Here is a 144,179-nt window from a genome sequence, read left to right as displayed (position 1 = left end):
ATTGTGGTGACTGATCAAGGAAGTACTATACTAATTTTAACCCTAAAGTGAAAAAAATTACTTGTATAAAAGGGCATAGGGTTAGGGATTGTTTCTTTGTGGGTGATGCAAAAATTGCTTCTTGTGGTGCTATTGAGCTATAAGGATTACATGTTATAATCATTGGATCTTAATAATATTGGACTTGTTGTTTGGTGGACGTAGTCCAAGGATTGGGTGAACCATGTTAAATCTTGGTGACTTGTGTTCTCTTTTGTGCAATCTATTATTTTTTGTTATTGTTTATATATGTATGTAATTATTATTTTTGTCTGTGGTTTTATCCTAACAAGTGGTATTAGAGAAAAAAAAAATTAGTTATCCTCTACAGGAAAGTCTCACAATTGAGTGGGAGTCTCACAATTGAGTGGGAGCTATGGTAGATGAGGGTAAGATGATGGTTGACAAGTTTAATGGGAAGAACTTTCAATTATGGAAGATGCAAATGGAAGACTATCTTTATCAAAAGGATTTATGGAAGCTCTTAAAAGGAAAAACCAAGAATCAAGGATCTATGACAAACGATGATTGAGATCTTTTAGACAATAGGGTAATTAGAAGCATTTGATTATACCTAGCACCATTGGTGGAATTTAATATTACAAAAGCAAAGATGATAGAAGAGTTGATGGAAACCCTAGCAAAATTATATGAAAAGCCCTCTACTTCAAACAAGGTATTTCTCATGAACTGTTTATTTAATATGAAGATGGCCAAAGGGGATTTGTTGCAAATCATTTAAATGAGTTTAATATTATTACTAGTCAATTATCTTCTATGGGTATTAATTTTAATGAAGAAATTAGGGCTCTCTTGATTTTGCATTCTTTGCCTAAAAGTTGAAATGACTTGGTAATGGCTGTGAATAATTCCATTTTTGGATCTAATACTCTAAAATATGATGATGTGATTGGTGTTATTTAGAGTGAGGAAAATCGTAGAAAAATCTTGAACAGATCTATATCTAGAAGTGCTTTGAATAAAAAAAGTCAAGGCAGAATGACCTAGAGAGGAAGTAATTTTAAAAATCATGGGAAATCAAGAGGAAAGTCAAAAGGGAAGAGGTCTCAATCGAGAGGACCAAATGACTATTGGTACTATGGCAAACTAGGGCATAAAAAGAAAGATTGTTGGACTCGAATGAAAAATGAAGGGGAAAAGAAAAATGGAGACAAGGAGATAAATGTGGTAAGTAAAAAATCCGAAGAGGATGCTTTGCTTCTGTCTTTAGAAAGTGTTGATGATTCATGGGTTTTGGATTCTGGTGCTTCATTTCATGCTACACCTCATAGAGGTTATTTTATTGATTATGTCCTAGGGGATTTTGGGCTTGTTTATTTAGGGGATTATGAACCCTATTAGATTGTTGGAAAGTGAAAAGTTAAGATTAAGTTATAGAATGGGAATCATTGGTTACTACAAGAGGTAAGACATGTTGCAAGGTTGAGTAGGAATTTAATTTCACTAAGAAAACTTTGTGATGAGGGTTGTGTTGTTACTTTTAATGATAAAAATTGGAAGGTTTCAAAAGGTTCCCTTGTAGTAGTGAAAGGTGTGAAATTAGGAACCTTATATTTTTGAACAGGTCATATTGTTCCTTCTTCATTAATTATTTCAAAGAAAAATTAATTTTTAGCAACAACTATTATATTTGAGTAGGGAGAATGAATAACTACTATAGATTTTGATACAACATTGTGGCACAACAGACTTGGGCATATGAGTGAGAAAGGTATGAAAGTACTTCATTCAAAGAAAGTTTTACCTAGTCTAAAATTTGTTAATATGGATTTCTATGAAAGTTGTGTGTATGAAAAACAAAAGAGAGTGAGTTTTGTGAAGAATGGGAGGAAAATAAAAGTGAGAAATTAGAGCTTGTGCATACAGATGTATGGAGACCAGCTCAGGTATCGTCCCTTGCTAGCTCTCATTATTATGTAACATTTATTGATGATAGAACTAGAGAAGTATTTGTTAATTTTCTTAGACAAAAATCTAATGTATTTCAAAATTTCAAGAAATGGAAATGCTTAGTTGAAAATGAGACTGCTAAAAAATTAAAATGTCTCAGATCTGATAATGGTGGTGAGTATTATAGTCATGAATTTGAAAATTATTGCTCCACTAATGATATTCATAGATAGAACAATTTTTCAAGGACTCCATAGGAAAATAGAGTGGTTAAATGCATGAAAAAGACTATAATGGAGTGTGCAAGGTGCATGAGGTTGCATGCAAGGTTTCCCTTAAACATGTGGGTAGAGATTATTGTTGTATATTTGATAATAGAGGTCTCTCTACTTCTTTGGGCTGTGGTATTCTAGAGGAAGCATGGATTGGTAAGAAGGTGACTTATTCTTTTTTGAAAACCCTTGGTTGTGAAGCATTTTCCCATATAGATTCTAAAAATACAACCAAGCTAGAAGCCAAGTCAAAAAAAGAAATGTGTATCTGTTAGATATGGCATTGATGAATTTGGTTATAGCCTTTGGGATTTTGAAAATCGTAAAATTGTAAGAAGCAAGGATGTCATATTCAATGAGAAAGTGTTGTACAAAGGTTTGTTGCAGCAACATGAGAAGAAAGAATATGATTATGTAGTGCCAGATGATACTCCAAAAGATGGTGTTCTAGCAATTCTTCATGATGAGCAAAAACCACAACAATAAATGCCACACACACCAGTGAATGTTAGATGGTTAATAAGGCTAAGTAGACCTCTAGAAAGATTTTCTCTTTCTTTGTACTCTATTTTACTTACTAATGCTGGTGAACCTAAATGTTATGATGAAGTTGTGTAGGTGGATACTAAGATTTAGTGGGAGTCTATAATGAAAGATGAAATGGACTCTTTGCTAAAAAATTAGAGATGAGATTTATGCAAGTTGCCTACAGGTAAAAGGGCTTTACAAAATAAGTGGGTTTATAGGTTAAAAGAAGAGGATGTAGGTAAGAAAAGATTTAAATCTAGGTTAGTGGTAAAAGTATTTGCATAGAAAAATGACATTGATTTTGATAAGATATTCTCTCCTTTTGTTAAAATGACTTCTATTTGCATTGTTTTAAGTATTGTGGTTGTTGAAGATTTGCATTTGGAGCACCTTTATGTTAAAACAACCTTCCTTAATGGTGATTTGGATGAAGAGATATATATGACATAGCCATAGAGATTTTAGATCAAAAGTAAGGAGAACTTAGTGCATAGATTGAAGAAAAATTTATATGGCTTGAAGTAAGCACCTTGGTAATGGTATCTGAAATTTGATAGTTTAATGCATGAGCATGGATATAGTAGGTGTCATTCAGATCATTGTGTTTATTTTAAGTGTTTGGATGATTAAAACTACATTATTTTATGTTTATATGTTGACAATATGCTTGTAACCAGGTATAACATGGATCACATTAAGGGGCTAAAACACCAATCAGCACATGCATTTTCTATGAAGGTTTTGGGGGCAGCAAAACAAATCCTTGGTATGATGATTTACAAAGATAGGAAGAACAATAAATTGACATTATCTCAAGCTAATTATTTTGCAAAGGTGTTGCAATGTTTCTCTATGGAGAATGCTAAATTTTTTAGCACACCTTTACCTAGTCATTTGAAGTTGACTAAGAAGATGTGTCCAAAGACACAAGAAGAGGAGGAAAAGAAATCCAATGTAACTTATGCTTCAGCTATTAGAAGCTTGATGTATGTTATGGTATGTACAAGGCTAGATATTGTACATGCAGTGGAAGTCGTTAGTCAGTATATGAGTCATCCAAGAATTGAGTATTGGAATGCAGTCAAATGGATTCTTAGATATTTGAGAGGAATATCCAATAAGTTTTTACACTTTGGGGGCTCTACTACTGATTTACAGGGATATGTTGACTCATATTTGGCAAGGGATATTGGTACTAGGTGGATTACTATAGGTTATGTATTTACTATTGGTGGGGCAACCATGAGCTTGGTTTCTAGGTTATAGAAGGCTAGTTCTTTATCCACTACAGAAGTAGAGTATGTTGCTACTACAAAGGTAGCCAAGGAGATGATATGGGTTTAGTTCTTCTTGGAAGAATTGGAACACCCTTAGAGGGATTATTATTTATTTATAAATAGTCAGAAGGCCATTCATCTTGCAAAGAATTCAGCTCTGTGTTCAAAGAAAAAACACATTCAGTTATGGTACCATTTCATTTGGTCAATTTTGGGTGATGGACGATTAAAGATGGACAAGATACATACAAATGACAATCTAGCAGATATGATCACAAAGTAGTAACAAGAGAGAAGTTGAATTCCTCTTCAGCTTTGGTTGGTCTTCTAGAGTGAACAAGAATAAAATAAAAATAGAGTCTAGCATGGATTTATCTAGTGGGAGCCTCATGGAGTAGTGGCATAGCTACAAGATCAATCTCCAAGTGGGAGATTACTATTTAGTGTGGAGCCTAATTAGTCCCCAAGTGGAAGATTGTTAGATTGTGGTAACTGATCAGGGAAGTACTATACATACTCCATAATTCCATAATATTTATTGGATTATTTTGTCAGCATTTTATGACCGATATGTTGTACTAATTTTAACCCTAAAGTGGCAAAAATACTTGTATAAAAGGGCTTAGGGTTAGGGATAGTTTCTTTGTGGGTGATGCAAAAATTTCTTCTTGTGGTGGTATTAACCTATAAGGGATTACAAATTGTAATTAGGTTATAATCAGTAGATTGTAATAATATTGGACTTTTTGTTTGGCGGATGTAGCCTAGGGATTGTGTGAAGTACATTAAATCTCGATGTCTTGTGTTTTCTTCATTGCAATCTATTATTTTTTGTTATTATTTATATTTTCATGTAATTGTTATTTATATCCATGCTTTTATCCTAACAAAAAGCTCAAGATCACTCCCTATATAAATTCAGGTAATAGAAGTTAGAAAAGGGTCAGGATCAGGTGATCTTACTGGTATTTATTAACCCATAAATATTGCTCAAACTGTAAAATATGAAATTTCTCATAAAAATTTAGATCATTTACTTAAAATGGATGTGGATATATTGAGAACACTTGCATTTACTATTCAAACCTTAAGTCTATCTAAGAAAAGGTCAATGAATAAGATGATAAGAGAAATAATGACTAAATTTGATAACATTGAAATACTTGAACAAGCTCAGTTGTTTTCACTTTTTCTTACACAAAAGAAGTTATAAGAAGCATTGAAATTGTTAGGTGTAGAAACAACATCAAAGAAGAGAAGATTTTCTAACATGCAAACTGATGTAATTGAAAATGTTAGACAAGGTTTGAGATAGATAGGAAAGTGGTCTCGAACTAAAGATAGGCCTATGCCAAGAAAATTGACGTTGATTTCTATTGTAAATAAGAATACATGATCCAAAATAGACAAATATCTTTAGTTTCATTTGAAATGGGTTTTAGTAGGAAAAGAATGAGAGAATATGTTAAGAGAAGATTAATTTTGGATGATAGTACTATGGAATGCAATTGGGCAATCATGTGTATAGCACCTCATTCTAATAGATTGATGAGGGATTCAAAAATTTAGTCATATCATTTTGGATTGATAACACTCACCCTTCATCAAACAATAGAGATGTTATCAGGCATAGGATTGCATCTAGTCAATATGAACATCACACAAAATATTGGTTGGACACAACACAACATGAGTTATATGTGTCATTTTGTACTAAAAATCCTAATATAATAATTGGGGAAACATTGTTTGAAAGATTGAAGTCATACTTTGTGGAGTCAAAAAAAAGTGTTTGAAACTTGTTGTTGTCATTATCATATTGAATTTGATCTCCACTATTAGGTATTTTAAAAGTTCATAGAAGACACATATGGTTTTCACGCTGCTTCTCCTAGTAGGTGAAGTGAGTTTATATAATTTATTTTATGTGATAAAATACATGATCCAGTTGGTCAAATAAATTTCATCAAAGGAATATGTTCCTTTGTTTATCAAAAAGAAATTCAATTAGATTATTTGTTTTCTAAGAAGGTCACTATTATGATACATGTTTGTTATAGACATGCACAATTAGATTTGGGTGTTGTTTAGAGTACACTTGAAGTATGAGTCATTAGAACACAATATCACTTTTATATAAGTGATGATAAAGAACATGAAATTCACTATGTAGAACATTGCTTCAATATGTTTTTTTCTTATTTGAAAGAAAGAGACATAAATATTGATAAACATTATGTTTGGTCTAATAGATGTGCCGCACAATTTAAATCATCTAGACTATTTTATGCATTATGTAGATATCATTGTAATGAAAATATACAACACATATGGAATTTGTTTTAGAGTGGGCATGGAAAAGGTGAAAATGATGTTGTTGGAGCTTGCATTAAACGTGCTTTTTGAAAGTATCAAATAAATTATAAGGGGGCTCATATAAATAATACGTGCACAATGTTGTTGAATGGTGTAAGACACATTTTGCATTAGATGAGGTTGGGACATCATCAATAACAAGTTGATAGGTACCATATAGACTTTTTTGGGAGATAATAGGTATGGATGTGTACATTTATTTAAATTTTATGCAATTGAGTTTTAAAATTTAATTTTTAAGTTTTTTCTTGATTCGTTGAAGTTTAAATTTAGTTTGTCAATATTTTTGTAATAAACTTTCAGGTGTTAATAGAAAAAACATGCATGGTTGCAAGAGGATAGAAAAGACATGTTCCTTACATTAAATCATGAGTATAGATAATCACAATTGGACATTAAAGACAACATAATACTCATGTTTTTGTGATAGTTGCATTGATGAAGACTATCAAGAATGCATCAATCAAACATGTGGATATACAAGTGCATGGCTTTCAATACCACTTGATGTTACTGATACATTTCATAAAGATGAAGATGAAAATTTTGATGATATTCCATTGATTTCTAATGATTATAATCATATCTCTAGATTGGTAAAAGTGGGTAAGTATCATAAAAGTTAATCGAGCAACTTGCTAATTAATCTCAACTTGTTATTTAATTATCAATGGACTATCTTATATAATGTACATGTAGATACTTTTTCTATAGGAGATGTCTTTGCAATGATTGCTGAGCTTGGAAATCATGAAGGTGTCAATTATTATGTATTGTGATGTATTGCAGAGAGGACAAAGTTACATGATCATGAAGAAAGTGATGAAATGGTGTTCCCCATAGGTATTCTACATACATGTGTACATACATACATACATACATACATATATATATCTAGGTAACTTTATGTCAATCAAATTTTAAAATATTTAAATTTGTGGTGTAGATTCTATTGTGATATAGGGAACATATTTGAAGAAAATCAAAATAGTCCAACATGGAATACACTTTGTTGATTATCAACCCGACAACAAGTTTTACAATACAACCACCTGCTTGTTGCCACTAGGCTTTGTCTACATCCATTTAAATTTAAGTGTCAATGTTTCAAGTGGAGACTAGACAATAAAGATCATGAGAAGATATTACATGTTATAGGTGAACATCATGGTTGAACTGGGCCTTGAGGTGGTCTAATTTAATTTAAATCAAATTTCACGACCTTTAAATGTAGACATTTTGTTTTTGTTAATTATTACTTTGGATATACATGAGCACCATGGTATCAATAATTTTCAAAATTATTTTTGAAATTCAAAATAAATTTCAAATTGATAAAATATATGTTTATTGTATGTACAAATTAATTTATATGCTCATCAAGTGTAGAAATTTATTTTTTAAATACAATAAAAAGTAAGAAATAATTACATCACTTTAATTAATTATTATATATGTTTCTTTGAAACATGCATTTACAAAATTAACATACATGTTATAAAGATTGAAATGTAAGCTCACATAAATCTTTGTAATATGCTAAAAATATTTATTGTAATATTTCTTTCTCTCACTCTTCCCTTTCTCTCTCTTCCCCTCCCTCCCCCCCCTTCTCTCTCATAATTTAGTTTGTAAAAAAAAAAACATAAATTTAATTAAATATTATATATGTTTCTTTGAAACATGCATTTACAAAATTAACATACATGTTATAAAGATAAAATGTAAGCTCACATAAATCTCTGTAATCTACTAAAATAAAAAACTATACATGTATGTCTCAAGAATGAACATCTAGATCTAGATCTAATATATATATATATATATATATATATATATATATATATATATATATATATATATATATATATCCTGGAATGCATGTATGCAAACTGTGTGAACAAAAAATGTATGTGAGTCTCGAATAAACATGTATACATAAAATATAAATAGTGAAATACATGTCATCCAGGTACTAAAGTACTAAATAGTAAAATTAATAGTAAAATAAATGTACGTAAGTGATAGGACTAGACTAGGGTAATGTATTCAATGATGGACCACTCCTTGATATTCCCTACTTACACAAGTAATCCCTAATCGACTAGGAACAACTTTTCCCTTATCCTAACCTATCTTTCTAGGCTTGCTCATGAGCTTGGAACTTCATTCTAGGCCTCCCTACTAAGTAACTTATTATTGAAAAAGATGGAGGCACCTTCTAGGGTGTAGTAGACTTCTTCTTAGCCATTTTCCACAATCAAAACATTTGGTTTCTATACTATCCCCTCAAATTCATCCAAATCCTCTATTAGGCCTAGTAACCCTCAATCACCCCTCCTAATGGGATAAAATGGGATTTTTGAAAAAATTTCCTCAAGGAGGTTGCAAAATAACTCTATATGTTGATACCATTTTCCAAGAGCCTCAATATTCTTGAGGTTTTAGGTTCTCAAATCTTACCTAATGCCGTGACCCTATTTTTGAGGGTTTGCTAGGTTTAATGGCTTCTTAGACTAGTCAACAAAAAGAACCTCTCTTGATCCTTTTCTAGAGATCTTGGAGACTTTTCCTTCAACATGTAGTGACTTCACTCAATTTCTTACTAGGTCTTAACACCCATTCCACCCAAATAGGTCTACCTTTGGAAGTATTTAACTTTCCCTGGCTCAATGTTTAGCCGAGTACACCATTGTCTCACCCAGGACTTCCAAAATATTGTCTTGGCCCATAATTTTTAACCCAATCCATTTTACCACATAGAATATACTATTTCTACTAGCATTCTCAAGGTTTCATGAGGTTTCAACCATGGGGAATGTTGGTAGATATCTTTTTGTTCAGTTTGCCCAATACAAACTAGCAAGACTCTGTACTAGAACATTTATTTTGCACTCAAACATACTACTTAATTCTTATAACCAAAACAAAAAGGTATTAACAAAGTAGAAACTATATCCAGTAGAAAAGACATGAATTCAATCCAATAACAATAAAAAATCTCAGTTTCTCATTCCACTATAATGTATTTCTTCAACTGTTGTATGCATCTGTACATTCCAAAAACTCCAACCATACAAAAATGATTTATAGGGGTTTAAATATTCATTCCACAACTAAATAAACAAAAAAAAAAATCATTGGTAACCTCTTATAAACTTCTAACCAATTTTACAACTTTTGACAAGAAAATTTACACTTTTTGCAAAATTGTCAATATGTAATTTTTGCAAAATTGTCAATATGTAATTTTTGCAAAATTGTCAATATGTAATTTTTGCAAAATTGATAATTTTTGTATTTTTAAAACTTGGACTTGGTAGGACCATAAATTATAACCCAAAAATATCTATGGAACTTATTTAGGTCATATCTAAACCATTTCCATACCTAACTACCCTTGTTTACTTATTTAGCCATTGAAATCAACCTTTTGCAATTTCCTCATAATTGACAACAAATGCAACTTTGTACCTAATTTTCTCATCTCATGCATGCATTAGTGTTTCTTATTTCCCTTGCATGAATCATGACTCCTTATTTCCATCTACTAGGTATTAAGTCTTATCTAGACCCCTAGACCTTTATTGGCTTCTTAGTGACCTAATCTTGACCTAAACTAGGTGATCCTACACCATACTCCCCGAATGAGCTGAAAAGTCCTTCTAGGAATTTAAGATGGAATAAGAGAAAGGTCAATTCCATTCTTCTTGAAATATCCTTCTACAACCCAAGTGGCCCCTATTTCAATATTTCCCTACCACTTTACAAGATGTTTCATGTAGGTCTTGTTCCTAGTCATCTTGTGTACTTTGGAACTCAAAATCTTTTTAGCTTGCAACTTGTTTGGAGATGGCTTTGGTAGGGTTTCTATAATGTCTTGTAGGTTGCATTCTCTATTTGAGTGGAAGATGGAGTGGGACCCTTGTATGCTAGTAGGTTTACAACATTGAAAGTAGTGGAGATCCCCATATCTATTGGTAAATCAACTTCGTAGGCATTAGCCCCATACTTGGCTAGAATTTTGCATGGCCCCACCATTATCATATAAAGTTCATTTGATTCTCCTTTGGATAGTCTATTATTATTGAAATGGATAATAACATAGTCCCCAACTTGAAACTACACATCTCTCTTCTTAAAATCTTCCCTTTGCTTCATGGTTGTTGTATTCTACTCCTAGATTTGTTTGACCATGTCATGAACCTCTTTCATTGAAAGGGAAAAGTTTTTATCCACTCCACTAACCTCTGCACCTTCCTTCATATCTTTGAGCTCAAGAATGCCTCTAGGATGCACTTGATACACCATTTCAAATGGAGTCTTCCTAGTGGATCTATTGATAATATCATTGTAAGCATACTCTGCTTGTGAAATGATGTGCTCTCAACTCTAACCATACTCTTTGGTTAAACACCTCAAGAATTTTTCCAGGCTCCTATTGACCACTTCTATCTACCCATCCATTTAAGGATGATAGGTAGATCCAAATGAAATATTAGTGCCCAATTTATGCCACAAAGTCATCCAAAAATGACTTATAATTTTAGTATCTCTATCAAAAACTATGATAAGAGAAAATCCATGTATTCTCACTACCTCTTTGAAAAAAAAATTAGCAATAGCACATGCATCATGTGTGGTCTTACATGACACAAAATGAGCCATATTTTTGAATCTATCCACAATGGCATAAACATTGTCATAGCCCTTTTTTTGTCTTAGGTATCCCCACCAAAAAATCCATTCTCAAACATTTCCAAGGCCTTTGAGGAATGGGAAATGGTTAATATAACCCTACATTGGTGGAAACTCCCTTGGCTTTTTAATAAACAATGCAACACTCCACATATTTCTTTATATCCCTTCTTAATGTAGGCTAGTAGTAGAACCTTTGTACTAAATCTACTATTTTATGGACTCCAAAATGTCCATTCAAAGCACCATTATGCTTCTCATGTATGATGGTTTCCTTGATGAAGCCCCTTAGCACACACAATTGATTTCTCTTGAACAAGAGTCCCTCCTGCAAGGTAAAATCAGAGTATTCATGATGAAAATGGTTAGCATAATCCATACACACCTTATAAGGTTTAGCCAAATATGGACCATTAGGATACATCTCCTTGAAGTTCCCAATCCCCACACTTCTAAAAATCTATACTTCTTATACAGTCAGCAACCTATGGCTAAGTGCATTTGCAACCCTATTTGAAATGTCTTTTTTATGTTTTATGGTGAAGGTATATGCTTGAATGTACTCCACCCACTTCATGTTCTTGTGACTCAAGTTTTCTTGGGAATTAAGGAAGATTAATGCCTAATTATTAGAATATACTATTGGAAATACAATAGGAAAGTAAACTCTAGGGGAGGGTGAATTAGCTCTTAAAAATTTCAACCTCTAAAACTATTCACTACACATCCATCTCACAATCTATGCATATAAACTGAAATATCAAATTAAGAATTTACATTTAGAGCATGAAAGTAAATATTCAACACATGTATGACACAAGATATTTGGTTACCCAAAAACCCTTCAAGGAGAAGGTAAAACTGGGGTGGGGATGAAACTCACAAATATTCACTACTATAGTAATAAAGTGTATCCAATGAAGGTTACAATTTTTTATCATGAAACATGATCTACCATGTGAAAGGTCTGCCCTATTAAAGGCTTACAAGATTGTTAGATCTTACCCTACTAAAAGTGTTACTGGTAAGAGGACTTTAAATTAAAATAAAGTAAGCACCTTGTTAAAGGATTTACAAGAACCTATTAGGAATACTATGTTAAGCAATTTGATTGATTCACCTGTTAAAATGTCTTAGCAATGATCCTTTGATTAGCATTCTATTGCTTGCTATTAGATCACCTCTATACTGATGTGTACTTGATCTTTTCTAATTAGATGTACCTCTATTGTCCTATTTTTCCTTTCCTCTTTTCTCCTTCTAATTGATTTTGCAATGTAACTCAATTCATAACATCTTAATCACCATGAATGCTTTATTTGCGCAGGCAAACTCTCTTCAATTCTACTTAGCATTCCTTTATTCCATCTCTAAACTTTAGGGTTCATCTTCCTTAAGAAGACCTACATGATTTAGGGTTAGGTTTGAATCAATGGTAATGATTCAATCATATTGCTACTTAAACCTTCTATTTTTCTGATTGGATGCATGTCATGCATAGGGATTCAAAATTAAGGTTTGTCCTTATCAACAAAAATCACAAAATAATACTTTAAGTCAGCTCAAAAATGGTTTACATAGTAGTTTGTGTCAATACAAAAAACTATGTCAAAATTGTAGTACTTGGCATGTGAAGTCCGTAGTGCTTGGTACTAACTATAACTTCAATGTTGTCTCTCGACATGCACTGCTTGCTTTTCACTTGAATCACTCAACACATACTATTTTCTCAGCATCTAAGTGGCTTGACACTCACTATTTAATCGACATGCACTATCTTATATGTTATGCTCATCATATCTTACTTTTTCAATATGAACTAAGTTGATGACTTAGGTGTATAGATACTCATTAGTCAAAACCAATCTGAGATCAACAATCTCCCCCTTTGACATGAGTGTCAAAAATACTTGGTCATACATTAATTATCTTATCCTTATGAGCATAACATAGATAACTAGTAACTATTCAACTTCTATACAAAAAATTCAAAATATCAAAATTTGGCAACACATGACTTGTCAGTCATACTCAAAATTTCAATTTCATAATTCCCTCTGAGTTGATTGTTCTGTTCTATACCTTGTACAAAATCTTTTTCCTAATAAGTAGATTTTCTATCTATTTAGCTCTATCTCTATCTCCCTCATACTCTTTTTCATTATTACTCTCCCTTTTTCTTTACTCTTTATCCTTACTCCCCCTTTCTTACACTTATGTCAATGGGTTATACACTAATAGTGTGTTTGTAAAAAATTTGTTTCTGGATCTCAAGGATAATCTTTGGAGTTGCATCCCAATTATCACAAGCATATCATGTAAGGAAACTTGCAGCAAAGAATATAACCATTTCCACATAACCCATAATAGATCTAAAACAAATATGCAATTTAAATCCACATACAAGAAAATAGACAACATACCCACAAAAATGTGACACAAGATATACCTTGGGAAACCCTCATTGAGGGAAAAACCTAGCCTCCAAAAGCATCCATCACCATGTATTATTCAACAAAAATACCATTGCAGTACAACCATGGAAGCCTTCAAGGTTATAGACAACTACGAAATTCATGTGAACAAGCATGAATCCACAGATCTCATGCCATGCTTCCAACTTTCACAAATGCTCCCTTGGCTAACCTATCAAGCCTTGTCCCGCTCAACTCTTTTTTTTTTCCCTTTTTTGTCTTCTCCTTGTTTGTCATACAACAATTACCCTATTGGCTACTTGTATAGTAACAAGTACCAGAAAACTACAAAGTGCTATTAAATAAACCATGTGCTACCTAACCCATTGACACCACATTTAATATTAGAAATTTAATTCTTTTCCCCAATATTAAATGATTACATGAACTATTATCACAACATTACAATACAACTCATCAAGTATGTCCCATGGGAATCTTTACATGTTTCACATCCATCTAGGTGCAACATTACATAATAAAATAAAATAATACAAAATAATACCATATAACTAATCATGGATGTAAGCCTCTCGCAAGAAGATCAAACTCATAAACCATTCCTAATCTAAGGAATATGACCAATATAAAACCATCTCCCAAACTTAACCAACATAACAACATATGCACATGGAGATAATCAATGCTAAACCATCTCTCAAATGAACCCTCTAGAACTAACTCATGTATTGTAGCTTAAGATCCATATCCATGAAAAGCAAGCATACAAATAATACACTTGAAAGAAATAACGGGCTACACTTCTCAAGTAGTAAACCACTGAGTAGACCAAGATTCGGGAATGAGAATTCTCATCAAGATATCCAAGTCTACAACCAAGACTCATCTAAGAACAATGTCCTCTCAAGTCATATCAAGTGAATGCCCCTTAGTCTTCCTGCTGAAATCATCAACTTTCCCAACAAATAATTCTCTAATCCAAGAGAAATCAGCATCATCAAAATCTCTAAGTATCCATGAGCACTTGTAACCAATCAATCCTTGCCAACTCTAAATGTAACATAGTAATATATCATGAAGTATCCAACAAATGATCAATGTACTCAATACTAAGAAACTAAACCAAGATCCATGTGTCAAAGCTTTAACCATGGCCTCAGGAACATAAACATGACAACATGATCTTACTATCTCAACCAAAGAGATAACATGCTCCATATGAACATACCATAACATTTCAAAACTCTAAATGCATATCAAGTGTATACCATGACATAACAATGAAACCATCCTCATACCAGAGATAACATGTCAAATGAAAGCATAAACCACACCTTTACCAACAACCCCATTAGTCCTCAAGATGAAACCATCTCCACACACCATGAAGAAAACCATCTCCATGTACCATGAAGAACATCTCCACACATAATGAAGATAACAAGTGTACCATGCAAATGTCAAAGATGCTTCTGCAACAACAGAATCTAATAGAGACCTCCAATATCTATGAACACTCAATCATTATATCAATGCCAACAAATCCCACTCAACCATGGTACCAAATCAGCCATGGCATCATAAAATCCATCTCCTACATGTATATCCTCCAACTCTACACTCACACAACCAAAGTGTTAGTACCAAGTGAAACCAATATCTCCAAACCCAAGAAGATATAAACTAAACCAGGAACTAATCCTGGACTATCACCCCATCACTATAAAAGCTCCCACTAAATTGTGTATCCAATCTATCCATGAAAAAATGATGAAAACCCATCCTTTAAACATGAGAATCAACCAACAAATCAAACCATCAAAGAACTCAAAGTGCACGTCATGAGCTCCTCAAAAGAAACCAAATAACCATGATCCTTAACCAAGAAGATATACCACCATAACTAAATTAGAAATACAAACCAATGAGCACCAAAGATGTACCTATAAATCCAATCATGTCATGCAAAACATCCATGGCACCATGATCACATCCGTGGCACCATGATCACATCCATGAACCAAGCAAGTAACTCTCAATGTGTCCAACCTATCAAGATAAAATAGTCAACCATAATTCTCCACCATGACTATACCTAGTAACAACATCTCATCCTTTCTACATGAAGATAAATCAAAAAATCATGTGACTTAGGGTATAGAAAACCAAAATCCAAGCCACCAATTTGAATCTAAATTAAATAATCAAAGATCAATGGGAAAGACAACCCATAACTAAGCCATAAATGCAACTTGTAAGTATGGACCGCTTACAAAATTGCACAACTTGTAGACCCAACAAGTCGCCATGCATATCCAAATCAAACATTGATAACTATATCATAATGAGACCTATCTAAAATATAATCTAAGTATACAAAAACATCAAACCCAAATCCCTCAAATCTGCAATAAACAATGTTTATGTCTTTCCCTTTCTTTCATCCTCTCGTGCATTCCTATGGATTCAATCTAGGGTTACAATAATAAAACCATAGCTCTAATACCACTTGTAAGGAAACTTGTAAAAAAGAATGTAACCATTTCCACATAATCCATAATAGATCTAAAACAAATATGAAATTTAAATCCACATACAAGAGAATAGACAACATACCCACAAAAATATGACGCAAGATGTACCCTAGGAAACCCTCATTGAGGGAAAAACCCAGCCTCCAAAAGCATCCATTACCATGTATTATTCAAAAAAAATACCATTGCAATACAACCATGGAACTCTTCAAAGTCATAGCCACAACCAAAAAATCCATATGAACAAGCATAAATCCACACATACCATGCCATGCTTCCAACCTTCACAAATGCTCCCTTGGCTAACCTGTCAAGCCTTGTCCCACTCGACTCTTTCTTTTTTTCCCTTTTTTTTTCTCCTAGTTTTTCATACCACAACTACCCTAGTGATTTCTTATATAGTAGCAAGTCCCACGAAATCACCAAATGGTATTACACAAGCCATGTGCTAACACCATGTTCTACAAGTAACCCATTGACCCCACATTTAATATTGGAAATTTAATTCTTTTCTCCAATATTAAATAATTACATGAAATATTATCACAATGTTACAATACAACTCATCAATTATATCTCATAGGAGTCTTTACATGTTTCACATCTATCTAGGTGCAAAATTACATAATAAAATAAAATAATACAATATAACAATATTATGCAATGTGTGCAACACCCATAATCTCAACATATTAGTTTAACCATGATGTTGGCTTCATCTACATGTAATGTTGGTAACCAACTTTGGGAATCTAGGAGAGTGCTAAAGTGTTTCTCACTTTGGGTTAGAGACTTTGGTAGAGTTATGTTAGATGTGTGCATAATGCTCTCCAAGTTTAGGCTATGACTCCTAAATTCACTTGTGAAGTGTTTAGTATTATTCAATTTGGTATACATAGAGAAAATATTCTCTAGTATCTTCTTCAAACTTTCTATTTTGGTTGCTAATTCAACCTATTTTAGTGCAATAGCACTTGATATCTTTTCATCAGCCTTATGTTGGAACTTTCTCTCAAACCATTCAAGTAATTTGGAATTAGAATCTAGGTCTGTCATTCAACTCTTCCATGAAGATAGTAAATTGTTCAATTATTGGCTTGTTTTCCTCTGGAGCTAGCAAACTAAATGCATGAATAAAAATGTATTTGATATCTATAAAAGCTTTCTTCTACCTATGCTCCTATCTAAGCAATTTTTTATGCTTCTTCTTTGTTAGAGCTTCCTAGAGTATACCCATTTTCTCAATAGTAATAGTTGTATAATCAAATTTGGGCAACTCAATTACTTCATCCAAGTTTACATCAACAAATGATATAACTTCATCTCCCTTGGATGTACATGGACTTGGCTTTGAGGGTTGTAATGGTGTGGCTTCTATGTTTGGCCTTTGAAGAATTTTACTAGGAGGAGTGCCAGATTTTGGTAATGTTACCAATGTTTGTATTAATATTTTCTCCTTTGACTTTTTTTTCAAACTTGGCTCTTTAGGTATGTCCTTCTCTTCCTCTATATTATTAGTAACACTTTGATTATGTGTTGTAGGTGCAGGAGTATCTACTTGACTTGTCTGAATTCAAGTTTCTTCATTCTTTTCTATCTCATATCTCCTCTCCATCTACCTCACCTTTATCATGTACACTTTCCTCTATAGTGACTAAAAGTGGAGTACTTTGTGCCATTATACTAATGGTAGGAGCTATCTCCTTCCTTTGATATACCACATGAGTTAATGCAGCTTGTATCATAGAAAATTGAGGGGGGGTTGTAGGTGTAACTTGTTTCTATACTTCCTCCCCTATAGATATCTTATCTTCCTTCTCAATCTCATCAACATTCACTAGTACAACATTCTCACAAAGTTTTGCCTAGGTAGTGTATTCCACTAGTATCTTTTTCAAGTCATCCACTATGAGGGGATTGATGTTCTAAGTGATAGTATCACAAACATCCTTTATCTTTACAGTGTCATCTTCTTTATTCACCTCATGTGAAGGGTTAGTGCTCAGCACTAGTGTATTTGGTACACTCTATTCTATTGGTTGATCATCCTCATTTGATGCATGTGTGTCTATGTTCATGTTTGTGCCTCTCTTAACTACATCTTGTTTAGTGCCATCATGGTTTATACTACATCTTCAACTTGATTCTTTTCAATCTTCCCAAGATTGTCAAAATCAATGTGAGAGAATCTAGATAAATAAACATGATTTCTAATATTCTCACATAGATTATCTAAATCTAAAGAGGAACTATGACTTACCACTTGAAACTAGCTCTTGTCATTAGATTTAGTCTTCTCTTCATCAGATTTAGCTAGAGCAACATATTTTCTCTTCAGTCTCTTTTGAGATTCTTCAACCTTACTAGTTTGACTAGCTCTTTTCTCCTTTTGCTTGGTTACTTCCATAATCTTTTGTGTAGTAGCCCTTGTGCTAGCCCTATTTGTATGTACTATAGGCTGAGTAGTTTTTTTAACCTTCTTTGTTTTGTTTACTATAGGTGCTTTATCTTTTATTTTCTTGTTTTTAGTAGCTATAGGTTCTTTACTAACTTCTTCCCCCTTGGCAACTTCTACAATTTCTACTTCCTCTTCTTATTGGTCCTCTCCTTGACCTTGGGTGATGGTAAGTGGTGCTTAGGTAGGTGCATTCTCTTCTTCTTCATCATCATCATCTTTTTCTTCTTCTTCTTCTGCCCCTTCACCAAATTTCTCTTTTAGTTTCTTTACCATCTTATTCTTCTTTCTAATGACTAAAGCAATCTTCAAGTCCATTGTGATTTTTTACTTGGCCATATCATAGTTCCCAAAAGCTATAGCCTCCTTGTCCACTTCCTCTACAATTAATGTTGTTATTGCTACAAAGGCTTTATCAATGTTGATTTCATATCCCAATGGTCTTAACCATCTAACTCTAGGAACTACTTCCTAGAAATATGTATAGTCAGTGTCAACAAGGAAGAAAACATCATCAAAATGTTTCTCCACTAGTGAAATAGGTATCCTCATTCTTTTCTTCATTGTCTACTTGAAGTATTCAAAGTAGCTTGTCATGACTGACTTGAAATTATCACCTAGTTGTTCAATGAATTCACCTATTTGTACTACAATAGATCTATTTACCTTCCATGCAACTTTACCAAAATTAGGAAATGTATTCTATACATAAAAGAATATGCATACAAGAATAGATCCAAATTTTCATTGTGCACTTTTGGTATTCCTTATGGCTCGCAAATTCCTAGTCAATTGTTGCAACTACAACTCAGTAATAAGTATGATTTTTCTTCACTATTTTGTATCCCATATTCACTGCAATACATGGAACACTATTGAGCCTTCTTGTTTGATATAACTTATGTGTTATTATCCTCACTACAAAAACAATTAAGGGATATGAAATAAAATCAATTGTCATCCCTCATTTTTTCCACATTGCCCAGGTATTCTTTTCAATGACCTCTTTTACTTCACTTCTCAATGTCTTTGGCAAATATAGGGTTGGATACCCTATAAATCTATGCACAATTTTCTTGGTGATTTTCATTGGTCCATTCTTTAACCATGCAAAATTATCATGTATATTACTCAAAACTATCTTTATCCATTCTATCTTGAAGATATTGGGGAAATTTAGGGCATAGGTTAACCCTTTCTTCTCAAAAATTTTGAATTCCTCCTTCAACACTCTATTTTCACACAATTTCTCATATTTCTCCCTAATTTTCATGTCTCCTATTCTTCCAACCATACATGTATAGTAGCATCTGACATCTTGGACCATTAAGACTTGCAATGGTATCATTGATAATGCACTAGATGGATCTTGTTTATAAGCTATGTCTAGAATAGCTCTAAAATTAGGTTATTTAATCTCATTACTTATCAACTGCACATTCAAAAATTCCTTTCCCTCTACAACCTTGGTTTTTGAAGAAATAGACACCATTTCATAAAACTAGGTTTTACAAAATTTTAAACTGCATAATCGACACTTGATAAATACCTTTACAATTCTACAGTGATGGTGTCAAGTGACTGTTGAATCCATTTGTAAAATCTTAGAACAATTTATCCATTTTGTCTTTAGCTCTTCATTCTCTACTTCAAATTGGAATAATGTCAAATGAGTAGAAATTGATCATATAGACCTCAAAACCTTGCAATTAATGCTTAATGCTTACACAATTATAAGCTCAGCTTCAATAAAGATTTCAACTCACTCAGCTTCCATGAAGTTTCCTTTCCACTCAGCAACTACAATGAGCTTGGTCAATGCTAACAATTGTGATAGCTCGACATCAACTAACATTTCACTTGGTAACCATAGTGAAACTTGTCATGCTTGGAAGTAACATGAAAACTAACAAAACTAAAAGATTTCTTCTTGATTCTTAACAACACTTTGCATCTTTCTTCATGCATATGTAATCTTTTTAGCACTGGAATTGATGTAAAATATATCCTTTTAGATATCAATCCCTCTTACCTCTTGATTTCTTAATTGGAGGAGGTGTGATCACCTGACCCATTGGGTGAAGTGATCCCTTCTACACTTGATGTGCTACAATCTTCCTTTCTCTTCCATGTCTTTTTCATTTCATCTCTGATATTCTTAACATCTACCTTTTCTTTGCCTTTGTTGAACTCGTTGTTTGATTCCTTTGACCTTGTTGGGAAATTTTTGCTTATGTGACCAGTCTTCAAACAACTAAAACATGTGGTTTGACTCAACCATCTACTATAGTGACTTCTGAAATGTGTTCTTATGCAATTTTTAGAAACATGTCCATATTCTTGATAGTAATGACAACTATACCTTGTATTATAATCCAATTATAAGAGTTTCCATTGTGCCTTAACTTTTTTTGTTTGTTTGATGACCATTTAGGCTTGGATTTGTACTCATATGTTCTATGTCCATACTTCTGACAATTATAGTAGTATCCTTCAAATCTTTGTGAGCTTATGGTCTTGGTTCTACATTCATGTACCTGATGTCCTTGTTTGTTACATTTATAGTAGTGATCCATGAATTTATACTTAGGATTTTAATTTTTTAGTCTTGCTCCTACAAAAATTAGTAGTATGACCTATCTTACCACAATTATGACAAGTAGGTTTGGAGTTCTTACCTTTATTACTTCTCTCTTCACCACTTTTGGATGTTTCTCCTTCTTCAGTACTAGTGTATCCCAATAAAGAAGTATCACTATTAGATCTAGGGGATCTCATTAATTGTTCAAAGTATTTGATGGCTTCACTAGGTTTATTGAAACTATTAGCAAACTCTTTTTCTCTTTTTAGGTCATTTCTTAGTTGTTCATTCTACAACTTTAGTGTTGTGATCTCAATATCCTTTGCATTTAGTTCATGATTTACAGTCATCATTTGACTCAAGGTTTCCAATTGCATGTTAGAAATTCTAGTTACCTCTAATCATTTATCTTCTAGTCTATTGGTCAAAATCCTTTTGTCATTTTCAATCATGATTTTGTACTCTTCAGCTTTCTTTTTCTACTCAGCCACTTCAGATAGCAATACTGATTGGATCTCTTGTTCTCTCTTTGGATTTCTGACCTCTTTAGATAGGGTTCCATTCTTTTCCATTAGATCTGCAATTGTTGCATCAAATTCATTATAGTTTCCATTTGCAAGTAATTTATTAGTGTTAATCTCTTGGTATTGTGTGTCATTCTCTTGAATAGAAATTGCCTTCCTTATCTTCAATGATCTCTTTAACTCATCTCTTGCTTCATTCAACTGATGTAGGGAAAGTTGTATTTCAATTGTCTAGTTCTCTATAGTCTTTCCCAATTTGTAGACTTCCATCTCCAAGATCATTCCTCAAACTGGAAATCTTTTCTTTTAGAGAACTAGGCTCTGATACCAATTGTTGAAAATACAATGGGGGGGGCGGAATGTATAGGGTGGGGTGAATTATTTCTTAAAACTTTCAACCTCTAAAACTATTCACCACACATCCATCTCATAGTCTATGCATACAAACTAAAATACCAAATTAAGCATATACATTCATAGCATGAAAGTAAATATTTAACACATGTATGACACAAAATTTTTGGTTACCTAGAAACCCTCCAAGGAGAAGGTAAAACTTGGATGGGGATGACACCCACAAATATTCACTTCTACAGTAATAAAATTTATCCAATGAAGGTTACAATGTTTGATCATGAAACATGATCTATGCTATGAAAAGGTCTAGCCTATTAAAGGCTTACAAGATTGTTAGATCTTACCCTATTAAAGGATTTAGAATACCATACTAAAAGTGTGCCTGGTAAGAGGACTTTAACTTACAATGAAGTAAGCACCCTATTAAAGGATTTACAAGAGCCTATTAGGACTACTATATTAAGAGATTTGACTAATTCACCTATTAAAATGTCTAAGCAATGATCCTTTAGTTAGCACTCTATTGCTTGATGTCAGATCAGCTCTATATTGATGTGTACCTGATCCTTTCTAATTAGATGTACCTCTACTGTCCTCTATTTCCTCTCCTTTATTCTCCTTCTAACTGATTCTACAATGTAACTCAATTCATAACACCTTAATCACCATGAATGCTTTGTTTGTGCATGCAAACTCTCTTCAATTCTACTTACCATTCCTTTCTTCCATCTCTAAAGTTTAGGGTTCATCTTTCTTAAGAAGACCTAGGTGATTTAGGATTAGGTATGAATCAATGGTAGTGATTCACCCATATTGGTACTTAAACCTTCCCTTTTTCTAATTGTATGCATGTCATGCATAGGTATTCACAATTAAGATTTGTCCTTATCAACAAAAATCATAAAATAATACTTAAGTTGGCTCAAGAATGGTTTACACTATAGTTTGTGCCAATACAAACAACTATGACAAAACTGTATTACTCTACATTTGAAGTCCCTGGTGCTCAACACTAACTATAACTTCAATTTTTTCACTCGACATGTGAGTGACTTGGCATGCACTACTTGCTCAAACTTGAATCACTCACCACATACTATCTGCTTAGCATCTGAGTGACTCAACACTCACTGTTTACTCGACATGCACTATCTTATATGTTATGCTTGGCATATGTTACTTATTTGGTATGAACTAAGTAGATGACTTAAATGTATAGACACTCATTAGTCAAAACCAATTTGAGATCAACATATACCATAGATTCTTTAGGCAATAGATAATGCCTCCATTTCCTCAAGGATTGAACCAAGGCATACAATTCAAGGTCATAGGATGAATACTTCCTCTTGGCTTCATTCAACTTTTCACTATGAAATGCAACTAGCTTATCTTCCTAGCTAAGTAGTACTCCAATAGCAAGGTTACTATCATCACATGCAATAGTTAATTACTTTTCAAAGCTAGGTAAGCCTAGAATAGGTTGGCTAGCAATATGATGTTTCAACTCCTCAAACATCCTAGTGGCTTCATCAGTCCATTTAAACTTGGCTCTAATTACACCTTTTATGGTCTCTAGTAATGGTGCACAAATACGGCTAAATTTTTTAATGAATTTCCTATAGAATTGTGCTAAGCCATAGAAGCTCCTTACCTCTGATGAAGACTTATGGGTTAGCCAACTTAGTATAGCCTCTACCTTGCTAGGACCCATCTTCAGCTTCCCCTGTGAGATGACAACACCCAAGTATACTAACTCCTCCTTCATAAAATCACATTTTTTTTAAGTTTATGGTGACCTGAGTATTAGATAACCTTTTCAAAAATATATTTAAATGCCTCAAGTGTTCTTCCTTTGTACTACTAAAAATCAAGATATCATCAAGGTAAATTACAAAAAACTTACCCAAGTGGTCAACAAAAACTTCATTCATGAGCATCATGAATATGGAGGGAGAATTTAAAAAATGAAAGGGCATCACTAACCACTCATAAAAACCTTGAGTAGTCTCAAAATTTGGCTTCCATTCATCTCACTCCTTAATCTATATTTGATGATATCCACTCTTTAAGTCAATTTTGGTGAAGTACTTTGCATTGCCCAAACAATCAAGTAAGTCTTCAATTCTTGGGATTGGGAATATATACCTAATATTTATCTTTTTGATTGATCTTGAGTATATACACATCCTCTAAGTACCTCTACTCTTTGGCACCAAAAATAGTTGGAACTACACATGGGCTTATACCTTTTCTTATCAAGCCTTGGTCTAACAACTCTTGCACTTGTTTGGCTATATCTTCATGTTGGCTAGGTGTCATTTTATAGGATTCCTTATTAGGTAAATATGCTACAAGGATGAATCCTATTTAATGGCTAACAACTCTCTTGGTTGGCAAGGTGTTCTTTCCATCACTTACAATGTCATCAAACTGAATTAGCAGATCCAACACTTCTCTAGGCAATTGTGATCTAATAGTATTTTGTGCATTTTGAGGCTTGATAGTAATGACATACCCATGTCTTTTCCTTCCTTCATGATGTGAAGGAACTCCTTCTCACCTACCATGAGTCCATTAATTTCCATCATTGAGTTTCTCTCTCCTACCAAAAAATATTGTGTGCTATTAGACTCTTCCCCTTTCTTGAACTTGTATATATTCTTCCTACCAATATATTGTGCCTCTCTATCATATTGCCATGGACTCCCTAACAAGAGATGGAATGCATCCATGGGTAGTATATCAAAAATAAATTTTTCACTATGCCTTCCAATATTGGAGTCTACCCATTCTTGTTCTTTCACCTCTACATGTTGACTCTTATTTAGCCATGTGACCCTATAAGGATTATTGTGAGGAAGCTTTTTAAGTTTCAACTTATCAACTGCTTCTTCTGAAACTATGTTATCAATAGAACTAGAGTCAATAATAACCTTACCTACCTTTTTTTGTACGTTGCGTTTGACTCTAAATAGGGCTCTTCTTTTTGTTGCCTCCTTCATGGGCTCCCTAATGAATGTCCTCTAAACATCAAGTTCTCTCCTTCTTTTGAATCAAGTGGAAGGTTTGCTACTTTTCTGTCTCCATCATCTTCTTAAGCATTGGAAACATTTATTTCCCCTAATGAAGAAGCCTCCTCTAGACACCTATAAAAGGGATGTCCTAGTTGATTACAGTTATAAAATTTCTAGTAGAAAAATATGAAGGTCCTCTTCCTTGACTATTACTTCTTCCTTTAAAATTTGAATCCTCCTCTTATACTATTTGATCCACTTGCCTTAATTTTTTAACTATCCCCTTGGGATCTATTTTCTTTGCCTCTTCCTCCACCAAATATTTCTCTTTAGTTACCTTGTTCCCCTCCTTTACCTCTGCTTCTATTGTTGAAGTCTTGCTTCTTCTTTAAATTTTCCTCAACCTTAAGTGCTAACTAATAGTACTTTTGTACTACGTTAGGAGTCCACAATTGAATATCCTCTTGAATATTCCACCTTTGGCCATTGACATACCTTTTTATCTTGATACTTTTAGATTCTTGCACCTTCGATCTAAGGTATAACTTTTGGAATTCTTCAATATAGCTTGCCACATCATTATCTCTTTGCTTGAGATTTTACCTTTTAGTATGCATATGCACTTTAAAGTACTCAGGAAGGTAGGTTTTTTGTATTTGGCTCACCTTACTCTTTCAATCTTCATAAGGCTTCATAGCCACTTTCAGTCTTTCATCTTGAACAAACTTCCACCATGTGAGAGCTTCTCCTCTCATCCCTGCCTTTGCCACTTTCACCTTTGAGCTTCTATCACATTCTTACTTTCAAATTAGTTCTCCATACCTTCCAACCATTCCAAGACATGGTTTGTATCCAAATTTCCACAAAAAAGTGGAACCCCTTCTAATGTTTTTCGAGTCATTTCTTTGATGGCCCCAAGAAAAGGTTCCTCTGGTATTTTAGGATCAGGTGTGGATGCCTCTTCTTAATCAAATACATGCTTCTTCTTCTTGCTATGTTCCTCCTACTGATTGAATTTATTGGTCACTAATTTAATCTTCAAAGCTTCTCTCTAAAGGGTTGCCTCCAAGGTTGTCATCTTAGCCTTCAACTCTACATTCTCCTTATCCTACTCTTGAACCTTCTTAGCCAACTATGTGCCACATTTGTCACCATGGTGGATCCTATGGAGCTTTCTCCCTCACTGTCAGACATACACTGCTATCTCTCAAAATCAAATGGGCTCTGATAACAATTTGATAGGACTAGGCTAGGGTAATGTATTCAATGGTCAACCACTCCTAGATACTCCCTAATTACACAAGTAATCCCTAATCCACTAGGAGCAACTTTTCCCTTATCCTAACCTATCTTTTTAGGGTTGCTCATAAACTTGGAACTTCATTCTAGGCCTCCTTACTTAGTAACTTATTCTGACAAGGGATGGAGGCTCCTTCTAAGTTGTAGTAGACTTCTTCATAGTCATTTCCCATAGTCAAAACATTTGGATTATATACGATCCCCTCAAATTCATCCAAATCCTCTATTAGGCCCAAAAGCCCTCAATTAGCCCTCCTAATGGACTAAAATAGGATTTGTGAAAAAATTTCCTTAAGGATGCTCCAAAAAAATTCCAAATTCTGATACCCTTTTTCAAGACCCTCAATTCTTGAGGTTTTAGGTTTTGAACTCTTAACTGATGCCCCAACCCTATTTTTTAGGTTTTGCTTGGGTTTAATGGCTTCTTAGACTAGTCAATAGCAAAAACTCTCTTGCTCCATTTCTAGAGATCTTGGTGTTGTGACTTCATTCAATGTGTTACTAGGTCTTAACACCCATTCTGTTGGAATATTCAAATAAGAATAATGCTTCTGAGAGGGGAGGGGTGAATCAGAAGTACTATACTTTTACCATTAAAATTTTTAACTAAAAGTAGATTGCATGCATATAAGCACATCAAACAATTATAAGAAACACATATGCATCACAACATAACACTTGAGATTTTGGTAACCTAGAAACCCTTTAGAAATAAGAAGGTAAAACTGGGGTGGGGATGATACCCACAAAAATTACTGCAACAATAATGTTTAACCACTTCTGATGGTCTGCCCTATTAAAGGCCTACCCTATTAAAGACTTTACACTATATCAATAGTGACCTGGTTAAAGGATTTCAAAACACCTTACATGAAGTGTTACCTTGTTAAAGGATTTAATCACCTATTTATAAGATCTACAAAATAGTTGCTAAGCTAACCTATCACCATAGGGTTTTCTTTCTAATACAATTGCTGGAGAGTATTAGGTATAATAAACCTGATAGCTTACAATCCTTTGATTGCTGAATATAGGAACTTGATCTGCTTTCTGTAATCTCGATCCTATATGATCTGATACTCTTTACTTTGAAAATTAGTTTTCCTTACACACCCTCATCCATCCACACACATACAATGGGATTTAGTCTTCCTTATAAAGATACTAGAAGACTTAGGGTTAGGTATGGATCTATGATCCATATTGAATCTCTATTTCCTGCTCATTCCTTGCACTTTACTACTGGTTGCATGCCTTCTCCATTTTTCTTATTGGCTGCATGTAGATTGCATAGGAAAGACAAAAGATTCATTCTTATCTTTTTAATCCTTTGAGATTTGTCAAATGTCAGCCATGAAAATGGTTTACATCTAAATTTGTAATGTTACAAACTCATATGTGCATTTGTGTTGCTCGGCACTTACTGATTCCAGATGCTTGGCACATATAACAAACTGGCTTACTCAGCTCCTATTGTATTTCTGTATTCCTTGGCATCATTTATGACTTGGCACTCAAATGTCACTCGACACTTGTATCATGCTCGACACCTAAAGTCATTCAGAACTTGAACTTCACTCGGCTCCTGAAGACTGCTCAACACCTAAAGATCACTCGACATCTAAAGGCTTTCCTAAATTGGCTCATGGTGTGGCTCGAAATACATGGTGTACTCAGCTCCAATGTAGAAAGTGGTTAAGTGTGTTGGCACTCAAGTGTCAAAAATCATTTTGAGGTTAACAATCTCCCCCTTTGACAGGAGTGACAAAAACACTTAACTAACCTTATGAGTACATTCACTAATCTACTTGGTATATATAGAGGTTATAAAACCTTAATCAAAATTTGTAATTGACAATATATATACCTCAAAAGTATTGTAACTCCCCCTGAGTTGATTGTGTCATTATCAGTGCTATCTTAGTAATAAAAATTTGATGTTATATATTATGCTCCACCTTTTTATCTTATCTCCCCCATTATCTTGTCTCCCCTTTTTTGACACTTATGTCAAAGGGTTTTAAGGGTTAAGACCATATTTCAGAAAAAATGTGTTTTTTACCTCCATGATCATCCTAAGAGCTACATCCCAATTATGCAAAGCAATTTCCAATGATTTATGCTAGAGGGCAGTCTTTGTAGCAAGGTGAATAAGTCTTTCTGAAGTAGAAAGATTAGGGTATTTCTTGAGAATAGTTTCAGCATAGACTTGTTCTTTATGGAGGATTTCCAAATGTGGGGTAATAGAAGATTGGAGCTGCAGTAGTTTGGCCTTGATGGTGGCCTCTTCTACTATTAATACAACTATTTCTTTTTGAGTGTGAAGCATTTGAGAAAAATACTTCTCACTTTGAGCTGGATCTTTTGATAGCTGCATGCTAGAAATATTCAAATTTCTCTCCAGGCTCATTATCTTTTGGCTGGTCTCTTGTGTGAAATATGAAAAGTCACACAACTTTTTGTACAATGAGAATATATTCTCAAGTACCTTTTTCACTTTGTCTATGACCTTTGCCAATTCAATATGAGAAAGTGCTATTTCACTAGATATTTTCTCATTAACTTTTCCTTGAAATTTTCTTTCAGACCATTCCATGAGTTTTGCATTTGTCTCTAGGTCTACATTTTTCACCTGTTCAACAATATTTGATAATTTTTCCATGATATGCTTTAACTCATCTAGTGATTGAATACTGAAAGCATCCATAAATATATCTTTAATTTCATGCATTTTTTGCTTTTGTTGATACTCCTCCTCTATTTCTTTCTTTTCTTCTTCCTTCTTCTCATGTTCTTGTTTCTTTTCTTCTTCCTTCTTTTCTTCTATACCTTGCTCTACTCCTATCTTCTCTTCTCTCCTTTTTCTTCTCTCTTCTGGTGGAGTAGTAGCTTCTTCCTTGTATTCTTCTTCAAGAAAATCTTCAATCTTTTTGTACAAGTTCTTCCATGATTTTGTTGTTCTTTGTACAATATCTTCCATTTTTTTTTGTAGAATGAAGAATGCCCTATATTTAGGTGTAAACCTGGTATTGTGCCTTTTGACTACTTTCTTTATTTTCTCCTTAGTCAAATCAAGTAGTATGCTTGCTAGGGTTGTTTCTCTCATCTCCTTCTTCATTCTTAAACAAAAATGCCATCTATCTTCTACAATTTGGATAGTTCATCTGGCAATTGTCCATCTAGTTCAAGAGGGGTGTACTTAAACTGTGCCATCATTCCATACACTGATTCTTCTATTCTATTTTGTTCATCTTTAGTGAACTTATTGAAGTCAACTTTATTTATGTTTCTTAAATCGCCACTTCCAATCTTTTTGCATAATGTATCAACTGAAGAATGGCTTACCTTTTCAGATTGATCTTCTTCATCAGTATCAGGTTGAGCTACATATTTTCTTCTTTTCCTAGGCTCTTCTTGTGTCTTCTTGATTGGTTTCTTCTTTGTAGCTTCCTCTTTAGCTTTTTGAATAGAAGCCCTTGTTGCAACTCTGGTTGTTGGCTTTTGGGGTGATGGCATGGCATTTTTTTTTGGTTTGGGCTGAGCTGGAGGCTGATCTTTTACCTTTCTCTTCTTTGGCTTAGCCTAGTTTGGTTCTTCCTTGGCTTCTTCTTCCTTAGCACCTTCCTCCTTGTCTTCACCTAGGCCTTGGGTTAATTCCATTGGGCCTTGTTCCTATTCATCCTCTTCATCATCATTGTCATCATCATCTTCTTCAGCTTCAGCCTCTATCCCTTCAGAAAATCTCTTCTTAATTTTCTTCATCAATTTATCTTTCATTTTCAATGTGGAGGAAATTATTAATTCCATATTTATATTTGACCTTACCACATCATAAGTTCCAAAGTGTGGGGCACTCTTATCTGTCTCTTCTACCAATAATATATTTATTGTTGTGGATGCTTCATCAATGTTAATTTCATAACCAAATGGCCTTAGCCATCTCACCCTTGGAGTTTTTGCTTGGATATAGGTGAAGTCAATATCAACTAAGAAGCATATATCATTATTATGTTTTTCTACTAAGGAAGTTGGTATCCTTACTCTTTGCTTCATGGATTTTTTGAAATCCTCAAAATAGCTTGTCATCAAAGTATCAAAATTGTCTCTCATTTGTTCTATATATTCATTTATTTGAGATATAATAGTCCTATCACTTCTCCATGTAACTTTTCCAAAAGAAGGAAATTTATTCTGAACATAAAAGAATATACAAACCAAAATTGCTCCAAATTTGCATTGGGAACCCTTTGGCCTTCTTATAGCTGTTAGGTTTTCATTATTCTGTTGTAGTTGTAGTTCAACAAGATCATAAGTATGGTCCTTTTCCACCAATTCATAACCTACATCCACCGCTATACATGGCACACTATTGAGTCTACTGGATTGGTAGAATTTTTGGGCAATAACTCTAACAACAAAATCAACTAGAGGGTCCTGAATGGTATGAATAGTCATTCCTCTTTTATTCCACTAAACACTTGTATTCTTTTCAATGACCTCCTTGGATTCACTTCTCAGGGTCTTGTGTCGATCTAGGGTAGGATATCCAGTTACCCTATGAATTATTCTTTTTGTTAGTTTGATAGGGACATCTTCTGACCACAGACTACCATCATGAATTCTGCTCAATACAAGTCTGATCCACTCTATCTTGAATACGATGGGAAAACTCAAAACTTGTGTCAAACCCTTCCTTTCAACAATTTTTTATTCATCTTTTAATACTCCATTGACACATAGCTTTGCAAAGGCTTGTCTTATTTCCATGTCTCCTAGGGCTCCTATCTTGCAATTGTAGCATCTTCTTACATCTTGGACCATAACAATGTTTGGGGGTATGCAAGAAAGGGCTCTAGCTAGGTCATTTTTGTATGCAACTTTAGGAATAGGGTGAAAATTGGGCTACCTAACCTCATTAGACACTAGCTAGACTTCAAACGATTCATTTTCTAGGGTTTTCTTGGAACTTGAAGCCATTTATGCAAACTAGGGTTTCCTTTACATAGAAATATGAAATTGCATGACTTGGCACAAATGAAAATACCTCAATATCAATGAAAAGGCATTGTAGGAGGTTGCAATCTTCTTGGAATACTAGATTCTCTGCTGTGAAGTCATTTTGTGCTCTTTATTTCCTTTGCTTCTTGATCGCAATGAGGAAAAATGATTGAAATCGTGATAATATACCCTATTTCCATCACATTAAATGCTCAATTGCAAACTTGGCTTATGAAGGATTTTAACATCACTTGGCTTGCACTACATTTTTGTTTTACTTAGCTTCCATAGGAGTTACCCAACTCGGCATTAGTCATCAACTCAGTTGCTATTAGGAACTTGACTTCCATTAGAATTTTACTCGGCATCCAAAGACAGCTTAGCATCATCATTTAGAATTTTTTCTTGCTATCTTGTTGCATGCAGATTTGTGCTTTACATTGCTTCTTCATGATTTAGGGCTGATGTATGATACTTCCTTATACATATCAACCCCATAGACTCATTTTGAGATTAATTGGATGAGAAATGATCACTTGACCTTGTGGGTGAAGTGACACTTTCATTGGATGTACTGGATTCATTCTTTTTCTGCCATGTCTTCTTCATGTCTGTTCTGATGTGTTCCACATCAATCTTTTCTTTCCCTTTGTTTTCTTCAATCTTTGGTGCCTTTGACCTTGTAGGATAGTTTTTGCTGATATGACCAGTTTTCAGGCAACTAAAACATGTGGTTTGGCTTAGCCACCTGCTATAATTCCCTCTAAAATGTGTTCTTATGCAATTCTAGGTTATATGTCCATATTCTTGACAATAATGACAGTTATACCTGGTGTTGTAATCCCAATGGTACTGACTTTCATTTCCTTTTGTTTTTGTTGGTTGATTTGATGTCCACATAGGCTTTGATCTGCATTCAAATGCTCTGTGTCCAAACTTCTTACAATTATGACAATGTCCATCAAATCTTTATGTCCTTGTAACTTTGGATCTACAATCTTGTGTCATATGTCCTTGCATGTTGCACTTGTAGTAGTAACTTTTGTTTTTGGGTATGTTTGTCTAATTGATTCTTCTATTCTTGCAAACATTAGCAGTATGCCCCCTTTTATTACAGTAATGACAAGTAGGTTTAGAATCCTTACCTTTGTCACTTCTTTGCTCAACAATCTTTAATGATTCTCCAATTTTCGTGCTATTGTATCCAAGTCCTGATGTATCATGGGCTAATCTTGGAAATTTCATCAATTGTTCAAAGTACTTGATGGCTTCACTTGATTTGTTGAGATTCTCAGCTATCTCTTTTTCTCTATTCAATTCATTCTGCAATTTTTCATTCTACATCTTCAAAGTAGAGATCTCAATATCTTTTATGTTGAGTTCATGATGAAGATTCATTATTTGGGCAAGTGTATCCATCTGCATGTTTGAGATCCTTGATAATTTAGTACATTTTTCTTCAAGTCTGTTTGCAAGATTTCTTTTGTCATTTTCCATCATGACTCTATCCTCAATTGCTCTTTTCTTTTGTTTAGTAATTTTACATAACATTATGGCCTGAGATTCATGTTCCATCTTGAGAGATCTTATCTCATCTGCTTGAACTTTGTTTTTCTCCATCAGTTCTACTATTGCTGCATCAAACTCTTTAGTGTCTCCATTGGTAAGTAGTTTTGTGGTGTTAATCTCCTTGTATTTTATATCATTTTCAGCTATGGCTATATCCTCCCTTCTCTTCAAGGATTTTCTCAATTCCTCGCTTGCTTTGTCTACTTTGTGTAGAGCTAGTTGCACATCAATCACTTGATTTTCAATAATCTTCCCAAGTTTGAAGACTTCCATCTTTTGATCTTTTTATCCAAGTTGTTAGGCTTCCCTTTTGTGAGAACTTGCAGCTCTGATACCAATTTTTGGAATATTCAAATAGGAATAATGCTTCTGAGAAGGGAGGGGTGAATCAGAAGTACTATACTTTTACCATTAAAACTTTTAATTGAAAGTAGATTGCATGCATATAAACACATCAAACAATTATCAGAAACACATATGCATCACCACATAACACTTGTGATTTTGGTAACCCAGAAACCCTCCAGAAATAAGAAGGTAAAATTGGGGTGGGGATGATACCCACAAAAATTAATACAGCAATAATGTTTAACCACTTTTGATGGTCTACCCTATTAAAGGCCTGCCTTGTTAAAGACTTTAAACTGTATCAATAGTGACCTGGTTAAAGGATTTCAAAACACCTTACATGAAGTGTTACCTTGTTAAAGGATTTAATCACCTATTTATAGGATTTACAAAATAGCTACTAATCTAACCTATCGCCATAGGGTTTTCTTTCTAATACAATTGCTGGAGAGTATTAGGTATAATAAACCTGATAGCTCACAATTCTTTGATTGCTGAATACAAGCACTTGATCTGCTTTCTCTAATCTTGATCCTCTGTGATCTGATACTCTTTACTCTAAAAATTAGTTTTCCTTACACACCCTCATTCATCCACACACATACAATGGGATTTAGTCTTCCTTATAAAGATACTTGAAGACTTAGGGTTAGGTATGGATCTACAATCCATATTAAATATCTGTTTCCTGCTCATTCCTTACACTTTTACTATTGGTTGCATGCCTTCTCCATTTTTCTTATTGGCTGCATGTAGATCACATAGGAAAGACAAAAGATTCATTCTTATCTTTTTAATCCTTCAAGATTCATCAAATGTCTTCCATGAAAATAGTTTACATCTGAATTTGTAATGTTACAAACTCATATGCGCATTCTATGTTGCTCAACACTTACTAATTCCAGATTCTCGACACATATAACAAACTATCTTATCGGCTCCTGTTGTATTTCTGTATTGCTCGACATTTTCTATGACTCGGTACTCAAATGTCACTCGACACTTGTATCATTCTCAGCACCTAAAGTCATTTGACACTTGAACTTCACTCGACACCTGATCTTCACTTGGTACCTAAAGATTGCTCGACACCTGAAGATCACTCATCATCTGAAGGATTTCCTGACTCGACTCATATTGTGGCTCAGCATACATGGTGTACTCAGCTCCAATATAGAAAGTGGTTAAGTGTGTTGGAACTCAAGTGTCAAAAACTATTTTGAGGTTAACACCATTCAACCCTTGCAAGTATTTGACTTTCCTTGGCTCAATGTCTACCCGAGTACACCATTATCTTGCCTAGGGCATCTAAGGAATTTTCTTGGCCCATCATTGCTAACTCCATTATTTTTCCCAAATAAAATACATTATATATACTCATATTCCTCAAGGTTTCATGAGGTTTCAACCATGGGGAATGCTCGTAAGCATCTTTTTGTTCAATTTGCCCAATGGAAGCCAACAAGCAGACTATTTACCAAAATATTTATTGAGCACTCAAATAGATTACTTAATTATTCGAACCAAAACAAAAAGAAGGTGTTAAAAAATTAGAAACCGGATCCAACAAAAGAGACGTGAATTCAATCTAATAAAAAAAAAAAATTAGTTTCTCATTCCACTTTCATGAATTTCTTCAACTATTATATGCATCTGTACATTCCAAAAACTTCAACCCTACAAAAATAATTCAAAGGGATTTACATACCCATGCCACAAATAAATAAACCAACCTTTTCTCATTGGTAACCTCTCATCAACTTCTAACCAATTTTTCAACTTTTGACAAGAAAAATTACATTTTTTGCAAAATTGTGAATATGCAATTTTTGCAAAATTGACATTTTTTGCATTGTTACAACTTGGACTTCATCATATCTATGGAAGTTATTTGGGTAATATATAGACCATTTCCATACCTACCTATCCTTCTTAAGGACATGGGCTATGGGACCATTTATAACACTATGTAGCTAATAAGGTCAATTGATGTTAGGAAATGAATTAGCAACCTGTGAGACAAAAATAAATAAATAAAAATAAAATAAAATAAACTAACACTTGTAGCTCATGATGTCTAATCTTTAAAAAAAAAAAATTGTGGTATTTTACCTTGCTAAATTTAGGGTATGACATTCTAGTATCAGAGCATAGTTATACAACACTAGGCATTAATGAGTCCACAAAAACAAGACGGTGTAGATGTAAGTTATCATCATGCTACCTTGAAAAGGAGATAGGCCTCCTCGGATATCAAATCATAATAAATATTATTATTTATTTGGCAACAGAATTGAACACCCTAAATGGATAACACAAATCAGTTGTGGTAATAATTTAAAAATACTAAGGATTAAGGTACGATAGGATATTAACTCGACCTTGTGGAAGTTTAAATTTGAAAGGATCCCTATGTAACATCCTCTCAAAAGTTGTGAAACTTAACGAATTCAAATCTCTATGCACTTGAAAATATTTCTTCTTAAACCATACCAGCATTCAAGATAGAATGGGTGGTAGTTCGTTTTGACGAAGTTTAGGTATTGTTAAGGACTTTTAAATTCCTTATGAAATGTAAATCTTGGCGTTCAAGAGGTAATGGCCATAATTAGGGTAAATGAGAATGTGAAGTATGGTAGATTATACAATTTTGACTAGGAAACTTTTTCCCCCACTGTGTGGTATTGTAGTGCAATGATTAATATGCTATCGTGATATAACTCTATAGTTAGGTGATAGGAAACCACACGTGAAGTATTCCAATGGAAATAATGCCTAATTCAGAGAAGTCTCCTACTGAACCCGCAAGAGAACAATAAGGAACCATATGCAAATAATAGAAAGAAACAACATATCAGAACAAATAGCGTCAGGTGTAATATGCGACATTGAATTCATTATGGCATATGCTCCCACAGTAAAAGAGGACTTTCACCACCTGCAACACTATCAGATTGGGTGGGTAGCATGACTATATACACTTACCAGCTAGGGTAATTCGTGAAATAATAAGGTTTTTCAGTGTCGATCAATGGGACTTGTATGCCCAATTTGTCTCAAACATTTTGTTACTCAAAAAAACTTTCCAACTTGGTGATGAATTGTCACATGAGCACTGAAATGCTACTCAGTTTGCACTATAGTTTGAAGCAATGGAAGCTCCACAAAAAAAAAAAAAGATAGTTCTCACTATAACAAAAAAAAAACTTAAGGAATTCCAATCTATCATGAGATCGGATGGTAAAATCCTTCTTAAAGTTATTGATACACTCAAATGATGCTTGAAGGAAGGTGTGACAAGAGTACAAGTGATACCCAGTGATTTCCTTATTAGTAAAAGTGAGTGACATGAATTGTACTCTTATTCTTATCTAAAGGGGTCACCAATGTAATTTGGGTGGAAACCCTGGCCCTAGACTACATCTAACAATTTTTGATAGTAATAGAATAGTGCATAAGGAAACATAAGCAACCTAAGGATAAATTTCTAAGACTCAATAAACTATGAGTAGTAGAGTGTACTAGGGCATCATTTTTGCATGCCATTGATTCACCGTGCAACTCTAGGAAACCCCTTCCTCATATTTTCCTCTGGAAGACCTTGGTATGACCATAATGCTTTTGAGAATTTGAATTGTTATGAAATGTTGTTGTTGTTGCTATTTGCATATTTTGGGTAATTTTGTGGAATGCTCATTTATGGTGATTTCTTGGTAAGATTCCCTTTTGCCTCGAGACATGACTTGTTTTAACAAAAGATTTACCATTGTGGCCACATTTATGTTTAATTGATGATTATCTTTGTTTTAAGTTATTTTATGAGGCATTTATTCTATTATCTTGTGAGTGTGTTGCATTAAATTTATAATTTGGTCATATCAGGGAGAGTTTCTGACAACCATCATGAGGAAATTAGAATATCACCCTCTCATTCCATCACTAGGTATGATTCCATTTAACCCTATAAAATTGGGAATACTTTGAATCCTAAACAAATATACCACAAGTTTACACCATGCCAAAGACTTAGGTAAAGGTATTGAATGTGATAAACCTATAAGAACTGAAAGCGAAAGGATATGCAATGATATCTTGACTTAATACCTAACAAGTATACCATACCAATAGTTGTAATAGAAAATTTCTCAATTGGGACATAACCAAAGAATACTGTAACCACCAAGTGTCTACAATTGAGGACCTATAAGTAGATTTTGATGTTAAACTAAATGAAAGAATCCTTAGAAATTTGCAAAAGTTATCAACTTTTCACCCATAAGTCGATCTAGAACTATCATCATAGAGCTTGTTAGTGCTAAGGTAAGTGAGTACGTCAGATAGTTAGTAAGGACCTAATGAAAAGTGTGATGAAATTGGTAAATAAATAGTTGCCCAAACAAGCCATAGTACATAAGATCACAAGTTATCAGCACAAAACAAAAACAAAAAAAAACATGGAATAGGAATAAACAAGTGAGAGAGAGATGAAATCAAATAAGTATGCCAACTAAGGTATAACATAAGAGGGGATAGGTAAACAAGAACATTGATTTATTAAAGGAAATGACACCGATTAAACAAGTGACAAGGGTAATGAGATTGTGTAGTGGGAAGGACTAATTTATCAACCTAAGAGGTATATTATAGAAGAGCCATTGAATATATTATTCATAACAAACTAATCCTAAGCTACCAAGAGACTAGGAATCTTCCAATGAAATGAACATTCTAAATATAAAAAAGAGCCACCCTATCCATCTAGGAAGAAGTTAGCCCACAAAAAATTATGAGATAATTCATTTTAAGAAGAATCATTCCTCCATGGGCTATGGGACAATGTTTTTCAGTCTATCTCTCGAATATATAGTGTGAGGTGATCTTAAGGAAAGACTCCTGAGTGGACACACTTATGCCAATCAAGGAAAAACTTTATATATGGAAATGGTGCCCGCATCATAGGAGACTTCCAGGAGGAAGTCAAAAGCTAGGGGGGGAGGATGTAAGACCCACACTAGTACTCTATTTTAGATTTCATAAAATGAATGTTATTAGGAGTTAATTAGAGTATGATGGACATTTTTGTTACTAATAATTATTTATGAGATCCTCTTAGAGGCTAAGTAGACTTTGGTTATGATAAGTGTAATAACCATTAAATAACTTTAGATGGAATAACTAAGATCACCTGGAAATGAAATTCTATATGTTCAATCTAGGGACTCTATTAAAGGATTTATAGAATAGTTCACTAGCCAAATTAGGGAAGATGGATTTTAAGCATGATGACACAATTATGGAAACATTCTAACATATTGAGAAGTTAACCCTAGAAACTTACTCACAAACCCTCATAATGTGATAAAGGGATATTGTTAGGAATGTCAATATGTTTAATTTGATTGGAAGGATACTAGTTAACAAGTCTGCATATTAGTGATTTTCACTTAAGACATATATACTAAAATCCATTTTATATGTTTTCATTGTTTAATGATTATAAGAATGGTGATAGTACTTAGAATGGTAATTTTGTTATGATAAGAAAGATAAATGTTAATACCCATATGTTGATATTGCAATGTTTTGAATATGAATCAAATGAAAGTTAATTATATATGTACTTAGACATAAGTTAAATGAATATGACATTCCAATGCTTCTTTTTATAGTAGTTAAAATGGAAATGATTAGATGAAGTTAAATGTATATGTTAACGTGAATTATGAGACATTGGAGTTATTCTAGCTTTATTTGTATGTATTTTCATATTATTTTATCGGGCTACTAATGTTTAAGTGGAGTGTGTAGGAAATTTGAACCATGGAGATAAATGGGGAAAATAAGGTTCAATCTTATGTGAACATAGTAAAGGCAAGGTGAATCTTTTGAAGATTCAAAACTTCATTGTATTGTGTTTATTTAGTAATGTGATTGTGCATGAGTGTTATAGTCAGAGAGTATGATTAAGTAGAGACATGTCATTGTGATGTGTAAAGTGTTTTAATGTGTGTGTGTGTGTCATTTGACACTTGTATTGTCTATTTGTAAATGACATGTCAAATAGGATTCTTTGGCATGAAGTCACTTAACCTAAGCCTAATCCTCATTATGAAATCAATGAACCCACCTTGGAGAGTGTTAGGAAGAGTCACCTTCTTGATGGAATGCAAGTTATAATTTGATAGGAACTTTAGAGAGCCTAAAGTGATTTCCAAGTGTTAATTTTGTGAAAATAAGTTACCCACATGGTAATAGTATGGGTTAGGGGTTTAAATATAATCATAAGTGGGTCTAGGGGACCTAGGGGACCCTCAAAAATAGTCATTTCCAAGCCAATTCGAAAATCATATTGTCACATGACTTCTTCCCTCATTACACCACTTGGTTAAGTTCTCATTGGTGGAAAGATACAAAAAGTAAGAGGGGTAGGTGAGGATGAAAGTGAAGGTCTTTATAGGGAGCTTGTGCCAACCTTGGTGATTATTCACCCACTCTCTAATTTTAGAGATAGATAGGGATTGGAAAGGGGAAGTTTGGAAACCAAGTAGGAAGAGGTCTTCATTACATTGCCATAGCTTGTAAGCAGGTTAGTGCTTCATGCCATGCTTTCTTTATATCATATAGCTGAAATTGGACATTGTAAAAGTGCCTTTTTGTAGGATTTTTCTTGGGATTCTTGTGTTGTGTTGTATTGTAAGGGGGTGTATTGTTCATGACATTTATTGGGGTTCTTTTAAATTTTCTTGTGTTGTTTGGATGTTGAAATTTGTTCATGGTTGTGAATGCTTCACTCACCCTTGGGAGGGAAGAGCAAGCCTTGGGTGAAGGGGTTAGTTGGGCTTGAGATATAGTTGAGAACTTTGGAGTATGGCCTCCATTGTATGCCATATTCTTTCATAATTTGTTATGGACAATAAGGAGAATGATGGTGTGGTAAGAAGGTTGATGGAGTATGGAAATCCATGGGTGCTTTGGATAATGGTAGTATGATTGGAGAATTTTTGTGAAAGCCCCGAAAGGGCATGAAAACTTGTTATTTTGTGAAAGCCTCGAAAGGGCATGAAAATTGTCGTTACAGAATTTTTATGTTATGGGAAGTCTCCTAATCGGAAGTCCACCTTCACCCAATGTTTATGATTCTATTTGTGAATCATTGTGCAAACCTTGGTTGGGGTTGTAAATGTGTTGGAAAATGTTGTGATCTTGTTAGTTCATGTTGTCGTGATGATGTTTGGATGTATTCCGGTTGATCCTTGTTTCCCCTAGTGTGGGGGTGGTCTCCTTGAGGCCTAGGTTGGGAGGTGAGCCTCCATGGTTCATTATTTTTTTGCTCTTATCTGCAGGTCATTAATGGATGATCTTGAAACCTTGAAGCTTTTATTGTCTTTCAATGTGCATGGAAGACAAAGATATTCTTTGTGGTATTTGAATTGAGGCTATGAGAAAACTCCATCTTGATGTGTTTATTTAAATGCATTGCAAGAGTAGTGTCATTGCTTCTCATTGACAAGGAGATTTTGTTTGTGAAGCATCTATGGTTAGTGAAAGCATTTCCATTGAGTTATCATATTATGAAGATGTCACCACCTTTTTGTGTATCTTAAGATTTATTGAAGAAAACATGTAATTGGTACAGGTGGATAAGCTATCTTGGTTCTTAAGATTATTGTGCTCCTTCATTTCTATGTAGATTGCAAGAATGGATTTAATTAGCATGGAAGAATTATGATGCTGGAAGAACTGATTCATAGAAGACATTATCATTTTAGCTCCAATGTATCATAGGAGAATCTTGCATGAGGATACATTATTAGTTTTCTATAAATTGTTCCAAATTTCATTATCCATAAGTAAAGATTAAACAGTTAGTTTCATGCATGTTCTATAGTGGAATGTGCATATGCATTTTGTTTGAGTAAAGGTTCATATGTTAGAAGAATTCATTTAGAATATACATAACATATTAATAATCTCCAAGATCATGGCAATAGCATACAAAGACTACCTTAGAGTATGGGTAGAAAATCAATAAGTAACAAAGAATGTAAAAGTGTATAAGGAATAAGTTTGTTGTAGATGCAAATCTAACTCTCTGGTTTTTGTATGGGGTTGTAAAAGGCCTCTTCAAAAAAAAAAATGCAGACAATAAAATATTAGTATTCACAAAATAAAATAAGTATGATATGACCCTAGAGAATTTTTAAAAAAAAGTGTCTACCTCACAGTTATGAAGATAGTCCAATAGTCAACCAAAAAGAATATCTATATATATTCAAGGTGCCTCATTACTTACAATAGCCGGATCCAATAAATGAGAATATAAAGACATATATTGTTTATATTTTTTCCTCACCTAAGCTAGGAGTTATGCTAGGAAGAAAGCATTTATATATATATATATATATTAAAGGGATCACTTGCAAGACTCCCATTGACTTAGCTGACCACCTTCCCACCCTACATCCAATCAAGCATTAAATCTGGATAAGTGAAATGTAAAGCAAATCTTACCTAGGCGATATATGCCTTGACTTAGGTATATGAATTTATAACAAAACCATGTCATGGACCTGACATGTGTCGTGGTCCCTCCATTGTGCCTTAATGCACTTGGAAATCATATTTAATTTATTAATGATGTTAGAGGAATATTGACTTTGTAGGATTTGGAAAGGAAAATGTAAAAGCGCAAGTACCAAGGGGATTTGAAAGGGTACGTATATAGGAAAGAAAAGTAGATTTTGGTTAAAAATTCATAGCAAGTATTATTAGCACTTGGTAAAGGGGGGGTATAAAGTAAGGGTAAAAAACATATATTTATGTGTTAGGAAATATTGGTTAGTGAGGTAAGTTAATATGGTAAGTGAGTTAATTAATGTTAGTTAGTAAGAATATGACATAGGATAAGAATGGTTAAGGGTAGATGGTGTAGGTTAGCATCTTATTTAGAGTTGATAATTTAGTTGGTAGTTAATGCTTGGGTTTAATATATATAATTGTTAACTAATAATGTGTGGATAATATATAATAGAAATAGGAGTTCATATATACATATCTATAGTTAATAAATAAACCATAATGGTTGGGGAAGGGGGTTAACAATTAGTTGATGAAAAATGTAATTCAAGTGTTTCAACATATAAAGTAGAACGATAGACAAATATATTAAAGATTTAGTTTAGTTAAAGAGAAAGTCGAATTATAGTTAAGTTTAGTACTAAGAAATTTATAGTTAAGTTCAATTATTATTAAAATGATTAACAATAATAAAAGTAAAATAAATAAGGATATAAGATAAGGGTAGATGAATGCCTACAAGATATCACTATATAGATAAGTGCGAAATAAATAATGAAGAGATTGCAAAATAGGAACACGTTATAGAATTTAGTTACTAAGTGAATCATAAACAAATTTAGACACCTAGATGTAAAACCTCTAGCTGGTTGAAGACATAAAAAGGATACAGTGTTCTTTGAAATGGACGCACCATAATAACTTAGGATCAAAAGGGGCAAAGTGTAGCAAGTTATAATCACTACCTAGGGAAAACCATGAACATACTTCACAAATGACTATGTAGACCATTATAGCAACATCGACATAAATTATTGTGTTATACAATTACTTCACCTTGAGAATGGGATGCAATTTCAATTTATAACACTATGTAGCTAATAAGGTCAATTGATGTTAGGAAATGAATTGGCAACCTGTGAGACAAAAATAAATAAAATAAAATAAAATAACACTTGTAGCTCATGATGTCTAATCTAAAAACAAAAAAAAATTGTGGTATTTTACCTTGCTAAATTTAGGGCATGACACTATCTATAGAGTGTTGTGAGTTTGGTGTAGAATATTATGAGCTATGTTGTGTGGTGACTATTGCTAGTGTGGTCTATGCCTGTAGAATTGTAGGGCCCTGATACAGTCTAATCGTGTCCATCACAGAGTGAACTAGTATCCCCTGTGTATCAAAAATATAATTGATACCCTACAATGGGTCCTTCAAAAAACATAGCACTAGACCCATATGTGTGTTTTGTCCAAAAGGAGCACAAACATCACCTAGTAATGGTAGTTCAAAAAATCTATATGCCTCATCAGGGGAGGTGCCTAAAGTTCTACTCAATGCCTCTAGAGATGCTTGACCTAGATGACTTCAATGAGTGTGAATATACTAACCAAGAGAGTCAGATGTGATACTAGTAATTGCATATTTGATGTGCTAATACTGTCAATTACTCCCCTGTAGGAAGCAAAAACAACTTTATCAATAATAGGAGCTTATGCTGGAGTCACTAGAGGAAGTCTCTAACTAATGAACTATTTGACATCTAGAGGTGGTAGATGCTCTACACTGTGATATTGGTCATGATCTGCAATCCAACCATGCCCCTATCAACAATAATCTAGAATATCTAAGTAGTTGACGTTGAGCCCCACACAACACTTAGTATACAACTATTATGCAAAATAAAGAATAGATCATTATTAGGATAATGATCATGTGTGGCTAAGAAATGAGGATACATCATACTAGTGACAACAGGATCTATGCAACGTGTCACTCGATAGCCCCTAACCTTATCCTATGTACCCTCATATGATAGAAGAAAATCTCATTAGTTGACATGTTTTGGGGCCACCTTCTTGACATCCTCAAAAGATGCATCTCCCAAAATCTCAGCTCTAAGTTCTGTAGATATGGCAGTTAATACATTAGGGGTAAAAGAATGATGTGTTCTAAATCTAGCAGTTAGATCTTGTAAGCTTCTACATATAGTCGCACAGATGTCTCTATATACACCATCATCCAAGAAAAGTATAGAATACTCTTATCTAGTAACCTCCTCCTCTATAAATGAAACTAGTGCATCAATATCAATGCATGGAGGTGTTGCAGTAGGAGCCACACTGGGACCTGCACTACGAGCCACACAAATTCTAAGGTTAGGGTCAAGATTGGGATTAGGGTTAGGGTTAGAGATAGAGTTAGGATTAGGGTTATGATTATAGTTAGAGATTGAGTTAGGACTAGTGTTAGGGTTAGGGTTAGGGTTAGAATTTAAAAAATTGGAGTTAGGGTTTGAGTTTGAGTTAGAGCTAGAGTTAGAGTTAGGGTTAAGAATTAGAATTAGAATTCTAGGGTCAATAATAGGGGTATAGTTAAAGTTTATGTTAGTAATAGGGTTAGGGTTACAACTAGAGTTATAATTAGGGTTCAAGATAGAGTTAGAGCTAGTTAGGGTTCGAGCTAGAGCTAGAGTTAGAGTTATAATTAAGATTAGAATAACGTTACACAACTAGGTTTATATATAGGGTTAGGGTTAGGGGTGGAATTAGAGATAGGATTAGGATTAGGATTAGGGTTAGTGTTAGGGTTAGGGTTAGAGATAGAGTTAGGATTAGGGTTATGATTATAGTTACAGATAGAGTTAGGACTAAGGTTAGGGTTAGGGTTAGAATTAAAGGGTTAGAGTTAGGGTTTGAGTTTGAGTTAGAATTAGAATTAGAGCTAGATTTAGGGTTAAAATTAGAGTTAGGATTAGGGTAAGAATTAGAGTTAGGGTTAAGGTTAGATTATGGTTAGGGTTAGGGTTTGAGTTTAAGTTAGAGCTAGAGTTAGAGTTAGGGTTTGGCTTAGGGTTAGGGTTAAGAAATAGAATTAGAGTTCTAGGGTTACCAATAGGGGTATAGTTAAAGTTTGGGTTAGCATTAGGGTTAGGGTTAGGGTTATACTTAGAGTTATAATTAGGGTTCGAGTTAGAGTTAGAACTAGCTAGGGTTCGAGATAAAGTTAGAGTAAGAGTTATAATTAAGATTAGAATTAGGGTTATCGAACTAGGGTTATATATAAGCTTAGGGTTAGAGGTGGAATTAGAGTTAGAGTTAGGGTTATGGTTAGGGTTAGGGTTAGAGATAGAGTTAGGATTAGGGTTAAGGTCTACATAATATCAAGGTTTGAGTTAGAGTTAGGGTTATGGTTAGGAATAGAGATAAAATTAGGATTAGGGTTAGGTTAGGGTTTGAGTTTGAGTTAAAGCTAGAGTTTGAGTTAGGGTAATAGTTAAGAATTAGAATTAGAGTTCTAGGGTTAACAGTAGGGATATGGTTAAATTTTGGGTTAGAATTAGGGTTAAGGTTACACTTAGAATTATAATTAGGTTTTGAGTTAGAGTTATAGCTAGCTAGGGTTCGAGCTAGCATTAGAGATGGAGTTATAATTAAGATTAGAATTAGGGTAATAGAACTAGCATTATATATAGGGTTAGGGTTAGGGGTGGAATGTTAGAAATATAATAGGAAAAGTAAACACTGAGAGGGGGGGAGAATTAGTCCTTCAAAAAATTAACCATAAATCCATTCACCACACATCCATCTCATAATTGTGCATGTGAATTGAAATAGTTAGCTAAACATATTCATCCATAGTATGAAAGAAAATAACATTCAACACATGTTTGAAAAAATATATTTGGTTACCTAGAAACCCTCCAATGAGAAGTTAAAACTAGGGTGGGGATGAAACCCACAAATCTCCACTACTATAGTAATAAAGTGTGTCTAATGAAGGTTACAATGTTTGATCATGAAACATGATCTACCCTGTGAAAGGTCTACCCTATTAAAGGCTTACAAGATTGTTAGATCTTACCTTGTTAAAGGATTTCAACACCTTGTTAGAAGTGTGCCTAGTAAAAAAGACTTAAACTTACAATGAAGTAAGCACCCTATTAAAGGATTTACAGTAGCCTATTAAGACTACTCTATTAAGAGATTTAACCAATTCACCTGTTAGAATGTCTCAGCAATGATCCTATCATTAGCACTCTACTACTAGATAATAGATCACCTCTTTCCTAATGTGTACTTGATCCTCTCCGATTAGATGTATCTCTTCTATCCTTTAATTTACTTCCTCTTGTTCTCCTCTAACTGATTCTATGATATATCTCAATTCACAATACCTTAGTCATCATTAATGTTCTATTTGTGCATGCAAACTTCCCTTTCTTTTCCTTCCACACTCAAAAAGTTTAGAGTTTGTCCTCCTTAAGAAGAGCTAGGTGACTTACTAATTCATCCATCTAGCCACTTAATCCTTTCCTTTTTTTGATTGCCTTCATGTTCTACATAGGGATCCTTAAAAATTCTATCATCTAGGATTGCAAAATAATCCTTAAGTCAGCTCCAAAATGGTTTACATATTAGTTTGTGCCATTATAAACAACTATGTCAAAATTGTATTACTTGGCACTTGAAGTGTCTATTGTTTGACATCCATTGTCCCTTCAATTCTATAACTTGACCTTTTATTGACTTACCATCCACTGATCACTTGGCATCTAAATGACTTAACAGTTACTATTTGCTTGGCAATTGAGTGACCTCGCACTTACTAGTTACTCGACATATATTGTATATCTCTTGCTTGACATATACTATCTGATAACTTATGCTAAACATACATTACTTGTTTAGCATGAACTAAGTAACGAATTAAGTATATTGTCACTCATATATCAAAAAAAATCTAAGATAAACAATCTCCCCCTTTGACATAAGTAGCAAAATACTAAGTCATGCATGAATAACCTTAACCTTTTAGGCATAACTCAGATAATATCCATTAGTATTTGTCTTACATAAAAAATTTCAAAAGTTCAAAAATTTTCAAAACTTATGACTCATCAATCATAGCTCAAAATTCAATAACTCCCCTTGAGTTGATTATTCTATTCTAAACTGAAACTGAATACTCCTACTAAGTAGATCTATTATGCTAACTTTCTCTCTATTTGTTCTCTCTTTCAATGCATTCTCCTCTTTCTCCATTTACTCCCTTCATTTATTCTCCCCCTTTTGACACTTAAATCATGGGTTGTACACAAATTGTGTGTTTTTCCAAGAAAGTTTAATGGACCTCAAGTATTATCTTTAGAGCTACATCCCAATTATCACATGCTATTTCTAATGATTTGATTTGGATAGATAAATTGGTAACAAGGTGAACTAAACCTTCATGTGTAGAATGATGAGGATCTTCCATCATCACTATTTTTGCAAAGGCTAGTTCTTAGTGTAGTATCTCTATGTGTGTGGTCAACATGGATTGGATATTGATTAGTGTAGCACGAATGTTTGCATCTTGAGCATGTAACGCTACCAACTGACCTTGGGAGTTCATCAAAGTCCTAAAGTTGTTTTGACTCTATGTTGTAGAATGAGGTAGAGTAGTACTTGTTAGCTTCATATCTCCTTGCAGAGTATTGATATGTTTTTGCACTTTTTGTGTGAATAAAGTTGTATCACACAACTTGGTGTAAAGAGAGAAGATATTCTCTAATACTTTTATCATCCCCTCAATCTTGGTTGCTAACTTAACCTGATGTAGTGCAATGGCACTAGATATCTATTCATCCACCTTGGTTTGAAATTTCTTCTCAGATCATTCCAATAATTTGACATTGGTATCTAGGTCTTCATCATTAATTTTCTATACAATATTTTCCAACTACTTAATGATGGGTTTGGCTTCATTAGGTGTAGGGAAGTTGAATACATCAAGAAATATGTCCTTGATGTCATGAAGTGATTTTTTCTTCCTGTTCTCCCTTCTGAGTAGTTCTTGTTGTTTCTTCCTTGCTAGAGCATCCTACAATATGCTTATCTACTCTATTATGATTGTAATAAGATCATACTTTGGTAACTCTATCACCTCATCTAAGTTGATGTCACCATAGGATGTAACCTCATCAACCTTAGATGTGCTAGGACTTGGCCTTGATGCTTGGAAAGGTGTAGCTTCAGTACTCGGCCTATCAAGTGCTTGACTAGGAGTACAAGTAGTAGTTTCTAGTAAGGTAACCAGTATATGTATTTCTCTTACTTCCTCTAGCTTCATAGTCAAGAATGAATCTTGAATCCTATCCATCTTCTTCTCTTTTTATCTCTTCTCCACCTTGTGCTTGTGGTGTAGTTGTAGGACTAGCTTCCTGACTTGTTTGAACTGATGTCCTTTCTTTTTCAATTATAATTGCAAGTACCTTAGTGTTGATATGTGAAGGCATGATTTCCTTCATGTGGTATACTACCATACTCATGGTAGGTTTCACCTCTATATATTGAGAGAGGGCACTTGATAATGCTTCAATTTTCTCCCCTATAGATGCCAATTTTGCCTTCTCAATCTCATCCACACTCACCAACATAGAATGACTGCATAATTGCACCTTGGTGTTGGAATCAGTCAGTATCTTCTGCATATCCTCCTATTTTAGGGGATTGATGTTATGAATGGTGGTGCCAAACACATCCTTAACCTTTACTGTATCTACTTGAGAAATGGCACTAAACATTTGTACTTCTGGTACATTTTGGTCTGGTTGTTTCTTTTCTTCAATTGTTGCCACTGTAGTGCCTTCCCCATGTACTTCTATCAAAGATTCCTTATTTATTGCTTCAACTACCTCTGTGTTTGTTTTTTCTTCACCTACTTCTTGAGGTGCTTTCTCAATAGCCTTTTGTGTTTTCAACCCATAAATTACCTTCCATATTTGTCCGCTTTGCTAGACAATAGCTTCAATCTTGTTCTATAAAATGTTAAAAGCTCAATAATTTGGAGCAAATCTTCCCTTGTACTTATTAATAGCCTTTTTCATCTCAGATTTGTTCAAATTTGGCATCACTCTTGCAAGTATAGTGTCACTAACATTTATCTTTGTTGTGAGACTATATTTCCACTTTTGTTCAACTCTATCATATAGACTCTTTGGTAGAGAGTTGGGAATCTCAATTGGAGTCATCTTAAAGTTTTCATCATGGCATATATAGACTTTTCTACTTTATCCATATCTAACTTCCCAAGTTTATCAAACTCAACATGTGTGAATCCATTTAAATTAGCATTATTCTTAATATTTGCACTCAAGTTGTCTAAATTAGAAGAGGGACTATGACTAACCACTTTGAATTGAATTTTATCATATGATTATGTCCTCTCCTCATCTAATTCAGCTAGGGAAATACGCTTCATTTTTTGCTTTAGTTGAGGTTCATTTCCTTTTGTAGTTGTACTAGCTCTTTTTCCTTTAGGCTTTTGAACCTCCTAAGTCTTCTTTGTAGTAACTCTAGTGCTAGCCCTAGTAACAAGAATTGTAGGCTTTTTTTGTGAAGATTTCACAATTTTTTAGGTTTTCTTGTTGTAGGCTTCTTTTCTTTCCTCTTCTTTTCTTCTGTGGCAATAGGTGTTTCATTGGCTTCTTCTACCTTGACACCTTCATCAATTTGTGCTTCTTTTTCTCGTTCGTCCTCCCCTTGACCCTATGTGATATCAAGTGATGCTTGGGTAGGTGTATCTTCATCATCTTCTTATTCTTCATCTCCTTCTACCCCTTTACCAAATTGTTCTTTTATTTTCTTCACAAGCTTATTCTTTTTCCTCATCACAAAAGTTGTCTTTAAATCTATTGTGACATTTTACTTTTCTAAATCATAGTTTCCAAAAGCAGTAGCATCCTTATCTACTTCTTCTACTAGTAAAGTAGTGATGGTTGTAGATGCCTCATCAACATTAACCTCATAAGGTTGTGGTCTGAGTGATCTCACCTTTGGAACAATAGCTTGAACATATGTGAAACCAACATCAACTAGAAAAAAATAATCATTAAAAATATTCTCTACTAGTGATACTTGAATCCTCTGTCTTTGTTTCATTGGCTTCTTAAAGTCCTCAAAATATCTAGTCATCACAATTTGAAAATTATCTTTAAGTTTCTCCACAAATACACCAATCTACACTACAACTGATCTATTAGTCTTCCAAGCTACTTTCCCAAACATGGGAAAATTATTAGTTATGCACATAAAAAAATATACAAATAAGTATTGAACCAAATTTGAATTGTGTACTTTTTGTTTTCCTTATGGCTCCCAAGTTCTTAGATAAATGTTGGAGTTGTAACTTGGTAAGGTCATAAGAGTGGTCTTTCTTCACTATCTTGTAACACAAATCCACAACCATACATGGTACACTAATTAATCTATTAGATTGAAATAACTTATGTGAAATAATTATTACTACAAAAGAAATTAGGGGATCATTAATTGTGTCTATGGTCATTCCTCTCCTATTTTAGAGTGCCACTGCATTCTTTTTAATTGTCTCTTTTGCATCAATCCTCATTATATTAGGTTTATCTAGGGTTGGATACCATGTCACTCTATGAATGATCATCTTTGTGATTTTTATAAGGTCATCCTCCAACCATATAGAATTGTCATGAATTCTACTAAGAACAATCTTAATCCATTCTATTTTGAACACGTTTGGAAAATCTAGGGCACAACTTAACCCTTTTCTCTCTACAAACTTGAATTCTTCTTTTATACTTCATTCTCACACAATTTTCTATCTAATTATCTCATCTCCATGTTTCCAATGCTTCCAACCTTACAAGTGTAGCAACACCTTACATATTGTATCATCAAAACTTATGGTAGTATCATCAATAATGCACTAGATAGGTTTCCTTTATATGAAATGTTAGGAATTGCCCCATTACTTAGCAACTAAATATCCAAAACTACCTTTCCTTGTTTAACTATAGCAATAGAAGAACTAGACCCCATAACAACTAATGGGTTTGCAAAAATTCAAACAGCATAGCTTGACACACAATAAATACCTTCTTAAATCTAATGAATGGTGCTGAACAGTGGTTGAATTCAGTTTGCAAATGCTTGAATCCTTATTTCCAATTCACATTTAGCTCTTCATGATCTCTCTAAATTTGAATGATTGAAAATGAGTAAAAAATTGACCATATATCCCTTAAAACTTTGCAATAAATTCTTAATTCTTACATAGATGTAAGCTTAGCTCTAATAGAAATTTTGACTCACTCGGTTCCCATGTAATTTCCTTCATGCTCTAAAACCTCTACGAGTTCAACTAACACTATCACCTTCGATAGCTTGGCATCAACTAGATTTTAGTCAGCAAACACTGTGAAACTTTTCATGCTCAACAACAACATGAAAAATTATAGATTTCTTCTAAGTTCTAACCAATACTTTGCATCTTACTTCATGCATATATGATCTTTTTAGAATTCAATCCTTGGAATTAATGTATAATTGAAATTTGAAATATCATTCCCATACGTACCTCTTAATTACCTAGTTGGGGATGGTGTGATCACCTGATCCATTAGATCAAGTGATCCCATCTTAACTTGATGTGCTAAAATCTACCTTCTTCTTCCATGTCTTGTTCACCTGCACTTTGACTTCTTCAACATCAACCATTCCTTAGCCTTTATTGAACTCACCGCTAGTTGTTTTTGATCTTGTTGGACAATTTCTACTTATGTGACCAATCTTCAAACCACTAAAACATGTAGTCAGACTTAACCATGTACTATAATCACTTCTGAAATGTGTTCTAATGAAATTTTCAGCAACATGTCCATAATCTTGACAATAGTAACAACTATACCTAGTATTGTAGTCCTAATTGTAGGATCTGCTAGTATGTTTTACCTTTGACTACTTGTTTGATGACCACTTGGGCTTGGATTTGCACTCATATGCTCTATGCAAATAATTTTGATAGTTATAGTAGTATCCTTCAAATATTTGTGTGCTTATGGTCTTGGTTCTGCATTCGTGTGGTTGATTCCTTACTTGTTGCACTTGTAGCAATAACTCGTGAACTTCTGCTTAGGATTTTGATTTGCAGTCTTGCTTCTACAAACATTAGTAGAATGCCCTAATTTTCAAAAATTATTACAAGAAGGTTTGGATTTATTACCATTGTTTCTCCTTTGTTCACCACTTTTAGATTATTCTCCTTCTCCAATACTAGTGTATATAGTATCACTATTGTATCTAGGAGATCTCATCAATTTCTCAAAATACTTCATGGTCTAACTAGGTCTATTGGAATTTTCAACAAATTATTTTTCTCTTTTTGGATAATTTCTTAGTTGTTCATTTTGCAAATTTAGTGTTGTGATCTCAATATAGTTTCCATTCAATTCATGATTTGTAATCATCATTTGATTTTATGTTTCCAGTTGCATGTGAGAAATCATATTCACCTTTGATGTCTTCTTCCAGTCTATTGGTCAGTATCCTTTTGTCATCTTCAATCATGACTTTGTCTTCTTTAACTTTCTTTTTTTGCTCAGTCACCTCATATAGAAATACTAATTGGACTTCTTGTTATATTTTGAGATTTTTGACCTCTTCAATTAGGGCTCCATTTTTTCCCTCAGATCTGGAATTGTTGCATTGAATTCACTTGTGTTTTCATCTACAAATAATTCTATAGTGTCAATCTCTTGGTAATGTGTGTTATTCTCTTTAATAGCTATCTCTTTCCTTCTCTTCAATGATCATTTTATCTCATCTCTTGCTTCATTCAGATGATGTAGGGAAATTTGTATTTCAATCTTCTAGTTATCAATAATCTTTCCAAACATTTAGACTTTCATCTTAAAGATCGTTCCTCAAAGCTACAAAGCTTTCCTTTCCAAAGAACCTTCACTGTGATACTAATTGCTAGAAATACAATAGGAAAAATAAACTCTAAGAGGGGTTGAGGGGGGGGGGGGGGAGTGGGGTGGGGGTGAATAAATCCTTCAAAACTTTAACCATAAATTCATTCACCACACATCCATCTCATAATTATGCATGTAAAATGAAATAGATAGCTAAACATAGTCATCCATAGTATGAAAGAAAATAGCATTCAACACATGTATAACAAAAGATATTTGGTTACCCAGAAACCCTCCAATGAGAACCTAAAACTAGGGAGGGGATCACACTCATAAATCTCCACTACTATAGTAATAAAGTGTATCCAATGAAGGTTGCAATGTTTGATCATAAAACATGATCTACCCTATGAAAGGTATGCCCTGTTAAAGGCTTACAAGATTATTAGATCTTACCCTGTTAGAAGTATTCATGGTAAAAGGACTTTAACTTACAATGAAGTAAGAACCCTGTTAAAGGATTTACAATAGTCTGTTAAGACTACTCTGTTAAGAGATTTAATTGATTCACCTGTTAGAATTTCTCAACAATGATCCTGTGATTAGCACTCTTCTACTAGATAATATATCACCTCTTTCTTAATGTGTACTTTATCCTCACTGATCAAATGTATCGCTTCTATCCTTTAGTTCCTTTCCTCTTGTTCTCCTCTAACTGATTTTGCAACGTATCTCAATTCACAATACCTTAGTTACCATGAATGCTCTATTTACACATGCAAACTTCTCTCTTTTCTCCTTCCACACCCATAAAAAGTTTAGGGTTTTTCTTCATTAGGAAGACCTAGGTGACTTAGGGTTAGGTATGAATCAATGCATGTAATTCATCCATCTAACCACTTAATCCTGTTCTTTTTCTGATTGGCTACATGTTCTGCATAGGGATCCTCAAAAAAAGATTTGTCCTTATCATCTAGGATTGCAAAATTATCCTCAAGTCACCTCCAAAATGGTTTACATAGTAGTTTGTACCATTAAAAATAACTATGACAAAAAATTATTACTTGGCACTTGAAGTGTTTGATGCTCATCATCCACTATCTCTTCAATGTTGTAACTCACCCTTTGAATGACTTGGCATCCATTGATCGCTCGACATCTAAATGAATTGGTACTTACTATTTGCTTGGTACTTGAGTGACTAAACACTTGCTAGTTACTCATCATATACTATATATCTCTTGCTCGACATATACTATCTGACAACTTATGCTCGACATACGTTACTTGTTTGGCATGAACTAAGTAAATGACTTAAGTATATTGTCACTCATATGTCAAAACTAATTTGAGATCAATAGGAATTAGAGTTAGGTTTCTAGGGTTAGTACTAGGGTTAGAGTTAGGGTTAGGATTTGGGTTAGAGATAGTGTTAGGAATAGGATTAGGGTTAGGCTTACATTAAGGTTAAAGTTAGGGTTTGAGTTTTAGTTCTAGAGCTACAGTTAGAGTTAGGGTTTGGCTTTGGGTTAAGGTTTAGAATTAGAATTAGAGTTCTAGGGTTAACAATATGGGTATAGTTAAATTTTGGGTTAGCATTAGGATTCAGTTACAATTAGAGTTATAATTAGGGTTTGAGTTAGAGTTAGAGCTAGTTAGGGTTCCAACTAAAGTCAGAGTTATAATTAAGATTAGAATTAGGGTTACTAAACTAGAGTTATACATAGGGTTAGAGTTAGGGTTAGGGATGGAATTAGAGATAAGATTAGGGTTAGAGATAGAGTTAGGATTAGGGTTTAGGTTATAGTTAGAGAAAGAGTTAGGACTAGGGTTAGGGTTAGGGTTAGAATTAAAGGGTTTGAGTTAGTGTTTGAGTTTGAGGTAGAATTAGAGTTCTAGGGTTAACAATACTGCTATAGTTAAAGTTTGGGTTAGCATTAGGGTTATGGTTACAATTAGAGTTAGGGTTAGAGTTAGGGTTAAAATTAGAGTTAGGGTTAGAGTTAGAGTTAGAGCTAGAGTTAGAGTTAGGGTTAGAGATAGAGTTAGGACTAGGGTTAGGGTTAGGATTAGAATTAGGGTTAGAGTTAGGGTAGGAGTTTGAATTAGAGTTAAGGTTTGACTTATGGTTAGGGTTAAGATTTGAATTAGGGTTACAAAACTAGGGTTATATATAAGGTTAGGGTTAGGGTTAGAGACTGTATTATTATTTTGTGTTTTCTAATGTTATACTAATATTTTTCTAAATTTGTTTCCTCATGTTAAATTAATATTTTCCTAATATTCTAGACTAATTTTTTTTAATATTTTCTAATTTTTTTCTAATATTTTTTAATATTCTAGACTATTTTTTTTATTATTTTCTACTATTTCTCTAATATTTTCTAATATATTCTAGTATATTTTCTAATATTTTAAAAATATTTTCTATGTCTTTCCTAATATTTTTCTAATAACAATAATATTTTTGTAAATTTATTTCATAATGTTATACTAATATTTTTCTAATATTCTATATTAACATTTTTTAATATTTTTCTAATATTCTAGACTAATGTTTTTTAATATTTTCTAATGTTTTTGTAATATTTTTAATTTTTTTTCTAATATTTTCTAAAAATTTTTCTAATATTTATCAACTAACACTAATATTTTTCTATATTTATTTCCTAATGTTATACCAATATTTTTCTAATATTCTAGACTAATGTTTTTTAATATTTTCTACTAAAGTTTTTTGTAGTTTTTTCTATTAACACTAATATATAATTAACCAATGAAAAATTATAAACGAAAAATTAATATGACTAACTAACATTAAAAAGCAATAAAATATTGAATTAACACTAAAATATTATTTGAAATCTTAGAAAACATAAAAAAAAAAAATTCAAATAATCACATATAAACATACCCAAAATAGTGCAACAACCAAAAACTGGAGAAAAAAGATGCAACTCACTTAGCACCTTGACACATTCGCTCCAACATCCAAATAGTTTTTAGATTTACCATGAAAATGAAACAAAAAATGGAACGCGGTGAATAAAAAGTGAAAATTTATAACTTTAATATGTTCGCATGAACCTTTTTAGTACTTAGGTTCCCATGAACATTCCTATTTATGTTTGATTATGTTCACATGAAACTTTATCCAAGGAGTGTTCATGAGAATGTCTCTTTAATGTTAATTGAAAATAATAAATTTCCATCCGCTTCCAATTTTGTTTGTGCAACAAAAGTGGCACCTACTATTGTGGGATCATCCTAATGATAATTTTAATATATAGCTTAGGATACAAAAAAATGGATTTTAGATGTGATACAGTTTTAGAAGGGGTGGTTAATAAGTCAAAGTATAGAGAAAAAGGACTGAAGAATTTTGTCAGGGAGTTTAAGGGTGAGAGTTTAAACTATAAAATTCCCCATATGTTAGAAGAAGAAATCTATTATCAAATAGTGTAAGCTCTTCTAGGTATCAAATATCAATGAGACCTAACACTCTAGTAAGTTATTTTAGATTCATTTACGCCTAAACTTTCATGATTATTATCTCTTTTAATATAACATAGATAGATGCCCCCACTATAGACTATTCTCGAATGGTTAATCCTCTCATATAAACCAAATATTATCTTGATCCACAAAATAAAATGGTGTGAAATTTTTTTATACTGATTTAACTAGGCTTTTACTTGATTTTTTAATTCTCTTAGTAAGCTTTGTTATAAACTCTAGGGCTTTACTCATTGAGAAGAATTAAACAAGTGTGATTTGGGTTGACTCTACCATATTTGATAGTTATTTTGGTACAATTTATTTTCTAAAAATGATATTTCCTATAATTATGGTTAGTATATATGACCCATCATCAAGAAATGATTTTTTTTGGAGAAATATATTTGAGCCATTTTTCTTTAAATATGATAAAACCATTTTGGGTAGAGAAATAAATTTCACTATTTCTAATCAAGAGGTTTGGGGGGATCATGCTCATATTGAACTAGTGGATATGTATTTTTAGCATAGACTAGAGGCATCTAGGTTTATTTGTTTGACCCTTATTATGAGTGTTTGTATTTGGAGAAATATGTGTATTAGTGCTAAACAATTGGTATAAATTAATATCATATTTTGGGCTCAAGGTTATCCCTTTTCATAAATTAGGTAGATTTAGTTTTGGGTCTTCTCTTGTTAGCCCATGTTTTGTGCCCCATTGTTTCAAAGGAGTCTTGCAATATTTCAACGGTTATATCCTTTGTTTAGGGTGGGAAGTTTAAAATAAACCCTAAATACAAATGTGAATGTATTTAGAATACCCTTATATTATTTAAAATATTTTCGTAGGGATTTTTCTCTTGCTAGGTTTTATTTTTCATAGAATAGGGTTATTTTTTTAGATCCTAGTTTTACTCTACCCATGATTACCCCATGGTTAGTTTGTGTTCTAGTAAACTATGATTTTTAACTCAAGTGACAAGCTTTTCTTAACAACCATCAATCCATCTCAGATCTATGACTCTCTCTTTGTCATTTTGTGATGATGGTGTCTCTTTATTTTACGCAACAATATGAGCTTTTGAAACTTGTCCAATGGGACCAAAGGAATGTAGTTATCCTCATTTTTAATCTCAACCCTTAGATGTTGTTAAGATGAATGCTTGTTTCTTTATCATGAAAGAAAGGTGTGCATACTTTAATAGTTGTGATATAGTGACATTTTGATGCATGGACATTGTGGACCTACTGAAGACTCTTAAAATATCTTACCATCATATTCTAGTTGTAACATCATGATTAGTTTTCAACTCAAGGCCAAGAATTTTTACTAGTAACTTCCTGATCATTGGTCAAATTGAAGATCAAAGATTGTTGTGATGACAAAAAATGGAAGTTCTTGAATTTCAAGAAATGTGAGAATGTGAGGAATCACCACATGTTCCTATGGGTCCCTAAAAGGATTGAGTACTATTAACATAAAATGTTAGTCATCAGATCTGAGAGGGATCTATGGTGGTCACAAAGTTGCTAAAAAAAATGAAAGGTAGTTAACAAAAATGATTATGCAAAAAGGTGCCACATGGATTTGGTGGGACTGAATGTATTGCAAGCTTTAGAAGAAATGACATCATCTTAAAACACTAGGTGGAACATCCTGATTCATTCTTAGTATTACACATGAAACATTAAGGTTTTCTTCCCTGCCATAAAATCAAAAGGTGATCTAAGCTTGTCTCTATCTCACAAAATCAAGATGCTGAACTCTTAAAATTTGTGAGAATATGAGGAATCACCATGTGTCATTATAGGCCAGTGTTTTGACATAGCAATAGATAAAAATTACAACCATCCAATATCAGATAGATCAAAGATCATTGCATACTCGCAAAAGAAACATGCAAGATGATTAACCAAATAAATAAAGTGAGGAGATGACATGTATTTTTGGTGGGCACACTTTCTAAAACAAAATACTAAAAAGCCATGATTATGTTTGATTGTTCCATGCAAAGCTGATCAAGGGTTGTGATGTTAAAATTTTGAGGTACACAATGTTTAGCAAAAGAAAAAATGATGAAATGACATGTTTTGTACCAAGTAAAAGGATGACGTAGTATCAAGTTTAAATCACAACCATTAGATTTCTTTAAGATCAATGGCCAATTTTTAAATTCTATGGTGTTGCATGCATAATTTGACTATTGGAGACATTAATGGTCAATCAAAACACCCTTGTGTGAATGAATTCAACATAAAGTGTGTAGTTTATTATGTGATTTTGTACAATGCAAGACAAATTGAAGTAGATTGAACAAAGCCTAAATTTCTAAGTTCTCATATTGCGAATTGTTGTGATTAAGGTAGTTTTTGTTGTGTTCAGAAGTGTGCAAGTAAGTGTCTAGACATTTATATGGAAAGTTTTTATTTTTTATTTTTTAAAGTAGATAAGATGCCTCCATGAAGGGATTTTTCTCAAAAAATGGACTATCAACATAGGAATGTTAATGATGATTTTCTCGAACAACTGCCCACTTCTAAAAATGAAACTGCAAAGAGAAAGGAATTGGTCCCTAAAATCACTAGGCTAGAGATTAATGAAGGTTTCTATGATAAAAGAAATTGATTGAGGGATGTATAAACATCAATGGGCAGCTTGGAGTTATTCATAAAATGGTTTTCACAAAGAAATCATGATACACCCTCAACAATGTCTGGGAATTTGACATTGGAAAGATTGTTGTGCCAAGTGTTTTCATGGATGATGATCTATTGAAAATGTTGGCAAAGAGATATGATCTTGTGTTCTGGGTCATGAAGAACCATACTAGGGAGAAAATTCAGGGTGATAGCTGAAGTGATCAAAGAAGTTTTTAGGTTAAACCCCAGCATCACTCTACATGAGACAATTGACTTTGATGACTTGAAAACTAAATATGATGAGCAAAGAGTATACCTTCAAGGTGGATCAATGCAAGACCATTTTTTAAGGTAGACCATCTCACATTGGTAGCACCATCTACCCCAGAGCCCCTATTGAGAAATATTTAAATTCTAGGGCACATGCTCTATATGTTTCCCACTACAAAATTTTTTTGGCATGGATGAACATGAGCATGTTCTAGCTACTTTAGTTTTCATGATGGCAAAAATATTATAATATGGAATGAGATCTATTTTTTATTTTTATTCCCATTTAGTTGAAGAAATACATAATGGGTCAATTAGCATAAGCTAGTGTAAAGTAGATGAACCTTTTGGTTGGGATTCTCTCCTTATCTACATGTGTCTATTTAAAGATGTTTCTATCTTTAAAAAAGACATGAAATTAGAACAAGAAAGGGATGGAGAGAAGCTACTAGTGCAACTATGAAGTGTAGATATGACTTGGAAAATCACAAATGCTATTTTTTTTTGTTGTGATCAATATTTTATATCTAATATGAGGATGTTGTTAAGTCAAGACAATCAGGTAGAAATCCTAATTTCTTACTGGAGTTGATCAGGACTAAGGATCATGCTAAGGGTTTGAAGGTTAGCCACAAATAGGGAGATATCATCCCATATTTAGTCTATACTATCTTTAGAGTATATGGTTTCTAGGGAAAACCTCATGTTCTACCCTCCCAAGTACTGAGTTTTTGTGGAAAATGGGAGGACTTGAAGAGAGAATGTTGGTGGGAAGATCTAGGGGGTACAATTTTCCCAAATTTCATAGTTGTCCATAATTTTGTGATAATCAAAGGAGGATGGAGACACTTGGGTAATTTCCTAGATAAATATCTAATGGCTTAATCCCATTCTCATTTTATAGATCTAGAGGGATTTTTTGAAATGTTTAAAGAAAGAACTAGAGCTAAATCCTATAGTCATTTGTTTTACTATCATAAGGATATAATAAAAAATGAGTTTTCTTTACAAGAATAGAAAGTAAAGAAAGAAAAATGGAGATTTTTTAGCAGAGTTCTAGAATTTTTTAATGCTTTAGATAGTAAATATGATCCTTTGGATGACATCAAGTTATGGGGAGATAAAGTAAATAAATTGATGTCACATTTTGCTAGGATTATGTAAACCTTGAATGAAAAGAAAGAGGCATTAATAAAGGCATATCTAGACCAAGCCAAGGAGGTGGAAAGAAGGATGGTAAATAAAGTTTTCATCAATCTAAGGCAATACACCCTCCAAAGGAAGGCTTGATATGTAGTTTCTAGGGATGTGGGGACACATCTTGTGCTAGTTTATCAAAGGCCATTTAGAGAGCTCACCTTCAAAGCCAACAACTAAGAAGAAAATGTTGGAAGAAAGGTCTTCATAAAGGATGGAAGAATACTTTCCCTCTCAAACCCCCATTCATTTCATAATGAAGACTCCATGAGGGAGAAATTAAAACAAATAGAAGGCCAAGATGATATTTTGATAACAACATTAGATATAGAGGAGGGAATGCATCAAGAACCCCAATGCCACTCTTAGCCCTCACTGTTGAGGATTACAAGGGGAGAGAAATATATGCTAGAGTAGGCTACTAGAAAGTTTGTATGTGATGATGGTTTTGTAAAATCTAGGGTATTCATTCAATTTTGTGGAGAACAAACATTTCCAATTTTGAATCGAAGTGTAAGAAAATACAAGAAAAGCAACCTAATAGACATGATTCTAAAGTTGAGCTGATGCAAAATTTCAATCAAATAACTGAGGAGGGGGGAAGATAATTATTGAAGGATTCAGGTGTTCTTATACTGCCATCATGGGATATTGCTAATGCAATGGTTTTTGATGCTATTAGGAGAGAATAGGGTACCAAATTCAACACTAAAGAGGAACAAGGAAGCCCATAAAGTGGTAAAAAATGCTAATGACCATAACACCCTAGTTATGTGGTCCATTCAAAAAAGGGATAAATCTAGACTCCATGAAGCTTTAGATGGAGAACATATAAGAAACCTAGTAGTATATAGAGTGGCATATGTGGATAGATAGAAGATTTCTCTCATAGATAAAGATGTGGCTTATTTTGGTTTGGTGGTGGCCAAGAAATATGATAATAAGTTCCTTGAGCTCAACACGAAGCTTGAAAAAGTATTAGAAGTGTATGATGAGAGAGGAAGGAAAATTAATAAAATGGAGAATATCATTTCAAATTTGTAGAAGTAGAGGGGAAAGAGAAAAGTAGCAGTAGAACCAAGACAACTCATGATTGAAACCTCCCCTACTCCACCACCTCCCACTAGGCCTATTGAAGAAACCTCATGTACACCTCAACATCATGAGTTCTATATTGTAGATGAGCTAAATGAAGAAAAGGCTCAACTCAGGTTAGCATAGGTAGAGGTACAAATACAATATGAGGATAGGTTAGGGACACAATCTTTTTCCTAATTGATAGAATCAATTGACCTCTATTTTTATTTAGAAATGTCAAGGATGGTAGAAATTTGAAAGGGATTGGAAAATAATGATGATGTTTTGAGACAAATTTTGAGAAAATGGATCAGTAGAGAAGATGATATCACTACTCTATGTTTTACTATTATTGACAAAATTGATGATCAAATTAAGAAAACATATGACCAAGAAAGTGACCTACTTGAGTTTGATGTTAAGAGGGAAATGCTACAAAACAGGCTAAGAACATGTTTCTCTAAATATCTTAGTAGGAATTTTGATCTCTTTCTTCATGTGCTAGAGGGCCTTGGTGACATCAAGGATAAAGAGGAGTAGGGAAATGAATTGAAAGAAATAAAGAGTATCAGGATCAATAATGTTGTCGATAAAGAAAACTATATTTGGTTTACTAGAAATGTTGAAAAAGTAGTTAATGTCCAGATATTTTTTTATTCTTTCCAACAAGATTTTTAGGAAATAAAGAAATTTAGAAAAAAAACATTTTGAAGAGAGAGAAAGAAATCCTCAATTTCAACTAGTTGGGCGACACTATTTTTTACAAATGGATGGCAAAGTATTCTTCAAGTTAAATTTTTTTATAGGTTCCATATGAGAAAAAATCAATGGAGAAATCCAAGGCCCTTAAGGAGAAAGATATGTTTGGCAAGGCTATTTAGGTAACCATGGCAGAACTAGATGAGGTGGATGTTGACATTACAGTCAAGTTTGTTATTAGTGACACACACTTATTTAGATAGTAAGTATCTACCAAGTGTATTGTATAGTTAACAATATTAACCAATCATTTCAAGATTTACCAAATTCAAGGAACAATATTTAATTTGCATCGAGGAGTTTCCACTAGGTTGGTGATTATTAGTGTAAACTAAGATTCCTAGTATTTACTGAGTTCCTCAATACAAACTAAGTTGTGTACTGTTTACCGAGTTCATATCTTTAGTAATGTGAATCTAGTGTTAACCAAGCCACTCAATGTCAACCAAGTGATTCAGTTTATACCAAGCTCATAGTGATAGCATTGACCAAGCTATGCAGTGTGAATCAAGTGATTCAATTTATATGTTGAGTTTTGTAGTATTCACTGAGTCACCAGTGTAGACCGAGTACATACTACTTGGAAGTGATCAGTATGGACCAAGCTTCTACATCAATCAAGTGCTTAAAAATTTCAAGCATTAATAGTGGATGTCAAGTAACAGAACCTCACTGAGCTAGTCTTCAAAATCTGAGTTCCTATAGTTGGGCAAACTTTGTGTATTTTGTGTAAACTTGTATTGTAGCCGACTTTGTTGAATTTTAATTTGGATTGGTATATATGTAATGCATTGTATCACATCCAAAGAATATATATAGATAATATGAGTATGATGTGAATTTGAAGAGTAGAAGTGTGAAGTAAAAGGCTACAACAATATAAGGAGCAACAAATATTTATCTATCACAGCAAGGTCATCATTACACTCAAAGGTATCTCAGTCTACAAAACATAGTTGCAAATTACAGATCAGCCACTACTTCATCCTAATAGGTGGATTAGTTAAATCCTTTCACAAGGTAGAATTAACAATCTTTTGTAAATCTCTTTACCAAGTGCATACTTCATTGTATGATTGTAAGTCCTTTTGCAAGGTGGACCTAGTAGTCCTTATTGCTCCTAATAGGGAAGATCATCAAAAGTGATAATTGTAAGCCTTAATAGGCCAACTTTATACTATAGTACTAAATCTTATGGGTATCATCCCCAACTGAGTTTCACATTCTATTTGGAGGGTTTTTGGGTCACCATATTGTGTGTCAAAGTGTTATGGATGTTTTAATGCTTTCAATTTCTTATGCATGAAATTAGATCAAAATTCACATGAAGGATTAATTGATAAATAAAGATTAATTTTTATTGGTTACTGATTCTTAGTAACTTATCCTATCATATATATTTTCAAAAATTGGTATTAGATCTTTGTGGTTCTCAGAGAAAAGTTTCAGAACTTGAGAAAAGATTAGAAGCAATGGAGGTATTCAGACCTAATAAGGATATTGACAATGAAAAACTAGATTTGGAATTGGCTATTGGGCAACTTAAGAAAGCAAAGGAGTAACTCTCTTAATCATCAAAAAGAAGGAAAGATCTTGCAATCCATATGAATGACCAACTCTACATTGAAGAAAGAATTGAAGATATCCATTGAGAAAGTAATTTAGATGAAGTTAATGAAGCAATCAAAGAACTATTAGAAAAGAATACCATACACTTCAAGAAGAAGGAAGAAAGCTAAAAAGAGAGAAAGAAATTCAATTAGTAAGATTGTGTGAAGTCATGGAAGAGAAAAAAAAAGACAAAAGAAGAGTTAGAAGAAAAGAATAATGAAATTTAGCACCTATCCCTTCAGCAAGTAGACTTAATTGATTATCTTACAAATGCAAATGAAGAAATCATGAATCTAAGAATAGAGAATGAAAGATTACATAATGATTTAAACACTAAAAGGAAAAAAAATGAGAGGATGATGAAATTTCAAGTAGACATGGATCAACTAAATGAGTAAATCCAATACAAAAAAAAAAGCAAAGTAGGAATAGGATATACAAAAGAAAGTGAATCATCCAAGCAATGAGCTCAAAAGAATCAAAGACCTACTTACAGTCACTATGGTAAGTTAGGTCATACATCAAACAAATGTTGGAGCAATGGGAAAGCTAAATTCAATGAAAAATGCTAAAATTGTAATCAACATGGTCATAGAGCTGATTAATGCAAAGAGAACCTAAATTTGAAGGCAAATGTCACAAATTCAAGAAGCATGGGCACAAATCTTCTGAATGCAAAACTAAGATATTGAATCCAGTAGAATATATTGTAAAATATATATTTGGTTGGGACTACAAAACTTGGTGTAGATGTCATTAATATGGAGAATTTGGACACATTGGAATGAATTGTGTAAAACATCACATGAGGACAAGACACACCAGCAGAAGATGTTTGATTTGTATAGAGCTTGGTCATCTTGCCGAGAACTATGTGAATATTGGGAGAATTGAAGATGAAAAGAAAGCTAAGGCTGATAACATCATAAAGTAGAAGAGATAGCAATGGATTCCAAAATCTTCAAAGAATGCAAGTCTGAGAAATGAAGCATATTTCACTCAAGAATTGGGTGACTCAAGCATTTCTACTTGATCTCTCACAAGAAGAACTGAACTAGGATTCTGAAGTAGTCATCTTACATCAGTTCTAGTCAATAGAATGGAAAGATCCATATCACCATTCAAGATATAAAGGGATCATTGAGTATCATAGAAAATGCTAGTCCTTACTGAGTGAGGTTGGGTTGCAAGACCCTATCAAGTAAGGTCGGGTGTAAGTAAAGTTGTTGTGTGGACATTGAGTCATGGATGAATCTACCAAGAAATCAATGCAAGCTGAGTGGAAGATAGTCTGTCATTGAGAAAAAAATCGTGCCAAGAATTTATGGCAATTGAAAGGAGAAATTTGTTTAAAAGGGTGAAATTGAATTCATTTGTCACCATGAATTTTCAAGAGCTATTTGTGTAGAGCGATTTTAGTGCATTTGAGTGATCAATGCAATTTATTGTTGAAGTTTTCTACAATTTCTCAAACCCGATGAAGTGATGGCATCCTATAGTAGCAAGTTAAAGAAAGGGTTAGAGATGTTGGTTCAAGGTGTTGAATGGAAAGCACCAGATTTCAAGCTTTGTCCGAAAATTATAGAAACCCTAGATCCAACTAGAGCACAATCTCATATTCCATCTATGGTACTATTGGCTAACAATATCTACATGCATTTTTATGTTCTATCCAAGATATAGGAACCTTGGAAATGGATGAATCATTGAAAGAATTGTGTGAATGGTGTGTTAAAACTAGAGCATCAACACCTGAAAGCGAAGGGTTTGACTCACATTCCACACGTGCCATGAGATTTTTAGACTAAGTGGATGAGATTTATTCTCAGTCATGTGCATAATGGACAATTATGGTTGTAGTAACCTATTTTGATAACAAATAAAATGATGAATTAGACCATAGGGCTTCCAATGTTGGTGAAGGCTAAATCCACCAAAACCCTAAGTCGAGTGGAACTAGAGAAGAAAACCCTTGTTGAGTGGGATGGAAGGGAAATGAAGATCAATTGTGTAACTGATATGGAGTGGAAGTTTAGAATACATTTGATTGCACATAAGATATACAACTCAAGTCATCTAAATAGTGTATCCTGTGAAGCAGTGGATCTTGTGTTCAAAGTGCTCAAGAACAATATGTCATTTGACCTTGTTGAGCTAATGTTGAACTAGTTCAACAAAAATATGGAAAATATAAGAACTTCAAAGAATAATCCTTGTAAGGTCAGTTCACTCTTAACTTGTCTATTTTTCTTTGTGCAAAAGCTCTTCCCATCAAAAGGTACATTCATGTGGAGAAAACATGTACCCATTCTTTACCAAATCAATGAGTATATAGTTGAAATGGGAGAAAACTATGTTAGTATAATGGAAAACTATTTTGATGCATTTAAGGATGAGATGAATAACAGATTTAGGATACCTAAGAAACTTGTTGAAGACTACAAAGATTCAATATTTGTTTTATGGTTGATTGTGATAAAGTGTATATTCAAGCAGTTAAACCAAGAATTGTATGGGTCAAGCCTCTAGGTTATGAGGTTAATATAGATGAAACCAAAGATATTATTGAAGCATTGTTAAATGAGCCAATTGATCTGGAAGCTACATATTTTGGAACATATGAGGAAGCTAAACTAAGAATTGAACTTGAAGTAAAACTCCCTCAGGCGATCAACAAAGGGAAGAAGAGAATAGAAAAAATGAAAACTAGCTCTACTCTCCTATTGATGTAGGTAAAGGAGATGACATTGAGGGAAGATGTTGCACTAGATGAAGAAAAATTATTAAAACCAAACCTACAAATGCATCTACTACAATTTTTACAAGGAGGACATAAAGAAAGAAACTAAATTTGGGTGAAGAAGGAGAGGATATAATTTTCAAAACACCTCCACCCACCCTTTAGGAAAGATTAGAAGAAATTGATTCAGGAGCTAGCATAAAAAAATTTAAACATTGAGGTATGAGATCAAAACTCTAGAGGAGAAGTAGAAAATTGAAGATATCATTGTGTCAAAGCTACATAAATGGAAATACTCTCCAGATCAACTTGCATAGTAGATTCTCAAAGAACTAATGGAGAAAATTAAGCCAAGATGGGAGCATGCAAAGAAGACTACAAAAGATATTTATGAGTAGACCCTAAGGAAACTCATGCCAAGCTTGACTGAAAAAGAAATCAAAGAATCCATCAAAATGAATGAAGAAAAGATTACTTTGAGATTTAACACTTGTCTAATATTGATTAAAGACATCGAACATGTGGTAAGGAATGCCACCATCACATGGAAGAACATTTATAATCTTCACAAATAGAGTGATTTTTTTTTTAATGTCAATGACAAGGATGACAATGATGGGGATCATGACAAGGAAGAGGAAATTGATAATGAAGAGGTAACACATTATGACAATATAGATGATAAGGAACAAGAACATGAAGCTACTAAGGTAGATCTCCCTAAGGTTCAGAATAGTAAGGAGATTGACCCTAAGGAGATTGTAGTAGTGGTCATAGCCTCACTTCCTCATTCTCCAAGAAAAGCATTGAAGACATCAAGTTCCAAGAAAGTTATTGCAGAGTTGGTTGTGTCAAACATTGCAAGTTCAAGCACTCAATCAATCTTTGCACCTATTTAGCTTAGTATTTTTATTTATAGAAGTGACAAGCACTTCATCTATTGAGCAGTCAGTACTTCCTCCTCCATTAGTTTTGGTCACATAAGGTATTTCTTCAACAAGTGCTATATCTAATTTTACTACCAGTCCTATTGTTTCTACCATTTTTTCCATTCCAAGCATGCAATAATAAGTATGAGGATAGTTGAGACCAAGCCTCAAATGAGTACAAAAGTTTTGAGAAAAGGATAAGATAAGGAAGAAGTGTTGATATATTGGATTGAAAAGATCATTTGATTAGAAAGATTGTTGAAGAAGACTATGTGTTTCAATCATTGTTTTGTCACTAATGTCAAACTTGCTACATGTTGGTAAGATAATGCTTATATGTTTCAAGTACTATCACTTAGTTGATTGATGAGGAGGATTTGATCAACAAGATACAAAAGTACCTAGAGGAAAGGTTGAGTTATGATTATGTAATGAAGTACAAGAATCAATTAAGACAGTGATAACATGATGTACTGATGATCTACTTGAGGTTACAAAATGGCTAGAAACACTTAGAAAGTTTAGACAAATATAAACAAAGCTCATTTTCCAAGCTTGACCAAGTGGATAGTAGGTGTTAGTTCAAGCTGAGCAAAAAGTCCATTGGAGCCAAGTAAAAAAAAATTCTAGTGGATGCCGAGCAAGTTAGGAAATGTCAAATAATTTTTAGTTGATGCCAAGCACCAGTAAAATCTAGTTGATTTCAAGTGATTTTATAGTTGATGCCAAGTAGCATAGTATGTGCTGAGCATCAGAAGATTGATAATGCCAAGCTACTACATTATGAAAAAAGATTGAAGATTCGCCAAATAAAAGCTTACAATTTTTTTTTCTTAGAACTTGTGAATTAGGAGAAAGATAAGATTGATGAGCTGGTGGCACAAAATCTTATGTAAACAATTTTGAAGGTGAATTCAAATGGATTCTAAGAGAAGTTTCTAGAGAAGACAAGATATGGGGTAGGTACATTGTATCCTACCTAATCCATCAAAAACCCTAATTTTGATGATGGATAATGAACAGGAAAATGTTCTAATTTCCTATATATAGGAATGTCTAGTCATGAAGCAAAGAGTTAGAGAGTTTTGATGCAAAAGTCTAATAAGGAGAAGGAAAGGGGTTTTTCTTCATCAAGTGAAGAAGTCTACAATGACATACTAAGCAAGAAGGCTTAAGGGGATGAATGCTTGAAGGGTGAACAAGTTGTTAGAGCTACAAAGATTGGAAGCCAAGTAGAGTTGAGGACTAAATAGAGATCTATAATCTGCAAGTAAGGTTGTAAGTTGTATTAGATCAAAGCTCTGCTATTACTTTCTAACAATTGTATCAACCTAGAGTAAATCCTTTAGAGTAATTTTGACTTAAAAACCACTGAAAAATCCTTTAATAGGGTGACATTCCAAGTGAATGAACTAAAGTCCTCTAACAAGGCTTACTTTTAGCAGAATGACTGAAATCCCTTTACGAAATCACATTTAACTATGTGTATTGTAACCTTTAACAGGGTTGGCCTTTAAGAGGGAATCACTTTAGAAGAGTGAAAAAGGAGTAGCATGTTACTAGTGGTTTTTTCCAAATTTGGTTTCCACATTAAATAATTGTGTCAAAAGTGTTGATGGATGTGTTGTTTTTCATGGTTTACATTTTAGGAAGTTGATTAGGTAGTACCATATAAGTTTTAGTTGATACATAATGAATGCATGCATAGGTATGAATGTTTTATGGGTTCATTGAATTGTGAAAAGTTTTATTTGTACATTTGGACCTTGAATAATCGATTCACCCCACCCCCCCCCCCCCCCCCCCAACCTCTATTATTCTAAAAGAATTACAACAATTGGTATCAAAGCCATCTACTTAAGAGGATTAGTTTTAAGGTACTAGAAGCACAAAGATCAGGATGTCAAAAAGAGAGGTACCCAAGCTCAACAGAGATAAATTTCTTGCATGGTAAAGTTTGATGAAGCTACACCTTGGAGGACTTGGAGATTATGCACAATCTTGCATTGAAATGGAGCATGTTGATCTAGTAGGAGCCCTAACTACTGAAGATATGAAGAAAAAGAAAGAACACAATCAGGCGATGTTGGAGATTTCCTTTTCCCTAAGCTATGCCGAATTTGATGATATCAAAGGCCTTAATAGTTCAAAAAAGATGTGGAATTCCCTAGACACCATCTATGGAGGAGACAAAAATTTTCAAAGAGCCAAGTTATAGAGTCTTAGAGGTAAGTTTGATGACAGGAGAATGGAAAAAGGTGAGAATATTGCTCAATATGTTGCTACGATAAAAATATGTTGTTAGTGCAATAAAAGGTGTTACTGGTAAAATAAATGATGATATTGTGCTAAGTAAAGTCTTGGGGACATTGTTTCCTATTTATGCCATTAGAGTATCTACAATCCAAGAGTTAAGATGTATACCAAGAAATGATCTAACCCTTGAAGCTATGGTAGGAAGACTCATTGCTTTTGAGCTATCTAATTTTGACAACTACAAACCAGAGAGTATTGAATCAATTTTCAAAGAAAAATTGTTATCGAAGAATTTTGAGGAGGTAAAGCAGAAGAAGAAGAAGAAGAAGAAATGAAAGATAAAGTATGCATCCAGTGATAGTAATATATATGAAGAAGACATTGAACAATTGGAAGCATTGTTGGCTAGAAGATTTCATAGAGGAAAAGGAAAGTTCAAAGGTAAGTTACCTATCATTTGTTTCAATTGCAATGAAGTTGGTCATATTGCTACAAGTTGTACATAAAAGAAGAATTATAGAGAAAGAAAAAAGCACAAAAATTGAAGAGAAGATGATGGAAGAGACTACAGAGACAAGGGCAAGAAGTCATGCTACATTGTTGATGAACATGACTCTGATGAAAATGATGATGCAGTGGTATATGTTGCAATGAAGGATGAATTTGATGAGGATGAAGCAACTACACTTATGACTTGTGTGAACAAGAATGAAAAATAGATCATTGACAATGGATGCTCACACCACATGACTAGAGATAAAAGTAATTTCATTACCTTAACTTGTTATGATGGAAATAGTGTAAGGTTTGGTAATCATGCACCATGTTTGATAAAAGAAAAAAGGTCTATCAAAATCACAAACAAGATTTCATGTGACAGTTCTTATTATGTTAAAGGATTGAATTATAACTTGTTAAGTGTGTCACAATTGAACAATTTGGGTTGCAAAGTTGAGTTTGAAAATAAATCTACCAAGATATGTGACACAAATGCAAACTTGATTGGAAAAGTTGATCAAACTAGAAGTAATCTATTCTATCTTGATATATAAGATGCTACTTGTCTTATTACAAAATTTGATGATGTATGGCTTTGGCACAAGAGATTATGTCATGTTAATTTTGATAATTTGATTAGAATTAGTAACATGAAAAGAGTTAGAGATTTTCCTAAGTTGAAGAAACCAGAAAATATAATATGCAAACAATGTCAGCTAGGCAAGATGAAAAAGTCAAGCTTTAAAAGTAAAGCTTATACCTGTATAAGGAAATGCTTGAAATTTTTCATACTGACTTGTGTGGACCTATTGAAGTGCAAAGATACAAAGGAGATAAGTACATAATGCTATTTTTTGATGATTACTCTACAATGATGACAGTCGTGTTTCTAAAAAAAAAAACCTAATGCTTTTCAAATGTTTAAGTGGTACTTGACAAGAGTTGAAAAAGAAACTGGTAGAAGTCTGAAATGCTTGAGATCAAGCAAAGGGTGAGAATTCACTTCAAATGAGTTTGAGATGTTCTATAATAATAGAGAAATCAAAAGATAGACATCTATGCCTAGGACCCCTCCACAAAATGGAATTGTTGAAAGAAGAAATAGGTCTATAATGGATTGTGCTACAACACTCATGATGGAGAATAATGTTGCTCTAAAATACTGGAGAGAACCTGCAAGTATTGTTGTATATACCTTGAACCATGTGCAAGTCAAGAAAGGTTCTCATTCAACACCTTTTGAACTATGTGTGGATATCCACCTAATGTGAAATACTTTAAGGTATTTGGAAAAGAATGCTATATTCTTAAAGATGTTAAGAGTGGAAAGTTTGATGCAAAAAGTGAAGAAGGTATATTCCTTGGTTACTCCACAAGAAGTAAAACTTACAAGTGTTTAAATGCTAACACTAACAAAATTATGGAACGTGCAAATGTGAATTTTGATGAGTTTACAAAAGTACATGGGGCTGAACCTACAAAGGACCTAGAAGAATACAAATCATTTGTATAATATTATGAAGGAATGTCTATTGAAGAAGATGCTGCAATTCATGCTACAAACCAACAACAATTCTCAATAACTATTGAGTCACAACCTATGAATGTCAAGTTGCATTTAGATGTTGAGTTGTAGAATGAGGAAAATGCACAATCTGATTCTGAGATTAACACACATGAAAGAGATGTTGAAACACCTAACAAAGATGTACACAATGACATTGAAGCTGAGAGAGAGAATATAGTTATAAGAATTGAACCTAGACTATCCAAATATGTCAAAAGACATCATCCTACAGATTAAATCTGGAGACAAAGATGTAAGACTAGTGACAAGAAATAGATTAAGAAGTGAATCATGTTTGTTAAGCATGAAGGAACCTAAGATGGTGAAAGATGCATTAGAAGATGATGACTGGTACAAGGCTATGGAAGAAGAAATTCAATAGATAGATAAGAACAAGACTTTGAGTCTAGTTCCTAGACTAGAAGACAAGAATGCGATTGGCACAAAATGGGTATTCAGAAACAAGTTAGATGAGAATAGTGAAGTGACAAGAAACAAAGTAATACTAGTTTACAAATGGTATGCACAAGAAGAAGGAATTGACTATGGTGAAACATTTTCCCCTGTTGCAAGAATGGAAGAAGTGAGAATTCTGCTTGCTTATGCTGCATACAAAGATTTCAAAGTTTATCAGATGGATGTCAAGTCTACATTTTTGAATGACATACTAGAAAAAGAACTCTACATAGAATCGCTAGAAGGTTTTGTTGATAAAAATAATAAGAGCATGGTATGTAGATTGCACAAAGCCCTATATGGATTGAAACAAGCACCAAGAGCATGGTATGAGAGACTTCATACTTATCTTGTTAAGATTGGATTTGAAAGGTCAAATGATAACAACAATTTGTACATGAAGATAGCTAAAGAAAAAGGTATACTTTTATCTGAAATATTTGTTGATGATATCATATTTGTAGGAGAAGATGCTTTGTGTAAGGATTTTGCGAATCAAATGAAGCAAGAATTTGAAATGTCAATGTTTGGTGAGATCAAATTCTTTGTGGGATTACAAGTATATTAGATGAAATATGGTGTATATATCACTCAATCAAAATGTGTCAAATAGATATTGAAAATATTTGGACTAGAGGATTCCAAACTAGTAAGTACACCTATGGTGACAACAATCAAGCTATCAAAGAATGATGATTCAGCTAAGGTAAATCAAACATTATATAGATCCATGATTGGAAAATTGCAATATGTAGTACACAACAGACCTGATATTGCATTACCTGTGGGGATAGTTGCAAGATTCTTTGCTAATACCAAAGAGAATCACTAAAAGGATAATGAAATACTGGAAATGAACAAAAGAGTTTGGTTTAAACTATAAGAAGAATGAAAAGTTTGAACTAAGAGCCTACACTAATGTTGAGTGGGCTAGAAATATTGATGACAGAAAGAACACCAGTGGAGGAGCATTCTTCTTAGGCAAAAGAATTGTTACATGGACTAGCAAGAAGCAGAGTTGTACTTCCCAATCTATTTCTAAAGAAAAGTATGTTTTTGCTACTATTAATTGCACAAACATTATATAGATCAAACAACTACTTAAGGGAATGAAGGAAGAAATCACTGAACCAATGGCACTTTATTGTCATAATGCAAGTGCTATCAATATGTCAAAGAATCCTATGATGCATACAAAGACAAAGCACATTTTAATCAAGTATCATTATGTAACGGAATTGGTTCAAGATAAAGAAGTGAAGGTGGAATATATTAACACAGCTGATATCTTCACAAAAGCATTACCTAAGAATGTTTATGAGTATCTGAGAGGTAAAATAGGGGTGATACCCCTATCAAAGGCTATGTAAAAGAAAGAGGGAGTGCCTTACATCAAACAAGATGACATTCATTTCATACAAATTGATGCAGTGGATATTACTTTAGGAATTGCCTAAAGTAATTATAGAACTAGAATTACAAATTAGTCACAAGCAAGGTGATAGAGGGAGAACATTGAAGAACTTGCAAAAAGCCTATAACTGTATATATTAAAGATGCCAAGTGTTTGGTATATGTGTTTCACATTATTTTCAAAGAGGGAGATAGTATATTAAACTTATCAAGTGCAAGAGGAACAATGGAGAGAATACATCATCATAAGATATGAAGATCAAAACAAAGAAGGAGGGAGAAAGTAGAAAGAAATTAGAGGAAGTATTAGAACAAAATGAGGGAGATATTTTGTTGATCAATTCAATATGAAAGAAGAGAAAAGATATAGAAGGAACTCAAAGGGAGTTATATTTTGTAACATAATTAGAAGATGGAAGCTGCTAATAGAGGGAGAAATTTAAAATACAAGTTTTCTTTTTGGTATTGTCTTACTATTTTAACCTAGTCAGTTCGATGGAACAAGATGTCCATCATTTGGTTGAGTGGTTGATTAGTTTGGTTTGCCATCAATTCCAAAGAGGGAGATTGTTGATATCTAATTGAAAAGATCATTTGATTAGAAAGATTGCTAAAGAAGACTATGTTTTTCAATCATTGTTTTGTCACTGATGTCAAACTTGCTACATGCTAATAAGACAACTACTATCACTTATTTTATTGATGAGGAGGATTTGATCAACAAAATGTAACAAAAGAACCTAGAGGAAAGGTTGAGTTATGATTATGTAATGAAGTACAAGAATCGGTTAAGATAGTGATAACATAATGTATTAATGATCTACTTGAGATTACAAAATGTCTATAGTGCCTACCCTCGTTCACATCTTTCTGGACATATTGTTGCTATTATTACCAGACTATGTTAAACTAGTTTTATGTTAATGGATTAGTGGTATTATTTTTAGACTATCAGACATTATGTTATGGATTCAGTTGATATATGATGAGATCATTTAGACTTTACATTTCATGTATGCATGATGATCATTACATTGCTTTCAGTCATTGATGATGATTAGTTAGATGGTTTATTATCTCATGTGTTTTATTATGGATACTTACCCCATACTTGCATGTGTATGGTGTGCATGTTTGTTCTTATTGTATGGCTTTTCTGATGTGGTTAAGGAAGGGAGTCGTAGTCACCTACTAGTTGGGATCTACACGATGCACCACTTTCTGCCATTGCCTGTTTAGCTTAGCATTATATATATATATATATATATATTGTATGTACATGCATGGTTTTTATGTAGGTTGCAGGTATCGAGTATCAACTTGCCTAAATTTCTAAGATGAGCATATCCTATTACACTCTCTCAATGATAAGAGAAGGGAGATAAATTCTCAAGTCCAAATGCCAAACCCTTAAACCATTTTTCCTAGTGAGGTAGGACAAGTATCTGGATATTTTACCTTCTGAATGTGTCAGATGACATATTTCATGATTTTTAACCCTTTAGACTAATTTTGTGTGAATTGTTCTATGATGGGTTTTCATATTTTATCATGGAGGTCTATGGTGAATTTTCTATTAATTGAGTCTTGATAAATAGATTTAATTAATAAATTAATTATTTGGAGAAAATTAATATAATATCATGATCTTTGATATTTTAACTATAATTAATTAAATAAGAATTAATTGAGAAAAAGAATTAAACAAAAGAAAATTAGAAATTAAAATTAATAATAGTTATAAAATAATAATAAAGTAATAAATAAATAATAATAATAAAAGTTATAAAAATTAAAATGAAATTTATAAAAATTAAAATAAAAGTTATAAGCTTGCCTAGGAGTAAACACACCTTTTTATTTCTCATATGTCAACAACACGAGGGTTAGCGCACAAATTAAGCACATGGTGTCTACAACCTTATGACTCATCTAGAAGGTTGGAAAAAGCTCGTGCTTAGTTGTCTACACCTTCTAGTTGTTTCTAGAGGCATTCTAGGTGCTTCCTGAGAGTCCTTTATATTCGAGCACTCCTAGAGGCTTAGGGAGAGCATTTTTGGGAGCATTAGAAGACTCGAGAACTTTGGAGAAGGGAGGAGCTTGCTCTATAGTTTCTGAGGAGAAGTGAATTAGCATCAGAATCCAGGTAGACCCTTGTGATTTTACCTATGTTATTTTCACTTCTCGCACTTCCTGTCTTCTTCATGTCTTCTGAATACTAAGGATTCTATGTGTGAATTTTCCAATTGTTTTATTCTTATCATGTATATTTATTTGAGAAAACCTTATATGCATAGATCTAAGAATTCTATGGACTAGGATTAAAATTTATAGCCAAATCCAATAGAAGAATTTAATGGGTAAATTTAGAGAACCCTTTTTGTTCAAAAGTTATATATATGTTCTTCTTTTTAAAAAAAAATTATATATATAAAATTTACATTCATATATATATGTGTGTGTGTGTGTGTGTGTGTGTGTGTCTGTGGGTGTGTATTATAAAAAAATGCAATAATACCTGTATATATATACATATATATACATATATATATATACTTATACGGATATACATATATATGTATATGTATACACTTGTTTAAAATACAGTGGAAGTCATATCGAATAAATCATATCGCGCATGCAATTAACATTTTTAGAGAAATCTTTTATAAAAAAAGAAATTTAAAAAAAATTATAGGGGCGGAGGAACCCTTCCCCACCCCTGATGGCACCATCATGGGGACTGCAGCATCGTAGGGTACCTGCGGTCTGTAGAGTACCTATGACCCACAGCGTACCTACGATCCGTAGGTCGCCCACACGCCGACGGTGATTATTATATCACCGTTCGGTTTAAAGGTTTAAAAAAAAGGTTTTATTTTTTATCATTGTTAATAAACATTATTAAAAGGTAGATATTGTTAAAAGTTATTTTTTATGTTATTTGGTTATATATATATATATATATATATGTATATAGATTTTAATATTTGTTATTTTATAAATGATATTGTTCATGATGATAATTGTTAATATGAATTATTAAATTGTTATTTATTATTTAAGAAAAAGAGATGTTAATAAGATGGTTAGTTATCAATTAAATTTAATTGATAATAGAGTTTTGATTATTTAATCGGTAATAGTGAATCTAGGAAATTGTGGGTCACTTAATTGAAGGTGATAGGTCTTAAAATTTAAATATGGGGAGATGTTTTAGGGAAAATGCAAATGTTATAGACAAGTACTATCTTATAGAGGGATAATTCTATGCTTAATACAAAGTGATAAATGGGTTGACTTGTCAATTAAATGAAGAATTCTTATACTTTTGAAATATACTTGAAATGAAAAAGAAATTGTCACCTTCACACTTAATTTAGATATGTAATTTTAGCAAACCAAAACATGTGCTTGCATTGTGTATTCCTTATGCTTCTGTTTTGGGTTTTGGGTTGACTAGTGTTGACCAGTTATAGGATGTCTACCAGAGGCTCAGGGGTTATGATTATGATGTCATGATGATGTCTTAATTTTGATCTTTATAAACCCAACCATGGTTATGTGATGGTATGCTCTATGAGATGTTGTATTTACTGATTGTTAATGCTTTTCAGTCTTCATGTGTGAAGCTAAGATTCTTATGTATTTGAGACACTTGACTTAACCATTTTTGAGTCATCGATCAGTTATCCTTGGTTTATTTTCTAGTCTCCATGATGGGATTGAGATGTTGATTTATGATGTCATGTTGTGATATGTTTTGACTTGACCATTTTGGAGTCTTCGATCAATATGATTTTGGGATATATTTTGGTTATTGAGAACCAATGATTATTATGATTATCAGGGATACCTTCAGTTGCCAATAGAGAACTATTGTGGTCATGATTATCTATGATGTTTTTCAATTGCTCATGGAGATTTGATGTTTATATTGTGGATTATCTTTTGTGATTTTGAGATTTATGATTCCATGAGCTTAGGGTAGGTTATTTGCTTGTAGTGTTAGGAAGTGGCTTGCAATGGGGGCTAGGGCCCTAAGAGGTTGCCAGGGTAACTCATTGTAAGTTATTTTAATAAGTGAAAACATTCACACCTAATACTAACTAAATGAACCTAAAAAGATAATTTTTTTTGTTCTCGCCCATGCCTCAAGTGCTTGTATGGACTAGGATGAGAGTAGAGAGAACGCTTGGTTACGACCTTACATTCCATAGTATGCCTTGTCAGTATGAGAGGATACTAGTGGCCGCATAAGGATCAATAGGGACCCGTGGAGTTGTAAGCTAACTAACAGAGTAACTTCTACATGATATATGCGATGACACTTTCCCACTTGCATAGTAGGTTTCCTACATGTCATTGTGTGCCTCTAGGATTAGATGTGAGTTTTGTGATTGGAACCTTGAGTTAGTATACTTTTAGGATTCCTATACTTAGAGAGTATTTATACTTTGTGATTGTTAACATGTTTGGGACTTGAGATTATCTCCTCAGCATGGTGGAAGTGGACCACTTAGGTTCCACATGGTCGGGTGGTAGTGCTTTATCACTCTTATCATTTGAGATCCGTAGCTAATGCATTCATGGATTATGATGGTGGACATGTATCCTTACATTGATGATTTGCATATGTTAGGTGATGATATCTTATGCTTTACTTTGCATGTTAGATTACTTTCTGCATATGATGTAGTATGATTTAGGTGTGAAATTCCTACTATGTTAATACCAATGATCTCTTTGGTGATTTTGAATGCTATGCACGGAGGGATGGCTAGGACCCACGATGGTCTAATGATGCTATTAATGGTTGGGAAGAATCGTGCACTTAGATATTTATGTTTAACTACTTATGGTTATCTCTTATGATGATGTATCATGTATGATGTATGGTTTCATTTATGTTGTTGCATCATGGATTAGAATAGGACTATGTACCTTATTTCACATATGTATATTCTTTAAAGCTTTTCATACCCTGTGACATGTATAGTGGATGATTGAGCATTTAGAAATGTAATGTATAAACATTGGACTTATCATTATTATTTCATGTGGTTGTTGTATTAGATGGATTCAATAATGTTAGTTGATTTAGATGTAATTCAACATTAAGGGATCCATGATGAATGTAACCTGTTATGTATGTTATGTTTACTTTTAGATGGTTATTGCTATTGCTTCCATATTTATGTATTAGTTGTAAATGATATTACTTTCATGTTAAAAAAAATGCTACTAAACTTAGTGAAATTTTAGATTTATTCTTTGGATCCCTTGGCGGGGTGTTACAATATCTAGCAACATTTAGAAAGTTCAAAAAAATATAAACAAAGTTCATTTGCCAAGCTTGACCAAGTGGATAGTAAGTACTCATAAAAGTTAGTTCAAGCTAAGAAAAAAGTTTGTTGGAACTGAGTGAAAGCAAATTCTAGTGGATTTCGAGCAATTTAGTAGACATTGAGTGATTTTTAGTTAATGTTGAGCACCAATAAAATCCAATTGATGCCAAGTGATTTTATAGTTGATGCCAAGTAATGCAATATTTTTCGAGCATTAGAAGATTGATAATGTCAAGCTGCAGCATTATGACAAAGATTGAAGATTCACCAAATAAAAGCCAACAAGTTTTTTTTCTTGGAACTTGTGAATTCAGAGGAGGATAGGATTGAGGAGCTGGTGGCACAAAATCTTATGTAAATAGTTTTGAAGGCGAATTCAAATGGATTCTAAGAGAAGTTTATAGAGAAGACAAGATATAGGGTAGATACATTGTATCCTACCTAATCCATTAAAAACCCTAATTTTGATGATAGATAATGAGTAGGAAAAAGTTATAATTTCTTGTATATAGGAATGTTTAGTCATGAAGCAAAGAGTTAGAGAGTTTTGATGCGAAAATCTGATAAGGGGAAGGAAAGGGGTTTTTCTTCATCAAGTGACCCAAGTGAAGAAGTGTGCAATGGTGTACTGAGAAAGAAGGCTTAAGAGGATGAATTTTTGAAGGGTGAACAAGTTGTTAGATTGTAACGATTGGAAGCCAAGCAGAATTGAGGATTGAATAGAGATCTATACTTTGTAAGTAATGTTGTAAGCTATATCAGATCAAAACTCTAATGTTACTTTCTAACAATTGTATCAGCCTAGAGTAAATCCTTTGGATTAAGGTTGACTTAATAGTCATTGGAAAATCCTTTAATAGGGTGGCATTCCAAGTGAATGGCTAAAGTCCTCTAACAAGGCTTACTTTTAGCAGGGTAACTAAAATCTCTTAACTGGGTCACATTTAACAATGTGTATTGTAACCTTTAATAGGCTCAGCATTTAATAGGGCATCACTTCAAAAGAGTGAAAAAGGAGTAGCATGTTACTAGTGGTTTTTCCTAAATTGGGTTTCCACGTTAAATCATTATGTCAAATGTGTTGATGGATGTGTTGTGTTTCATGCTTTACATTTTAGCAAGTTGATTAGACAATAACATATAAGTTTTAGTTGATACACAATGAGTCCATGCATAGGTATGAATATTTTATGGGTTCACTAAATTGTGAAAAAAATTATTTGTACATCTAGACCTTGAATAACTTATTCAGCTCCCCCCCCCCACCAGTTATTCTAAAAGAATTCCAACAAGAAGAAATTGATCTTGATGAGGAGATAGTTATCCTGAATTGAGATATCTCCAATCTAAATCCTGATCAAATGCATATAGTAGGTGAGCTTATAAAAAAGAAAGGTAAGAAACAAAGGCTTAGAGAAGAAAGGAATATATAATTTCAAGTGCTTGAAGATTCAAAGAATTCTTCTTGCAGAGGCACTCAACATTAAGGTTGTTACTTCTCAACCAACTTTGGCTCAGCTAGTAGAAGTCATCCAGAAATTCAACGGAGGTTTGAATGGACAAGAGAAATTGTTGTAGAGAGAAAAGAAAAAATTTGAGAATAAAATTTTGGAGCTAGTTACACAAAATATTGCCATACATCAAGTAGACTTGTCTACTATTTTAGGCTCACTGGAAACCTCTTGCAACAATGTAACTTCTTTATTTGGTAAACTCGATGACACATCCATTTTCACCAAGGAAATTAAAGATAAAATTTCAAAGATTGATGAAGATCTAAAGGCAAGTGTACAATAGTTACAACTTGAACCGAGCTATAGTTTTGCTCACTATACAAAGATATAATTTTTAATTGATATGAAAGCATAATTGCTAAGGGAAGAAGATAGGATAAGGGCTATACTTGTAGATATATAGAGTATGATTCTCCCAAACATGAATGTATTGTAGAAACATATTGTGCATGCTAAAACCCTCATCCATGAAAATAACTTCTCCATTATTGACCTCATGATAAAACTATTAGTAGAAGTTCATATTGCATTTCATACATGCAAGGTGTTGCAAGAAGACTGGGATAAGACAATGTCACTGATTCTAAAGGTACATTCTAATTTCTTGTCACATTTTGGTATTACTATATTGGATACACCTTTGGCATTTATGTCAAGAAGGGGGAGAAGATGTAAATGTATATAAAATGTAAAGCATATTGTATAAAGGGAAGAAGATGAGATGTATATAAGTATATTGAAGATAGATGTATGGGGGAGAAACATCATATTATATGCATGAATAAATATTCAGAGAAACATCTCTTGCAAAAGCAATTTTAAAAAATCTCAAAAAAAAAAAAACTTTATTGAGTTGAAGACAAAGAATGGAGAATAAAGATTATTTTGAACTTTTTAAGAATTCAATTTTGATTGATAAGTGTTATTGTCACTAATGCAAAAGGGGGAGATTGTTGACATCACAGTCAAGTTTGTTATTAGTGACACACACTTATTTAGATAGTAAGTATCTATAGAGTGTATTGTATAGTTAACAATGTTAACCAAGTATTTCAAGCTCTACTGAGTTCTATAGTTTCTACCAAGTTCAAGGAACAATATTCAATTTGTGTCGAGCAGTTTCTATCTGGTTGTTGTTTATCTATGTAAACTAAGCTTCTTAGTGTTTATTGAGTTCCTTAGTACAAACTGAGTTGTGTAGTGCTTATCGAATTTGTATCTTCAGTGATGTGAATCTAGTGTTAACCAAGCCACTTAGTGTCAACCAAGTGATTTAGTTTATATTGAGCTCATAGTGATAACATTGACCAAGCTATGTAGTATGAATCAAGTTATTAAGTTTATATGTCAAGTTTCATAGTATTCACCAAGTCACTAGTATAGATCAAGTTTAGATTACTTGGAAGTGATTAGTATGGACTGAGCTTCTACATCTATCGAGTACATGATGATGTCAAGAATTGACAATGGGTGTCGAGTAAAAAAACCTCACTGAGTTAGTCTTTAGAACCTGAGTTCCTATAGTTGGGCTGACTTTGTGTAAACTTGTACTGTAGCCAACTTTGTTGAATTGTAATTTGGATTGGTATATATGTGATGCATTGTATCACATCCAAAGAATATATATATAGATAATACAAGTATGATGCAAATTTGAAGAGCAGAAGTGTGAAGTAAAAGGCTACAATAGTATAAGGAGCAAAAAAAATTTATCTATCATAGCAAGGTGATCATTACACTCAAAGGTATCTCATTCAACAAAACATAGTTGCAAATTAGAGATCAGCCACTACTTCATCCTAATAGGTGAATCAGTTAAATCCTTTCACAAGGTAGACTTAATAGTCTTTTGTAAATCTCTATATCGAGCACATACTTCATTGTATGTTTGTACATCCTTTTGTAAGGTGGACCTAGCATTCCTTATTGCTCCTAATAGGATAGATCATCAGAAGTGATCATTATAAGCCTTAACAAGCCAAATTTATACTATAGTACTAAAGCTTGTGGGTATCATCACCACCCTAGTTTTACTTTCTATTTGGAAGGTTTCTGGGTCACCATATTGTGTGTCAAAGTGTTATGAATGTTTTAATGCTTTCAATTTATTATGCATGAAATTAGATCATAATTCACATGAAGGATTAATTGGTAAATAAAGATTAAGTTTTATTGGTTACTAATTCGCCCCTCCCCTCTCAGTAACTTAGCCTATCATAAATATTTCCATTAGTGGATTCACAACCAACACTTGAAGTAAAAGGAAAAGTGTTAGAAGCAGTTGAGGAAAAGAACATCCAATCATCAATTGAAGAAGCCAGAGAACCAAATTAGCTCCAAATAATAGAAGAAAAGGAAACCCCACCTTCTAAAGGAGATCAAGAGGTCAAAGAAAAATCATCAAACATGATAGAAGAGAAAGAAAAAGATAGAATATAAGAGACCCCTACCCCATCACAAAGTATTTAATGAGAAAATACCTTTTTGTCAAATAGAAAGTGTCACGAATGTTTCTTAGTTTTATCATGTTTTGAGGGTGATGACATTACTTGTCTCATATGTAACCCTTTTTTTTTGTCTCAAAGATAGTTGTCCTTTTCCCTCTATGCCTAAAGCTTGTTGCAACTCATGCTATATAAATGAGTTCCCAAAGCTAGAGGAGGGGTTCAAGAATCATTTTGTTAAACTAATTTTTTTTCATATTTTGAGCCGGTCCATGATTACTGTATATTTTTTTCCAAAAGATGGAATGAAAGAAGTAAGAGTTAGCAGTGGCTTATCAAATTGAGTTTTCTTTGATAGGAGTTAACATTGAATTATATATTTTTCAAGGAAAGAAATACAAAGATATAGAAATTTGGCTATACATTTTAGATCTTGTCTCTTCTTTTGTTACTACTTAATCCTTTTAGATTTAATAGAAAATTTTACTAAGTCTTAGTTGTAATTATTTTGAATTATATTTCAGTTTACATTTTGCAAATAACCTGATGGGTTATGTAAATACTCGATGTAAATTGGAAGAATTGTTTGGTTTTCAATGAAGATTTGGATAAGAATGAGATCTAGGTCTAAATATTGATATTCTTCTCACAAAGTGTTAAGATAAGATCTTATCATTAATGTCAAACTCCTATGAGATAAAATCCTAGTAGATAAGGCACTGGTCATCCATTAAAATTGATATAATTTAGAATATCTATATGGTATAAACCTTTTATAAATCATCCTTTTAAGACTTTATTGTTCAAGATTTGAAAAGTGAGCTTATACTTGATTCATGCAGTTTTAGGGTTTAATGGATTAGTCATTTATCATCTCTCTTATAGTCATAGAATCAGAATAATTAAGGCCAATTTATTTGCTATAGGGGAATTTAGATTGAGATTTGAAATTGGAATAGAGAAGAGCAATTTCCCATGTAAACCCACCTAAATTTTCCAAATTTCAAAGTGGAGAAGACATTACAGAGTCTTGTCAATTGGTCCTTTTAATTTGTTTCTCACAATGCCCATTATGGTTTCTAGCTAACTCCTAGGTATTCTCTATTGAAGCTGATGAAATATTAACCCTACAACTCCCAAGAATCACTTGCATGCAAACACCTATCACAAAAGAGAATCAAAAAGCTATAGAGGCTGAAATTGCTAGATCCATAGATGATAAATTCTTGATGAGAAAAAAAAGAGATTGTTATAATCAAAAGTGAATGAATGTTTACAATGAGAGATCATTCTTATAAAGGAAATCAAAATCCTAAAATGGTCTAACCTAGGTTGCATCTTGATAATTAATTAATGAATTAATTATTAGATGCCTAAATTTTAGCTTAAGCAAACTAGAGTTAATTAGGAAATTTCTAATTACTATAACACCCCCCCAAGATAAACTTAGGGAGTAGCTAAAAGTCTAGAAACTACTACTAAAAGTAAATTTGAGTCTTAGAAAAATTGTCTAATGAGGCACCCAAGCATAACCAAATATCTAAAAAGAGAGACAAATAGAGAAAACCACATGGGAAAAACCCTACTCCAAAAAGAAATGAAAATAATGCTAAAAAGAACTAGTGAAGGAATAAAGAAGCCTCCAAACTAGGGAATGTCCCAAAACATAGGAAAAAAAGATGATCATGAAGAACACCACTAAAGCATGTAGAAGCTACAAAGTTCTTTCAAAAGTAATTGCTGACCTAAAGAACGTCCATTGAAATAGAACTTGACTACGTAGAGAATACTATAACTTGCATTGAATTAGGATGCACACAAAGGTAAACATATAAACTCAAAGATATATATGGCATGAAATACCAAATCCTGATGAGCTAATTAATCAAACATGGAAGGCTACAACCAAAGTAAGCATGAAAAGAATCTATATGGTAAATGATCCATCTCACCAAAATGCATAGGTACCTAGACACTATATATGCCTAGTGCATAGGAAGAAATGATGAATACATAGCTCACTCAATCAAACCAAGGAATCATCAGAAACAACAAAAGGCCCCACCTAATACAAACAAGGGTGAGGTGACAGGAAACTAGAAAAGTGGGCTAAAAGGACTACATGTCAAGGAACTATGGTCAAGATGCACAAAAGAATACATGTGTGTACTAAGGTGATGAATCCTAGACACATCATGCAACTAATGTCATAGAAGGAAAACTTAATGGACAAAGGAAGATGGAGAACAAATGCAAAACATCAACCCCCATGACACTTTAATCAGAGTACTACACATATAATAAGGCAAAAGATATAATGAATTCCAGGAATATAATAATCTACATGAGTTTCTTGAAATGTCATTGCTCGAATCAGATGGAAAAATAAGCCAAAAACTATTGAAACAAAAGTACAAATGCAACATGGCACTTTATCTTAGTGTGTTTATAAGAATGCATACAAATGATGTCTAAATAAACTAGAAGAGACATAAGACCAACATAATAGATAGTAAAAGTCACGATGAATCATCTAAAGAAATGAAATTGATCCCCAGACTTGAAACAACCAAGATATCAACTAGAATGCAATAATGCAAAAAAATGAATAGAATGTGATTGGAGAAGAATCTAGAAAAACAACCAGCATCACTAGAAAGAGCTTGGAAAAACCTTTCTAATGATATAGAGATTTCCCAAATCAGAGATTGGATGCTCAAGACATATCTCCAAGAGTGAAAAATTATACCTCTAACTTTGATAGTACAAAACTCCATCAAAAAATGAAAAATACTTGTAATAATGTGACAGGCTCAAAACCCACCTTTTGAGAATATTTGGTCTATAGAAAATGGAGTCTATATGCCTAAGATATTACCAAAAATGAGAAGGTAGGTCCAAAAAGAGCATGAAGGAGTGATAGGAATATTGATGCAATACTGACATTAGCAAGTGATGAGCATAAACTTGATGGTCAAATGGCCATCAAGGCTAAAAAAATGCCATAAAATGACCCCTATCAAAAAAATGTCTAATCATTGAGAATACTAGCTAGAAACAAAGGACCAGTGTCCAAAGAAAAAACTAATGGCCAAATTGGGCATGAGTCCTGTCAAATATGAAGTGGAGAAGCTTATTGAAGGCATGCCAAACAATATCTAAGGCCTGCTAATTAAGGCATGTTCAGTTCAAAAGTTAGAGACTTTAGAGGGAATAGTGCTTGGGAAATTAGAGAAGACTAATAGTGAGCATGATAATCAGATGGATGTGGCAAAAAAATCCCCACCTAGAACATGATGACCACATATGTAGAGTCCCCCACATCACTAACATTGTGGATTGACTTGGTATGGAATAAGCTCTAGAAATAAGCACTACTCCTACGCATCAAAATCCCATAAGATGCAAAAAATTATATCAAAAGGGAAAAAATCAAAATTTCCATGTCAAAGGGTCAGATCCTAAGCATTGTCCACACTGTTAGAGTAATTAGTTGTTCACACTTATTAATTAAATCACTTTGGTTTAATTAATTAAGTTGCCTATTACTCTTGTTTTCTTAAGCTATCTTGTAGGTGCATATAATTAATATTTTATTAATTATATTGTGCAACCTAGCTTTTTTAGGATTTAGTTTCCCTTTTCAAGTTTCATGATTCCTTTATAAGGATTCACCTCTTTGTAATTATCAATTCGATTTTAATTCACTTATTGGATTATATGAGATATTGCTCTTTGCATGTCCATAAGATGGATCTGGCTTTTTGGCCTCCATAATTTTTTCTTGCTTCTATTCTTTGCTTCATCCATGTGACAGGGTTATGCATGCAGGTGTTCTTGGGAGATTAGTTTTTCACCTAATCTAACACACACATGCATATACATGATCAGTCAGAAGGGTAAAAATAGGTCTCGAGACACTATCGAGGTGCAAGATACAAATCTTGTAGGAGGAGGCATGTTGTCATGCGAAAGCCCAAGAAAAGGTAAATTGTCTAATAAAATTTGCACCACCTAGGACACATACCCAAAAATAGACCCCTATGGCCCCAACTTCAAAGCATAGACAATATGGAGTTATGTGTGACAACAAAATAATATTTTTGCTTGAGTGGGTCTCAAAATGAAGGGGTAGGCAGGGAACCTTTATCCACATAGGTACCACATGTACAAAAGGCACCAAAAAATGCTTCCTAATACAAAATCATGCCACGGTTATTTCCAATAAAAAATCTCACTCTGTGACATAAAAGGGCCTTTTAATTTTTAAAAAAGGCATGCATTTTTGCTAAAGAGAAATTTGAAATAAAATAAAAAATATTGCCACCTCAATTTGCATGTCCAAGTCAATATGACTTGGGTGCAAAAAATATTTTTGCCTCAGATTTCAACAACACCCAATCTAGATGTATTTTATATGAAAATGGGAGGTTTTGAGCAATCTAAGATCAACAGTGATGCCTGTTTGGACTCAAAGTGCTCTGAAAAATATTTTCTTCCCAAATTCAATACAAAATTCTCTGAAAGACATAGATCTAAAAACTAAATCCAATTATCTTAATAAAAAAACATGGGCATCAAGATCTAGTGCTCTAATACCACATTGAAGTTGATGAAAGATTAATCCCATGGCTCCCAAGAATCACTTGCATGCAAACATCTATGTCAAAAGAGAATCAAAAGGCTATGGAGGTTGGAATTGACAAATCTATAGATGATACATTCTTGATGAGTGAAAATGGAGATTGCTATAATCAAAAGTGAATGAATGTTTACAATGAGAGATCATCCTTATAAAGGAGATCAAAACCCTAAAATGTCTAACCTAGGTTACATCATAATAATTAATAAAACAATTAATTATTAGATTCCCAAAGTTTAGCTTAAGAAAACTAGAGTTAATTAAGAAATATGTAATTACTCTAACATTCTCTCCTTTTAGAAGTTTGTGTAAATTATGTTAAATCAGAATTTGACACCTCAGATGGAGATTATAATCACCTAAAAATTATTTTGCAATTGTTTAATGTTGATTCAAAACCTTCATGTCCTTTCAAATTTAATTTTATTTAGATTTTGGGATTTGATTTTGTAAACCTAGTGATTGAAGAAAGAAGTGTTTTTATGAATCTTCAAAAAAAATATTCAATCTACAATACAAAAAGAAAACCTCAAAAAAAATAAAGAGTACTATTTCTTTGGCACACAAGAAACACTAAGAATAAATTGTAACATAATATTTTTGTTGAAACAACAAGTTTATGGGATTTGTTCTTATTATTTTATTAGTTTTTTAAATGAGGCTACTTGATTAAATATATTAAAGATTTTAAAAAAGGAAGAATCATTATTCTAAACAAGAGATTAACTAAGGACTATATAATAGAAAATTTTGGCTCATGAATGGTGACATGAATATAAATTACTTCCATGATTTTGGCTAAAGAACACTTTAATGTGCACACACTTCTATTCTAAAAATAAATTTAAAATGAGAAAAGGAAAAGCCCTAAAATTTTTATAAAGAAACACTTTTGACCTATACAGTGCACTCACATGGATCAAGAAAGGGACAATCTCAACCCTTTGAACATTTTTCATCCTAGCAAGTGCAGGGGCACCTTATGATCTCTAGTTATGACTTTTACATCATAAGGATCTCATGATGATCCATACAAGATGAATATACATTAGGAATTTATTGTACACATTTTCCCTACCTTGTAAGGCCATTTTCTCAAATAGGTCATAAGAAGCCCATTGAGTAAAAGTTGGTTAAAAGGCCTAAAACTTGGGTTTTGGGGTCTTGGTTTTTTAAGTCATTTTTAATTATGAAGATTTTTTGGGGTTTGATCAAGTGTTAGAAATAGGAAATACTAAGAGTGGGGGTAAATCAGTATTTCATAAACTTTAGCCTAAACTTGGATATTATTAACAATCTTATAACTTGCATATGAAAGAAAACTAGCTATGCTAAATAGTAAACATAACTATGTAATAAGAGAACACATAACACCATATTTTGTTAACTAGGGAAACCCTAGCCAAGGGAAAAGCCTAATGGGGATGGTACCCACAAAATAATCCACTAATCAAAAGTATCTTGTGAAAGACCCTATTAGGAGTCTATTACACCCATATAGTGTCTTGGTCCTTGTTAGAGGACTAGGCCTTGTTAGAAGCCTCAACCCTTTAAGGAGTTTTTTAAATAAATAAAAATGTATGCAAGATGAGCTCATTGCCCAAACATGCAATGTACAATATATTTCCTTCAATACAAAGAGATAGATACAAAAACCTCTTCACAGTTCTACTGGTATCTTCAATATTTCATACTACCTTTACTTCTCACAAAATTCGCATTCCTCCGATCATACATCAAATTTTGTATCATAGATCATTCCATCAATGTCACACTATTTCATACACTCTTTCTTCACTTAACATTGCATTTACAATATTTCCTTTATACCTTGCTGATTACAAATTATCTACCCAGTCGGCCTTCATGTCTTTATACACTTTACAAAATACAAAATTAACTTTTTCTAACTTAGGGTTAATGTCATCCCTTATTAGTTAAGTAATTATTCCATAAATAGAATAATTCATTAACCCAAAATACACATTTCTCTATTATACACTGTTCCACCTATATATTCTTGTAATTGGTAATACGTCCAAAACTTTATTTGAACTATATGTATTGACCTGTGCACTTGCATATATCATTATCATGATTTTAGGTATTTGTACCTAACTTCACATGTATCCAAGATATGCATGTGAAGCTTTCAAACTAAAACTCTATCTATTTTATGAGATAAACTATAAGATACTTAGTTTTCTAAGTATAACTTCCATAGCCAAATCTCCATGATCTACCCTCTTCATGATGCAAGAGCATCCTAGATGTAAGGGTAATCTTGCATCACCGAAAAACAAATATTTTCAATCTTTTCTATTTTAATCAAGACTAGTAAACAAGAGTGTTAATATTTCTAGGATCTTACTATTTTTAGTAAGTTTTCCATATGGACTCAAAATGTTCTGATTTTCTACATGAAGGTTCATTTCAAAATTATAAGCCTACCATAAAAATCTCATTGCTCCAGCTTAAGTATTAAAGAAGTTATTGTAGATTTTCAGTGAAATTTTTTTGAGAAAAATATTTGAACTCAATTTTGAAGACCTTAGAGGCCCCAAATGAGGTCCAAAAACCCAAACGGATGGGCACTTTCATGGATCCTTGCATGTAGATCAGGAGCTGGTATTTCCAAAAAGTGGCTATAATAGCCAATCGGAACAACAGTTTGAGAGTTTTGGTGTTCCAAAGTTGGGCTACCCAAAATTTCTAAAATAAATGTCAAAGATGTATTTGGATGACTATATATATTGTTAGGGTCTATCAGCCCTAGGTATTAAGTTTGAGTGACTACAACCTTCCCTAGTAGCATAAAATTGCCTATTTAAGAAAGGCTTGAACATTGTCTAGAACAACTCTGGGTGATAGTTCACAACATTGTATTACAAATTACTATAATGACGACAACCATGTGGGCTAGCATATTGTAATTTGTGAATTCTATAATTTCACATTTCCAGTGATAATAAGAAGCCCTATTGTGTTCTTGTAATTGTTGTTGTAATTTCTTTGTTTCTATTATTTGTTTATGGTATTAAGGGAGCACCCTTCATCAAGTGGTATCAAAGCTAGAGTTCTTGAGTGGGTGGATAGATTGCCGACCATGAGGCAATTCATTCCAGGGTTATGGTTTGGACTGAGCATGTAGATAGATTGACAATTATGAGGCAATTTGCACTAGGGTCCTAGAAAAAGCACAAACATGCCTTCGTGAAGAGAGCATGGTGAAAGAGTTGTAGGTGTTACACTTGAGGGTTTTAGATCCCTCCAAAGACAAATGAAAGCATTGGAAGAAAAAATGTTTAGAAGAATAAATCTTTACATAAGAGATGAAATCAAGGATGAGGATGAAGTAGAAGAAAATGTGGAAGCAGAGGTAGTTCTAAACCCATAGGAAGAGAGGATTTTTAAGGCCATCTCCAAGATTGGAAAAATATCTAAGCTTGAGATTCCCACATTTTTGGAAAATCTTAACTCATAAGAGTTGATCAATTGGATCAATGAGTTAGAGGAGTACTTTTAGTATGAAGATATTGAGGATCCTAATAGGGTCAAGTTCATGAAGGCAAAATTGAAGGGACATGCAAAGATCTGCTGGCAAGAGATTTAGTTGGAGTGAAATAGAACGGGAAAGGAAAAAATTACCAAATGGGATTAGATGATAGATAAAATAAAGTGACAATTCATTCCCATGAGTTATGAACTTGTTTTGTTGAAGAAAATTCAAGGGTTGAAGCAAGCAAGAAAATCTATTCAAGAGTATAGCAAAGAGTTCTACTGAGTTCTAATTAGAACCGGCCACATAGAAGTTGATAAGGAGAAAGTGGCCCATTATCTTAATGAGTTAAAGCCAAATATTTAGGATGAGTTGAGTTTGGTTTGAATGACCAATATTGAGGAGGAATACTAGTTTTCCCTAAGAGTTGAGGATAAACTAAGCAAGAAGTTTAACAACAAGAATAGCGGAAGAGGTCATGGTGGAAGATTTAGCAAATGATCTTATAATGGCCAAAATGATGATCAAAAGAAAAAGGATGGGGTTGGAAGCAGCAGTTAGAACTAGAGGGGGAAATAATTCCAATCATTTCCATGAACAAAATAATAGAGATTAGAGAGGAAGAGGTAGAGGACAAGGATCTGGAAGAGGAGGCTTCCATGGGAAATTATTTCACTACAAAGAAGAAGAGCATAGAGCTTTTGAATGTTCCCATCACCAAGGAAGGATAGATTAAAGAACTAGAGGCTAGGCCATAGTTTCACATGTTGATGAAGATGCCAAATCATCACCTTCAAAAGATGCTAAAAGAGAAGAAGTCCTAGTCAACAGAAGAGTCATAATGAATGGTGAGAATGAACCTAATCAATGAAGGAGTTTGTTTCACACAATGTGTAAATGTGAAGGTAAGTGTTGTGATGTGATCATTGATGGTGGAAGCACTAACAATCTGGTGTCATAAATGATGGTCACAAAGCTAAACTAAAGAGATAGAAACACTTGTGCCCATACTATATTGCTTGGGTGCAAGATAACCACAAGGTCATGGTCCATGAGCAATTCTTAGTGAAATTCAAGATCAAAAGCTACCAGGATGAGGTATTATGTGATATCATACCTATGGACATATGGCATATGTTGCTGGGTAGTCCATGGTAATTTGATAGGCATGTTGTACAAAATGAGGGAGAAAATACCTACACTCTAGCCAAGGATGGAATGAAACACAAGTTGAAGTTGTTGAAGGAGAAAGAAGAAAAGGTATGTAGTGCTGCTAGAATATGTTTTGTTGATGGAAAGAAGTTTCTCAAAGGTATGAAGCATGAGCAACTATGTTTTTCTATAATTCCAAAATATGGTAAAGAAGAAGTAGAGGAGGTACTTGTAGAAGTTACAAATATGTCGGGAGGGTTTTCTAACATTGTGTCAGATAATGTACCTAATGGATTGCCCCCAATGAGGAAGATTAGTCACTAGATGGATTTGATTCTAGGATCCATTTTTTCAAACAAGGCATCACACAGAATGGCATCAACAGAAAGTGAAGATTAGAATAGATAAGTTCATGAGTTGTTATAGAAGGGATTGATTCAAAGGAGTTTGAGTCCATGTGTTGTACCAGTGGTATTAGTAATAAAGAAGAATAAAGAATAGAGGATGTGCACAGATTCTTGCGCTATTAAAAAGATTACAATCAAGTATAGATTTCCATTTCCAAGGATGGATGATATTATAGACTATTTGAGTGGGGCTGAGTATTTCACAAAGATAGATCTGAAGAGTGGGTACCATCATATTCACATCAGAGAGGGTGATGAGTGGAAGAATACTTTCAAGACAAGGGAAGGATTGTATGAGTGGTTAGTCATGCCTTTTGGGCTAACCAATGCACCAAGCACTTTCATGAGGCTCATGAATGAGGTACTAAAGGAGTTTCTAGGTAATTTTGTCATTGTTTACCTGGATGATATTTTGATCTTTAGTAAGAAATTGGAGGAGCATTTGATTCATATTTGAAAGGTGTTTGAAAATTTGAGGGAAGAAAAGTTGTTGATAAACCTAAAGAAGTGTAGTTTTGTGAAGAAGGAGTTGGTGTACCTAGGATTTGTAGTCTCAGAAGAAGGTCTAAAAATAGACTCAAAGAAAGTGACAAGAAATAATGAGAGGGGACAAGAAATAATTTAAGTGGAATGTAGGAGCATAAAAGAGTTTTAATCTATTGAAACATAAATCTATAGAGAACCATATTTTGTCACTTCCTAATTTTAACAAGGTGTTTCAAGTAGACTGTGACACTAGTGGTGCTGCAATAGGAATTATTTTGAGCCAAGAAGGTAGACATGTTGCTTATTTTAGTGAGAAGTTGAATGATGAAAAAATATATATATTATATTTATGATCAGGAATTTTATGCTATAGTTCATCCATTGAAGAAGTGGAGACACTATCTTCTTCCTAAGGAGTATGTTTTGTATACTAATCATCAAGCTTTGCAATATTTGAATAGTCAAGGAAAATTGAACCAAAGGCATTTGAAGTGGATTAATTTTTTGCAGAGTTATACATTTGTTTTGAAACATGGGAGTGGAAAGTCTAACAGAGTTGTAGGTGCTCTTAGTAGAAGACAATTATTGCTGATAGAAATGTAGATTGAGGTCGTTGGGTTTAAAGAACTCAAGAATTTGTATCTAGATGATCCTAATTTTGGTGAAGCTTGGAAGACTTGTATAGAACCTATTACCCTTGATAGTACAAATTGGCTAGATTTCATAATCCAAGATGGAATGTTATTCAAAGGAAGCTAGTTATGCATTCCAAGAAGTTCAATGAGAGAGGATCTCAACAAGGAGAAGCATAGTGGAGGATTGGTTGGACATTTTTCTAGAGATAAAACCAAAGCTTTAGTTGCTGAGAATTATTATTAGCCATAGTTACAATAAGATGTGAAGAAGTTTGTACAGAGTTGCAGTTTATGTCATATGGTGAAAGGAGTGAAGAAGAATATGGGGTTGTATCAACCATTACTTGTACTAAAGAAGTCATGGGAAGATGTCAGCATGGATTTTGTTCTTGGATTACCAACGACTCAATGAGGGCATGATTATATTTTTGTGGTGGTTGAAAAGTTTTCAAAGATGGCACATTTTATGCCTTGCGAGATAACTAGTGATGTTTTTGATAAGAAAAATAGGTTTTACAAGGACCCTGAAACCCAATAGTCAATACAAAAACCAAGGTTGATAATAAGAAGATAAAGCCCAACCAAACATAGAAAAGTCACAAGGCTGATAATAAGCATGAAAACCCAGCCAAACACAAAGGCCAACAAAAAGGCTAGTTCAACTTACATCCAAAAAGCCATAACAAGAAAAAGCCAACTTGACAAAAAACAACAATAAACTAACAACAAAAGACAAGAAAAAATAAACCATGATTACTCTTTTGTCTTTTTCTTGAGCTCCTACATCATCTAAGTTGCTTCAAAGATTTTGTGAGTCTCCTTGGCCATCTTCTTCGGACTATTCTTGGCTTCCCAGTCTAGGCTGCTAAAAGTAATTTTAGAACTAGTGATGTTGTTCATGTAGTAGAATTGTTTTTCAGAGAAGTGGTGAGACTATATGTTCTGCCAAAAAGTATAGTTTTAGATTGAGATACCAATTTTTTTGGGTATTTATGGTGTACATTGTGGAAGAAATTGAAGACAAATTTAAAGTTCAATTCATCACATCATCCACAAATTGATGGGTAGACAGAAGTTGTGAATAGGAGTTTGGAAAATTTGCTAAGGTTTTTGGTTGGAGACAAGCCAAAAGGATGGGAAATGATTTTACCATAGGAAGAATTTGAATATAATAATTCTATCAATAGGAGTACTAGTAAATCACCATTATAGATTGTATATGGAAGTAGCCCCAGAAATGCTTTTGAATTGCAAGAATTGGATAAAGGAGAGATAAGTAGTGTTGAAGTAGAAAATTTTTCTAAACATTTGAAGAATATCCATGAAGAGGAGAGGAAGCACATTATAAAGATGAATACACATTATAAGGCTAAGGTATAGGTGAAAGGAAGGTATAAGGAATTTTGGGTTGGAGATGAAGTCATGATTTATTTGAGAAAAGAGCATTTTTCTAGTGGTTACATATAATAAGCTAAAGATGAAGAAGTTTGGATAGTGCAAGATAGTCAAAAGGCATGGTTCTAGAATTGTCTATGAAGTGGAGTTTCCTAATGAATTGAATATTTCACTAGTATTTAATATTTCAAAATTTGACAGAGTATTATGAAGGAGGTGATGGAGATGACATTGTGGAAGTGAAGTGGAGTATTCCAATAGCTAGTTCAGCTACAAAGGAGATTGAGGAGATACTAGACAGTTGTATTGGCAAAAGTACAAGGTGTTGGCTTTTGAATTAATAGCTTTTGAATAATCTAGTGATAAGTTCATGGTGGTTTACTAAGATGATTTGACTGCATACTCAAAGAAAGTTGAGGACCATTGCAGGCATCTAGAAAATATTTTTATCAAAACCCTAGAGTATGGTGTTTCTTTAAACCCTAGGAAATACACCTTTGGGGTTACTGAGGGAAAGTTTCTTGATCATATAGTATCAAATGAGGGGGTTAAGATTGACCCTGAAAGAGTATTAGGAATTGATAAAGTGCCAAAGCCCATGAGTTTCAATGGCATACAATCCTTCTTTGAACAAATAAATTTTCTAAGGAGATTTATAACAAACTTTGTAGAGATTAGCAGACCAATTTCCAAAATGCTCAAGAAAGGAGCAACTATCAATTGGGAAGGTGGGCCTACTATTTCCTTCCAAGAAATAAAAACTACTATTAAAAATGCACCAATCCTTAGGACCCTATTTTATGGAAAGCCTATGCATATTTTTTCCTTTTCATCTTTCCAAACTATTGATGTTGTCTTACAATAGAAAAATGAAGAGGGCTATGAACAACCAATTGCATTTTTTAGCAAATGTCTTTAGCCTATAGAAATTAAGTATGAAATCAATGAGAAATGGGCATATTCACTTGTTAAAGCTATTAAGGCCTTTAGATGCTACTTAGTAGGTGTTATTGTCATTGCATTTGTCCCTAGTGCAACAGTTAAGGATATTTTCTCTCAAAGGCAAGTATCAGGTAGGAGGTGTAGATGGATCAAAAAAATACAAGAATTCAATATAGATATCTATATTAGCGAATTGGTAAGAGATCAAGGATTGGAAAAACTTATGGCTCAATGAAATTTAGATACTAATCAAATCAATGTAGTATTGGAAGACCTCAAGATAGATAGATGTGATATGGATCAATATGACTAGTATAAAGATGTAATATAAAAATTACATCATATGCAAACTCCACCCCATCTAATGGACAATCAAAAGAGGACTGTAAAATTTCATTTAGATAGATAATTGTCAATGGAGGTCTATGGTGGACAAAAAAATTTAGATATAATTTTGAAATGCATTGATCAAGATAAATTAGACAAGGTATTGAATGAGATGCATGTAGGATTTTGTAATGGGCATTACATGGGAAAGACTACTACCCACAAGGTCATGATGATAGGCTTCTGGTGGCCTAACCTATTTAAAGATGCCCAAATACTGGATAGAAAATGTGACTCTTTCCAGAGGTTTTCTAGAAAATTGAAACTCTCAGGGAATGTGCCCTTGAAATCTATTGAAGTAAAACCACCTTTTCAATAATAGGGAAAGATTTTTATTGGTGAAATTTTACCCAATTCTAGCAATGGCTACTCATGGATCTTAGTTGCAACTGATTACTTTACCAAGTGGGTAGAAGTTATCCCTACAAGATGTAAGGAAACTCAGATGTAGAAACAACTTCCTACACTAATCTCTTAAGGAAAGTATTGTGCAAATTCTTTTAAAATCCTTACAATTAAAAATTTAATATTATGTAAACAATAATATTGTAGTCAACCATGAATACATAAAATAGATAGAGAAATAATAACACATAAGCACAAAGATATACCAGTGGGGAAAAACATTTTTGTAAAACAACCCCACCCCTCCAAAACCTGCATAATGTATTATCTTCAACTCAAATGTTACAACACACTTACAATGCAAGCTCTTTCAAGATATGGAAGACTTATCCAATAGCAACCAATAATACACTACACACTCTCTCTCTCCTATCTACAGTCTTGAAAGTGCTTATATAATGCACTTTCCATTTTTAGGGCATCTTCCAAAGATAGCTCTTACATGTCATCAGAATCTATCATAACCATTTCATTCATGATTTCCTTACACACAATTCAAGATGCTGACAGATGCAAGTGGAGTGACACATCAACATTCCAACTAGACATGTCCACTCACACTTAATTAAATTATTTGCAAAAAATACATTTAAAAAAAAAAAATAAGAATAGGAATTATCCAAGGTTGAGACACCTTATTCCTAACATTCTCATAGTTGTTGAACACTTTGTAGGAGAAATAGGAACATAACAAGAACTGATCGCTATAGGTCAAAAGAAACTTCTCTATGCCTACTTGTTTCATCAATGCATCTACAATTTTCTTTATAGTATCTACCTTCTCCAAATTTATCTTTCCATCTTCCACCATATATCTCACAAAGTGAAACTACACATCAATGTTCTTTGTTCTGGCATGGAACTCATCCAACTAATGGTACCACCAAACACAATGAACACATAAGCACGAATGCATCTCCTATTGTCAATATCACCTGCCCAATTTGAATCCTCAAACCCATGAATACAAATTGAATGTGGAGCTCTAGAAGAGTTAACATGATAAAAAATGGAGTAATATGATGTACCTGTCAAATATCTAAATACTCACTTAACTGCATCCCAATGTACCCATCTAAGATTAGCCATAAACTGGCTCAGAACTCCCACTGCTTGGGCAATGTCTAGTCTAGTATAGACCATAACATACATAAGACTGCCAACTACACTAGGATAAGGTACTTTACTCATGTCTTCCACCTCACTAGGAGATTTTGGACAATCATCTATAGATAACTTTGTTCCAATAGAAACAAGAACACACAATGGTCTATGACTACCATGCTGAACCTTTCCAACGCAGATGTCACATAATTACTCTGACTCAACCAAAGTTTTCTACTAGACCTATCTCTACTAATTTCTATACCCAAGATGTACCTTTCTGCCCCAAGATCTTTCTTCTCAAATTGTGCTAACAACAGAGATTTAAAATTAGAAATCATACCCTTACCCTTCCCAAATAGCAACATATCATCAACATATAATGTAACAATAAGAAGGAAATCATTTTCAAATCTGAAATAAACACAATGATCTAATTTTGATATTACAAATCGAATTGACAACACAAAAGCATCAAACTTAAGCTACCACATCCTAGGATATTGTTTCAAACCATACAAAGACTTCTTTAATCTACAAACCAAAGATTCTTTACCTTTAACAATGTAGTGCTTAGGCTATGACATATAAATCTCTTCTTGCAAATCACCATGAAGGAAAGTTGTCTTCACATCCATCTATTCTATGTCTAAATCATATGGTGCAGCAAGAGATAACAAAAATCTAATGGATGTCAACTTTGCAACAAAAGAGAATATTTCACCATAATCTATTCCCTCTACCTATGAATACCCCTTCACAATCAATCTAGCTTTGTACTTTTTAACACTATCATCTGCACAAAAATTCTTCTTGAACACCCATTTGCTACCAATAGGTTTCCATCCTTCAGGAAAGGGTACAAGGTCCCAAGTTTTTTTTTTATCCAATGAATCCATCTCATCATCCATGGCCTCAATCTAGGAACCTACATCTTCCATATCCAAGGCCTCTTTCATAGATCTAGGCTCATCAGTGTTAGTAATCAAAGCAAAGGCACAACTAGAATCTAACATAGAATAACCAAACCTTTCTAGCTACATTCTTGCTCTCATGCATCTCCTCAAAAGTTGAGGTTGGGGTTTTTTGTCCTCTTCTTCTAAACTATCAAAGCTACTAGATCTCTCCTCATCGCTAGACCCAACATGGTATTTTTGTTCAGTCTTCTTAGGGGTAGGAGGCAACTGAACAATATCTTCCTTCTTTTCTTTTTCATTTGGTTGGAGCACAATAGGAGAAGATGATAGCTCTCAAAAAATAACATTTCTACTATACAATACCTTACTAGTTAAAGGGTCCCAAAGCTTGTATCCTTTCATACCAACTCTTTATGCGATGAAAATACATTGGACTACTTTTTTTTCCAACTTATATCTTTTCTCCTTTGGAACATGTGCATAAGCTTCACAACCAAAAATACAAAGATGTCTAATTGAAGGCTTCTTACTAAACCACACCTCCATGGGTGTCTTACCAACAAGAAATAATGTAGGAGATCTATTAACCAGATAGAAAGTAGTGGCCATAGCTTCAACCAAAAAAATTTGTTCAATACTAGCTCCACTAAACATACTCCTAGCCTTCTCCATCAGTATCGTATTCATTCTTTCTATAACTCCATTTTGCTATGGGGTATAAGGAGTTGTCTTATGCCTCTTGATACCTCATTCTTTACAAAACTGTTTAAACTTTACTAAGAAAAACTCACCACCATTGTTAGTTCTCACACACTTAATCTTCTTACTAGTCTGATTCTCTATAAGGGCTTTAAATTCCTTGAACCAACTAAAGACTTGTGACATACTTTTAGGAAAGAAATCCATGACCTTCTACTGTAATCATCTATGAAAGATACAAAAAATACAAACTTAGAGATTGAAGGAACTTTTACAAGATCAAATACATCGGAATGAATAAGATCCAAAATATCAGAAGATTTCTAAGAACTAGAGTAAAACTTAACACAATTTTGTTTACCATAGACACAATGTTCACAAAAGTCAAACTCAAGATTACAATCATTTAAACCCTCAATAAAGTTCTTTTTCTTCAAGGTTCTAAGACCCTTCACATGATTGTGACCAAATATCATATGCCACAACATTGTCTTTTTTGTAGGAAGCTTTCCTTCTAGTGTGTTTGCACCCTTAGGTACACATGTTGCACTATCATCAAAACTAGTAGCCATGGTCTTCTTTACTACTCATTCAAATGGTAGGGATGAAGTGATAGATTCTCTCTTCTTTAAAACAAAATAACTATTGCACTAAGAAATGCATGCATCAAGCTGAAATAGAGCACCTCTCCTAGTACCTTTACCAAGCACCATAGATCCTCTCATCACCTTACATCCATTTTTAGAAAAAACAACTTTTGCACCTACATCATTAACCATACTTATAGAAAATAGGTTTCATGCCAAACTAGGAATGTGCATTACCTCATTGATCCCCTTTACTCATCAATCAGGGAATTTGGTAGTGACCCATCCTTGTCCAACTATCTTTAGGTGAGAATCATCACCCAAGTGCACCTTTCCATCATCAAAAACTTCATACTTTGAGAACTAGCTTGAATGAGAGTTCATTTCAAAAGAAGCACTCGAGTCTATTACCCACACATAATCAAATGCATGCACTACCAAGGCTATAGTGAAAGCATCGCCATCTTCTTAAGATTTTTCTAAACTTCAATTTGAGGCCTTCTTCTTCTTCTTTGGCTCTTTGCAGTCTTTATGGAAGTGCGCTATCTTACCGTAGCTCCAACATTTTGCCTTAGTCTTTATGGAAGTGCCCTATCTTACCATAGCTCCAACATTTTACCTTGGACTTTCCAAGAGTCTTTGATTTTCTACAAGATTTGGATCTACCCTTTCTAGACTTGTTGTCATTTTTCTTGCCTCTGTTGTTGGATCTACTGTGAATGGGAAGAGCTTCCTTAGTCAAATTTGATGACTTTCTCCTCATCTCCTCAAATAATAGTGAAGACACCACATCATCCATTTTGAAAGTGACTAAAGTACTTCCAAGAGCCATCACAAGATGGTCCCATGAATCTAGCAAGGAACATAACATGGTCATACATCAATCCTCCTCCACTATCTTGACACTAGATGATGTCAACTGTGTAATCAGTAAATTAAAACCATTGAGATTATCTATAATAGATCCTTCTTCCTCCATTCATAGAGAATAAAACTTCTTTCCCAAGAACAACTTGTTCACCAGAGATTTGGCCTAATACATAGACCCAAGCCATGTCCACAAACTGTTTGCAGTCTTCACATCAAGAACATTCAAGAGAATTGAATCAACTAGACAGAGTCTAATGAGACCCTTAGCTTTCTGATCCTTGAGATCCCAATCTACTTGAGATATTTTTGTGGATCTCACATCAAGTGAAGTCACCTCCCATAGATCATGATCTTTGAGAAAGTCTTCCATCTTGAGTTTCCACAACTTGAAATTACTACCATTAAATTTCTCCACCTTCATTTTTCTATATGATGAACTAGCTATCTCAATCTACAAATAAGATTTAGAATGCTCTGCACAAAAATTTGACTCAAACTTGAGATTAGGTCAAAAAACCCCACACAACAACTAGGACCAAAGTTGATCAAGCTTTGATACCACTTGTATGGAAAATCAAGAGTGCAAATAGCTTCCTACACTAATCTCTTAAGGAAAGTATTGTGCAAATTCTTTTAAAATCCTTACAATTATAGATTCAATATTATGTAAATAATAATATTGTAGTCAACCATGAATACATAAAATAGATAGAGAAATAATAAAACATAAACACAAAGATATGTCGGTGGGGCAAAACCTTTTGGTAAAACAACCTCACACCTCCAAAACCTACACAATGTATTATCTTTAACTCAAAGGTTACAACACACTTACAATGCAAGCTCTTTTAGGACATAGAAGACTTATCCAGTAGCAAAAAACAATACACTGCACACACTTTCTCCCATCTACAGCTCTCAAAGTGCTTATATAATGTGCTTTCAATTTTTAGGGCATCTTCCAAAGATAGCTCTAATGCATCATAGGAACCTATCATAACCATTTCAGTCATGATTTCCTTACACACATATAAATTTTCCAAAATAGCTCTAATGCATCATAGGAATCCATCATGATTGTTTTAGTCATGATTTCCTTACACACAATTCAAGATGCCAACACATGCAAGTGGAGTGACACATCTATTGGCATTATGATACATTTTTGTCATTAGTTACAACACTTATTGGATTCTGAATGCTTACCGAGCTCTCATCGGACATTCCTTTGTAAGCCAAGCTTTACCTAGTTATCAAAGTTTACCGAGTGATCAAGGTGAACAAAGAAGTCAGTGTTTACCGAGTGATCAAGGTGAATAAAGAAGTCAGTGTTTACCGAGTGATCGAGGTGAACAAAGCAGCCAGTGTTTACCAAGTGTTCAAGGTAAAGAAAGGAATCAGTTTTGACCGAGTGAAGATGTACTTAGTATTGATCGAGAACTTCGTGATAACCAAGCTCCTGAGGTTATCAAGGAAATTAATTTTACCGAGCTCAGACGGTTATCAAGAAAATTAATTTTACCGAGCTCAGATGGTTATCAAGGAAACTAACTATCACTGAGTCACAAGGTTCTATCAAGTGTTTCCTTTGATCACCGAGCTAGAGTTCAGATAGAAGTGTTCACCGAAGTGACATCTCTTCTACCGAGTCTCCAGTGGTTACCGAGTTCAGAACTACTCGAAGTGTTTAGTATGGACCGTGCCTTCACTTCTACCAAGTGCATGACGATGCCGAGTAACGTAGTGGACGTCGAGTATCAGAAGGACATCGAGTCAGTTCAGCGAACCCAAGTTTTTACCTTGGGCCGACTTTGTATAGAGATTTGCACTTGTTGTTTTGGCCGACCTTGCATGTATTGTTTATTTGGATGGTATATATATATATGTATTGTATCATTCAAATGTAATTGTAATGGAAATAGTAATGGTAATGAATATGCGAAAGTGTGAAAGAAATACATGTGTGCGAAAATATGTGTACTGAGTTGTTAAGGAATTCAGCAAGGTCGAGTTTTGGAGCAGAAAAGTTTTATCTATCACATCAAGGTGAATCAGAGCATAGCGGATATTATCAGCAATCAGTTGTAATCAGATCCACTGTTTCATTCTAACAGGTGAATCAGTTTTTGTAAATCCTTTAACAAGGTAGACTTAACAGTCTTTTGTAAATCTCCTAACAGAGTGCATACTTTATTGTATGTTTGTAAATCTTCTAACAAGGTGGATCTAGCAATCCTTTGTGCTCCTAACAGGGAAGATCACCAAAAGTGGTCATTGTAAGCCTTAACCAGCCAACTTCATACTACAGTAACGAAGCTTTGTGGGTTTCATCCCCACCCCAATTTTACTTTCTATTTGGAAGGTTTCTGGGTCACCAAATATGTGTGTTCAAGTGTTGCAAATGATTTTGTTTCATGCTTATAGTAGGTTACTTGGATGAATGGTGAATATATCAGTATGCAATTTTATTGTTTGAAATTTTAAGAGTTACTGATTCACCCCTCCCCTCTCAGTAACTTGTCACATCTTGAATATTTCCAACAATTGGTATCTGAGCTTTAAGGTTCTCAAGATAAAAGTTTCACAGCTTGAGCAAAGATCAAGGACAATGGAGATATTCAGACTTGAAAAAACTATTGAGAATGAAAAGCTAGATCTGAAAATGGCCATGGATCAACTCAATGAAGCAAAAGAGCATCTCTCACAATCCTTGAAAAGAAGAAAAGAACTTGCAAGGAAAATGAATGACCATCAGTATGTTGAAGAAAATATTGAAGATCTCTCACCATCAAGTAGTTCAGATGAAGCTGACAAAGCAATCAAAAAACTTTTAGAAAAGAATGGATCTCTGTAGGAACAATTAAGAAAGCTCAAAAGGGAACAAGAAATCTAGTCCATCAGGCTATGTGAAATCTTGGAGCAAAGGAACAAGGCAGCTGAAGACTTAGAGGTAAGGAATAATCAATCCTCTCAGCTTGAAAATCTTGTAACTCAATTATCTAATGCAAATGAAGAAATTATGAATCTAAGATCTGAGAATGAGAATTTGAGAAATGACTTAATTACTGAAAGGCAAATCAATGCAAGCTTACAAAGTGATCTAATCTCTGAAAAACAAGTCAATGAGAGAATGGTAAAATCTCAAAAGGACATGGATCAATTGAATCTGCAAAATGAAGAAAACTTTCATAAACAAAATGGTAAAGCAGGCCTTGGATACAAGGAAGAAGGTGAATCCTCCAAACAGGGTACTCAAAAGAATCAAAGACCTACTTGTAGCCACTATGGTAAGTTAGGTCATACATCTAACAGATGTTGGTGCAATGGAAAAGGCAAATTTAATGGAAAGTGCTACAATTGCAATCAGCATGGACACAAAGTCAATGAATGAAAAGAGAAACCAAAATTTGAAGGTAAATGTCACAAATGCCAAAAGAAAGGTCATAAGGCATCACAATGCAAATTCAAATCATTTAATCTAGCTGAACAACTTGTCAAAGCAATATTTGGTTGGGACTACAACACTTGGTGCAGATGTCATTATTGTGGAGAATATGGTCATACTGGCATAAACTGTGCAAAGCATCACCTAAGAAAAAGGGATACCACTGTAAGATGTTATACATGTACAAAACTTGGTCATATATCTAAAAACTGCATGAATATAAAGAAAGTCAAGGATGAGAAGAAAATCAAAGTAGACAATATTTAGAAGCAAATGAAATAGCAATGGATTCCAAAGTCTACCAAGCCAGACAATTCAAGTGATGGAATGGTCACTCAAGAAGTGAGTGACTCTACCATTTCCAATTAAGACTCATCAGGATAAGACCAGGACTGTATCTACAAAGCAATATCCTAAGCAGTCCTAGAATGAAAATATGATCAAATCAGTATTTCAGATACATTAGGATCATGGTTGGTACATGACCTTACCAAGCTCAGTCGGGTGCAATAAGGCTTCTTTCACCAGGTTGCACTTACCGAGCATGGTTGGTTCTTCTCTTACCGAGTTAAGGTCGGTTTAACCTATTTTCTTTTGGTCACCGAGTTGTGAAGTTTAAGCCGAGCTAGTGGATGACAGTCTGTCGATCGTAGCTACCTCCGTACTGAACATTAATGGCAAATTTTTCATCAAAAGGGCAGATTTCAACCTCATTTTTCACCGCGACTTTGAGATTTACACAAAAAAAAAGGGCTTTCAAGCGAGTTCAAGCGATTTGAAGAGATTTTCCAGCGAAGTATTCTTACGAAACCTTTTCACTCACCGAGCAGCAATGGCATCCGCAAGCACCAGCAGCAGCAAGGCGAAGAAGGGTTCCAAAATTCTTGTGAAGGGAACAGAATGGAAGGCACCTACGTTCAAGCTCGTTCCTACCATCGCTGAATCGCTCGATCCCAATGGAGCTCAATCATAGATTCCACCCAAGGTACTCGTGAATGACATTCGCACTCATTTTAAGTGTGCTATTCAAGAAATAGGGACATTGGACATGGATAATGCCCTAGCAGAGTTATGTGTAAATGGTTCTCTCAAAATCGAGCACAAACATTTGGAAACTAAAGGTTTGACTCACATCGTGCATATGCCTAGAAACTTCCAAACCAAATGGATTAGGTATATCTTAAGTCGAGTGCATAATGGTCAGTTGTGGTTGGAACAACCCATTTTGATAACCAAGAAGATGATTCACAAAATCATAGGTCTCCCAATGCTCAGCAAAGCCAAAACCACCAAAACCCTAGGACGGGATGAGTTACAGAGGAAAACCCTAGCTGAGTGGGATGGTAGAGGTTTGAAGGTTAACACTGTAACAGATCCGGAACTAAGATTTGGCATACATATTATTGCATATAAGTTATATAGTTCCAGCAGATTAAATAGTGTACCGTGTGAAGCTGTGGATTTGGCCCTGAAGATTGTAAAGAAGAATCTTGAGTTTGATCTGTCAGAAGTAATGTTGAAGCAGTTAAACAAGAACATGGATAGTATAAGGACATCGAAGAATAACCCCTATAAATTTGGATCTCTGTTAATATGTTTACTATTTTATGTACAAAAATTCTTTCCGTCAAAGGGAACCGTAGAATGGAGAAAAGATGTCCCAATTTTGTATCAGATTAAAGAGTTTATAGCAGAAATGGGAGAAAATTTTGATCATATCATGGATAAATATTTTGAAGACTTTAAGGAGAGAATGAATAACCGATTCAGAATTCCTCCTAGGCTTGTTGAAAAATATAAAGATGACGTATGTTTTATGGTTGACTGTGACAAGGTGTACATACAGGCAGTTAGACCCCGAGTTGCATGGGTGAAACCTCTTCCATATGAGGTAAATATTGATGAAACAAGGGATATCATTGAAGCACTGGTAAATGAGCCAGTAGACCCAAGGCAATGGATTTTTGGTACTTATGATGAAGCAAAGGCCAGAATTGAACTGGAAATCAAAATTCCACAAGCCATCAGCAAAGGTAAGAGGAAAGTGGCCAAACTGAAAACTATAATAGGTCCTCTTATGCTCACCAAGCGACAAGGTGAAGATAAAGAAAGTGAAAAAGAAGAAGAAGGGGAAAAAGAATCAGAAGAAGAGCAACCGGCAAAGAAGAAAGGCAAGGTAATCATTACCAAGCCCAAGAAGCAGCCTACTGCAGTATTTACTCGGAGGACAAGAAAAGGTATTTAGGAACCTGTACTGTTCAAGCCTGCACCTACTTTCGAGCAAAGGCTCAAATCATTAGAAGAAGGAACTGGCATCGCAAATTTCAAGGCATTGAAATTTGAGACAAGGACTGATGCAGAGAAAATGCAGATTGAGGAACTGGTACTTAACAAAATGGGAAAATGAAAATACTCCCCGGACCAGATTGCTCCTCATATCTCTAAAGAATTACTGGAGAGAGTACAGTCAAGATGGGAGTTAGCCATCAAGACGATAAAAGATATATATGAGCAATCCCTGAAGAATCTTCGGCCTAGTCTCACTGGAGCAGAGATAAAATCTGAATTGAAAACCCATGAAGGTAAAATGATGATCAGATTTCACACTTGTTTGATTTTGATCAAAGATATAGAGCATGTTGTAAATGATGCTACAAACATGTGGAAAAACATCTATCATCTACATAAGCCCAGTGTAGACCCAGTAGAAATAAAGGATGATGATAGCAGCAGTAGCAGTGATGAATCAGATAGCGCTCCATCCATCACAGTTTCACCAGGAGAGTTGCATGCAATGATGGAAGAAAAAGAGGAAGAAGACAAAGAGGAAGAAGCTGAAGAGGAAGATAAGGAGGATGATATGGTAAAAATTGCAGCAGCAGTTATTGCATCCCTTCCTCACTCCCCAGCTAAACCTGTGACATCATCAAGGTTGGAGTTAGCTTCAGCAGGTTCATCTACACCAGATTTACCATCTACACCTGCCATATCTCAGCTCCAAGTATCATCAGTGGAAGTGACTACCACTTCATCTACCGAGCTGCATCCCTCTTTATCTACTGAGTTGCAACCCTCTTCATCTACCAAGTTGGCCTCCTCGATTCCATCATCATCAGTTGGTATTGCTGTGAGTTCTCCAATTTTAACTACTCCAATTTGTTCTACAATTTTGTCGCCATCTACTTTAGGCACAGTGAGCTTAGATACTATATTACCGAGTGTGTCACCATTTTTGGCCAGTACTCAAATTTTTGACCTTGTACATAATCCTATTGGCACTCAACCCTCAAGCATCCCAGTTTTTACTGCTAGTCCTTCTGTCTATACTATTGTGTCTATTCCAAAGGTCAAACCAATCATCTCAAAAGTCAAACAAAAGCAACCATTAAGACTTATGATCACTAGAAAGGAAATTCCTAAAGACATTGACTTGGACACAGAGATAGTAATTCCAAAGATTGACTTTGATAATGCTACCATTGAAGAAATGAGGTATGCTAGTCAACTTATTGAGAAAAAGGCTACTCAGATGCAATTAAGATCGGAAAGGGATAAGGAATACAGGATAATTGAGGATGCCCGGAACATAATTACTGAGGCTATAGGTGTTGATGTTGATACTTCTCAACACATTTTGATTCAATTGGAAGAGGCAGTTAATAAATTCAATGAAGATGCCTTCGGACAAGAAAAGCTGATTGAGCGTGCAGCAAAGAAATTTGATAATAAGGTGTTGGGGCACATTGCTCAGAACATTGCAATAAATCAGGTTGCATTAACCTCAGTTTTGGCAGATATGGAAAATTCTTTTAATAATGTAACATCTCTTTTTGCTAAGCTTTGTGATGTTACCAAGTACACTAAGGGAATAAGAGAGAAACTAAATAAAATTGATGAAGATCTGAAGGTGAGCGCACAGAACTTGAAGCTTGACCCCAGTTCAAGCTCATCTCATCACCTCAGGATCAAATTTTTGTCAAAGAAGCAGGCAGAGCTATTGAGAGAAGAGGCAAGGATCCGATCTACATTGATAGATATCCAAAACATGATCCTTCCCATCATGGATTCAATGTAGAAGCACATTGCACATTCAAAGACATTAATCCATGATAATAACTTCTCCATTGCAGACCATGTGATTGAACTTTCGGCTGAAGTTCAAGTAGCTCTTTCCACCTGCAAAATTTTGCAAGAGAATTGAGATAAGACTCTCCAGCTTATTCTTTAGGTACATTCAGAGTTCATCTCTCATTTTGGTGTTTCAATATAAGTATATATATTCTTTTATTTTTTGGCATTATTGTCAAAAAGGGGGAGATTATTGTTGGATATGTATACTATGGGTGAATAAGTTATGGGTGAATAAGTGTTTTCGAAAAAATTGTACAAAGGAAGAGATATATAGCTCATGTAAATACTATATGAACATTCTATGGGGGAGTTGTATATAAAAAAGCTATGTATATTCAGAATCAGTCATCAGCATGTCAGATAAATTTTGTCTCATAAGTGTTTTTGTCACTAATGCCAAAGGGGGAGATTGTTGGCATTATGATACATTTTTGTCATTAGTTACAACACTTATTGGATTCTGAATGCTTACCAAGCTCTCACCGAACATTCCTTTGTAAGCCAAGCTTTACCTAGTTATCAAAGTTTACCGAGTGATCAAGGTGAACAAAGAAGTTAGTGTTTACCGAGTGATCAAGGTGAATAAAGAAGTCAGTGTTTACCGAGTGATCAAGGTGAACAAAGCAGCCAGTGTTTACCGAGTGTTCGAGGTAAAGAAAGGAATCAGTTTTGACCAAGTGAAGATGTACTTAGTATTGATCGAGAACTTCGTGATAACCAAGCTCCTGAGGTTATCAAGGAAATTAATTTTACCGAGCTCAGACAGTTATCAAGGAAATTAATTTTACCGAGCTCAGACGGTTATCAAGGAAACTAACTATCACCAAGTCACAAGGTTCTATCAAGTGTTTCCTTTGATCACCGAGCTAGAGTTCAGATAGAAGTGTTCACCGAAGTGACATCTCTTCTACCGAGTCTCCAGTGGTTACCGAGTTCAAAACTACTCGAAGTGTTTAGTATGGACCGTGCCTTCACTTCTACCGAGTGCATGACGATGCTGAGTAATGCAGTGGATGCCGAGTATCAGAAGGACACCGAGTCAGTTCAGCGAACCCGAGTTTTTACCTTGGGCCGACTTTGTATAGAGATTTGCACTTGTTGTTTTGGTCGACCTTGCATGTATTGTTTATTTGGATGGTATATATATATATATGTATTGTATCATTCAAATGTAATTGTAATGGAAATAGTAATGGTAATGAATATGCGAAAGTGTGAAAGAAATACATGCGTGCGAAAGTATGTGTACTGAGTTGTGAAGGAATTTAGCAAGGTCGAGTTTTGGAGCAGAAAAGTTTTATCTATCACATCAAGGTGAATCAGAGCATAGTAGATCTTATCAGCAATCAGTTGTAATCAGATCCACTGTTTCATTCTAACAAGTGAATCAGTTTTTGTAAATCCTTTAACAAGGTAGACTTAATAGTCTTTTGTAAATCTCCTAACAGAGTGCATACTTTATTGTATGTTTGTAAATCCTCTAACAAGGTGGATCTAGCAATCCTTTGTGCTCCTAACAGGGCAGATCACCAGAAGTGGTCATTGTAAGCCTTAACCGGCCAACTTCATACTGCAATAACGAAGCTTTGTGGGTTTCATCCCCACCCCAGTTTTACTTTCTATTTGGAAGGTTTCTGGGTCACCAAATCTGTGTGTTCAAGTGTTGCAAATGATTTTGTTTCATGCTTACAGTAGGTTACTTGGATGAATGATGAATATATCAGTATGCAGTTTTATTCTTTGAAATTTTAAGAGTTACTGATTCACCCCTCCCCTCTTAGTAACTTGTCACATCTTGAATATTTCCAACAACATCAACATGCCAATTAGAGATGTCCACTCACACTTATTTACATTATTTGCAAAAAATACATTTACAAAACAAATAATAAGAATAGGAATTATCCAAGGTTGAGACACCTTATTCCTAACACAAGAAAGGCTACAAATAAAGTGGTCAAAGATTTCTTGTTGCATAATATCATTACAAGGTTTGGATGCCCTAAAAGAATTGTAACTAATAATGCCATGTACTTTAGGTCTAATGAGTTTATCAATTTTGGTGAAAAATATAGTATTACTAGGTCAACTTCATCACCCTACCATCCATAAGGAAATGGACAGGCTAAATTCACAAACAAAAGTATTTTGAAAATCATAAAAAGAACCTTGGATGACAACAAGAAGGAATAGGACTCTAAGTTGCACTAAGTAGTTTGAGCTAATCGAGAGACAGTGAAGAAGGCAATAGGTGTTGCACCTTTTGACCTTGTATATGGAATTCATGCTAGAATGCCTCAAAACAACATGATAGGCATGTATAGTTATATTTAGATGTATGCTGAAGATATCATTGATGACATGCATGAAATGATAGATGAATTGGTTGGGTTAACTAAAACAAGAAAAGAGCCCTCTGTCAAGAATATGAAGTTGCAATTACAAAAAAAAATATTTATACAATAAGAAGATAGTGGAAAGAAAGTTTGAACTAGATGACCTTGACCTCATGTGGAATGCAATGATAGAAGATAAGGGTAAGCGTGGAAAATTTGACCCTATATGGCTTGATCCTTATTTGGTTGATTCCACTTGTGGTGAAGATTCATATTTTATCAAAGAAATATCAGGGAGCTTTCTTGAATTGTCAGTTCATGGACATTTCTTGAAGAAATATTTTTGTTGAAGGTATTTATTTTACATGAATAGTAGTTAGGTTTGTGTATCTTTGTGTATTTGAAAATTCATGTACATATGTTTGTAGTTTTTGTGTATATGTATATACCCTTCTATAGTTTCATAAAAGTTGTCATGGGCTACCATGTATGTGGTTTGCTTTAACTAGAGATTCTAATTTCTTGCATGGATACATGTATCCATCATCCCTAGATAGAGCCATTGATAGCCCTCATTTTCACTATACCAAGAGAAATGATAGCCTAGTTAGTTTTCCCTCGCCTAGTATTGAATAAATTTTTCTTAGAACAATGTTCTTTTCTATTCTATGGTCATATTTTTTCTCTTGCCATGAAAAAATATAGAAAAGAAAATATCAATCAACCTTAACCTTACCCTAGGTGTTCTTCAAGAGTAGGAAATCGAGTGATATTTCGATGTTGTGATCTTATGATGTTAGGTTTAAGTATTTGGTCATGAGGTTGAAATGTCCATCTCCTAATGTTATGATGTTAGGGTGGTTGAGTAGTTATAAGGGTGAATTCTACGGTCGCCTTTCATATGATTTCCTTCTTATCCTGAGATTGTAAAGATATGAAGTGCCAAGGATCATTCAAGTCTTGATGTTATGACACATAGACAATTATAGAATCTTAGTGAAAGAACAAGAGAGCTACAAGGCTACAAAGATGGGATGATCATAAGATTGTAAGGAAACTGTGAGCTTTGATGTTAAGGTGATAAGATGATACAACTACTTTATCATCATAAGATCTCATGGACAAGTTTCAGTCTTTATGAAGCTACACTACATTCCAATTGTGGAGGTCAAAGTCAACTATGGTTTGGAGCTACAATATGTGAAAAGGTGATATACAATGGTTCACATAGTTATATGAGTTAAATGATAACCATCGATTAGTGTTTCAAAGGTGTGATTGGTTGCCATGTGGATATTCCTATTGATGTGGTAGTTCTTTTTTAGAGTGTGTTGGTCATAGGACATTTTTCTAATTGGTTAGTTCATGATGTGGATAGCGAGGTGAATCCTTTTCTAAGTTTTCCATTGATCATGATCTATGATAGGTGTTTTCCTACATTATGAAAATGCCCCAACTTTGGAGAAAGTGGGGAAGCAAAATTGTGACACCTATCCATGTAGGTCCTATTCAACCTTTTTAAATATTGTATGGTTGAGTGACTTTCCTATCCATCAGATCTTGAGAAGATTGATGATATGCACTTTCTTGGATTATAAAGATGAAAGTATATTAGAGAAAGTAGGGAAGTGCCTTGATAACATGCTAAATTGTTGAGCTCATTTATTTTTTGGGCCACAAAATAGGAAGGATGTCAGAACAACTAGAAAAGTTTTAGGACAAGTTGGCATATTAGCATCATCTCACTAGATATAGTTGATGACTAGATTTAAAACATAGAAGACCTTGTGAAACCGTTGATCATAAGGAGATCGACAATAGACACTTCCTCACATATTAAAATTGCAAGGTTTTTAAGGATTGTGGGGAAGAAAGGTAACAACATGTGTCTTTGCAGGCCTAGGTGGTGGGGCTAGGGCAAGATGTGAGCAATTCAAAATTCAAAATGTGGCACATTCTAGGAAGGACAAAAAGTCAACATGCAATAGTCAGGTCACCTTTCATATGAATTGATCAATAGAGGTAGAATGAGACATCATTCGATATATTTTATGATGATATATTAAATCTATCATCTTACAAGGTTGTCATGAGATCATAAAATTAATGGGCCTGGCTTGAGATGTTATGACTAGAACATGGAGTTCCAATGATATGAAAATGATGGCTTGTCATGAGATCTCAATGTTGATCTTAGATTGGTTTTGACAAGTGAGTGTCAACACACTTAAACAATTTACTTAGTTCATGCTAAAGTAGTAATACATATCAAGCACAACATGTAAATATTAGACCATCTTGAGTTGCAATGAGTACTGAGTCACTCAAGGGCCAAGTCACTCAAGTGCTGAGCAAATAGACCATGCCGAGTGATTCAAGAGTCGAGTAAATAGTGGATGCTAAGTAATTCAAGTGTTGAGTCATAATATACATAATAGTGCATGCTAAGCATTAGAGACTTCATATGTCGAGAGATACAGTTTTGACATATTTATTTGTAATGGCACAAACAACTATGTAAACCATTTTTGAGCCGACTTAAGATTATATTGTGATATTTTGGAGATAAGGATGAATCTCTATTTGGATTCCCTATGCAATTATATGTAGCCTATTAGAAAATGGAAAGGATTAAGCAATAAAATGGATGAATCTCAGCCATAGATTAATACCTAACCCTAAGCCACCTAAGTCTTCTTAAGGAGGACAAAGCCCTAAACTATGTATGATAGAGGAGAGTGAATGTGGATGGAATTGAAGGAGTGAACAAGATAGTTTGCATGTAGAGCATTCAAGTTGAATTAGAAGTTATGTTGAGAGAGTAAATTGAAGAATCAACTAGAGAAGAAAAGAGGATAGAGAAAAGTGTATAGCATTGATACATCTAATCATGAAGGATCACTAATATATTGTCTAGAGGTGATCTATTATGAGGCAAGAAAGTCTCAATCATAGGATCTATGATGAGACATTTTAACAGGTGATTTTAGTTAAATCTCTTTAGTAGAGTAGCCTTAATAGGCTGTATGAAATCGTTTAACAAGGTGCTTACTTAGTTGTAAGTTGAAGTCCTCTAACAAGGCACACTTCCAATAGGGTGTTGAAATCCTCTAACAAGGTGAGACCTAATAGTCTTTGTAAGCCTTTAATAGGGTAGACCTTTCATAGGTTAGATCATGTTTCATGGTCAAAACAATGTAACCTTTATTGGATACACTTTATTACTATAGTAGTGAAGATTTTTGGGTGTCATCTCCACCCCAGTTTTACCTTCTCACTTGGAGGGTTTCTGGGTAATCATATCTGGTGTTATGTGTGTGAAATCTTACATGCTTATATGTTTTAGATTCATATTCTTTACATGTTATTTCATCTTACTTGTTAATGCATGTGATGAATGAATGGTGAAATTTTTATGGGTCCAAGTTAAACTACTAAATCCCTCCCCCCCCCGCCAAGAAGTTTACTTTTTCCACTTGTAATTCCAACAATTGGTATTAGAGCTTTGTTCTCTAAAAGAGAAGCTTTGAAACTTTGTGGAAAGATCTTGAAATGGAAGTCTACAAGTTGGGAAAGACTATTGAAAACTAAGAGATTAAAATATATCTCATATTACATCAACTAAATGAGGCAAGAGAGGAACTAAAATAATCCTTGAAGAGAAGGAAAGAGATTTCTATTATGGAAAATGACACACTATACAAATAAATAGACACTACCAAGCTATTTGCAGATAGTGACTCCAATTAATTTGATGTAGTAGTTGCAGATCTAATGGAAAAGAATAGATTACAAGTTAAAGAAATAAAAAATCTCAAGCTAGAGCAAGAATCACAAGCTATACTACTATGTGAGGTGACTGAATAGAAGAAGAAAGCTATGGAAGACAAGGTCATGATTGAAGAAGACAAAAGAATTTTGGCCAATACATTAGAAGAGAAGTCAATAGAGCTAACCAAGATTTCCAACATGTAATTGGATACTCTAAATCAAATGATGAATGCCAACTATGAACTAAATGTCAAGGACATTGAGATAACTACATTGAAGTTGTAGAATGAACAATTATAGAGTGACCTAAAGAGAGAAAAGGAATTTGCTAAAAGTTTCAACAAGCCAAACGAAGCCATCAAATAATTTGAGCAATTATTGAGATCCCCTAGATCCAACAATGATACATTAGGATTGGGCTACACAAGAACTGAAGAAGGGGAATCATCCAAAGTTGCAAAAGAAAGGAATATCAAAGGTGAGAACTCCAAAACTAATTTTCATAATTGTGGTAAGAAAGGACATACTACTAATATGTGTAGGAGCAAGAATACAAATTAGAATGTTAAGCCTAAGAATATGACTCATTGTCATAAGTGCAACAAGCAAGGTCATCAAGCACATGAATGCAGAACCAAGACCATGCATAAACAAAGATTTGAAGGATATTGCTACAATTGTCAAAAGTATGGACATAAAGCTTTTTAATGCAGATCCAAGTCCATATTGTCATCAAACAAGCCAAAAAAGATAAGAAACATTAGAAACTCTTACAATTGAGATTATAACACAAGATATAGCTATCATTATTGTCAAGAATATGGACATGTTCCTAAGAATTGTATTAGGACACACTTTAGTGGAAATTACAAAAGATGGTTGAGTCAAACTACATGTTTTAGTTGTTTGAAGACTAGTCACATCAGTAAATATTGTCCAACTAGCTCAAAGGCACCAAGTTGTGAATTTAATAAAGGTAAAGGCAAGGCAGATGTTGAACACATTAGAGGTGAGATGAACAAGGCATTGAAGAAGAAAGGTGTTTATAGCACATCAAATGGAGAAGGAATCACTTCACACAATGGGTCAAGTGATCACACCTCATCAAACTAGGAAAACAAGAGGGTATGTGGCAATGATATTTAAATTTTATATCATACATTAGTTCCAAAAGGAGATAGTAATGAAAATACTACCTCAGCATAAGTAAAGGTGCAAGATGTTATTAGAAATTCAAGGAAAATCTTTAAAAAAATCATGTTATTGCCAAATATGAAAAGTTTCCTATATGTGCTAAGTGGAATGTTAGTTGATGTTGAGCTCGTAGTAGCTGCCGAGTGGTAGAAATATCTATGGATGCTCAATGAACTTGAAATTGGTTATTGTTGAGCTTAAAGTTGTGTAAGCACTTAGCATTAAATTCAAGGTTTCAAAGGGTATATGATTGATTTGAGCTCATTTTTCAGCATTTTGAAATTGAGAAAGAGTGAGAAGAGCTATAAGTGACATTAAATTTGTTAGAAGTGATTAAAAAAGAATTGTGAAGAAATTAATCACTAGTTTGACAAATTTCCAAGGTATTTATCGAAAGTTGAGCCATGCAGTTAAATTTTTTTAAACCCTAGCTTGTCGCAATGGCATCAAGTTCAAAAAATGTTGAAGGGAAAGAAGTTTTAAATGTTCAACTACTCAGTAATGAAGCTAAGAAACCTAAATTTAAAGTCATTCCTAACATTACCTGTAAACAAGACCCTTCTAGCACATTGTCTATGATCTTGCCAAATATGATAATGGTGCAAGATGTGAGGAAATGCTACAATTTCAAGATAGGAAACATTTGTGACATGGAGATAAGAGGTGTGTATAATAGATTGTGTGAAAATGGTGTTTTGAAAGAGGAATACAAAATTGTTGAGAAAAAGGGTTTGACACAAGCCCTAGATTTTCCAAATGTATTTAAGACTAAGTGGATAAGAATTTTGTTGAACCAAATTCTCCTTGTGGCTAGAAGGAGGATCAGTCAAAATAACCAAGAGAATAATTCATATGGTTACTAGCTACCTAACCCTAGATCAGCCAAAGACACTCACGAGTGAGTCCAAGGAAGTGATTGAGAAGAATACTAGAGCAGTCTAGAATAAAAGAGGCATGACTATAGATACCATCACTAATCCATTGCTAAACTTTGCAATAAGGGTAATCTCACATAAATTATATCAATCCAGTAGATTGAATAGTGTACCCAATATAGCTATGGATGTTGGTTATAAAAGTATCAAGAAAGATCATACATATGATCTAGCAGAACTTCAGCTACAACAACTTATGGAGAACCTTTGGAGCAATAAGGAAAACCAAGAGTGCACAATGCAAGTTTGGCTCTATACTAGTTTGTATATTCTTTTATGTACATAACACATTTCCCTCATTTGGAATAGTAGGATGGAAGACTTATAGATTAGTTGCAATATAGATAGGTGAATACATTGAGCAACTAGGAGAAAACTTTGAAACCATGATGACTAGATAGTTTGAAGATTTTAAGAAGTCAATGAAGCAAAGCTCAGGATTCTAGTTTTCTTAGTTGAGAAACATTATAATGATGTATTTTTTCTTGTTGATGTTGACTACACATTTGTGCAAGTTTCCACAGCAAGGGTATGTTTGCATTATATTGTATTTGTCATTAGTGACAACACTTATTCAATTTTGAATGATTATTGAGTTCATCACTCAGTCTATAGTGTATATCGAGCATTCAATGGTTACCTTGTAGGTTCATCACTTAAGTAGTTCATATAGAGCATTCTTGAAGCTACTAAGTGAGTGTGTAGTCCAGTAGTTCATACCGAGCATTCTTGAAGCTACCAAGTGAGTGTGTAGTCTAGCAGTTCATACCAAGCATTCTTGAAGCTACCGAGTGAGTGTGAAGTCTAGCAGTTCATACCAAGCATTCATGAAGCTACCAAGTGAGTGTGAAATCTAGCAGTATCTACTGAGCCTACACTATTCACTGAGCTTCACAATGTCTACTGAGTCATCAGTTTGTGTGATGGAAGCCAGTGTTTAACGAGTGATGGAAGTGTAGTGTTTACTGAGTGAAAGCAAGGGATTCAGTTTCTACCGAGTGATACTATATCTACTAAGTCTCCAATGGTTATCAAGTTCCAAGCTACATTGTGCGATTAGTATGGATTGAGCTTCTACTTCTACCAAGTGCATGACGATTCCAAGTAATGTAGTGGATGCCAAGTATCAGAAGGTTACCAAGTCACCTTGAAGAACCCAAGTTTTCTACTGTTTGGCTGACTCAGTAATATTTTGTTCACTTGTGTTTTGGCCAACCTTGCAATTGTAATTATTGGAATGGTATATATGTAATGTATTATATCATTTGCAATGTATGAATATGTTTTAAAGGAATGGACCTGTAATTCTTTGAGAAGAATAAATGTGAATCAGCAGCAAAGCAAAGTATTCAACAAGGTCTACAAGGTGCAGTAAAGATTCATCAATCACAAGAGGTGATCTATACTTCAAGGATCTAATCAGAAATCAAGTTGTAAGTAGATCCACTATTTCATCCTAACAAGTGAATCAGTTTTGTAAATCCTTTAACAAGGTAGACTTAATAGTCTCTGTGTAAATCTCCTAAAAGAGTGCATACTTCATTGTATGTTTGTAAATCCTCTAACAAGGCAGATCTAGTAGTCCAAATTGCTCTTAATAGGGTAGATCATCAGAAGTGATCAATGTAAGCCCTAACAAGCTAACTTCATGCTGTAGTAGCAAAGTTTTTTGGGTATCATCCCCACCCTAGTTTTACTTTCTATTTGGAAGGTTTCTGGGTCACTAAAATTCTGTGTTCATGTGTTATAAATGTTTATCTTTCTCATGCATATAGTAGATTAGATGAATGAATGATGAATGCATCAAGTATTGAATTGATTTAAAGTTTTTGAGGTTACTAATTCACCCCTCCCCTCTCAGTAACCTAGTTAATCTTGATTATTTCCAATAGGGTGAGATGGTTAAAACCCTTAGGTTATAAGGTAAATGTAGATGAAACCTTAGTAGCCATAACAGCCCTACTTATAGAGGAAGTAGATAAGACTACTAAAGTTTTTGGAAATTATGAGCTGGTGAAATCAAAGATTTCCATGGAGCTAAAAACTACCTCTACAATCAAGAAGGATAAGCCAGTTAAGAAGCTAAAAGAAAAGTTTGGAGAAGGTGCAGAGGAGGAAGAGGAAGAAGATGAAGAAGATGAAGAGGAAGAACAAGCACAAGCTCAAGAACCTCTAGTGACTCAAGGAATGGGAGAAGATAAAGAAGAAGAGGAGATTGTAGGTTCTAAGGGAGAAGAAGTTGAGGAAGCACCTACTACTACCGAGACAAAGAAGAGAAATGCAAAGGAATAGCCAGTGGCAAAGGCAAAGAAACTTGTAAAACCTAGTTAGTCAAAGCCTACTATACCTATTACAAGGGACACCACATGTGAAACTACCCAAAAGGCCAAAGAAAAGACCAAGCAGACTGAGCAAGGAGGACAGGAACATAAAAAATTGAGAAGGAAGTATGTGGCTCAACTAGATTCTGATGAAGAGAAGAAAAAATTAGATGATAACAACCAATTAAAGGTGGGAAGTCACAATCCTCTCTTAAATATTGAGAACTTATGTGAAAATGTCAAGAGCAATGCTGATTTATCTAGTTTTGGACATATTGATTTTCATAAATTGGAGAAAGAAGAGAAAAACAAAGTGGAAGAGGCATTATATGTCATGATGTCAAAGTTTAAGAACACACCACTAGAAATTTTCCAACTGAATACCTAAAATCCTATATGATATTGTTGAGCAAAAATGGCATCATTTTTTGAATTTGGAAAGACAAATTAGGGAAACCACATTAGCCTAAGTAATGCTAGAGTTGAAAAAAGGGAAAATTGATACGGCTATCAAGAAATATGCAGTTAGGTTCACACCTAAATACAGAGCCTTCAACATTCTCCAAAATAATATTGAAGATGTTGTTAAGGAATCAACACAAATATGGAAACTCATTTATGTGTTTACCACTATTAAGAAAGGAGAAGCTAACCCTTTAGAAGGTAAAAATGATGATAATGATGATGACAAGGCAATAGCTAAGGAGTAGCTAGAAGAACAGAGTGTGTAGGACACATAAGTGTTGAGTGTCAGTCCTCCCCATGACACGACTAAAACCATTGAAACTATAACTATTAAGGATGTCTCTGACCCATCAATTCAAAACATCAATCCTCTTACTACAGAAGACTTAAAGAAGATATTGGATCAATCTAACTTGCAAGCCAGATTATGTGGCAATCCTATTTTGGTTAATGTAGAGGAATTGTAGAAGGAAATAACTAATGTCACAAGGGAAAAGTTGAATCCACAAGAACCACTTTCCATCATCCCTTTAGTTACTCTTGTACAACCTTTAATCCAAATGATAGTAGATACATCTACTAAGCTTGGTAAAAGTGAAAGGAAAAGTAGAAGAGAAAGACACAACTGCAAGACAACAAAAGGAAATAGGATAGATAGATTCATCTATACCTACAACACAAGAACAAGGTGCTAGCCAAGTCATAGTAATAGAATAGGGAAAGCCTGAAGAGACAAAACCAAAGGTGAAGGAACAAGTGACAATCCAAGAATTGGTATCCTTACTAGTGTCTACCACTCCTATTCAAACTCTTCAAAGGCCAAGCACACATGCTACCCCATTATAGACCTTAGTGCCAAGCCCAAGCTCATCAAAGGTAGAAAAGGTAATACATTATGGAGACATAAGCCTTGATGAAGACATTGTGATTCCAAATTATGATTATGATACTATGAAATTTGAATGAATAGGCATTTTACAACAAGCCTTAGAAAGGAAAAAGCATTAGGAAATGCTTAGGAGAGAAAATAGGTAGAAGAAAGCACTTGAAGATATAAAGGACATCTTTTTAGATTCATTTAGTCTACCAACTCTTGAAGAGACCAAGACACTAATAGAACAACTAATAGATATAGTGGAAAAGGTCACTAATGAAGACCTTGATACAAATGCAAAACTATTAGAATGGTCTAAAAAGAAGTTTCAAGGCAAGGTAAATGAGAAAATATCCAGTGAGATAGCTCTACAAAAAGTTGCATTAGCAAAAAAGGTTGAGGATGCGACGAAGGTACTTGAGAATATATTCTCATTGTACACAAAACTATGTAATCCTAGACTCTTCACCCAAGAGACTAGAAGTCACATTCTAAGTCTAGAGAGAAAAATATCTGCATCAGGTGCAAGCCTACCTACAAATCTAGCTTAGAGTGAGAAGCATTTCCAAACATTGCTTCAGACACAAAGTTAGTTAGCTCTCTTAATAGTAGATGAGGCTAATATTAGAGCCAAACTGACAAGCATTCAAGTTACCCTCACCCCACATATGGAGATAATGCACAAGGAGCTAGGCTATGTTGAAACTCTATTGAAGAAAGACCCCAATATTTCTACTTTAGATGGTCTAGTACACCTTATTGTCAAGCTTGCAATCCAGATTAAGTCATTGGATGTTGTATGTGATAACTAGGATGTATCTCTAAGGATAATAATGGATGTCCATAAATCCTTTTTGGACAAACACACCATAGGTGTATAACCCATTTGACATAAGTGTCAAAAAGGGGGAGATATAATAAAGGGGGAGTATGAACAAAAGGGAGAAAAATTAAAAAGGGGGAGTGTAGCAACAAAAAAATAATAGAGTAGAGTTATATCATTGGGGTGGTATAATTTTTTGTGAAAAAGAAACAAAAAGAGATAGATATCAACTAAGAGAGAGCATATTAGATGAAAGAGTATCAATATCACATCATATTAGAGTCGAAGTGTATTAGCAAAGACACATTTACTCAGAGAGAAACACAGAATTTTGGATATAATGCAAACATATTGACTCAAGGGGAGTTATCATATTTTGAGGTATACAAGTTAGTACAAAATTTTTAAATTTTGAAGTTTCATATATAAGCTGAGTTATGGATATGTTATGCTTGAGAAATTAAGGATAATATTGTATATTTTAGTGTTTTTGACACTAATATCAAAGGGGGAGATTTTTTTATCTCAGATTGGTTTTGACAAGTGAGTGTCAACACATTTAATACATTTACTTAGTTCATGTAGAACTAATAATACATGCCAAGCACAACATGTAAATATTAGACCATGTCGAGTTGCAATGAGTGCCAAGTCACTCAAGTGCTGAGTCTCTCAAGTGTTGAGTCACTCAACTACCGAGTCACTCAAGTGTTAAGCAGATAGACCATGTCAAGTGATTTAGGAGTTGAGTAAATAGTGGATGCCAAGTAATTTAGGTGCTAAGTCATAGCATACATAAAAATGCATGTCAAGCATGAAAGACTTCATATGCCGAGTGACATAGTTTTGACATATTTGTTTGTAATAGCACAAACAAATATGTAAACCATTTTTGAGCCGACCTAATATTATATTTTGATATTTTGGAGATAAGGATGAATCTCTATTTGGATTCCCTATGCAATTACATGTAACCAATCAAAAAAGGGAAGGATTAAGCAGCAAAATGGATGAATCTCAACAATAGATTCATACCTAACCCTAAGCCACCTAAGTCTTCTTAAGGAGGACAAAGCCCTGAACTGTTTATGATAGAGGAGAGTGAATGTGGAAGGAATTAAAGGAGCAAACAAGATAGTTTGTAGGTGGAGCATTCAAGGTGACTTAGAAGTTATGATGAAAGAGTAAATTGAAGAATCAATTAGAGAAGAATAGAGGATAGAGCAAAGGATACAACATTGAGACATATGATATTGTATAGAGGTGATCTGTTATCAAAAGAGTAAGTGCCAATCATAAGATCTATGCTAAGACATTTTAAAAAGTGATTTCAGTTAAATCTCTTAAGTGAATTAGTTCTAATAGGCTATATGAAATTGTTTAATAGGGTGCTTACTTAGTTGTAAGTTGAAGTCCTCTAACAAGGCATACTTCTAATAGGGTGTTGAAATCCTCTAACAAGGTGAGACCTAACAATCTTTGTAAGCATTTAATAGGGTAGATCATGTTTCATGGTCAAAACATTATAACCTTCATAACACTTTATTACTACAGTAGTGAAGATTTGTGGGTATTATCCCCACCCTAATTTTACCTTCTCACTTGGAGGGTTTCTAGGTAATCATATCTAGTGTTATGTGTGTGAATTCTTACATGGTTATATATTTTAGATGCATATGCTTTACATGCTATTTCAACTTATTTGTTAATGCATGTGATGAATGAATGGTGAAAGTTTTATGGGTCCAAGGTTAAACTACTGATTCAACAGCCCCCCCCCCCCCCCCACCACCACCAATAAGTTTACTCTTTCCACTTGTAATTCTAATACTCAAGGGTAAAGTGAATGGCTCCTGATGTTATGATGAAACCAGGGATTCCTAATCTTTTAATCTAATGATGTTACAACAGAAAGTTATTATAGTATGATCTCATGGGTAGATGTTTTGGTTGCCAATCTAATGACAGCATTTTGTTGTGAGATCACAAAAGGTAAAAGAAAGATCGTATGGCCAAGTTTTTCATGTTGAGATGTTATGAAGGGGCCTACTTCTCCAGTATATTATGTGATCATCATGTTATAAGATTAGGAGTCTATGGCATTCAACAAAATTTCAAAAAGGTTGCATATGTGGATAAACTTGGTAGTTAATAGGCTTTTGACTAAGGTTGACAAAATTTCACAAGGAAAAATTAGAACCAAATAAGAAAAAAACTGAAATGTCACTGCTCAAATTTTCATCATCTGATTGGATCCAATTTTTAGGTATAGTGTAAGGGATGTGGATGAAATTTGATACGTTAGGTAGGTTTTCAAGAAAAAATTGATGGCTTGATTGGAGAACTTAAAACCTTGACGGCTAAGATAGTTGAAGTTTTCATGATCAAGATAACATAGGATGAGCATAATTAAATATGAAGACCCTACAAATGGTGTTTCCATACCATTTTTATGGCTATTATCCTAATTATGATGCATAGTGTATTAAATACAATATCTTATGCGAATCTTAGAGGGTTTCTTCTATTTTTTAGTCAAATTTTGACAGGTGTCATCCCATATGTAGTTTGTTACAATCCTTTATAAGGATTTCTAGGATGTGGAGTAGGGGTCAGAAGTCTATAAAATTTTCAGCTCTATGTCATTTTTATAATCTGTCTAATTTTGTTAATTGTATGTATGCTTTCAGTCTTGTAAACCAGATAATATTGTGCATATGAATGATCTAGTTGTCAAGTTCTAAGTTATGTTCTGAGTCCATATCAGTATTGTGTTGATTTTCAAAGAAAGCAATACAAATATAAAAATATGCATATTCATGTATTTGAGGTTTGTCTCTTTTCTAGTGTATCTATTTTCTTGAGAATGAAATGAATAAGGTTCTTTCAATTTAATGCAATTTGGATAAATTTTATATCTCTTATTGGTTTCTTTGATTCAAAGAATTAAGTAATTAATTTTAGTAAGTGATAGGGTTTTGGATATATCAAAAGGATATGAGAAGAATGAAGTTCAGATTTCACTATTGACATTTTAATTGCAAGACTATTGAATAGGTCTAAGGTTGCTAATTTTGACTCTATATGACAATGGATAAGGTACTGATCAATTGATATCAGTTTCAAGATGATGGGTTCTATAATTACAAAATAAATGTATCAATCAAAATCATTTTCCCATTTTATGTAATGAAGAAATAAATTTGTGGGTCAACACTTATTTGTACTAGTCTTCCTTTGGTCATAATTACCTATTATAATCAAATAGCTTATTAAAAATCCCAAAAGTATTTTTGACCATTATCTACTATAAGGGATTAGTTGAAAGAAAAATTATGAATGAGAAAAAGTGTGAAGAGAAAATCCAATAACTCATTATATTCATATGCTTGAGGTGCACCCACCTTGGCCCTGTAGAGCCTAAAGTGTAGAGAGTCTAGTGTACTCTATTGAAGTTGGTTCAGAGCTAAGATTAATCTTGTTGAGTATATGACCTAGTTAATCCTTAGGCTTGTCTTCATCTTGTGCACCATGATACTGGGTCTAGTGCACCTAGTAGTCCAAAAACCACTAACACAAGGAACATAACTTATGAAGAATACCTAGTCAAATGGAAAGGGAGGCTAGTAGAGAATTCATCATGGTTAGCAAAGGAGGAGGTTAACTGTCTTGGTTTTCCTTTGAACACCTAAGACATGGTGGAGTCACTTCTCAAATTACCCTAGGTATCTCTGATGCAGGAGCACCCTTGGTGCAAGGGCAATCTTGCATCACCCAAAAATATTTTTCTTTCAAATCTTTTCTATTTTAATCAGGACTAGTAGACATGAGGATTACTATTTTTGGGAGCTTACTATTTTTAATAAGTTTTTCATATGAGCTTAGAATTTTTTGATTTTCTATATGAAGCTTCATTTTAGAATTATAAGCCTGCCATAAAAATCTCATTGCTCCAGCTTAAGTATCAGAGAAGTTATTGCAGATTTTTGATAGAAAATTTTGGAGAAAAATATTTGAAATTAGTTTTGAAGGCCTTAGAGACCCTGGATTTGGTCCAAAAACTCAATGCATAGATGCTTACATAGATCCAAGCATGTAGAATAAAAGTTGACATTTTCAAAAAGTGGTTATAATAGCCAATCAGAGCAATGGTTCAAGCATTTTGGTCTTCCAAACTTGGGCTACGCAAATTTTATAAAATAAATGTCAAAGATGTATTTGGTGGACTCTCTATGTATTATTAGGGTTTGTCAGCCCTAGGTATTAAGTTTGAGTGTCTAGAACCTTCCTAGGTGGCATAAAATTTCTTATTTAAGAAAGACCAGAACATTGTTTAGAACAACTCTGGGTGATAGTTCATAGCAATGTCTTGCAAATTACTATAATAGAGGTTTCTATGTGGGTTATCATATTGTAATTTGTGAATTCTATAATTCCATATTTGTGGCAATAATAACAAGCCACAATTTTTTCTCCCAATTGTTGTTGTTTCTTTATTTCTATTATGTGTTTATGGTATTAAGGGGACAATGCTTTATCACTTCACATAGTTGATATGTTGCCATATATGACAACATCAAATAGTCTAACCTAGCCAAATTGCCAACAATGAAAGATTCCCAATTTTGGTGACTATAGAAATTACTGTTTATTTCAAAATCTGATTCTATGACTAGCGTTTGTTACCATTGAATGATCTTGGCTTTATTCTTTATTCTTTTTTTCTTTTCCTTATTTTTCAATTTTTTTGCATTTTCAAAAATAAAATAATTGCATAACAAATAGGAAGTAAATAGCACTTAAGAAATGTAAACATATGCTTCAAATTTTATCATTACAAAATTCTGAAATAGTACATACCCAAACCAAGTAGTAGCCTAATATATTAAATTCAAAGTGATCACTACCAAAATACAATATTATCTTAAATAGGGGTCAACACTAACTACTAGGAGATGTTTTGAGAATGATTCAACCCTAAAGAAATAGTTACAATGAACTGTCTAATGCCAAAGGAAGTTATGGCTTCCAATGATGAATAAAAGACCTTCTCCAACCCCCACATGAGCTATAGTAGTGAAATGCCTAGTGCCAAAAGCTGGCCACCTAATTGCAAGTGCCCTACTCCACTCAAATTATAATGTCATGGTAAATCAACCACCTCCTCTATCAATCTAAATGCAATGAAATACAACTCCAATCACCAAGAACTATTGAGGTTTATGTCCCAATAGTCAAGACTTGAGGGTTTTGTCCCAAGCCAAAAAATTGCCCTTCTAGAGAAATTTCATAATTCATAAGTTTCAAAATGCCAAAAGATAATGAATAGTTAGGTCTTTAACTCCTTATAACTCCTCTCAAGTGCAAATCAAACCCTAAATGAGAATTACACTTTGCACTTTATAATAAAATAACATTTTCCTAAATAAAAGCATCCAAGCTTTAGGAAAAACACTACTCTAGGGTATGTGTAGGATCATGGTGTGCTAAAAATTGGCAATCTGGAAAATATGCAGTTCTGAAATGCATCAAAGCATTTCAAAATCGATTTTGTCTTTTTTCCCACCCATCCTGATACTAAACCAAAACTATAAATACCTTTATAAGGCCTATTATATCTTTTGATACCAACCCTCTATGGTCAACTTTTAAAATGTCCCAAAAATGTGTTTTTGGCATGTTCTTGTGTGTTTTTAACTTCAAACATGTAGTTTACAACTTTATTTTCACCAAAAGTTGATGAAATAAAAAGGGTTTCTTAAGAATGTTCTTACCTTTCCATAAATGTAAGGTTTGTCAAATTACGAGTTCAGTAAGTGTTTATTACTTTTTTTCTAATGGATTTATGTATAAAGTGTTGATTGACACACTATTTGAAAAATAACTATAACTTTTAAATGTTACAACATTTTTGAAATCCAAAAGATGCGTCCAATTCTATGTTTCTTCTACTATAAGGAAAAGGAAAAGAAAAATTAAATTTTGCAAAGTTTGGAATTAGTTAAGGTGGTTAGACATGAGAGTTTCTATTCTAAAAATATTAAAGTAGAAAATTAATAATTATTTATTTAGTTAGAATAAAAATACCCAGAAATATGTGTCACATCCAAGCATGAGTCTACTTCTTATATCTAGAATATTATTTTAAAATATTATCATTTGATTTTGATTAAGGTGTTCAGACATACATCTACTTCTTATTTTTGTCTTGAAATTTTGTACTATCACATTAAAATTCAAATTTAACCAATCAATTTTTATTTTTATTTTTAGATAACACCTAGTAGCTTAGAAACTAAATTTAATTTCCTAAAGATTATTTTCTCTTAACTTTTGGTATAATCTTTATAATAAGTAGAAAATTGCATGTCAAGTTGACATAAACCTGATTTGCTAATTTTTTATTGCCACTTAAGAGCATAGTTTGGTTGACCATGATTCTGCACATACCCTTTATTAAAATGTCATAACTCAAAGTGCTAAAAAGTCTTTGGATAGTGAAGATAGATTATAATAATTCAAGACCTTCCCATTTAGCTATAACACAAGGGCACATCTAACGAAACGAAGCCATGTTCCCCTTATTACTCTGAAATGGCTATATAAATAGTCTTATTATAAATTATTTAAATGCTAACTTAGGAAATATTTAAAGATTTTAAAATATTTTCCATTTTCCTTAGAAATCCCAAACCAACCAAATGAACATGAAATTGACCATGTCACCTATCTATGACAGATACTAAATGAGATGGGTCGACTGGTAGTCCCCTCCCTATAATCTAGGGGATGCTGCTAGAAACTAGGGAACACACCCTATCATCCTAAAAGTGAAACCATTGAATGGCCACATTGAATCTCACATCTAGAAAATACCACATCCTCTTAAAATGTAGGGATACCCCCTAAAATCAAGAAAGTCTACCCAACTGGCTTCCAATTGCATGTAAAGTCAAGCCCAGACACTAAATATCTTGTATGAGTCTCTATCAACAATTGCTAGCCTATGAGACCCTCACAATAGGCTAACTCACATAACTTTACTAGTTAGAATAAAGATGGTACATTACATTTCTCCCTTCTTGAAGATGCTTTCCAGCAAGAAATTGCAATGGTGGGTGTTGCAAAATGGATTCACCCTCCCAAGTGGTATCCTTTATGGGTAGACCTTCTAGTCTACCAAATAATCCTAAATCACCCTGCTTCTCAACCGTCATTCCCTCAACTCGAGAATCTCCTCAGGAACTAAAATAAAATTATCTTCCTCATCCAAAGGAGGTAAATTAGGTGATGCTATAATATGCTTCCCTAGTGCCTTCTCCAGGCATGATAAGTGGAATACATTATGAATCATATTATCAGGTGGTAACTTATCCTCATAAGAAACCTCTCCAAATTTCTTGAGAACTCTGTAAGGTCCATAAAAATGAGTTTTGAGCTTCTCAACTCCCCCCCCCAAGGGTTCTATATTGGTAGGGCTATAAGCATAGGAAAACCATGTCATCAACCTCAAATACCCTCTTGGTCCTATACTAATTAGTATACATCTTCTATTGATTTTTTATATGCTATAAGTTCTTTTTGAGGGAACTCGTGATATCTTGGTTCTCCTATAACCAATAATATGGTAAAAGACCCCCTATCACTCAAAGATAGATCAACAAAAGATAATACATTGTAGCCATAAAGAGCTATGAAAGAAGACATATCAATGGACATGTGGTGCATAGTATTATAAAAATACTCACCAAAATACAACCAATGCACCCATGCCTTTTGTTGCCCTAATTCATAGAACTTACACATATACCCCTCAATCCACTTATTAACTATCTCTATCTTCCCATTCGTCTGAGGGTGGTAGCTGGTACTAGGAGTCAACTATATGCCCGTGAACTTGAAAAGTTCTTGCCAAAAGGATTTCAAGAATATGTTATCCCTATCACTCACTATGGTCTTAGGGAGACCATGAAGTTTGAACACCTCCCTGAAGAATATTTCAACTACCTAGGATGTTGTGAAATCAATTCCAATTGAAAAGAAGTGGGCATATTTAGTCAACCTTTCCACCACAACATAAATACAATCCTTCCCCTACACTTGAGGAAGACCTATAATGAAGTCCATAGAGATTCTCATCCACTTCTATTCTAGTATAGGAAAGGGTTATAGAAAACCAATCGGGAAAGTATGCTCTATCATGCAATGTTAATTAACTTTAAGATGTAAAATATGAATGGAAATTAAACCAATAGATTTAATTAAAAGAGTAATATATATTTAGGAGCTATATGTATGAAATTATCCCAAATGAGATACAAAAATACGTTTATTATAAGAAAAGAAAGGGTGGAAAACTTACCTTGAAATATGAAAGAGAATATTGTTTATTTCTATATAAACCATGGACCTACAACTATGGTAATGATTCTAACTGCAAGTCTACAATTAGAATAGAAACTGTAGAAAGCCTCTAGAAGACCATATCTCTATTAGATAACTTAAATGGTGGTGTGAATCAATTATATCTATTTATATATAGTCTCTTTAAAAAAATTAGTACCAACAAAACATCATAATCATTAACTACATTCACTCGGTCTAAACATCCAACTTAATACTTAACACTTTCAACTACTTCATTTTCAAATTGTTAAAATCTATTCTTTGCATTACTAATTAACAATAAACTTTTAGTTATTATCTAGTGATTACTTAGTTATTATCGAGTTATAGTAAATTGTATAAACATGTAAAACAAACTGCAACATAAATAAGATTCACTCATTTGACACCAATGTTTTAACATAGAAACCTTGTGAAGGGAAAAACTACCTAGCACTGAAAAAACAAAAAATTCACTCTTCTAAAGTGAGCTCTATTAGGAACCAACTTTGTTAAATGTTACATACACATTGTTAATGTGACCTTGTTATAGGATTTTACAAAAAGATCATCTAGACCTTATCACTCCCTGTTCTTGACTAAAAAGAGTCAATGTTACCATATAGGATTTCACAAAAAAATTAGGTCCACTCAATCCTTCCAATATTTTCTAATAAAATGGTTAAATAGTAAGAATAGTAACTACCTTTTCTTGTTCAGATCTCTATTCTTTTATTTTTCTCTATTTGATCTCTCTCTTGGATCTTCTTTTACTTTGTACTTTGACTTGGTTGATTAGCACCTTCTCTCTCTCCCTCTCTCTCTCTCTCTCTAGTACTCGAGTCACATGCCTCAACAATATTATATCACCATCTTCAACTTTTTTGTTTGAGCTCTTCTCATAAATATGATTTTAAAAAAACACAAAAACATTAGCCAGTAGCATCAACATTAACAAGCTAAATTATGTTTTTCTCCTCCTTAAATAGTTTTCTCAATGCTTCCAAATCCTTCCATCTTTTCTTGCTTAATCAACATCACCAATCTTAGGTTTACAAAAAAAACTATTCATACAATGAATCTAAACACTTAGAAAATATAACTTGTTTATAATTTTTTGTCCAACCTTATCTTCATTAAATTTCCATTTTCAAATCCTTCTTGAATTTTCCTAGCTATAGATCTTGTAACAAACTTTGACTCGTGCCTTAGACCATCTTTAACTTTCCATATTTTCATCAAAATTCAGCCTTAGATTCCAATTTTCTAAACTTGTTGATCTAGTTGTCACTTAACAAATATAACATTTACTCAAGTAACATAACAATTGGTTAATACTGACTTGCTCAGGCAATACTCTATTTTCCTTCTTTACTTTTCCAATCACTCAGGCAATATTGTAGTCACTTGGTGAATATAGTATTTTTTTATTAACCTTGTATTCTTAAATACATGATTATAGAACAATAAAACCAATATTACATTATCATTATCCAACTCATTCAAGTACCCATTGAATACCCTTACATATCAACTCTCTCTTCATCATAATTTCTTCAAATCATCTTCATCAATCTACTAATATGTTACTCTATTGAGTTAGCATAATGTCTATCCAACTAATACTCTCACATCAATGACTATATAATAATTGATATGACTCTCTTATATACATTCATAGAGTAAGAATTTTTCTTAGGGAAAAATTACCCAAGATCAAAAAGCTCAAGAACTAACACAACATCGACCAATAAAGTATGATCAAAATAACAATATAAAATTGAATTGATGTACATACACACTAGGAGTGCCTGAATATAAAGGTCTCTAGAATGACTAGGAGTCAGCAAAGTGATAAGTCTCACAACTAAGCACATGTCCACCAAGAGTGGATTATCCTCCATTGAGCACAGAAGTTAATGCAATGATGAGAGGATAACTTACATAGGTGTGCCACACAAAATTATGTTGTAGACACCATGTGCTTAATTAGAGTGTGAACAATTTTGTTTTCTACATGATAACTCAGATGATTATGCAAACTCTAATTTTGTAGACACCATGTGCTAAATTAGAGATGCTAACTCTTGTGTTGTCAAGAAGACAACTCATATGAGTACGCATACTCCTAGATGTCTAACTAATAAATAATAAAATAATGCATTAGCCTAAGTAAACTTAAGTAAAGTGTAATAATAATAAATTATTTACCCTAACACCCCCCTAAGTGCAACTTAGGGGAATGCACTTAAGCTTACAAAAGTTATAATGAAAATGCATGATGGGTCCCAGCTACTAGGCCATGTTAGGTACCCATGTACAAGTGCAATGCAATCTCTCTAAAAATGGAGAAAGAGGGAAAACCTCATGGGAAAAATCCTCCCCCAAAAAGAGAGATGAAAAAACAAGATGCATGGATGGATGGAGTAATTAAGACCCTTCCCCCGCCCGCCCCACCCATTACAACATACATCATGTATATACAATAGAGAAATATGATAAGGACAAAACCCCATAAGAGGAAAAAGCCCCCCCCCCCCCCCATAAGAGAAAAGAAGAAGAAAAAAGGAGACAAGGTAGTCCCCCCCCCCACCAAACATGGAATGTCAATCAGTGATAGTTACTCTAAGAGGAATGTAGAAGCTAATCCATGGCTATTGAATAATGTTCCTCCCTTTAGGAAGAAACAATTTCATAGGTACATATGAGATGCTTGCCCAATGTGTAGAAAGAATCCTGAAGATGAATGATGTCTTTGAAAATTGCTCAATTGTCCATGTGTTGATTTTGATGTTGATGGTTTCCCTTTCCAACACTGCTGAAAAGAATAATTTTAGATCTAGCAAGGATGGATGTAGAATATATCCCAAAGAAACAATTGTCTCCTTAAATGATAAAGAGACCTCCTACAACTCTTGTACATAAGGATCCACAATCATATCAACCTTTAAAGATTGATCATGTAGACAATGGACAAGAGGGTCAGAGTGTTCCCTCACAACAACTAAAGAAGGATCTTCTTCATCAAAGAGAAGATGTATATCATCAATGGTGTATCCTAGATCTACTATGTAGAACTCAACAAACAAGCCTGAAATATATTTCATAAAGTCATCCCCTGATGTTGGAACTAGAAGACAAGGTGTACCCAATTGTATAAAATTACATGGATCTATCATTGTAGCAATGTATGCATGTGGAATTTTCTGATGTTATGACCTCATCCTACATCTATCAGAAGGATCCCCCACATTTGAGCCTTTTGAATCACTATCACTATTTTCACTATTAGTTTCCACAATGTATGAAGTATGGAGAGGATTAGAGGATAAGCTAGGTGAACTTTCCTCAAAGTGAACATTCCTCTCTATGAATATCTCATGAGTCTCAGGATCCATAAGTCTATATGCCTTAACACTTTTTTTGTATCCAATGAATGTACAAGGCCTTGGCGGTGGTACCTTTCATTCCCTTCAAGATATGTGTACCCAAGCTGGACAACCAAAAACTCTGAAGCGTTTCACAACTAGCTTTCTTCTAGACCATGTTAGGATTAAAGCATAGATAGAAATAACAATTACATGCAAATATAACCAATAATAGAAAATAATAGATCACACAGAAAAGAACACAAGACACCAAGATTTAATGTGGTTCACTGAATCCCTTTGCTACATCCACCAAACAAAAAGTTTGATATTATTATGATCCAGTGATTACAACCTGATTACAATTCATAATCCCTTACAACTCAATACTACCACAAGAACCAATTTTTGCATCACCACAATGAAACAATCCCTAACATTAAGCCCTTTTATACAAGTATTTTATGCCACTTTAGGGTTACAACATGTCAGCTATATGTTGGCCACAACATCGGCCACGGCCCAATTTTTTTTTTAAGTATTTACAATACTTTCCTAATTAGTCATGACAAACTAACAATCGCCCACTTTGAGACTGATCAGGCTCTACACTAAACAACAATCTCCCACTTGGAGACTGATCCTATAGCTATACTGCTACCACATGGGGCTCCCACTAGATCAAAACACCCTGGACTCTGCTGTTCTTTTTTTCATGTTCAATCTAGAAGACCAACTGAAGTAGAAGAGGAGTTAAACTTCTCCCTTGTTACTACCTTTGTAAACATATCTATTAGATTTTCATTTGTATGTATCTTATCCAGCTTTAACTATCCATCCTCCAAAATTGACCGAATGAAATGGTACTGCAACTGTATGTGTTTGGTCTTTGAATGTAGAGCTGAATTCTTTGCAAGATGAATGGCACTTTGACTATTTATAAATAAATAAGTATCCCTCTAAGGGTGTCCCAATTCTTTCAAGAAGAACTGAAGCCATATCATCTCCTCAACTACCTCTATAGTAGCTACATACTCTGCCTCTATAGTGGATAAAGCATTAACCTTTTGTAACTTAGAAATCCAACTCACAGCTACCCCACCAACAGTAAAGACATAACCTATAGTACTCCACCCGATATCAATATCCCCTGCCAAATCTAAGTCAACATAGCCCTATAAATCAGTAGTAGAGCCTCCAAAGTGTAAACACTTATTACATGTTTCTCTCAAATAACTAAGAATCCATTTGATGGTATTCCAATGCTCAATTCCTGGATGACTCATATACCTGCTAATGACTCCCACTGCATGTGTAATATTTGGCCTAGTACATACCATAGGATACATCAAGCTTCCTATAGCTAAAGCATAGTAGACCTTGGACATCTTATCCTCCTATTCTTGTGTCTTTGGACACATCTCCTTAGTCATCTTCAAATGATAGGTAAAGGTGTGATAATAGCTTTAGCATTCTTGAAAGAGAAATGTTGCAACACCTTCTCAACATAATCAGCCTGAGATAGCATCAATTTCCTATTCTTCCTATCTCTACAAATCTTCATACTAAGGATTTGTTTTTCTATCCCCAAATCCTTCATAGAAAATGCATGTGCTAACTGGTGTTTCAGCCCCTTAATGTGATCCATGTTAGACCTAGCTAAAAGCATATCATCAACATATAAACATAAAATAATGTAGTTATCATCATCCAACCTCTTAAAGTAAATATGGTTATTTGAATGACACCTATTGTATCCATACTCATGCATAAAACTGTCAAATTTTAGATATCATTTTTGAGGTGCTTGCTTCAAGGCATATAAATTTTTCTTCAATTTGCACACTAAGTTCTCCTTACCTTTGACCTCAAATCCCCATGGCTAAGCCATATATATCTCTTCATCCAAATCACCATGAAGAAAGGTTGTTTTAACATCAAGCTACTCTAAATGAAAATCTTCAGTAGCCATAATACTTAAAATAGTATAGATAGAAGTCATTTTAACAATAGGAGAAAATATCTCATCAAAATTGATTCCTTTTTTCTATGCAAATCCTTTTACAACTAACTTGGCTTTAAATATTTTCTTCCCTCCTTCCTCTTCTTTCAACCTATAAACCCACTTATTTTGTAAAGCCTTTTTACCTGTAGGCAACTTGCATAAATCCCATATCTTATTCTTCAACAAAGAGTCCATTTCATCTTTCATTACAGACTCCCACTAAATCTTAGTATTCACTTGCATAGCTTCATCATAACATTTAGGTTCACTAGCATCTATTAATAAAATAGAATACAAAGAGGAAGAAAATCTTTCTAGAGGTCTAATTTTCCTTAATCACCATCTAACATGCACTAGTGTGTGTGGTATTTGTGGTTGTGCTTGTTGCACATCATGAGGAATGGCTGGAACAACATCTTGTGGAGTATCATCCAGCACTACATAATCATCTTCTTTCTTCTCATGTTGCTACAATAGATCTTTTTACAACACATTCTCATTAAATATGACATCCATACTTCTTAAAATTTTATGATTTTAAAAATCCCAAAGCCTATAACCAAATTCATTAATTCCATATCCAAAAAAAATACATTTCTTTGACTTAGATTCTAGCTTGGTTCAATTTTTAGAATCTATGAGAGAAAATGCTTCATAGCCAAAGGTTTTAAGAAAAGAGTAACTCACATTTTTACCAGTCCATGCTTCTTCTAGAATACCATAGCCCAAAGGAGTAGAAGGACCTCTATTAATCAAATATATAGTAGTATTGACAACCTCCACCCACATGTGTAAGGGCAACCTAGCATGCAACCTCATGCTCCTTGTGTGCTCCATTATAGTCCTGTTCATGCATTCAGCCACTCCATTTTCCTATGGAGTCCTTGGAATAATTTTATGTCTATGAATACCATTAGTAGAGAAATGATCTTCAAATTCATGACTGAAATACTCACCACCATTATCAGATCTGAGATATTTTAATTTCTTACTAGTCTCATTTGAAATACATCAAATTTCTATCTAAGAAAATAACCCATAATTTTCTAGTTGCATCATCAATAAATATAACATAATAATGAGAGCCACCAAGGAAAGATACCTGAGCCCATCCCCATACATCTATATGCACAAGCTCTAATTTCTCCTTTAGGTTTTCCTTCCCAGTCTTTACAAAACTCACTCTCTTTTATTTTCCATACACACAACTTTCACAGAAATCCATATTAACACATTTTAGACCTAGTAAAGCTTTCTTTGAATGAAGTACTTTCATACCTTTCTCACTCATGTGCCCAAGTCTGTTGTGCCATAGTGTTGTATCAAAATCTACAGCAGCTATTTGTTCTCCCTACTCAATTGCAGCAATTGTTCTTGAACATTCATTTTTCTTTGAAACAATTAAAGTAGAAGGAACAATATGACCTATACAAAGATATAAGGTGCCTACTTTCACACCTTTTTCTACTACAAGGGAACTTTTTGAAACCTTCCAATTTTTATCATTAAAAGTAACTACACAACCCTCATCACCAAGTTGCCCTATCAAAATTAAATTCCTACTCAGCCTTGGAACATGTCTTACCTCATGTAGTAGCTAATGATTCCCATTCTATAACTTAATCTTAATTTTTCCCTTTCCAACTATCTAACAAGGTTCATTATCCCCCAAATAAACAAGCCCAAAATCCCCTTGGACATTATCAATGAAATAACCTCTATGAGGTGTAGATGAAATGAAGCACCAGAATCTAAAACCCATGAATCATCAAGACTTTCTAAAGGCAGAAGCAAAGCATCCTCTTTGGATTTTTTACTTACCACATTTGCCTCCTTGTCTCCACTTGGTTTATCTCCTTCATTTTTCTTTTGATTCCAGAAATCTTTATTTTTATGACCTAGTTTCCCACAGTACCAGCAATCGTTCGGTCCTCTTGATTGAGACCTCCTACCCTTTGACTTTCCTCTTGATTTTCCACAATTTCTAGAATTACTTCATCTTTTAGTTGTTCTGTCGTTGCTTTGTGCATTCAAAGCACTTCCTGATGTAGATCCACCTAAGGATTTCCTACAAGTTTCCTCACTCAAAATAACACCGATCACATCATCATATTTTAGGGTACTAGATCTAGGAACAAAATTACTCATAGCCATTACCAAGCCATTCCAGTTTTTAGGAAAAGAGCACAAAATTAAGAGAGCCCTAATTTCTTCTTCAAAATTGATATCCATAGAAGATAACTAACTAGTAATAGTATTAAACTCATTTAAATGATCTGCAATAGATCCACCTTCTACCATTCTCATATTAAATAAACCCTTCGTGAGAAATACCTTGTTTGAAGTAGAGGGATTTTCATACAGTGTTGCTAGGGATTTCATCAACTCTTATGTTGTCTTCACTTTTGTAATATTAAATGCCACCGATGGTTCCAAGCATAATCGAATGCTTCCATGTGCCTTTCTATCCAAAAGATCCCATTCATCATTTTAACATAGATCCTTGATTCTTGGCTTTACCTTCTAACAACTTCCATAAATCCTTCTGATAAAGATAGTCTTCTATTTGCATCTTCCATAACTAGAAGTTCTACCTGTTAAACTTGTCAACCATCAACTTAGTCTCATCTTCCATTGCTCCCACTCAACCATGAGACTCCCACTTAACTGTGAGACTTTCTTGTAGAGGATAACTAAAAAACAAACTTGCTCTAAAACCATTTGTTAGGATTAAACCACATATAGAAATAACAGTTACATGTAAATATAACCAATAACAAAAAATTATAGATCACACAGAAAAGAACACAAGGCACTGAGATTTAACGTGGTTCATCCAATCCCTGGGCTATGTCCACCAAATAGAAAGTTTGATATTATTATGATCCATTGATTACAACCTTATTACAATCTGTAATCCCTTATAGCTCAATACCACTACAAGAACCAATTTTTGCATCACCACAATGAAACTATCCCTAACCCTAAGCCCTTTTATACATGTATTTTATGCCACTTTAGGGTTACAACACGTCATCCATATGTCGTCACAACATCGGCCATGGCCCAAAAAAAAAATTTGAGGCATCCCCAAATAATTTATAAAGTATGTATATTACTTTCCTAATTACTCACCACAAACTAAAAATCTCCCACTTGGGGACTAATCAGGCTCCACACTAAACAACACACCATGCCTCAAAAGGAATCATTCCATCTAAGACATTATGAGGAGACCTATTAAGGATGTGATTGGCACTACTTGTTGCTTCGACTTTAAGAGATGGATCAAGAGACTTAGCTTGAATCATACAACTTTTCATTGACTTAAGAGTTCTAATCCTCATTGTTGCAACACTTGTCTTTTGTGGACTAAATGCTACAGGATTATGAAGATCAATACCCTCAAGTTTACAAAAGTCTCTAAGTCTTGAGTTCACATGTCTTCTTTCATTATCCATACGAAGAACCTTGATGGCTTTACTAGGTTGCTTCTCAACATGACTCTTGAAGGTTACAAACTTATCAAACACTTCATTCTTGTGATTAAGAAAGTAGACCTATGTGTACTGTGAAAAGTCATCAATGAAAGTGAGGACATAGCGACCCTTGCTAACTAATGTCATTGAAAAAGGTCCTACTAGAATCATGTGAACCAACACAAGAACAATTCATGCTCTCCAAGACTTCCCTTTATCAATCTTCTCTTATAGATGCATATTCATTGAACAAGTTGAACATTCACTTGTAGAAAATTTGATTGTAGGTAGACTTTTAGCCATATTTCTTGAGCTGATTTGATGAAGATAGTGGAAGGAAAGATGTCCATACCGCTCATGCCATAATTTACTTTGTGATTGTGAATGTGTCAACAAGGCATGTGAAGGAGACGTAGGCACAAAGTGGGAGATAGAATAAAGCCGTGTGTCATGATTGACTTTACCCACTACAACCAATGAATCATCCTTAAGATTGTGCACAATTACTAAATTAGGAAGGAACTCAACTTTATTTCCACCTCCACAGCGAGTGATTTGGTAAATTGAAAGGAGATTAGTGCTAAAATTAGGAACATAGAGAACATCTTTGAACTCTCCATTTGCCATCTCAACTTGTCCTTTCCCTTCAAATTCCACTTGTGTATCATTCCCTACAAAGATGTGAGTTACCTTAGACTAGTTCAGTGAAGAAAAGTGTCCTTTTGAAGAACCCATATGATATGAGACACCCAAGTCAAGAATCTATTCACCTGAAGAACTTGAACTTGTCATAAATTCTTACCCTTTTCTCTGTGAAGTGGATGGATTTGAATCCTCGAAAGTGTTTGGCACATTGATTGTGTTCTTCCTAAGTAAGCTTTCAATCTCATCTATTCTCTTAGTCTTGCAATGATGCTCATTGTGATTTGGTTTCTTGCAATAAGCACAAAATAGTTTATCCTTCTTGTTGGAAGAAGAATTGCCTTATTGTGAGGAGGAAGATTGTTGTGTCTTTGATTGTGATTTTGGCTTCCACTGCTTTTTCTTGTTGTTTATAGAACATTTTTTGCCTTGATTTGATTGGTTCTCATTACTAGCCACCAATGTTGTAGACTTGGATGACTTGAGAATTCACATATCTATCAACTTGGATTGTTCCAACATCAACATTTATGCAAATGCATCAAATGAAGGCTTAGTGAAGGCACTTTCCATGGTCAACCTATGAGTTGTAACTCAAAACAAAAGATACATACTCTAAAGTTAGCCTCTTCAAGATGTGATGAATCAATCCATCATCCTTCATGGGATTACCACAATCCTTAATTAGTGCTCTCAATTCATTGGCTTTGTTGACATAGTCTTGAATTGTGTCAAAATTCTTAGGATCTAATAGAATTAGATCATCCTCAATTTGGAATCCCTTTTCCTCATCCACCTTACCATACAAACCTTCAAGTTTTTCCAAAGTACCCTTGGCATCCTTAAAGCTAGAAATATAGAAGAAGAGATCTCTATGAACACAACTCCTAATAATTCCTAAAGCCTAATTGTCTTTAAATTGCCAATCAACTTATGCAGCAACATCAATGGGTTTTACAATTGTACTATCAACATATAGATTTAAAACTTTTTCCATTAGTCTATTCCATACAATATCTTTCCATGTAGTATAATTGTGTAAATTTAGAAGTGGAGTTTTAGGTGAACACATGATACAAAAAATTAAAAGAGCACAACAGAGAAAGAGAGTCACAAAAACACAAGACACACCCCTCCTATTCACTCAATCAAAGAACCCCCCCCCAAAAGTGATGCTTTTGGCAATTTATATGTAGTGCATTTAGAATAGACCACTTGTCAAAATGAAAAAAAAAGTGGGCTTCTAATTTTTCTATTTACACCCTCCTTTTGGATTACAAATCTATACTTAGAAATGCTCAAATATTCAACAATTTTGAAGTTTAATCAAAGCAATACAATGCAAAAAAAGGACCTATTTCTAAAAGTGGTATTTTTGTCCACACAAGCCTATAAGCTGATTGCAGATCTGAAAAGTAGAAAAAAATTATTCACTTTCAAAAAGAAATAGAACCTGAATATGTGTCTAGATGAGCCCATACTATGCCTTTGAGTTTGCAACATTCGAGATTTGCGATTTGTAGAAAATTCAGGAATAAAGATCTCAAACATCCTGCACCAATGTGTGGATCACAAAATTCTACCCCAAAGCAAAGAAAATGGATCGAAAAAAGGAGTATGTATGAGGGAGATAGCGTTGTTTGAAAATCACCTCTATAATTATTTTTCCTGAATTGTTGTCTTTGCACCTCCAAAAATCAAATGACTATTGATTTCACCTAAGATGTCTAATTTTGATGAAACAAAAGTCAATATGGGGTTTTTTTTTACCTTCTGAATATGATGCCAATATCCGATTTGCACTAGCAAGCTCCAATCTTGTCCTACAAAAATCTCTCCTACTGGCCTAAAAGGCCAATTTTTTCGTAGAATTTTGGAAATAAAATGCAAATCTAAAAAGAAAAAATGTAGAGATGCAAAAATATTTAGATCTAAAAAATTAATTGCACAAATCTAAAGAGATCATACCAATTTCGCAAATTAGACCCTCAGGTTCCGGTTTGCAAAAAAATTTGCCTCAGATTTGACTATGGCCTAGGGTAGGCAAATTTATAGTCAAAATTCACCGAATTGATTCTTCAAATGCAATGGTGAGGTCTACTTTGGCTCTAGATGCTCCTAATGACTATGATACTCTAGATTTGAATCGAGGTCCTTCGAGAGGTGAAGCAAAAAATGGTCTCCAATGGCTATGTGAAAAGAAGCTCCCTTAGCTCTGATACCATGTAAGAATTTTATTTAGGGAAAAACCACCCAAGATCAAGAAGCTCAAGCACTAGAACAATATGGACCAATAAAGTATGATTAGAATAACAATATAAAATTAAATTGATGTACATACACACTGGGAGTGCCTGAATATAAAGGCCTCTAGAATGACTTGGAGTTAGCAAAATGATAAGTCTCACAACTAAGCACATGTCCACCAAGAGTGAATTATCCTCCATTGAGCAGAAAAGTTAGTGCGATGATGAGAGGATAAGCTTACATAGGTGTGTCATGTAGACTTATGTTGTAGACACCATGTGCTTAATTAGAGTGCAAACAATTGTGTTGTCTACATGACAACTCAGATGATTATGCAAATTCCAATGTTGTAGACACCATGTGCTAAATTAGAGATGCTAACTCCTATGTTGTCAACAAGACAACTCATATGAGTATGCATACTCCTACGTGTCTAACTAATAAATAATAAAATAATGCATTAACCTAAGTAAACTTAAGTAAAGTGTAATAATAATTAATTATTTACACTAACACATAGCATCATTAGCTAGAAATCTCCCACTGTCAATTATTATATTGATTGGGGATAACAATCTCCCCTTTGGCATTGATGGAAACACGTAGCATATGAATTTATATCACATAAGATAATCTAGTGTATGCATTGTCAATAATTCAACTTTGCAGTTCCATATCTTCAATCTGGTACTCAATTTATATCTTCAAATGTAACAATTCCAAAATCTTCAACATTTCTCCCCCTTTGATTGTGATCTTTTATTGCAAGTTTAGTCTTCTCTATATAAGTATTCACTCCTTAGTATATGTTTTTCCCATTTGGATAATATCCCCTTCATTTGATAATAGTTACTCTATCCTTCTATACTTCTTTTCCCCCTTTTGACAATCTCTACTCTTATTCTCATCCTCATTATCATTATGATTCTCATTCTTATTATTTTGCACCTTTGACATAAATGCCAAAGGTCATATATTTCAACATGAAACTTATAAAGCCTTGTAGTTTTCCATGTACCTTACATGTACCAATTACTTCAATTTCATCATGTAATCAACTTTACAACTTTAGAAATGTTTCTAAAGTATTCTACATCAACTCCATAAAGAAATTACAATTCATCCATGAATTGATGTATCATGCAGCTTCACCTAGGGAATTTTGGATAGGTTGAGGACCCCAAGTTTACCTTTTATATACTCAAAAGTATTCTTATGTAGCGGCTTGGTAATATATGATCAATTTGTTCCTTAGACTTCAAATACTGAAGTCTTACTTACTTTTCTTGTACTTCCTCCCTCAAATAATGGTACTTGATTGATATGTGCATTGTCTAGGCATGCATCACTAGGTTTTTTAAAATATTTATAGCACTCGTGTTATCATAGTATATAGTGATAGACTTAGTTACTTATTCTTTCATTCCTTCCAACAATTGTTTGATCCATACAATATTTGAAAAAATTATAAAAGAAGCAACATATTCAATTTTAGCAATAGATTATGAAATACAACTTTGTTTCTTTCTTATCCATGTAATCAACCTTTCTCCTAAAAAGAGATCACCACTTGTGATTTTTCTATCATCAATATTTCCAACTAAATCAGTATCAGTGTAGACTTTAAGGTTAAATTCAGCCTCTTGTTTATAGCATAGGCCATAGTCTTTAGTTCCTTTGAGATATTTGAATATCCTTTTCACATTAGTCATATGTGTTTCCCTTGGATTAGATGAAAACCTTGTACAAAAATTCTAATAGGTAGGGCAATATTTGATCTACTATGTACAACATATTGTAGCTTTCAAATCAATAATATTTATTGTGTTTGATCAACCTCGCCAGTACTATCTTGCTTTGACAATTCACTTCAGTCACCATGGGTGTACTGACTAGTTTAAAGGCTTAACCATCCCAAAAAATTTCAATATTTCCTTCACATACTTGGATTGAGTGACATAAATACCTTTCTGTGTTTGATAGGCTTACAATCCAATTAAATATTATCTCTCCAAAAATTGGCATTTCATTTTTGGTAATCATTTTTTTAAAAATTTCTTACTCATCATATGATTTCCTTCAAATATTATATCACCAATAAATATATCAGCAATCAACACCATATCTTGAGATTCATTCTTAAAATATAGATTATTGTTTTTACTTGTTCTAGAAAATCCAATCTTAATCAAATAAGACTGCAATCTTTCATACCATACTCTTGGAGCTTTCTTTAATCCATACAATACTTTATTCAACTTGTAGACCATGTCCTTCTTTCTAGATTCAATAAGTCCTTCACTATATTCAATGTAGACTTCCTCTTCAAGTATTCCATTTAGAAAAAAACATATTTAACATCCATTTGATAGAACTTGGATTTCTTATAGGTAGCATAAGTCGATAATGTTCTTACACATTCCAATCTTACAATAGGTGCAAAATTCTCACTAAATTCAATTCTTTCTTCTTGTGCATAACCTTTACAAACAAATATAGCCTTGTTTCTTACCATTTCTCCATTCTCATTCAATTTCCTTATGAAAAAACACTTTGTTCCAATCACATTCTTGTTAGCAAGCCTCAGTACAAGTGTTCATGTGTTGTTCTTCTCAATTTGATCAATCTCCTCATTCATGACAATAACCCAACATTCATTATCCAATATATCTTTTACTGTTCTAG

This window comes from Cupressus sempervirens, chromosome 10 (genome assembly GCF_028749045.1).
Source record: "Cupressus sempervirens isolate cs-2001-9-10 chromosome 10, ASM2874904v1, whole genome shotgun sequence".
NCBI classification, from domain to species: Eukaryota; Viridiplantae; Streptophyta; class Pinopsida; order Cupressales; family Cupressaceae; genus Cupressus; species Cupressus sempervirens.
This window is presented reverse-complemented; position numbering follows the sequence as displayed.